The 107,677-nt window shown below is 47.7% G+C and overlaps 3 protein-coding genes across 5 annotated transcripts; 1 reads left to right on the forward strand and 2 right to left on the reverse strand.

Annotated features, from left to right (window-relative positions):
• Window positions 1-1,537: 1,537 nt before the first annotated feature.
• Pu (GTP cyclohydrolase punch) lies at window positions 1,538-55,377 on the forward strand. The gene is made up of 6 exons (XM_070528094.1): window positions 1,538-1,747; window positions 36,512-36,896; window positions 48,902-49,067; window positions 49,785-49,816; window positions 49,902-49,986; window positions 55,071-55,377. Exons 1-6 carry the CDS (start codon window positions 1,664-1,666, stop codon window positions 55,201-55,203), a joined length of 885 nt encoding a protein of 294 aa, XP_070384195.1. The 5' UTR covers window positions 1,538-1,663; the 3' UTR covers window positions 55,204-55,377.
• LOC135917925 (RNA-binding protein Rsf1-like) lies at window positions 55,225-64,502 on the reverse strand. 3 transcript variants are annotated; one of them, XM_065451558.2, is made up of 3 exons: window positions 64,308-64,502; window positions 56,814-57,328; window positions 55,225-55,525 (listed from the first exon to the last, which is right to left on the reverse strand). In XM_065451558.2, the coding sequence occupies exons 1-3, from the start codon at window positions 64,308-64,310 to the stop codon at window positions 55,513-55,515; spliced, it is 531 nt and encodes a 176-aa protein (XP_065307630.1). In that variant the 5' UTR covers window positions 64,311-64,502; the 3' UTR covers window positions 55,225-55,512. The 3 variants fall into 3 exon arrangements, with proteins under 3 accessions (XP_065307630.1, XP_065307627.1, XP_065307629.1); XM_065451555.2 differs by having other exon boundaries at window positions 56,781-57,328; window positions 64,308-64,500; XM_065451557.2 differs by having other exon boundaries at window positions 56,781-57,307; window positions 64,308-64,498.
• Window positions 64,503-68,641: 4,139 nt separating this feature from the next.
• On the reverse strand, window positions 68,642-100,169 carry cn (Kynurenine 3-monooxygenase cn). Its single transcript, XM_065451482.2, has 14 exons — window positions 99,901-100,169; window positions 86,104-86,173; window positions 85,329-85,519; window positions 81,804-81,852; window positions 81,156-81,243; window positions 79,428-79,596; window positions 77,951-78,144; window positions 77,737-77,794; window positions 75,723-75,812; window positions 74,916-74,973; window positions 73,167-73,249; window positions 71,912-72,013; window positions 71,099-71,158; window positions 68,642-69,052 (listed from the first exon to the last, which is right to left on the reverse strand). The coding sequence occupies exons 1-14, from the start codon at window positions 99,943-99,945 to the stop codon at window positions 68,957-68,959; spliced, it is 1,353 nt and encodes a 450-aa protein (XP_065307554.2). The 5' UTR covers window positions 99,946-100,169; the 3' UTR covers window positions 68,642-68,956.
• Window positions 100,170-107,677: the final 7,508 nt, after the last annotated feature.

The following is a 107,677-nucleotide window of genomic DNA, read 5'->3' on the forward strand; positions in this document are numbered from 1 at the left end:
GCAGAGCCATCTTGCGGCAAACACAGAAGACCCCCTCCTCGCAATGTACGGCACTGCTACCCTAGCACTGCCCCGACACGTGGCGCGCCACTCGCCCCATGATCGCTTCCCATGGCGCGTCGGGGCCCGACTATCTGTGCCGATCGCGACGTTTTTTGAACATGTCAGTGCGCGAGTAGAAAGGTGCGAGATTTAAAGCAAGGTAACTTCGAGTAAAAGATGGGTTGTCAATATTTAGGAGACTGTTATTGGAGAGGTAGCATAATAAATTGAAAAAAACACAATATAGTAACTTTAATTACTCAGTCTTCCACCGCGTTAAAGTGTCTGAATGTTGGACACGTAGATAGCTGATGAAGGTGAGAAAGGTGAGGTATATTGAATATGTTTGGACTATGTCATGTTAGAATGTTACTCAGTACATTGTCACGTAGTATTAGACAGTAAATTGTTGAAAATGACGAGTTTATAATGTCACCAAGCTGTTTGAAGCCAGAAGGACGAAGTTTAGGCAAATCCATATATTTCCCATAATTCGCATGCTGGCACAAACCACTCCTATTGCAAATCCCATAGACACTAGCGCCAGAGTTACCTCTAGTAATTATTGCATGAAACTCTGTGCCCACTACGGCGTACCTGGTAATCACATCGTGGTTTTGGCAAGTAATATGCCAGAATACAAGAAAGAACGTTGCTTATGCGGTACATGAAAACTCATTACAATAAAAGTATAGCGACAATAAAACACAGGAAAGAAAGTTTTTTGAAACAAAGCGTACAACTTACATGAAAAAGCGGACGAAAAGAGCAAACCCATTGCATTCTTTTTACACTTCACATCGTAAACAATAATGATTATGTAGTGGACAGTATCATAGAGCCCCGCGGTAAGAAGAAGAGACTGAAGCGCCCTCAAGCATGTAGGCTCGACGATAGCCGCGACATCAACGCAGTCACCTGATAAATAAATAGCAATTCTTTGTGGGCTTTCTGTTCCTACAAGTTGGTGACCTCGGACGTGATACCACGTCACAACTGTATACGTCTACCAAGTTTCTTCTCGGCGCCAAGGAACCGGCCTCCGAACAACGACGTCTCGAAGAAAACGGAACGTCTCCGTCGCCACACTCAAACTTCCCGATTTCTGGCCCTTTGGACTGCGAACTCTGGTTCGTCCACGTAGAGGCGCAGTTTCGCCGTCACCGAGTCGCATCTCAGGCGGCCAAGTACGACAACGTGGTGAGTGCTGCAGTTTTGATCCCCGACATTTTGCTAGCTCCTCGGCCCGATGATCAGTACGATCCCCTTAGGGCCGATTTACGCTCGAGCCGCCCATCGCCGCAAGCCGCACCGCACGCGTGCGGTCGCGAGAAAAATTGCACGTATCCAGCACTTGTGCATAAATTACCATTTACACTGTGTTCACAGTGTATACCTTGCACATTGTAAATCGAAATTTGTACACAAGTGTTTGATACGCGCAATCTTTCGCGCGACCGCACGCGTGCGGTGCGGCTTGCGGCGATGGGCGGCTCGAGCGTCAATCGGTCCTAAGCGAGAGTTACTACGGCGCACCACCGACTCTGAGTCGTGGCGGATTCAACAGCCCCCCTCATCGGAGGAATTTGGTGACAGAAAACCGACTGAGCTGCTTCGCCGCATGACACAACTTCGGGGAACCACTCCACCATCAGCAGACTCGAAAATCCTTCGGGAGCTCTTCTTCCAGCGTCTACCAAACCAGGTACGCATGATTTTATCTGCCTCATTTACTACGACGACTGTCGAGGCTTAGCGACGATAGCAGACCAGAGTATGGATTCTGTCCATCCTGTGATAGCAAGAATTCGAACACATGCTCGAGTTCGGCTTCGTTTGTCCTGCCGATAGCCCTTGGTCATCTGCTTTACACATGCATGGTGCCCAAGAAGACGGGTGATTGGGGGCCGTGTGGCGATTACCGTGCCTTAAACAAAATGACGACTCCCGATATGTACCCTATACCCCAGATACCAGTTCATGGTTGCAGCATGTTTAGCAAAGTGGATCTAGTAAAAGCCTAACACCGATATTCCTAAAGCCACAATCATTATCCTTTTCGGCATGTTTGAACGCGTGCGTATGACATTCAGGCTCCGTAATGCCGCTCAAACATTTCAGCGGTTCGTCGATCGAGTACTCCGTGGCCTGACTTGTTGCTTCGTATATTTAGACGACATTCTTGTATTCAGTTGCTCTGCTGTGGAACACGAATCTGACCTACGTTAGGTGTTTGGACGCCTCCGTCAATATGGCCTGATTGAAAGCATATCGAAGAGTGAGTTTCGCGTTGCTTCTCTCCATTTCCTGTCCCATCGAGTAGACAAGCATGGCATCCAACCCGTCCCATCCCGTCTCCAAGAGACGCTGTATTGGACTCGATTAGACTGCAGTGACTTCTGGAGCGCACGTGCTAACAATGACGATGACTTTTGTTGGCATCCCCATTGGAACCGAGGCGGAAACGGAGCAAACAGAGCAATATGAGCACAACCAAATAAACTGAGCATATGGAGGCTGAATAAGGACACATTTGAAGGAAGTGTGCCTATTACCCCAAATGCCCCATTGGCTTTAGCGCATGATCAGAGTTCACTCACTGCTCTGTATCAGGGTAGTGTTGCGAGAAACAATAAAGTTCATTCAATTTTTTTAGGTGAGGTGAAAGCTCTGTGCTGCGTCCTAGTTTTGCAGCACTGGGCACGTGTGCTATTCTATGCACAGGCTGCAGGCATTCGTACCGAATGTGGCGTAAATGGGAGTGTTACATGTATATAGGACTCTTGTGGCTAAAGCGCACACTCAAATTGGCGCTCAAATTTAGCACCAATATGCGATATCACGGTGCATGCAGTTTATAGCACTGTGTACGCTTGGGGGCGTTGCTCGCATTTTTGGCCCCAATAGATAAGATCTGCAGCAACGCCAAAGAAGAAATGTGGATCGCTCTGAGAGCACAGAACATTCTACTTGTATAGCAAATTCACCGCCCCGGGTAACAAGTAAAAAAAGAAATATTAGCACAAGATTTATACTTACAAGCTAGCTGCATTGTTCAGTTCTTTCTTGCTGCACGAGTAGTGAAAACGAGCACCCATTATCATTTTATTTTAAAAATGACGTCGAATTTCAACACTCCGCGACAGTGACATCTACGTGGCTTAAGGAGGCCAGTGACGCAAGCGAGATTTCATTACATTGAGCGAATACAGTCGGGGCACCGGATGCCTCGCAGGATGCCGTTTCGTAGTGCTGTACGATCCTGACGAATTGCTTGCAGTCAACGAACAAGTTTTTCAGATAAGGATCTAAGCCTTCACAATGCGCTGCCCTTGACGAAATACAGGTACTATAGAACTAGCGAAGGAGGTAGCGCGAAAAGCAACACCCGAACACACTGACAGATGCGTCTGCATCGATATCCCCCACGTTTATCCATCAGGACTACGTGGGAACGTACAGCTTTCTCTGACGAAAAAAAATGCTTTGTCATAAGGCCATGCACAGCATTGAAAGCGCAGAAATATCAAATTCAAAACCACAAAGGTCACGGCACAAGTTGCAGTACATTGACAAAGGTGGTCCCTGTCCGTGAGCAGTAAAAAGCATGCGCGCAAATACCCCGCTATAGCAGCAGCCTCCTCTACTTAGGAAATACTGACGAAAAGCGCTGTCCTTCCAAATCCAGATTTCAAATATTCACGATCGTCCAAGAGGCCCTGTCGGCCGTTCAGGTTGAAAAGTCTCTTCAGTCAATCCCGCTATAAGAAAAAGAAAGGACACCGACCAAGAAGATGTTGAATTTACCACTCGAATGTACTGCGAGAATTGACTACCCGTGCGGACAACATGTCACCAAAGTATCAATTTCATCTCTCAGTCCCAACCATTCGTCGACTTGCTGAACCGTGAACGCTCTCGCGAACAGACGCATTTTGGGCAAGCGCCAAGAACTACACTGATCCTAATCTCAAAATGAAGTTTGTGGATGACTGGACAATTGCACCGACCTGTTACGTACTGGTGAACTTCAATAGATCGTGCTGCATTAATGCGGTCATCCTTGCAAAGTTTATATCATATTCGCTTTCTCCATTTCTTTTTGCTCCTCTATACCCCTCTCCCCGTAAGCCAAGGCTGAGTAGCAGGGTATGAACACAGTAGTTCAGGCCGACCTCTCAGCATTTCTGTCAGCGCAAAAGGAACGCACAAGGTGACAGAAATGCCATATGAACCAGTCCATCAGTCAGTGCTTGCAGACCTGTCGGACATTTAATTTTGTACTCGCGTTTAACAGTATCAAGTCATAGGGAACGTAACTAAGGGGTAAAGCTCGATTTTCTGACATGAAACTGTCAACTGGGCCATTTGGTCAATCTACTCCACAGTAGGAGCATGGCATTGACACACGCGTCCATCACATCCATTGTCTGTTGCTCCGTGCAGCCGCCGCGAGCACATATGTAGTCGCCATCTGTCGGAAGCGCCTCCCTTGCGTAGGATATGAGGAATCAAGCTGCGCGCTCCTCATAACTTTCGCTTACGGCGCTCAATAAAAACACCACGCGGCAGCCCTCCTGGACATTTATGTAAGTACTCTCAAAACAAGGGAAGTTTTTGACTGCAAAGACAGTGACTACCTATTACAGTGCTTTAAATGTTGTCAAGCAGACACCCAAGGCGGTAAAGCCTCACCACTTAATCAGAACCGCAACGCAGGTGGGACTTTAAACTTTCGTTTTCAGCTCACTTTGGCGCTTCCGTAGCAGTCGACGCGGCCGCTGTGTCCACGTGATCCCTCATGTCACGTCACGCCGACGGTGGCGCCAGCTTTTCCAGTGGTGGAGCTCGCCCTCAATAGGCAGAATTCATCTCGCCGCGAAGTCACGACCGCAGCTGAGCGTGGGGTGCTGGAGTGCCGGTGAATGTTAGGGCTGCCCCGCATCTGCCGCGGCGTGTAAGCAAAGGAAGCGGTCGGTGGTTTAAAGCTCCGTGGCAAGAGCATGACGTCCGGCCGTTGGCCTCGGCGCGCCGACCCTCCTTCTTTATTTTAATGCTTTTAATGCGATGTGGATACAACAAACGAATTGGTCTGCAGCTGCCGTCAGGCAGCGGCATCTGCCCTATTAAGCGAAGGATGAGGAGAGGGATAGTTATGATGGCCTTGTCGGTGGTACTCGAGCGTCGTGGTGTAGTGTAGCGCCTCTGCCAGTGCGTCGTCTGGTCTGGACAGCTCTTCCGATGGTGTCCGGCCGGTAATACCTCGGGCTACCACATTAACGCGTTCATTACCATGGAAAAAGGTGTGTCCAGAAGTCCAGACGATAAGCACACTGGGTAACGCGGGATGGGGGACAGAGGGGAGGATTCGATGTGCGTGTGCAGTCACAACTCCTTGCGCGAAGGCCCGGTGGGCAGCCTGCGAGTCCGTCGCTATGGTGATGGAGTTGTCATGTGCGGGAAAGGTCGAGACGTGAACAATAGCCAGGCCGATAGCTTCCTCCTCTGATGAGCAGGTGCCCGTTGTGACAAATACATGTGGTACAAACCCTATAAGCTCCTCTGTGTTGTCAGTTTTACAGCTAAACACTTGGCACGCCTCCCCGGATAGCGGGCCGCGTCAGCGTACAAAACCGGTGTCGTTGCGGGTGCCATCTCCAAAAATGCGTGCCAGGGCCTGAGTTCGGGCGCGTCTACGACCGGCGTGTCGCGCGGGGTGCATATTGCGGGGAATCGGAGCTAGCGCGTAGAGCAGCTCCGAATGCTAGCGCGTGGAGCAGCTCCGAATGCTAGCGCGTGGAGCAGGAGCGAGGCGATATTGTGGGACGTGTGTGAGTGTCTCAGGGACAGGGTAGCCAAGAAGAGGGAGTATAGCTCAGCCCTGACGGCTGCGCCTGAGACGTTGGGGCTGACCGTTGCGATGAGCCTCGAGACACTCGCCTACGGTGTTGTGGATACTAAGCTGAAGAAGCTGTTGTGTGGAAGCTTGTGGAGCAGTCCAAGAGCCGCTTTCACTGCCTTCCGTAGAAGGCTGTCCATCTTCTGAGTCTGAATGAGGTTGAGATCATGATACGGGAGGTGATAGGTGAGGCCCTGATTATCAGAGCCTGTACTACGTGGAGGGCATTTTCTCGCGAAGGCCTCTTCTACGATTAGCAATGCGGTTTATCATATGTGTAGCTTGTGATATCTGCTGACCCAGAAGGTGCGTAGTGTGCGAGGCTTTGCCATCAGATTGAATGTGGAGACCCAAGCTGCGGAGTCTAGCTACCTGAGGGATGGGGCTGCCATGTAAAAACAGGGAGATATTAGGGGATTCGTCGGTTCTGCGTTGCCGCCTGTGCACGAGGAGCAATTCGGAATTTTCGGCTTCACAGGCAAGGCCACCTGTGGCTGCATATTTTTGCACGATACGCACAGCTTCCGAGAGAGCATCCTGGATGGCTCCGTCGGATCCCTGGGTTGCCCAGATCGTAACGTCGTGGGCGTATAGACCGGACCGGATGGTGGGTAGCTGGTCTAGTAACGTGGCTATGGCAGCTTAGCCATAGCCACGTTAAGTGGGTGGGCGAAAAGATCGAGCCCTGAGGCGTCCCTCTACCTGTCCGACCGGACCTCTCCTAAGCCAATATGGCCGTTCGGTCCGAAAGAAATGCTCTGACGTAGTTGCAGGTGCGTGTGCCGCCCTGGGAAGACGCTCGATTGTCGAGAATTAGGTCGTGGGAGTCGTTGTCGAAGGCCCCCTTGAGGTCCAGGGCAAGAATAGCCTGTGCCGCAATGGGGCCATCCAGCACGTCCTCCTTAAGCTGCAGCAAAAGGCCCTGCGTAGAGACGTTATTAGGTGGTAGCCGAAGAGTGTATCCGGAAAGAATTGGCTATCTTCGAGAAAGGGTTGTAGTCGGAAAAGTACAACGCGCTCGAGGTGTTTACCTACACACGAAGTTAAGGATAAAGGTCGGAGATTCTGAGGGACAGTGGCTTGCCTTGCTTAGGAATTAGTATAATGTCCATGTGACGCCATTCCTGTGTAAGCGTGCCATTCCTCCAGTGGTTGTTGTAGAATTTAGTTAAGTCCTGATTGGCCCGATCATCTAGGTTGCGTAGGAGTGTCTATTGGATCCCATCAACCCCGGGTGCGGTGTTGCGCCTAATGCCCTGCAAGGCCGCCCTAACCTCGGTTCCTGTAATATCGGTGTCTAGGAGGCTGGTGTGTATGTGTGGGTAGTCTCTGTAGGTGGTACGGGTGCCTGTAGAAATGCAGCGTTGCTGTAGAGTGTGAAGTAGCGTCATCGATCGAGGCCTTTCGGTGTCCGACTTATTTGAACAAATGTTTGGAAGTAACTTGCGATCATGTTATTATAGTTATCACGCGACGTATGTTATTTGATCACATTCGGCAATTGATGAGACAGACAGTCCGAAGCACGGCTGCTTCCTGTTTAGAAGCCTTTGCGAAAAAATTACGGTATCCATAGCTCGCAGTAAAATGAGGGCCAATGTCGTGTCTCCTGACACCCGTCTATTCTGAAAATTTACCAGACATTTAGTTAGGATGGGCTCTCCGCAATAAGTGTTACGACGGGGTAGGTGGCCCTCAGCTACGCTCTTAAAATAGTTTACATCCTTTGCGCCTTATCTTCTCCCACACCAATAATCGTCATCGGCCTTGCTTGCGTTTACTTTCTTGAAAACTCAGCGCTCAATACGTTCCTGTCGAGAATGCTGGGTCACACTGATAACGCGCAAGTCGTTCCCGTCTTGAAAGTATACCGAGCTCCCAGCGTTAAGGAAACACAAGCAAGGCAGGTGACGATTATCGCTGTGGGACTATAAATACGACCCAAAGGGCGCAAACTTTTAAAAAGAGAGACGGCCACGGCCGTCTGGCTTTGAGCGATCGAGAAGTCACGAGACGCTTGTTTTGTCTTGTATCCCATACAGTGGCGCTTACCTACTATGGGGGATTGACCAAGAAGCAGGCGGTTTTCCGTATCCTTAGAAGTAAAGCCGAACTTCAAGGTGCACTGCAGTCTGCAGACAAGGACTCACAACTATGGGCCGTCCAGCAGGCCCGGGGTGCGCTCGAAAAGCACAAGCCTCATGACCCACTACAAACGGGCCCAACTGGGGTAATGAAGAGTAGGGTATTACTCTTCACGACGCATTAAACCGTCGTTTGCCGGCACTTTATTAAAGTTATCCCTGTCCTATCCTAAAGCCGAACCAGATTCTCTCCCTAAACCCATGATTATCCGTTAACTTCGTTCTTGTCGCCTTTTATGCGCGTCCCTATACCCTCATCGTATTCATCACTCCACTTCACTTCTTAAAACAATTTTCCGTTATTCATTGTCGCACTCAACATTCACCGGGTTGTTGAACGGCGTGGCAGCCCCTAACATTCCTATATTTGTAGTTCTGCGTGGACTCCGAGGCAATTCACCGACCTGCTCTCCCACCTTTTTGTTGTGGCGGTTTCTCAGCTCCCCTGGCTCAGCAGCCCCGTCCTTGATATATTTTGCCGTTATCAAATCAGCGTTCTGTAGGTCTTCTCAAGTTTATTAACGTAATCAAAGTCAGAGACATGAGAAAGAAAAAAGACAAAAATAGCGAGGGAAGAAAAGGGGGGGGGGGGGTATTGTGCGTTTCCTAGACAAGTCGAAATATATTCGCAATGCTTTCTTTCCGCGCAGCGTGGTGGATAAATCGGTCAAGTACCAGAAATGAGAAGCTCTTCGACGACTCGAAGGCCTGGTGGGGAGCAACAATGCCTCAAAATTTTATGCACGCGCTCGTCCCATCTTTATCTGTGTGGAATTTTTTTAGCAATGCGGCAGTTTGGTTATCACGATCCGGCATGAGGTAGAGACTTGCCATGATTGGGGCCGCACTGTTCCGTGCACGGGAGAGGGGATCGTCCCCGTGACAACCCCCCATACCCCTCCCTTCTGACATCGTTCTGCTTGCTGTGCTATACTGTTTATACAAAGGGCACAAGAGCGACAGACACACATGTGCGCAAACCTTCAACTGCTTATTATTCGCTATCGCACGTCAAATATGTGCACAACATATGACTGTAAATAAAAAAGAAAAACTCGTTTTCTTCTTTTTTAACACTCAATCTTCGTTACATTCACCCTTCAGGTGTATATTTGACGTGCGCTAGCGAATAATAAGCAGTTGAAAGTTTGCGCACATGTGTCGGTGTCTCCCTTTCGTCCTTCGCATAAACAGTATAGCGCAGCAAGCAGAACCAACTGCCATACCAAAGGGAACAATAAAGCTTCGACTGGGGCACTCGAAGCTTTATTGTTCCCTTGTGAGTGCCACTAGCCCTCGCCATGCTTTCACATTCAAGCTTTCCCTTTGATCTATGTTGCTATTTTGGAGCCCACCTCCTGAAACTTTTTGCTCCGCGGGAAAGGGGCGAAGAAGGCGGGGGAGGGCCGTCAGAAAATTTATAGAGGGATTTCGACCCTCCCCTGCCTACGCCAATGCATGGAATATTTTTTTCTCCCTCCTGCCTAGCTTGGACAACCTCCGCCCCATCTCACTGACTTCATGTGTAGGGAAGGTGGCCGAGCACGCCATCCATAACAGAATTGGCGACTATATCGAGACCAACGACCTTTTTCCTCACAACATGATAGGTTTCAGGCCAGGCCTCTCCACCCAGGAGGCCATGAAGCTTATCAAGATCCAAATCCTGGAATGCTGCACTCGGGACACGAGAGCCATCCTTGGTTTGGACCTAGAAGGCCTTTGATAACATCCGTCACGAGTTCGTTCTCGACACCACCTCCAAACTCGACCTAGGCTCGTCCTTCCATGCCTTCGCCAGGTCTTTCTTGAGCAAACGATGCGCCATTCTCAAGGCTGGAGATTTGGAATCACAGAAAGTGGAGCTGAGCAGAAGAGGCACCCCCCAGGGGTCAGTCATCTCACCGCTCCTCTTCAACATCGCAATGGTCGACCTCTTGAGATACCTAGGCAAGGTCCAGGGCATCGGTCACACGATCTACGCGGACGACATCAGTGTCTGGTGCACGGATGGCAGTGACGAATAGTCGAAGCCGCTCTCCAGGAAGCTGTCGACACTACAGAGCGCTTTCTAACAGACACGGGACCCCGGTGCTCCCCAAAGAAATCGGAGCTCCTTCTCTACAGCCCAACTAGAAAGGGTCGCAAGCCACAGAACTGGAAACCCCCTACTGAAATCAACATTAATCTCTACACCTAGGGTGGAGATCGGATTCCCAAATTCGCGTCCATTCGTATCTTGGGAATGACACCCGAAGGGGCGGGCACAAATAGTATCACCATTCACAAACTAGCAAAGAAGACGGACAGCGTCATCGGGCTAATCAAGCGGGTAGCTAACAGAAGGATAGGCCTGAGCGAAGAGAATCTGATAAGGCTAGTGCACGCTTTCTTGTTATGCCATTTCACGTACGTAGCGGCCACGCACGTCTGGAAGAGGGCCGAGCGAGACAAGCTAAATGCCATGATAAGAAGGGGGATCAAGAGCGCGCTTGGACTACCAAACTACACACGCACCGACCGACTCCTGCAGTTGGGTGTTCATAATAACCTGGAAGAAATTGCAGAAGCACAAAAAAGGGCACAGATTCTCCGGCAGCAGGGCGGGCAGACGACTTCTAACAGAGATGGGCATCCCCCCGCCCACTGTCGAAGACGCCTACCAGGCCTTTCCGAAAGAGCAGAAAGACAACACCATATCCCCCGCCTCGCGCAATATGCATCCCCAGCGCTACGTAGAAAGAAGGAAGGCCAGGGCGGTGGCGCTCCTACGCCGCGCGACAGAACTCCCTGGCGGCAGCTGCTTCGTTGAAGCGGCCCAGTATGGTAACAGCAACAACAGCAACAATTTCACGGTAGTGTCGATCAACCACAAGGGTTCGACCGTTAACGCCGCTTCGGTACGAAGCACGTCGTCGCATGCGGCCGAGAAAGTGGCCATTGCTTGGCCCTCCTAGACGACAAGCATGCCAATATCTTCAGCGACTCCAAGGCAGCCATCCGTGCTTTCGGCGTAGGCGCCGTGTGTAAGAAAGCCTGTCACATCCTCGACGGCAAAATCATCGCCACCCACACTCTCACGTGGTTCCGCGCTCACATGAAATCCATCATGGGAGGCTCCACAAACGAGCTGGCCCACTCCAAGGCGCGAGGTCTCGCTTTCCGCGACCGTGGAAAACTCCACCGCCGGCCCGTAGTGGTGGAGAACAGAGATCAACGGACCACATACAATGAAATTACGCAGCACATTTATCTCGGCAGGAGAGACCTTCCCCTTCCTCACAAGAACTTAAATAGAGTGCAAGCATTGACCCTCAGATTATTGCAGACAGGCTCGTATCCCAGCCCGGCTTTATTCTACAAGCTTTATCCCGACAGTTATGCCACTAGTGCTTGCCGGCACTGCAATGACTTCGCTAGCCTAGATCATATGTTTGGCGTTGCCCCTCGTTACGACGCACAGAAAAAATCATTGAGGACAAGTGACTCTCCGCTATCAAGAGCCCCCATGCCGGGGCACAACTATGGGCTGCCCAATGGGCCCACGATGCGGTGGTCGGGCGTGGCCTGACTGTCCCAACGTGGGAACGTTGAGTCGCGCGCTGAGTCGCGTACGTCAGGACCTTCATTAAAGTTTTGCATCCTTCCATCCATCCTCCGCTCTGCAATTCCCCATTCTTTGCGCCCACTGGGCTGCTAGAGGTGACCGCTTGCCAATCCCGCGGTATGGGCCGATTTCCCATGAACCTTTCTTTGCCGCTTCCTTCCACTTTCCCACTGATGCTGCTGCTGCTGTCGCTCACACAGCGTGGGGGGGGGGGGGGGGGGGGGGGTAGAACGTCAAGGCGTCGGGAGAAACACGTTTTCACCCCACCGCGTCAAATGTGTACAATACCCTCTGAAGCTCTTTGGCCGTCGCAACATTAGCCGCTTGAAAGCTGTAACTATCCGTGACTCCTCTCAGAAGCAATGCAGAAATGCAGCGCTTCCCTTTCTACTAACGTGCGAGGCCAGACAACTGGGCCAGAGGGGACGTAGAGAGGAGAAGAAGTAAATGAGAGGGAGGAGAAGAGGCAGTTCCCATATGAGAAAGGAAAGAGGTGACGTCAGAAGGCAACGAAACCCCACTACTGTACGACATCGGTTGCGGGGAAACAGAATGAGCTTAACTTCAAGGTGCGGTACAGTACGTTGCTGCTATTTCTGAAAAATAAGCGACATGCAAATATGTCAAGTGGACAAATTATGCAGGACGTGCAGAAGCACAGCCACATTAATTAAAGCACACCGCAGGGTCCAGGAGACCCTACGGAAGTGGTCGATCGTCAAATCAACACTTCTGTGCCGCCGCGTTAGCTTTGCGGCTATGGCATTGCTAGATGTCGTAGAATTGATCCCAATCGCGGCAACTGCATTTCGGCGGAGGCAAAATAGAAAACGCACGTGGATTTAGATTTTGGGACACGTTAAAGAACATCAAAATTAATCCGGAGTCGGCCACTAGGGCTTGCCTCATATCCGAGTGTGGTTTTGGCACGTACAGCCCCATAATCCAACTCAAGTTTAATACTTCTGCACACAATTCGATGTGCCATGTGAGGAAATGACTATGGTCAGCCCTCTCAGAGGTTATAAAATATGGCGGACAACAACGCCTCAAGTAAACACCTCTCCCTGTGTGTTCTGTGTACTACGCAGACAAACAGCAGTGGTGCACTCAAGGTAGCGTTTAACATCAACTCACCACTCTCGTGTTAGCCTAAACGTCAAAGAAATTCAACTTTAGCTGTCAACATCCCCGCTAATTATCGTCAATCAAAGCGTTCAGCACGGAAAGCATCGCTTACATCGATTCCCACAGTGCGTGGGATCTGCATAATGTTTTATGGCTAGGCTTCAAAATTGTCACGTGACGCTTCTTCCTGGACCTCTTTAGTTTCCTCCATGGGTGAGAAGGCGCCCTTAGAGTGATTACGGAGAGGCCAGTCAGCGTACCCACCCCACCGAGGCGGAGAAGTGTGGTTTACGCGGGAAATTAGTCGCTCCGGCGCGCTAGCCACGGCCGCCATGTTTCCGGTGGCGCTTCCCGCGCAGATAACGCTGGCCGCGAACACGCGCCAGCTGGGGAGTGGGGAGGAAACGCGGGCAAACACCTCGATTCTCGCAGCGTGAACCTGAGGGAGTGCACGCAGACGGATGCGCATGGACGCGAAGGTGGATTAGTGTACGCGCACTATAGCAAACTAACGGCGAATGAATAGAGAGGTTTAGTTTAGGGGACGCAAGCGGCTTGCGTACGCAAGAACTAGAGTTTACGGCACTGCGCATGCGCAGACATCTACGTCAGGGTCCGCGCATGCGCAGTACCGTCGCCCCTAGTTCTTGCGTACGCAAGCCGCTTGCGTCCCCTGAACTGGGCATCGGCTGACTTCAGTGAGAGGCAAGCCTTCATCGCACGCGCGTGCCACTGGCACTGCCACTGGCAGTTGATGAGAAAAAAAGAAGTCGAGTCCGGTTACTGTGATTGAGTTGTGCGCTTTAAGCTGTCATTGCCACGTGCGAGGTCAAGAATCGATCGGCGTATACGCGCTTTTATTTAACTGTTAGTGTCTCCGTTCTTGTTTCTTTTGCGTGTGGTTCTTAAGACGAATGCGAGTCAGCTGGCCCACGCAAAAAAAAAAAAAAGCGTGCAAGCATTCGATTCTAGAACTCTACGCTACGAAGAAATATTCCTTTCCCGATTTCGTTTGGTAAATGTTTGCAAGAAGAGAGGTTCTTGAATAGATGCGTGGCCAGTATATGCGTAATAAAATACTGATATCACGCTTAAGCATGATATATGTCGATCAGAGTTGCGGAGTGGCAACTCCGAAGTTGGAATCATTCCGACATCATTCCACAATTTCAAACAGACGGAATGGAGTTGTAATGGTATACACGATGCACGTCGCGCAAATGGAGAGGCCGAGATGCAGGAATGGAGCTGGAATGGAATGGGCGCTTACTCCTGGAGCGCGAAACGTTCATTTTGAATAAGTCTAGAAAACCGGCATATTTGCCAATTACCCTAAACATAGACCGAACCAATTTTGCATTTCTAAGTTTTAACTGAAAACTGGTTCTTTCAGTATATATGGGTGACTGCCTCTGTCGCAGTAATTACACACAAAACGGTATTCTACACATTAATTCTACACTTCTGAAGAATGATTCTATTTAGCAAGAGCATGACTGGTTTACGACGCGACAGTGCAGGCCAAGAGCAATGTCGCAAAAGGTTGCACTATGCACCAGTTCATGGTGATTAGGAACACGCACCATGTTTTTTCACACGTTGTCTTGTATGTAGAAGCCACGGCAACCGCCGGTCGCAGGCGTATGCACGAAAGAAAATGATGGCGGTGAAAACATGCCAGTAAATATGTATATATATTGTTAATTCCTGCAAAATACAAATATGCATCTCGCTTTTCAAGGTGACAGAATAAGAGCGCGAACGCGAAAAATATAGTACCTTACATTAATTGTATCGTTGTCAGGAATTAAAAAATGTGCTCTTTGCTACGAGGCACGCAAAGCGAAAATAGTAGACAATTATAGAGAAAGAGTTTAATTTACGAGAATTATAGGAGTCGGAAGGATTACCTCAGCCACTCCATGAGTGGATCTGGTCCAACTCTCAATTCTTAGGAGCTGAAAGCAGTGAAATTAACGGGGATTTCCACTCTTCAGAATAGAGTGGAAATGGAATAAAAAGTTCCATCTCTGTAACTCTAATGTGGAGGCATGTAGTCTCACCACATTCGATTCTATAGAAGCAGCCATTGTTGGAATCTCAGTGCTGACGCCCGTCGTTGCAATCGGCTCGCAAGCCCCAAGGGTAGCGTTGGCCTGGCGGCCTGGGGCACAACTGGAAGCATCCGAAGGTCCTGGCAAAGCATGAGTAGACTGCTAACAGAACAACTTGTTTATTCTAGCATCGCAAAAGAGCGGCCGGTCAGGTCGACCGAAGTGGAGAGACGGGAGAGCACGTTACTCAACAGGAGAAATCGGAGCCTCTCTCTTGGCGTCCGGGGGCAGCTGCTTTTATACTCTCGGAGTCGACGGCAAGAAGGAAGGTCACGGGATGAGGCCACGTGACGGCGGGGCACGGACAAGCTGAGAGACATGTTGAGACGAGTGTAGTAACTCATCCGCCGGGCCGGCGCCGGTCAGACCTCCTCGCTTCACACTTGGGGAGCTCCTCTCCCCGGCTGCCGCGCTTTGACAAGCGTGGGCACCAACATGCACACACACACACACACACGCACACACGAGTACACGTGGCATCGAAACATGCCTGGACGCGCTTGGCGGGGAGGCGTCGCGGCAACGCTGAACGGGCCAAAATGTCCGCCGCTTTGAATGAAGCCCCGGCGTCCGTTGCATCCGCGCCGGCTATACCGCGCGTCGTAGGCGAAACGTAACACCATGGAGGCATTGCGTAGCCAAAGGGTATATGTAAATATCTTAGCAATTCTTGCACCTGTAAAGATTACACTATATATATATATATATATATATATATATATATATATATATATATATATATATATATATATAGTGTAATCGTTACACGTATTCTTCATAGGTTATCTTGACAGCTATTAGCCCCGAGAACGAACACGAGCGGCGCTGCGAGCGCCGCTCGCGTGACGTCAGGGCACGGACTCGCGCCTGTCGTCTGCTACAGTTCGTGCGTTGTACGGGCGCTTTCTGCGGTGTTTTCGTTTGTTCGCCCTCGTTCTCTCTGCTTGTACACTTATGGTGGTCGTCTCAAATATATTTTTCTGACGTCTTCCTTTGCGAACATTTATTGAAAGAGCTAATTTCTTAGACAACAATGCAGCTCTCGAAGGCAACGCTACAGTACCAGCCGAAGCGACGCAGACCAGCCCATTGCGGGTTTTTCATACGCGGATAGACAATCGCAAAAGCATAGCCTATAGGAATCCAGTTATGATACCATACCTGCCGCGGTGCAACAAGTATGTCACAAAGCTGGCTATATATGACAGCAGTTACGTTGATTTTATTCCGCTAAAACAGGTTTGCTCACGACGAGTAGTCCATGGTATAATATCGAATTTTTGCATTTCCTCACAGAAACGCTCGGCAGTAGCACGGTGACTTAACTAATACTGGAGCTTAGATTCTACACGCCTCACTTGCTTCTTTAACTGCTTGTCAACATTAGGCGGTTCTTCACGTTTTTTTTTTTGTTTTAAGCGGCGGAAATTTGAAGTAAAGTTAATGAAGGCTTACAGCTATTTACAGAGTACAAATAGGAATGTACCTATATATATTCCCTTTTCCGTGCTACACGTTCAACTCACCTCTTTAGAGCGCGTTTGTTAATGATTAATAATGCATGTTATGTTCCTCTTTTTTTGCCTATGTTACCAAGTGTATATCATTTATTTATTTCAATGCCGCAGTGTGTTTTGCATTGTTATCGTGGAAATATTTCACTGTGCTTTCATATATTGTATAACTGCAATGTTTTATGGCCACTATATAAATGTAATTTATATGGCGCTTGATGTGTTACCCCATGCAGCCATATTGTACCTAAGAGGGTGAGATTACCTCAAGTCGCGTCTGTGCGGCTTTTTTCCCTCATCCACCTCCATTTACAACTCCTCTGTACATGTGTGTGTGTAAATGAAAATTAATAAATCAAATCAAATCAAACTCACTTGAGAAATTTACTGGTGCTTGTTGCTTGAGGAATATACATGACGAATCTGGCAAACTGACACAGGCTGCTCGGCCCAATTTTTTTAGTGAAGTATGCCTGCTGGACCGCATAGCTGCAGCCAGAAAGCAGTCGAAGCGTCAATGACTAGTAGTATGGGACATATTGAAGATATCGAAATTCCCCCTGTGGAGGGTCAGAAATCAAGTGAAAGTATATGCAAGGCTTGTGGTGCTTTCTTTATGAATGTTTGCGATTGGATTGGAGCAAACTTAAATTAGCCTGCAAGGTTCTCTTTTAAGTACCGACGAAGCGAATAGTTATCCGTTTGTATAATTAAATAACGCTGGATCGAGACATGGTGAGACAAAAGGTGCTTGAATTTTCCTTTTGTAGGCAATCTAAGCTGCGTAGTAGTAGCTCGAGAATACTTTAGCCATTCCAGTTGGCACTGTAAAAAAATGCTTTATGGTTTTAATTCGAAGTTGAAGTGAACTGATGGGTTTCGCGAACATAGCGTGCCTCGCCATACGGACAGTCGATTGCTACCGTTACGTGATCAGGGGTGTGCCATATTGTCGATAAAGGCTACTGAGGGCCACAATGATACATTTCATCACTTTCAATTGAGTGGCTGTTGATCTAAACAACGAAACTTTTCTCTCAGGTGATTGCTACTATGGTGTTTGTGAATGAACTATGTAAATACTCTACATGACACGCCGTCGTGTTAGCAGCCATGAGCAATTAGTTTTTTGGAAGCTTGTTTCAGAGGGGGATGAAAGTAGCAGCAAACATTTTCATAAGAAATGCGCGCCTAACTATTTTTTTACGCATTAATGAATGGCCATATTTGAATAGAACAACACACCAGAGTAATAGGAATCATGATGACAGCTTCGCTGGGCAGTGTCTTTCTAACATCGGATAACATGTTGACGCCAAGTACCAAATTTTTCTTCCACGTAAAATGCAATACCTCTCATAGCTAAATACTAAAGGAATGTTAAGTGTTTAGCGAAGCATGATACACAACTTCGCGGGTTGAATTTGCAGATATTCTTTTTTTAGTCAAAATTTACCGATAGACACGGCGCATATATGCATTGCAAAAACTTGTAGACCCCTTTAACGCTACTTAGCTTGCGATATCCAAGTCGCAAAGTTTCTCGACTCACACGCTTTTGAAGAAGAAACTGTGGTTAAGGTATTACAGCTGAAAGAAGCCGACTTATTCATCAATACGTACGGCTCGAGCCACCTATAACCCAACCATACACGAAGGGAACGAGCGCGCGCGGCAGCCGAGCGAGCCGGAGCGAGCGGCATCCTGGCCGTGACGTCACTCGCGAGAGGGCGCCATTCCTCTTTCTCGGGGCTAATAGCTGTAAAGATCATACCTTTAAGGAAACAGATGCTTTAGTACCCGTCAAGAAGAGTCAGGCAAGAAGACACAATCTCTTCAACGCTATTCGCTGCCTGTTTAGAAGCGATCAAGCTGTTAGACTGGGAAGGACTGCATAAGAACCAGGATCAACGGGGAACGTCTCAGCAACCTGCGGTTTGTAAGGCACATTATCTTATTCAGTAACGCGAGAGACGAACTTCAACAAATGATTGAGTGCATGGTCAGCCGACAAAGTGCAAAAGTATGCCTGAAGATTAATATGCAGAAGACTATAAGGTAATGTTCAAAGGTCTTGCGGAAGAGCGAGATTTCGTCTTTGGCAGTCAGACTCCAGAATATGTGCAAGAGTACGTTCAAGTATAGGAGAATGAGTCATATAAGGACCTGAATTATGAGAAGGAAATATACAGAACTGGGTTGGAACGCATACGGTAGGCATTACCAAGTCTTAACCGGCAGTTAATCGCGCTCCTTGAAAAGCGTACTATCATCGCATTCACCGGTATACTACAAGGTATAGCTTAAGAACGGCGCAACGAGCGACGGAAGGAAAAATAGTAGGCGTAACGCTAAGACACATGAAGGCAGTGGTGTGGGGTTAGCCGACATTTTATGAGATTAAGAGCAATGAATCGAGTTCGGAAAGCGATGCAACGCGGAGGGCAGATAAGCGGTGGTCCATTATAGAGTTAAACGACAGTGTCAGCTGGCACAAGACATATATAATTGAAAATCGCTCGAAGAAGTATTCGTATTATTATTGTTATTATGTGGAGGCATGAAGTGATCAATAGATACACTCGCATAAAAATTGCGCGCGGCGCGTACGTGTGGTTAATGCCAACGTCTGATAGCCACATTGAATTATGCTTCTCGCGCAACCCCCAGGCGGCGCTGATGCAAGGACTATAGGTGGAGCTATGTTTTACTATGTTAAACGATGGAGCACGTTTTATTAGAATGTGAGACGTCTGCCCAGCGGCCGATTTAGGCACGACTGGCCTCCTTGAAGCCCTTGGGTTCAGCGAGAGCAGTGGAAAAGTAAACACATCCGCAGTGGGGATTAGTGAGAGGCGATTGGAGGATTGGTGGAATAAAAGTAGGAAAACGACAAAAAATGGAGACGTACAACAGCACAGTTCGCAATAGGGGATCAGAAAATTTGGTTGTGGGAGTTCATAAGTCTTCTTCTTTTTGTATTGTTTAACCTATAGGTAGGGCATTAGGCAGTATAATACCAAAAGCTTGGTGGCGCAACCCACCGCCCCGTTCCAAAGGGGACGCTCATAACATCCATCCATCCATCCGTCCGTCCGTCCGTCCGTCCGTCCGTCCGTCCGTCCGTCCGTCCGTCCGTCCGTTCGTTCGTCCATCCATCCATCCATCCATCCATTCATCCATCCATCCATCCATCCATCCATGTGCGTCTCGCCGCTGAGGGTGCGACGCACAACGTGAGTGCAACGCAAAACTGGCATGCAACATCACTCGGCGAACTCTCTTGCTTTCTAAACTGCCCCGCGTTACAACAACGTTATTGTCAAAGCGTGGCGCGGTCAGATCTGTATAGGCTCACACGTATCTGGCTTACGAAAGCTATCTTGACTGAGACCAGGGTCTTTCAATGCTTCTAAATGATCTGTTCTTCTGCTGTAAGGCTCTGCCAAGACGCAGTTTTCTCTCTCTCATCCGGTTGTGCGACTTTTCGGTATATATGACACACTTAGTCTTTGTGCTAATGTATGATCAACAATGGAAAGCGGTTTGTTCAGCAACATCGGCCAACTTATTCTTCTTTTTCCTTTTTGAAAACTGTCAAATCCATTTGATTAAGATATCCATCGGGAGCCTTTGTCGGTGTGCTTCAGTGCGGGCCATCGGCGTCATCATCAATCTATCTATGTCCACTGCAGGGCGTAGAATCTCCTATCTGCAGTAAGTGTAACGAGACGCGGACCGTACTCACCGTCTTTGTAAAGTTCAAGGAATTAGAACCTCAGACTAAAGATGGCTGTGGCTTAGCTAAGGTTAAGCCCAGGATGCGAAGCATACTAGCCTTTATTTTAGTTGTTGAACCACTGTTTAGCCTGGTGAACTGCTGTTCCTTGGCTATATTCGGTTCAGCTAGACGAAGAAACAACTCATGCGTTACTCTGCTTCGCCTTCAAGAGTGGAACGCGACAGCGTTCCCGTCGACCCGCCAAGGGGTGTAAGACAATGGGCTACGGCGCAGCGACTACGCGCCCCGCATTGGACGCGGTGAGCGTCGAGCAACGCAGCGTTCGGCGCGGCAACGAAATGTGCGCCTGAGCAAGCGACGCACGCCTGAGCCTTAGAAACAGCTCGTTTCTAAGGCAACACCGCATTCACTAGAGGCGCTTTTGTACCGCTTTGAAGCATCGTACTCGTGGCTCAGTGGTAGCGTCTCCGTTTCACACTCCGGAGACCCTGGTTCGATTCCCACCCAGCCCACCTTCTGTCTCCAGGAGGCATCTCACCTCGTGAGTGTCTAGCAGAGGCAAGCGCAGCTGCTTATATACCGCCGCGACGCCGCGAGCGACGGCGCGAGTTGGAGCCCCGTTTCTCCTCTGTCGTGACGTCACGGTGTCACGTGGTATTGAAGGCGACACCGCCGCGCCTGAGGAGCTGGGTTGAGCTCTCGTAATATGCTTCGCATAAAAAAAAATACTTTCCTTTAGCATACAAACAACACGTTCCTTTCCACCAAGCAATGTTTCTTGGCATATAACCGTTTATCGACCACAAGTTAGTCTTAAAGTTTCTCGAAGATGCCGGCATATTGCGAGTTATCAGCCTCCTACACTCGTAGGGCATCCTCTCTCCGGAGGCTGCTGCTGCGCTAGCATTTTCGCAGAGCTAGCACACGCTCGAACGCGTACGCGATCCAGTCACAGTGTGCACGATCATCGAAAAAAAAAAGAGGTACGAGTTGTAGAAACGTCACTTTGATAAATGAGAGATCGCAAGGTCGCTCGTGACGCCCGCACGTATGTCCAGTAATTTTGGACATTGTCCATTTCGCTGTCTGACGAACTTCACCGCAGTCCACCAGCATAACTCAATCGGCAGGGCCTTTTTAAAACAAAATGATATTTCAGAAGGCCGCCCGAATTTTGCAGCAGGAAAGTTTCGAAGAAGTGCCGCAAACACGTGTGTTGTCTGAAGGCCATATCCTCTCGACATTGCGAACTGAAAGTTGTTAAAATTTGGTTTCATCGTTTTCTGAACATCTGTTTTGTTTCATCTGCTTCCGGAGCTTTTCGTTTGCGTTCGCCCGTCCAGCGTCATCCCAACTTCCGCCGATGATATATATAAACCACTATACAAGTTCAACCTAATCTGAGTTCTGGCTACGCTGCACAGTAAACCGCAGCGACACCGGACGTATATGCGAAGCATTCTACGTCAGCCATGACGCATGTTGTGCGCCATGTGTTATACGCTGTGCAAGACGGGGTCAGCAGCACCTGTGGTATGGCGGTTATGGCCGCCATACGCGTTAAATGGTACGCGTTAAAATTTGCGTGCGGTTAAGTTTGAGCTGTTTGCCGATTATTGCCGCAGACTTGTATCGACGTTGAATTTGACCTTCGCCGAGCGCGTATTTTCCCAGCGTCTTCCTTTTCAATCCCTCCCTCTTCCAAGCAGGTGGACATAGTATTCCTTCCAACTGTTCCTTTATTTATTCACTTCTTTACTGACTGACTCACTGACTGACTGAGGGATGGATTGATGGATGGAGGGGTGGATTTATGGATGGGCTTGTACGCATCAAATCAACATGCGGGCTTCGAGGGACGCCGCAGTGGATACCTCCAGATCGTTATCGAGCAGATTCCGCCCTCATCCAAACACGGCTGCCGCGACCTCGTAGTGCCCGGAATCGGAAAGGGGGAAAAGTTTGGATGAACTTGTTTCTGCGAAGGGAAAGCGAAGTATGCGTCCAGAGATTGCAGTTGCCGCTTAATTGAACGCGCGGACGCCGGAGTATGAAACTCTGTGCGCCGGAAGACCGCCGCTCTCTCTCTCTCTCTCTCTCTCTCTCTCTCTGGGCGGGAGTACTTGGTCGTGGTAGTGCGCGTACTCGCGGAGAGTGCGCACAGCTGCCCGTCACGCGTGCTCACCCTCTCCGCCGAACCACGTGGTGTCGCCGACGGGGTCGCCTCGCCCGAGGAGAGCCATTTAGGCGCCAGCGACAACGGCGCTCCACGACACGCTGTAGTGCGTCTCCTCGGCTATCGTCGCCAGTCGCGCAGGCTACGCCAACGGTTCGACGGAGGGCTTTGCTCGGCCGCGCGACCCTCCACCACGAAACCGACTCGCCCGGGCCCCTCTCCGAACGGACGCAGTCAGCTGGCCGTATCCCCCTCGGCGTTCAACCGATTGCGACGCGACAATTACGGTAACAGGTGAGCGCTGGTCGGTGCGATTTATGCACAACGCCGACACCGTCCGCGAACTGCGATTGAAGGCGCCTGCAACGACGACGAATCGAATTTGTCTGTTTTTCTTTTAGCGCTGTCGTCGTTTTTCATTTCGTACTTTTCTTTTTCTTTCCTCGTAGAAGGCAGCTGCGGAGCCGAGATATGCGGCGGTCATTACCGGTCACTTATCGCGCGGCCGATATAAAAGAACATTGTACACCTTGTATATTTATGTGTCACACCGTGTCACAGTTATGTACAGATACTTTTCATAATGGGACTCGCAGTAACACTTCGAGTCCCGCAATAATGCCATGGATTGTACAGGCGATGCCGCTGTGTGAAGGGCTGCGCGTCGCACGTTGTCAAGTTGAGATGCAAACAAATCATAGACGTAGTAATTGTTTATTTTTTAAAAATCTCTAGATTACACTGTCCCACTCAGGGATTTTCTTTTTGTATGTGCCTTCCATCTGTATATTCCACAAGTTCGCAATCTAATGAAACCGGAATATGTGTAATAAGCATACTTTTAACTAAGAAAAAAAAGATCAGTGTGAAATAAAAGACAACTAGCTTGGCGCCAGTATGTGGCAGCCGAAACCACATCGTTGCCCGAAGCCGATGCTTTACCGGCTGGTCCTGATATCACGTACGTATTGCATACGATATGCCTCCGGTTTAACAGATGTCCCAGGTCGCCTGCCAAGGCCGCTAATGACGGTGGCTAACACTTCTAGGGCTATATAAATCACAAACTCATGCGACTTGATCTCCATAAAATTTACGGATGCACTTCACGCGCGTCATATTGAGGTTGTGAGTTCGGCCGACGACGTGCTGTCTTTTCTTTCACTTCCCTTTTCCTTAATTAATATGAGGTTTATTGCAAACAATGCTCTCATGCACAATTATTTCAGCCCTTCAAAACAGTTGACTTCCTTCGTGCATTTCTACAGCTCCACTATCTGTTGGCTTCAAAAAACACTTGCTAAAGCCCGAGTTGACCCCCTAGGTTCCCCTCCTCATTTTCTCTGATTGATGTGTATTAATGAGTCAAGGCACGCAAGCCACGCAGCGTGCTGTCGTGGTGGTGTCGGCGCGTCCATCTCCCATCGCGCGAAAACCTAGGCTTTCATTCAACGGCTGCAGAGGGCAATGCCGCCACTATTTTTACCGCTGCAGCTACACCGCTTCCGCCACCTGCCAGCGCTAGCTATTTACAATAGCTCAACGAAGTGCATTTTACTGCGCGGTCTGAAAATAATGGCTGCGTCGATTTTAAACATCCCTTCGCAGAAAACACTTCGTAAATGCGTTACCTGTGGCTTCCCATTTACAATGTCGTGTGCTACCCGCACTTAATGCGAAAACACCCGCACACTTGAATTTTAGGTGCACGGTAAAGAAGCTCGGGCGGTCCAAATTATCACGGAGCCCCAACACTACGGCGTGCCTCATAGTCGAATCGTAAAAGAAATCGTAAATCGTGGCACGTGAAAGCCTATAATTTAATTCGCGCTTTGTCATCAGGCAAGAGGCATATTTACCCACTACGATTCAGCCGTAATAACTGCGAGGATACGTATTTGCGCAGCGAGTAAACTAAGGCATCGACGCCGCTTACTGTCGTCGCCGCTTAAAAGGCGCACATGCAGCATCCCGAGGTTCCCTGGGTCGTATCGCGTGAAGTATTCATTCCGGATGTGAAGTCATATGCGTGTAGCACAGTGGAAGTAGTTCAGTCGTGTTCTCGCCGTAGCCTCCAAGAAAACTGACACCAGTTCACGCACGGTGTTGCATACCACGGCGTCACCACTGATGATCGACGAAATGCACCCGTCAAGGGCTTGCGTTCCGAATATCGCGAGATGACGAAATTCACGATGCAATGTCAACATGCGAACCAACACCACACGATGTTGCGTCTTCATCGCTGGGCTTATAGGCAGAGAAAAGCGGTACCTACCGCAGCAAACGTGAGCAGACCGCTACCATGTCCACGTACACATGGAGATGCTATTTTCACCTGCTAAACATGGTACTTAAACAAAAAGAAAGCCTTTCTTTTTTCACGCATGCAACGGTGCGTATAGAATACCTGTAATAACAACTTCGACAGAGATTATTTCTTTGAACTGTGTCCCGGTCTCAGAAGGATCTGTGTGTTGGTGTTCCTTCGCTTGTGCGATCGGATCCCTCGATTCAGGTCAAATGGTGTCGGATTTTTTTGGCACCACGCAAGATGACACGTTTTGCGAGTTCCTATATACGTGAGGTGAGTGTGCCCCTCCCTCTCCGCTTTGCATCGAGGTTGCAACTGTGCGAGCTTAATGCCTCGCAACATTTACAGCAGAAAAAATAAAAGAAAAAAGAAAATGAAAAAAAAATAGCGGGATAGAAAAACAAGTGTCAGAACCATCGCGGCTGATATATCTTTTTCATGCTGTAAAGGATAAACCCCATTAGCGCGATTTTGTGCGCGACAGCGACGAGCGACGGGTTCGCGCGACGGATCGGGCCGTCGCCTGAACAGATCGCTCGGTCTTGTCGCGCGATCGCTCGGTTTTGCAAATCTAGAATTCGTCGCTCGTCGCCCGGAAGTGCTATGAGCGACTAGCCAATAGCGCAAAGCCGGAACTGGATGTACATAACTCCAGTACTTCCGATTGTCGCACGGAACGAGCAAACGATTGAATTTTTATACGTGCAAGGATAAGAACCTACTGCAAGACTTTCAGAAATATTTTATGCTGTTTTTTACAGTAAAATATATCAATTTAAGTTAATAAAGCACGCGTCACTGGGAAGACGTCGCTCGAAGTCATCGCTCGCATGGGGTGCAACTTGTAGGCGACGAGCGAACGCGACAGCCATCTCCATCGCGTCGCTTGTCGCTGTCGCGTGCAAGATCGCTTGCATGGGGTTTATACTTAACAGCAGACAGGTTAGTTGGATGGATGGATGGAGTAACTTTATAGAAAGGTCCTGCGAGCTACGGGGCGCAAGGTCCCATAGAGCGGGCTACTCCCACGTTGGGACCGGGAGTTGTAACTCCCTGGCCGCATCGTGGGCTCGCTGGACGGCCCAGAGCTGCTCCGCCAGGTCCGTGCTGCGTAATGCGTCTTGTAGCCTGGCGGAGTCTTGATCCTTGTTTGCGTGGGTCCGACCACACGGCCAGAGCAAGTGATGTACGCCTAGTGTGCTATGGCAATTTTCGCAATGTGATGTACTCTGGCTTTAACCTACCTGCTTTTCAGCTCTTATTTCTGTTTCCTTCTCTCTTTGACCGGTTTTCGTTATTATTATTATTATTATTATTATTATTATTATTATTATTATTATTATTATTATTATTATTATTATTATTATGCTTTCACACATAAAAATAGTCACAGAGAAGAAGAAGAGAGCTAGCTGGCAACTGCCACCAGGAGGGGGCCGAACGCCTTCCGGCTCCATAGAAGAGAAAAGGTACATAAAAAACGTTAATGAATGAAACAACAATAAATATACTGAGATAGAGAAAAAAAAACTGGGACAGGGGTCGAAGAAGAGCACAATAAAAAAAAATGGCTGTGGCTTAGCTAAGGTTAAGCCCAGGATGCGAAGCATACTAGCCTTTATTTTAGTTGTTGAACCACTGTTTAGCCTGGTGAACTGCTGTTCCTTGGCTATATTTGGTTCGGCTAGACGAAGAAACAACTCATGCGTTACCCTGCTTCGCCTTCAAGAGTGGAACGCGACAGCGTTCCCGTCGACCCGCCAGCGACTACGCGCCCCGCATTGGACGCGGTGAGCGTCGAGCAACGCAGCGTTCGGCGCGGCAACGAAATGTGCGCCTGAGCAAGCGTCGCACGCCTGAGCCTTAGAAACAGCTCGTTTCTAAGGCAACACCGCATTCACTAGAGGCGCTTTTGTACCGCTTTGAAGCATCGTACTCGTGGCTCAGTGGTAGCGTCTCCGTCCCACACTCCGGAGACCCTGGTTCGATTCCCACCCAGCCCGTCTTGCAAGAGTTGAGCCAAAGCCACTTCTCCTCTGTCGTGACGTCACGGTGTCACGTGGTTTCATGGCGACACCGCCGCGCCTGAGGAGCTGGGTTGAGCCCTCGTAATATGCTTCGCATAAAACATGCATGTGCGCCACATGCACTCTCATATAGGACTGGTGTCCACGCAAAATAAAACGAGCCAATCGCGTATACGCAGTGCGATCAACGCCATGGTATGCCGATAATGATATTGCATTAAAGCCGCTCACGTGTAGCATCAGGGTGCGTAGTTTTTTTTTACAATTTGTATTCTTTTGTTTTTAACCGCTCGTATACGCGCTACCTTCATGTACTTTATCATATTTTACTACACGACAGTTACTAACGCACTTTCCAGGCTGTGTAGTGAGGCTCCATTTCCAAGAGTATGCACATTACGCTAGTTCAATCAATCAATCAATCAATCAATCAATCAATCAAGTGAAAGTTTATCACATGATTAGGAAACGTCCCTACAGAGATATTCGGACGATAGCCTGAATGGCTGCAGGGACCGATCCAGTACAAGCTATAAACTAGAAAATGCTCTAGAAGATGTTAGTATTTCATTTCATTTATTTCATCCGTAAAGGCCCGAGGGCATTACATACAATTCGTGTAGAACAACGCATAAGAGAAATACAAGCACAATGAACACAAACAGTGCAAACTTGGAGGGCGAAACAGAATAAACATAGACAGACAAGGGGATTAGTAGGAGAATGACAATGTAATGAACACAAACAACTACGATTCACAATTACTAATTGCTAAACACTGATTATTTGCACAAAACAACCACACAATGATCAGCAAGAACTCAACTGTAAGTGAACCAAAGGAAATGCGCAAAGTGTCTCAATGAACGAAAGTATAACGTGAAATTATCAAGACGGTGCTTGGCTAGAGAGGAATATGCATGTTTGCTGTCGGCACTTTGACTGCGCCGGTGTCATTATTAGCACAGGCACTTGGCAGGGCGCCTCGTCCGGTTGTGGGTGAGGTCGTCAGGCCAGTCGACGACCTTCGCGCGAGCGGCTTTTAACGCGACAGCGTTAAGGAGCCCGTGTCGCAAAATATCCGACGACGGCGTCCCGCGTCGGCGTCCAGCGTCGAACGTCGCCTCGACAAAAATAATTGTGAAGCACGCATACCCAACCACTTCTCTACCGCCAAAGCTGCTCGTACCTTGTCTTACATTCTTTACAGAGTTTCTTGGACACCGCGTCACTCACTTGCTGCACTGACTCGATGGAAGCTTATTTCACTCCGCGGCCACATTTCATCATGCGCACGCTTTCCTGCAGCCACGATCTCGCGGCGCGCGAAGGCGGTTTCTCCATCGGCGTTCCGGTATACTTTTGTGCTTGAATGCGTAAAACGACGTTTTGTTAAGAAAGTAACTGGAACGCCAACGCATCTCTCCGCAAAGTTCCAGAATTAACATCTCCAAACTGATGTCATCCTGACAATTCGTTCCAACTGGATCCGTTCGCCTGGCGAACTCCACGGCTAGCATTTGTAAATTGAAATGTGGGCCGTCAAGCAATTAGTTAAACACTTGATTAGTGGACTTTTGTTAATTAGTCAATTATGGCTTTCAATTTTTTATGCAAGTAATGTCCGCCTCTTCGAGTAGTCGCAGCTCATGAACTAGAATTGTGCTATCTGCTACAGCTGGGCAGCCTTTAAAACAATTTGAAAGTGTTCGCCGAAACATTCGCTACAAGTAACCGCTGCAGGGTTTCGGTAATCGAAAGAGAAATATACGTGGGAATGAAGAAATAATCTAACAATATAATGTCAGAGCGAGTTGAATCAGCTAACGAGGAGCATGACGCATACGTTTTGCAAACGTGAACAGATGATGACGACCTGACACACAAAGCGCCGCTGATTAGGAACGCGGTAGCGAAATGCAAATATACCATATGCGCCAGGTTACATTCGCGCCATTGCGTCACGTACGTCATTTTTTGTTCTTTTATGTTCGTTCTATAGCCCTTACCGTCAGTTTAATACTAAGTGCAACACAATCATGTATGCCCAGGTGTTTATTTTTTTTTTCCGGATCTCGTATGGGCACCCCCTATCTGGCCCTGAAGAATGCAGATATTGAAATACTAAACATCACGATTAGAAAAGCTACCAACACTGCATTGGAAATTCTCGAAAAAGCATCTACACGGCACGATTACGCAAACTCGGCTTACTCAAACAAAACAAGCTAGTTTGAAAGACTCAAATTGACTCCTACCGGGTGAAGCGTGCTCCTTCAGTTGGTGAACAGGGAAGCAGCAAGGGCCAATGGCTATACCTGGACTTAGGAGGCCACCCGCCTTGGGTGAAGAAATAACTTTCTCACCGATTCGCTTTATTAACTGTTTGTCTCTTTCTCTCTCTCTCTCCCGGTTAGCATAATTTTCCCAAAAGCGTACCTCCAACAGCTCGCACAGAGCGGCCTTTTAACTGGAACATTCTTTTGAGCAGATTTCGACGACGGATATCTCGAAAGTAATGCAAGGCTTCAGATTTTCCGCAAAGCTGACACGACTTCTACTCCTCGGCTTCAGTATCGGAAACGCCATTTATGCGCTAAAGTTAGCGATGCGGTTATTAACACAAGGTGCTTTTTTTAATTACCACAAGGTGCTTTCTTTTATGGGAGGGGGGGGGTAATCAGCGAAACGATCGTTTGATATTTTCTTGCTGCTAATGTACGCCCATATAGCCGCGCACGTCGCCTATATATCTATGAACTAATAGGCCACTGCCACGTAATAAGGTCAACAAAAGCTTGACCGACTTTCGGTGCGACGACAGTTCCAAGACTCTCTGTTCTTAAAGTGGCCTTTCTTCAATTCCCCTTTCCCTTCCCCTAGCGCAGGGCAGCAAACCGGAGGCTTTAACTCTGGGTAACCTCCCTGCCTTTCTCTCATTCGTCTCTCCCTCTCTCTGCATATATCTGTATATATACAAAAGCGGCTGGAGTCTACATATATGACAGTGTCTTGTAAAAGAAATAATTTCGCACAACGCGCTTAAGTATACCGTGCTTTGGGTCGGGTGCACATTAAAAGATGCCCGTTTTACGTTTCAGAACAGCGCGCCGAAATGCGTAAATGATTACTTGACCAACGAAGCCATATTTCCGTGCCTTGTTACCACTCGCGAGTAGTGCCACGCATGCGAGGCCACATTTGAACTGCTCGGTCCCCTAACGTTTTTTGCACGGAATGACTCAAAAAAGTGGGACGATTCTCGGCGACTTGCGTAAGCGAAGCAGCCGCCGACACCGCTGCGGCGAAGGTTTTCCGATTACGCGGTTGCGAGAGGCGCACAGACTGGCCGACGTTCGCGGCCAGAGTGGCACTGACATTGGGTCAGCGAGGAGATAAAGTGGTCAGCACTATACTCGCCGCACGCGAGCTTCCGAAAGAGCCAAAAAAAAAAATATGCCGGCGTCGGCCTTAGCTGTATCGCTTTCACCGCGACCCACCCGCCGTGGTTGCTCAGTGGCTATGGTGTTAGGCTGCTGAGCACGAGGTCGCGGGATCGAATCCCGGCCACGGCGGCCGCATTTCGATGGGGGCGAAATGCGAAAACACCCGTGTACTTAGATTTAGGTGCACGTTAAAGAACCCCTGGTGGTCAAAATTTCCGGAGTCCCCCACTACGGCGTGCCTCATAATCAGAAAGTGGTTTTGGCACGTAAAACCCCATATATTATTCACCGCGACCCGCCAGGAGGTTGCGCCATACAGGAGCGCTCGCATAAAACTTTTTTCACTCGCGCCGCTTGACTCGTGTTTCCCTGGGACAAACCGATGGTGACCGCACTTGGTGGCCCTGTGTACTTTATTTCCTTTCCTTTCTTTCTTTCTCTCGTACGTCTGAAAGCCCCTATCGCGCCAAATATCACGGCAGCGTCGTTTCCTGTATACTTAGGAAACCGTGAATGCGCGATACAGTTATACCTTCGCTTGACTCGCGATATCAACAGTGACGATGATTTCGCGGGCTGTTGTGTCACTCGCTTGTGCATTGCACTCTCACTCACTCACTCACTCACTCACATTATTATTCTTTTTTTACCGTATGCAATGGCGAGATGTCGCTCCGTTTCTCTGCCGTTATATAGAATTGAGGCCGTGGCTTTCGGCTCCAATCCCGAAGGGAGACCGAAGGGAATTAAAAAGAAAAAAAAAGAAGAAAATCAGTGAAGTAGTCAACTTTATTTCTTCTTTCTTTTCTTTTTTTTTGGGGGGGGGGGGGCGGGGAGAAAGATTGACCATTAATTTTACGGGCGTGAAGTGTGCACTGGAAGCAAGGAGGTTATATGCACTTAGTTATTGGAACACCGCAAAAACCAACGCTCCCGTTGACTTGGGTACTACGGCTTTTCGAGTTTTATAGTCTTCAAATAGGTGTCTCCCTGTATGTATACACGCTGCGTGCTTTAATAATACAGTCGCGTACAGTATACGTTCGTGCAATCATCTCCAGTGTACCGCCGAGGAACGGCTCTCTCCCTGCGTCTCCCTCGTGCGCTCTCGTTAGAGAGTTTTAGACAAGCGCCGGCACGCGAAGGCTTGCGTTCCGCTTCCTCGATCCCAGCAAAGCCCAAGCAGACTAGGACACACAGAAGCCGCTTGCACCCCCTCTACTGTGAACAGACAGTGAGAGCGCACTCACAAATGCGCACTCCATCGCTCGCACACGCGACACGAAGTGCGCAACGCTTACAATTGGCCGCGACGACATCTCATTTACATTTACCTCAGCAGTCACATCGGAAAAGACTTCCTTCCTCCCCGCTTCTCCGTTCCTCGGTGCGACTCGTCTAATTACGCTTCGATGCCCAGAGGTGCTTCTTAAATGCTGCCCCGTCAAATTATGCCGGCGTCGCTGCCGCCAGAGCCGGATCTAATGGCTCCCTGCGCAAGCGCGCCGCCTAAGCGCCGTCGTCACCACGTGACCTCCCCACAAGGATTGCAGGACAACTGCTTAATTGTTCCGTCTCGTACGTGCTACGCAGACACCGAGAAGACGCCTTACTTTTTTTGCGTTCGACTACACCTTCCGCAATTTTGCTGCCGTCACCACATCGGTTTCGCGCGCGTCAACAAGGTCACATGACTGACAGCGTCCGCATGGTTGCGCAAATTCGGCGCGAATGACCTTTTTCTCCAGGCGCCAAGGTTGGCGTTACGGTGGCCCTCCCAAGTCTACCTGAGGCCGCCCACCCATAACGCAAGGCTGGCGAGGTGCACTGTGCGATGTTTGGAGAGGGCTGGTGACATTGCTGCCAGTTCAGTCGATATGGCGTTGAGGTGTGCGGTTCGACTGCCAGCCGCGGCGACCGCAATCCGATGAGAGCGGGACGCAAAAAAAAAGGAAAAAAAAGACGCACGCGTAAAGTGCTTGGCGCGAGCGCTCAATTGGACCCCGCGTGATAAACATTAATCCGGAGCCTTCCACTGTATGATGTCCGTCGTAACTTGATGGGCAATTTCGGGACGTTATAAGGCCCCGTAATGATTATTAATGCGAAAAACATGATACGCTCCATTGCGCGAAAATCCGTCGGCGTAGTCGGCCAGACAGAAAGGTGCTACCAAAAGTGGCCGACGGCGCAAACAGTAAAAACATGTAAAAAAACGTTCGGGCTGACGTCGAACTTCTCACGGAGGTTTCTGTAAACAAAGTAACTTAATCGCTTTGAAAATGAAGTTTGGTACATTTCGGTCTGGGTTGGAATCCAATCCGGGCCTCCGGGATTGCGAGACGCGAGCAGGCTTCCCAGACGCCACGGCGGCTCCACGGTTCTGGATGACTATAGAGGCGTGGCCCAGCGTGTGCGTCATTGGGCACGTGACGTCGCAGCCAATGGGGAGGAGGTGGCGCGTCACGCCATGAGCGTATAAACAGAGCGCGTCGACGACGATCCGAGGTATACAAACGATACGATGCTTTCGCATTCCCACACGTAAGCAGACGTTCGTGTCTTTGCCGTTTTTTTTTCTTTTATGCGAAGCATATTACGAGGGCTCAACCCAGCTCCTCAGGCGCGGCGGTGACCATGAAATCACGTGACACCGTGACGTCACGACAGAGGAGAAGTGGCTTTGGCTCAACTCTTGCAAGACGGGCTGGGTGGGAATCGAACCAGGGTCTCCGGAGTGTGGGACGGAGACGCTACCACTGACAACGCTTCAAAGCGGTACAAAAGCGCCTCTAGTGAATGCGGTGTTGCCTTAGAAACGCGCTGTTTCTAAGGCGTGCGTCTCTTGCTCAGGCGCACATTTCGTTGCCGCGCCGAACGCTGCTTTGCTCGACGCTCACCGCGTCCAATGCGGGGCGCGTAGTCGCTGCCCTGTAGCCCATTGTCTTACACCCGTTGGCGGGTCGACGGGAACGCTGTCGCGTTCCACTCTTGAAGGCGAAGAAGTAATGCATGAGTTGTTTCTTCGTCTAGCCGAACCAAATATAGCCAAGCAACAGCAGTTCACCAGGCTAAACAGTGGTTCAACAACTAAAATAAAGGCTAGTATGCTTCGCATCCTGGGCTTAACCTTACCTAAGCCACAGCCATTTTTTTTTTAGCATGGTTGCAGCAACAGCAACCTACAGGGAGTCCGAAGTAGACGAGCGGAAAATCTAGTGGGAATGAAGAAATGCAAAGCATCGAGGAAATGAAGCACTGCAACGGGGCAGACACGATAATATATGGCACGCAAACTGGGATTTAAATATAGCACGATAGAAGCAAAAAAGTGCGAAGTCGCGACAAACTTGTTTGCCCACTTGACGCGCGTCAGATCCACGTGGCACCGCAGTGGAAACTGTGCAAGCCTACCGGATGTACCCCTTCTGCTGAATCGCCGAGCACGTGCATGCCCGCAGGCCAGAGCACAATATGGTTTGTTAAGAAAAAAAATTTAAATAAATAAAAAAAAAGACAAGTAGGAGCTCCCAGTGCGAGCTGACTTTGGCACGCAGCGTTGGCAGTGTAAGCCAGAGAAACTGTGCGTTTGTATGTTTTTAACTTATTATAGTGTTTCTTCTTAGCCTCTCCTTGTGTATTTCCTGTTTTACCGGGCGTTCGTATTACGATATTGTCAAAAAACTGTTATTCTATTCTCTCTCTCTCTCTCTGTGTGTGTGAGTGTGTGTGTGTGAGAGTGTGAGTGAGAGCGAGTGTGAGAGCGAGTGTGAGTGTGAGAGTGAGAGAGTGTGTGTGTGTGTGTGTGTGTGTGTGTGCGTGTGCGTGTGCGTGTGCGCGCGCGCGCGCGCGCGTGTGTGTGTGTGTGTGTGTGTGTGTGTGTGTGTGTGTTTAGCGTTCTCCTTTGTGCGTTTGTACCTTTGCTTAACACCTTTATGTGCATTTTTTAACTTTGCAACTGTAACGCCTGCTTTTTTTCCCCCTTGGCGCAGCGCAGGGACACGATCTCTGGTAATGCGGTTTAAAATCTGCCGCTTACATGTTTTGATTACCGGCAGCTGGATTGTTTTTTAGCCCAGTTTGCGGCGAGTATTTGGTGCGCGACACATATGTGCGGCTCTCGAACAACGATTTACGGTTTCCTCTCCACATGTGTACAGCGTCTAGGTTATCCGAGGCCAGCGTTCCCAACTGAAATCAGAACACCCCAATTCGAGCCTAAAAAACCGTTAGGGAAGCAGCAGTTATAAAGGCCCCGAAAACAGAAAAAAGAACAAAATTGAATAAAGAGAGAAAAAGAACTTTGAATTCAGGCTGCGATCAAAAGCACCATAGATAAAAAACACTATACTACTATTTTATTACACCTGTATTGAACAAGAATGAATAGAAAACAAATGGGCTTGATTCTTTTTATTAGATAATACCACATGAAGGCGACAGACAATGAAACTGAGTTAGCGGTTCTTTTTAGCGATAATGTAAAACTTAAAAACGTACGAAATGACGAAGTGCGGAAGGTGGCAGTGGCATATATCATGTCACTGGATGCTAAAGCACTGGAAATAAAAACATGAATACTTTTCTCTCTCTCTCTCTGCTATTGCGACGAACAGTTGTCATAAGGCACAATGCTTAGTATGTGTAACGTTTGAGGTAAGGACATCGCAGTGTGTGGGTTCAAGAAATGGTTTTGTGGTATCCGCTGTCGCGTATGCAGCGATATCATGACGTGACACTGCAACACAGCATATGCAGGAGGCTGGATCGTTCTGCCTAAATGCCTGCATGACAAGTCCGTACTGGGTGGCGAGCACATTCTTCCGTCGGTATAGACAGTTCGGACATAACGTGGGAAGTCGCATCTCTTTTAGATACAGAAATCGATAAACGATACGCAATGCGAGCAATGCGATAAACGATACGCAATGCGGCAGGCACCCGCGAAGCGGCCGCCAGGTACTCCCTGGCGGTCCCTAGGTCACGTGGTAGACACGCGTCCTGCAGGACCAGAATAAAGTTTTCCAGCCCATTAATAAACGTTTCAATTTTGTGGACGGTACCGTTTATAGTGTCCTTATGTACGCTGTCCCTCCCACACGTACTCAGTGCTTACTCTCTCCCTTTCTTCCGCTTTCTATTCCCCTTTCCCCCACCCCCAGTGTAGGGTAGCAAACCGGATGCTGTTCTGGTTGACCTCCCTGCCTTTCCTACCCTTGTTCTCTCTCTCTCTTGTGGACGGCACATTTGTTTTGTATATGTGAACTTGATAAATGATGTGGCTGTATTTCTTTTCTAACTGTTGCTTCTGCGTGGTCACTGCTTGCAGATACAATTGTCATGTAAGAGGAATATCCGGCGCCACCTAGAGGCATCAAGTCTCTTTGAGTACAGTTAGTAAACTAGAATATAGAAAAACTGCTTCTTCTCTTACTTGTTTATTAAAACAAAAAGAGATTTAGTGGCATTATAATTGTGACGACTGCTACTTTTTAAATATATATATATATATATATATATATATATATATATATATATATATATATATATATATATATATATATATATATATATATATATATATATATATATAAGGAGCAAACAAACACTGACACGAAGGACAACAAGAGGGGAAATTACTCGTGCTTAATAAATGAAATAAAGAAATGATAAATTAATGGAAATGAAAGTGGATGAAAAAACAACTTGCCGCAGGCGGAAAACGATCCGTCAACCTTCGCATTGCGTAGGTTGACGGATCGTTTTCCGCCTGCGGCAAGTTGTTTTTTCATCCACTTTCATTTCCATTAATTTATCATTTCTTTATTTCATTTATTAAGCACGAGTAATTTCCCCTCTTGTTGTCCTTCGTGTCAGTGTTTGTTGGCTTCTTATGATACATGACCAATCAAAATCGGGCCCCTCGGTTAACCCTCTTTCCTCTCGTTTATATATATATTCGTAGGTATTAATTATCCTTATTTTCTCTATAAAGTATTGTTAATTATGTATTTACGCCCACGTTTCTCAACTGCAATGTAGCAAGTAAGTTGCCTTCTGCTGTATTTCGTATTTTTCCGATTGTGTGTTTACAAGAAAGCTAGCCGTTACACTCCCTCATCTTTAAGAGCTCCTCCTATACAAATTTCACGCCTAAATGTGCTTATACTGTGTGGCATAAGTGAAACTGAATTGAAACGAATGTGAGCTAGGAAACAGCACAGGTTAGGAAAATCTAGAGCAGAGTTCACGAGAAGCGTAAACTAGCTACACACGCGCACGCTCACTAAAACGCGCAATACGATCCTCGTGCAGTGCGCAACAGTGTGTCGAGCTTTCGACCCATTTCTGAACGCAGCGTCGGCGCTTCGATCCCTTCAGGCGGCGGCGGTGTTGCGACCGGTCCCCACCTGGTGGCCCCCTTGCCCGGCCGCAGCAGCTCACACCCATGGGTCTCACGTCGATAGTCGAGCCCCCAAAGTCCGAGGGGGCCCGCGAGGCAGAGCGTGTCTCCTCCTCGGTCGCCAATGGCGTCGCGATGAACGGGGGACCCGATTCAGTTGCCATGGAGCCGCCGCGGGACGCAGAGGAGCGGCAGCTCGTCGAGTCCATGGCGCGCGACTACCGGTCCCTTCTCGAGAAGGTGGGCGAGAACCCCGACCGCCAGGGGCTGCGCCGGACACCCGAGCGGGCCGCCAAGGCCATGCTCGCGTTCACCGCCGGTTACAGCCAGGACGTCCGAGGTGAGACCTGTTCGCGAGGCGACTTGTAACGTACCCTCCCAGAATGTGGTGACCGCGGCTGCTGACGCTGTCTTGCCAAGTAGCACTTGTACGAGTTAACCACGTGTAGGTGACCGGCTCCGTTCTCTACGGAATTATACGCTAAGAGACTGTGCTTCTCGCTACAGCACATCCATACGTCTTCAAGCGCGCACTTCATCTATTAAAGAGAATAGCTAGCTTATCCGTGCCTCGTCTGCAGGTGCTTGGTACGTCTGCTCGCTCAGCTTCGTCTTGCCGAATAAAGTGGACCGGCACTGGAGATGGCGTAATGGTAAACTGAGCTGATTCCGGTGGTGTCATTGAGGTTAAGATGTGACATATAATTGCTGTTGTATATTCTTACTGTGATGTTTTTCATGTTAACTTATGGTATAGTGACTCTAAGTAAAAAAAAAAAGCGATACAGCAGTGCGCGTGATCTTTGAGAGACAGCCGTGATCACGTAATAGATAGTATGCAGAAATTTCGTTGTGATTTTGTTAAGAAAAAAAAAAACGATAATGATAAAAGGTAGCGCAGTGGTCTCTACAGACGACTAAATGTCTGCCAGTGCGGTTGTCCCATTCCGGCGGTTACGAGACTGCGGCGCTGGTTGCGAAGGTTAGACAGAACGCCTGGTGGTTCACGTTCCTCTATACGCGCCTCTTTCCCTCCTCTCTATAGATCTCTATTCCATCTCTATAGATATAGTACAGCGCGGGGTAGGAAACCGGATCTTTCTCTAGTTAGACTATGCCCTTTCTATTGACATGCTTCTCTCTCTCTCAAAAAACATTAAACGAATATAGTGCAACCCAGACTATGATGGCTGACCACGGCACGAGGACAAAAAGGAGGAGGCGATTGTAACAACGACAATGAATGGACGATGGCGCCGCAACACTTTATTCTAACAAGGTTGTTAGAATGATGACGCATAGCGCGGCGTTGAACTCCAGAGACCATCGTTTTCTCTCTTTTTTTTTTTCGAGGCTCGCGCGCTATCTTCCAACGCGCCAACTCCTGCTCGCATATCATATCAGCTCGCTTTATCGGCGCGAGAAAAGGGGGCGCAGCAGTTCGTTAAGCGGAGGAGCCACCCTCCTCCACGTGGAACTTTATAACTCGCAGTGGGTAATCAATCATCATCAGCGAGCGACCTCAAGCGAGGATCTGCCCAGTCGACTCGAGAGATAGCGGGAACTGCCCGAACACGAGAGAGGGAGAGAGAGGCTGGAAACAACCGAACAGGCGACGCGATAAGAGCGAGCGGAGAAAGCGCTTGGCTACAAGGCTCGAGCTTAACACCGGGGGTGCCCTTAACTTGGTATCTCTTGTTTTTCGCCCGAATTGCTAAACGGTCCCAGGTGGTCAACGCGAAATTCCTGGCCTGTTCCGTGTAAACACTGCTTATTGACAAAATTTATGTCTGACATGCCCAGGCAAATTCAGAGAGAACAGACTAATTGCGAAGTTTTTCTCTCTTTTTCTTTTTAGAGTACAAGATCGCAACTAAACAGCACAAAAACAAAAGCTACCCAACACACACACACACCACTTGGACTTAATCAGTAACTGAAAATGAACATGTTCTTCGCTATTGGATCACAGCGTACAGTAAACGGACAGGGACTGGCAGACACCACCAAGCGCTTGGTGGACTCTTCACCACCAGTTCGTCCTGACTTCACATTCGTTCTACATAAAAAAAATACTGTCCTACCGAGTATTGTAGAATGCTTTTGGACATTCGTTCTTTCTCCAAATATGCGTATGTTGCGTGCATTATATTTATGTGTCCATTGTTCCAGTCCCGCTTATGGGCCACTAAGGTTTACAGTACTGTGATCTGTCTATCTCTCTTATCTATCTAGAGTGCGTGTCTTGAATGCGCCTGGCAGAACGAAAATATACGACGTTGTTCTTTATGAAAATACCATATACTTTCGTTCAATTAAGTACATGTGATTTCCGCTGCGTTGTCCTTGGTGACGTTGTTCTTATGATATATATACTTACCAGAAGTGCCAGAGGAGTTCGTAGATATTCGGATACTCGCCATATAACAAAGGAATGCGAAATTTTGACCACATGTGCGATTCGAGCGAACGTTCGATTTTGTTTCTCTCTGCGGCAATGGGTCATTTGGCGAACGAGGAGCGCCATTTGTCCAGTGTTCATGAGCGCTTCACACAGGCTCCGAAAGTGGCGGCGGTCTTTGCACGGCATCTCGGAGGCCACAAAAAAAGAGGACGAAGCTGACGTCGTGTGCACCGCAGTGAAGAAGGAAATAAAATTTAAAAAGTACTAATTTTACAAAATCTGAATATTCGAGTTCAAAATACGAGTTAGATTTAACGAAAATGCTCTCCTTTAGCTTAAGTACTATTATTATGTTTAAAATCTTCCTATAGATATTTCTTTTAATTTGTGCAAGACCCGAGTACTCTATTACAGATCATACTTTATTTGCGATCGGTTACTTTCATATTGTCATTTATATTTTTGTTATCATAGTACCACCTGATTTCTTGCCGGGTTTGCGCGATTGCGACATAATCATCAAGATGTTTGCTGTGAGAAAGTGTTGCGGTCACAGTAAAATTAGTTAATTCGTAGTTGGAGCAAAGTTTGCTAGTGTTCCTGACGCAGGCTCCGCGTTCCTCCTTTATTGCAGCCACCGGGCATAAGGTCAGGCGTAAGTGCGCACTTTTTCGCGTATAGCGTGTCGCAGACACGCAAGACACGAGGGGATCGCAACGCTCATATCGCCGGCTGAAACACGAAACGCTCGTTTGTCGACGCCACCCTTCATGTCTGTACAGCGTACGCACCGCGGTAGCTCATGCGACTGCGGTGTTGAGCTGCTGAGAACCAGGTCGTAGGTTCGATTCCGGCTGCGGCGGGCAAGAACGATCGTGCACCGTGCTTCACAGGTTATCGTCAAAGAACTTCAGGAGGTCAGAATTAACCTCGAGCACTCCACGACTACGACGCGCTTTGTTGACCCTTTTCGCGGCGATCCCGTGGGCGCTGCCATGTTTGATCACGTGGCGACGCGGCCATTGCTTGTCTTAGCTGCCTCCGCTGCCTCCGTGTTTACAACGGATGGGTATGACGCCGGTGCGGCTTAGCAAAATCTCTGTTTCGGGAGATATCGCAGACGGTGACTGGCCGGACGACACGAAGCTTTGGCCATGGCACTGCTTCAGAGAACATGCATAAGCGATCTCGGAGTTGGTTAAGCTATGTCCAAACGGCAAAATCAGCGCATATGGTGCTTGTTATGAAAGCGGGGTTAATATGTATTCCAAGCTATCCAAACTTTCCGCTTATGAACTGAATCATGCAGGATTAGTGTGTTTGGCTGTTCGTTCTTTATTTGGAAAATATTTTGAAGCAACGGCTTGTCATATTTCTAACTCAGTAAATTTCCCCCGTGCGGTCACTCCCTGATTATCGCTTGCAGGTGTGCTCAGATAGATTTGTTCTCGCTGCGCTCAAGGCTTGAAACGTAGCCGTTTTGTATACTGTAATACACTATACTGTGCTGTACTGTACTGTACTGTACTGTACTGTACTGTACTGTACTGTACTGTACTGTACTGTACTGTAATACACTGTAGTACACTGTACACTCTTGTGGACCGTCACGAAACATTCAGTGTCGACCATTCGTGCGTTATCGGTGTAGTCCGTCGCTTATTGTGCGCATATGGCGTGCACATGTTCAAGTGTGTGCCCATTCCCTTCTTGACACGTTGGCGATAGCATGGGAGTAAGTTTCCGCGCCAGTTGGGGTAGATCCGTGTCGATACTGTGTGCGGAACTTATTGTGACAGTAAACGGCGCTACTCCCTTTATCGCTATTTAACGAGCCCTACTCACCCTTGCCGACGTTCCGGGGCTGAAGCACTTTCTTTGAAGGTTAGCGATACAACGCTGGCGGATGAGCAAGTTTCCGTATCCTCGAGGAAAGCCGTGCATTTCGAAGTGCCGGTAACACATACTGACAGTTTCAGCAGCGGTCCGCGAACTTGGCCACACAGGTTCATTACATTCCCTTATATGCCAATCACTATTTTGGCAGCGAACTACTGCACACGTGTTCCAATCCACATTACTCAATCCAGTATGACTGGAGCACGGCGCGTTAGCGAAGACTCGGTTGGATTTCCGAAAGCTGATCCCACAGAAGCAAGGTGGAAGCGATAGTGGTTTCGTATTCGTGCGCCGACGCTGAGACCACGTGCGGCGCGCCGTCGAAAGCGCCATCTCGTTTCTTTAGAACAAACTGCTCGGCGAAGAGTGTCAATAAGCAGCAGCGTCCTTGTGTTTCTTCTATTCTTCGTCCCTGTTTGTTGCGCACAATAAGTTTCAAGATGAATTTGTTCCAACTAGGCCGACTCGCAGTCTTGCTTCAATAAGCAGATTGCAGTGTTGACACGTAAATACACCGCGCCCCTCGCTTTTCTTTAACGTCTATATGGCGTTTTGCTTATGATTATACTCTAGCATGATGGCGGCCCGTACTCGAAAGGCTTCAAGTTCGTCCTCGGAAAGAGGAATTACGGTGGCATGAATGAATAGAATTTATTGATTGGAAAGACAGAGAGGTCGACCTGAGCTAGTGCGCTCTAGTCTGCTACTCTGCACTGGGGAAGAGGGAAGGGGAGTGAAAGTATTGGGATGGATGATGATGATAAGAGAAGTGGTGAGTGCTTATGTATACATGAGACAGTTGCCTCGCTAGAGCCGCTCGTCGAGCTTGGTGTCCTGCAGGAACTTCAACAATACTTTTGTTGCACGCACTGAAATTGCAGTGTCGGGCCATGGGCCGAGGATAGCTTCCTCCGACCGTAGTTGTCTGCCAACGCTGGCTAGGAAACTGTCTAACGTCCTTCGCTCCAGCATATATGCTGGGCAGTCGCACAGTACGTGTTGCAGTGTTTCGGGCATCTGGCAATGTACACAATCGGGGTTGTTCGATTGGCCGATGAGGTGTGCGTAGCGACGGGTGAAAGCAACGCCGAGCCGAATCCTGTGTAGCAATGATGTTTTGCTCCGTGTAAGCTTCGGGGGCAAACAGAATTTACCGTCTGGGTCAATCGTATGTAGACGTCTGTGAATATTATCAGAGTGGGCTCTGTAAGCCTTTGTAAGGTCCTGCATGAGGGCCTTGATCATGGAGTTGGTGTCAGGTCGCGAGTAGGCAATCCGTACTTCATCAGAGGAAGAGGAGGCCGATCTTGCCTCACTGTCAGCGAGTTCATTACCAAAGACACCATTGTTCGAAGTATACGGTATACGAATCGGGAAGGTGCAAAGTTTCCCTGGAGTACGGAAGCAAGTCGAATTCACGAATGCTTCATTTGAAGTGTAGGAATTTGGCAATTCAGCGCACTGAAATTTATACTTAGCTCTCCTGCTCGCAGAGCAACACATTGTACTTGTACTGTAGAATATTTTAAAGAAATTTCGATAGGTAAAAACAAAAAGGAGGGAGTTTGCTTATTTTTCGAGGTCATTAATCATAAAGGGTGAAATCGCCACAGCGAGAGATGTGTCGAAAAGGCGAGGAATAAAGCAGAATTCAGCTCCCTTAATTTATACCAGCTACAGAGGAAAATAGGGAAATGTTCACACGTTCTGCACAAGAATAAGCTTTACTTGCATAATATCAATCATATAGTCCACGCAACATGATATTGACTTCCCGATGTGTCGTCTGCTCAAATATATTTAATGAACTCGAAAACGACTGCACTGTTCAACCACGCAAGCTGCATTGATCCAGCCAATCTAGCACAGTCTGTAGGCAACACACCAAGAAGTAGGCTGATCGACAACCGGCCCTGTAGTGTTTTTTTCGCTTGTTTTCTTATCAACGACATAAAAGACTCTCCCATTTTTAGCCTGGCCGTCGCACACATTTATGCATTAAATGACACCATAAAAAAAATATGCTGAAACAAGAAAGGTGTCCCAATAAGTGCGCTTTTAAGGCGGAAGTATACTTTTTTCATGTCCCAATAAGTGCGCTTTTAAGGCTGAAGTATACATTTTTCATGTCTCAGTAAGTGCGCTTTTAAGGCTGAACTATACTTTTTTCATGTTTTAGCAGCGCGTGTTGCCTCTGTGGAGCGCATGTTAATTGCTGGAGTTCGCCCAGAAAACGCGCCAGTCCAAGCAACAGGTGGCGCGAACGCCACCTGTTGCATCGGCTTTTCGTCGGTATCGAACTGTTGCGAGCAGCAATGGATGACGTCAAAACACGACAAAGAATGACGGCGCGTTCGAAACGAGACACGCGCAGTGGATTGTTTTGCTTGTTCCCGGTGACGTTTTTGTGGCCGGATGTTATCAAGTCATCGCTCGGCGCATGTTAATATATTGTTCAGACTGCGCGCGCGGTCGTCTTTTCTATTAAGTTCGGCCCGGTAGAGTTATATATTCGAACAGTTTTAACAGCGTTCGGTCCTTTATCGTCATGACAACGTGACAATACACTATTGTTCATAACAGCGCATTTGCATGCCCTGTTTTGTTCCGTTAGTACCATTTCGTTTCCGTGTGTTAAAGGTTACGCTGTCCGCAAGATCATCTCAACTGTTAAACGCTCTCACACAAAGCAGTCACCCGCTGCGGCAGCTCATGCAGTGGGTAATATGGCGCAGCCCTGGGGAGCGATCGGAGATATTTTGTTCGATACGCGTTCTGTTCAGTTGCTGCAACGTCACAAAGTTGCAGTATGCAAAATTTGTGACAGCGGGGCGGAGAGAGCAGCCAATCAGGAAGCGGTCACCTCCCCGGAAGTTTACCTCCGTCGTTTGTCGTCTGCTTGCAAACAGTATACTACAAAGCCAAATGTTTCTCGTCTTCCAATTGAATGAAATCTTTGTCTAAAAAAACGTATTTTTTCTTCTCAAGCCCAAACACGTTTTCAAATAGCAGTATGTGTGACTACTGCAATTTATAACTATTAGGTTCTTCGCGTCGTCCCTAGGTGGTGTCGCGTACAGCGAGAAGGAAAAAGAAAAAAAAAACGACGGGAAGAGTGGCGCACTTTTCAAGAGGCAGCCACAACATCCCAATGGCTCGCTGGCACCGATGATGTTGTCGATTTCTCTGTACAACCAACGAATTATTTGTTTCGAGAAACAAAAACGACGCCGGAATTCACTTTCTGCCATTTCTTCAAACGCGTTTCGCACCCCCACCCACTCTCTTCCTTCCTCTAGAAACGCCAGCGAATCAACCGAAGTTTCCAACGGAAGCGCCATTTTCTAGAATTAAACTATGGATCGGATTCAAACGTGCCATTCGTGCCATTCCGCAGCCGAAAAGGCCGCCTGCTGGATCCAATCCAATCCACCAGGCGCGCCATGCGAAGCCGTATGATCGCTCCAAACTTCTCAACTCCCGTCGCGTTCGGACGAAATGCTCGGTGGGCGGATGATTGACAGGAGCGTGTCGTCATTTTGACGTCACCAAAAACGGGGCGGCGCCCCGCGGCAGGCGACGTCGGGGCGGAGTAGGCCAATCGCGCGCGCCGGTAACCGAACGAACGCGCCGAACAACCATCTCCGATCGCACCCCTGCTGAGCGCGAGGTGCCGGGTTCGAATCCTGCTGAGGCGGCCGCATTAATTCCGACGGGCGCGGAATACGCAAGAACGCTCGTGCAGCGTGGATCGGGTGCACGTTGAAGAATCTAAGACGGTCGAGATTATTCCGGAGTCCCCTTTGAACGGCATGCCTCGCAATCAGATCGTAGTTGCGCTGCGCAAAAAAAGCGAAATTTAAATTGAAACTGCGCAACCGCGGGGTCAGTCTCACGCCATATATATTTGGTTGTCCACTTGAATCGCGGCACAAATTTGCCGCGCTATCACGTAACAAAAGGTGACGTATCGCGAGCCGTACATTGTCGATCGGCGACTTTCGGGGATATTTACACTTCTGCGAGGCCTATATAACGTGCTTCGTCGGTGACGCCTCGATGGGAGAGAGACGGGCACTCGGGTAATGCATTCAGGAATTACATGTGGCGTCAAAATAACACTGGTGGGAGGTGTGCTTTCTTGCGTAAGGCGTCTATAGGTCGTCCGCGCGCTCACATAGACCGCATAAGGCCTTCAACATTTCCACACCAAACAGCGACAAAACCGAGCGATTAATAGAGCGTTTCCGGTGCAACCATGAAGGCGTGCGTATAGCATCTTTTCATTCTTTTTGTTGCTTTCTCTCGAGAATTAGCAGGTGCGAAGTACACAGACCCATCAAAGAAACGCGACGCAATGCGATTTTGGAACCAGCCACGGAACGAACTGTAAGAAGTTAGTCTTGACAACGTAAAGAACAAAACCCTCTTGTCTTTTAAGAAAAGAAAAAAAATTCTTACCGAAAGTCGCTCCCATTTCATCTCATCCTATTCGTCCTATCAACCACTTCTGTCGTGCTACTGTTGCCATCGGCTGTCGGAAATGCAACTGGGTGTTCGCTAACGCGCTGTGCTCCATTGATGCTGCAAACGTGAAACGGTATATATGGAAGACGTGCGCAGTGCTTGGCTGCAAAAAAAGTGACTATCATCTTAAAGGAATGGAATGAATGGGCGTGGCCAAATTCACAGACCACTATCTATATATAGAGAACAACTGCCTGTGTTGCCGGCATTTCGCAATGCACGACTTTTCCTCAAGGATTAAAAAAAAAATCACTATTCCGCCAGCGTTGCATCGCTAACGTCCAAACAAAGGACTTCAGCCCGGGAACGTCGGCAAGAGTGAATATCGCTCGTTAAACAATGACAAAGGGAGTGGCGCTGATTCCTGTGATAGCTAAGTATCTGGAACTTTATCTAAGCACATGTACCCCAACTCACACGCAAACTTACCTCCACTGTATCGCCAACGTATCAACAATAAGATAATGGGCGCACGCTTTAATCAATGCGCCGACGATTCGCTGCGGCTACTATACCGCCAACTACGCACCAATGTTCGAAGCTGAACGTTTCTCGACGGTCCACAGGGGATAAGTGAGTAGTGACTGGCGATAATACGTCCTGGCTAAAAGCTATTACAAAGTACAGAACATCCACGTTGCAAGTCCTTGCGCGCAGCTAGAACAAATACATCGCAACCGAGCACACCTACCTGCAAGCGATTAGGCAGAAAATATAGAATTAAATATTGAATGCACTAAGAAACGTTACGAAGCCAGCTACCGCTGTTTCAAAGTGTTTGCCGAATAAAGAATGAAGAGCGAAGCACGCTGTTCCTGATTTCACTCAGAAGTAGAATGTTTGGATAACTTGGAATAGATATTTAGCTCCGCTTTTAGTACAAGCACCGTATACGCTGTAAGCGCTGTCTGGACAAAACGTAATCAGTACCGAAAGCGCTTACATGTCCTCTGAAGCTGTGGCCAAGGTTTCGTGTCAAGCTAGAAACTGTTCACGATATCGACTGAAACAGAGGGTTTCTGAGCCACACCAGGCGCTGTTCAGATGCTTTGTAAACACCGAGGCGACGGGGGCAAGCAATGGACGCGTCACCACGTGATCACCACAGGAGTGACGTGGAAAGAGTCTATAAAACAAAAAGGCAGAGTACCATTACAAAAAGCAAAGGCCGCAGATGAAACATGGTCAGTCGACCATGCAGACGGCGTTTCCACAAAGGAAGGTGAAAGAGGAGTCGGGAAACAGTGGGCGGTAATCTGGTGGGTCGCGGAGGCGCCGTCCAAAGTTGGCGGTGAACTTCATGACCTTCGAGAGGGTCGACTATGCGCCTCTGAGGCTGCGTAAAAGTTTTATCGAGTTGCACAAGCTGTCCCTAGTGAAAGTCTTTAAATAAGGCGCGAGGTCCTCCCGTGACCCACGATGTGGAGTGTTGCAAGAGTGCCGCACGCGCAACTCTTTTCGAGCGACCCGAATGAAAAGGAATCACCGAGGCGAGCTCATGGTGACCGTCTGGCGCAGCAGGTGTCCCCAACGGCTGGAGAGAAAGAGAGGGGAGAAAACGGGAAAGAGGGAAGAGAGAGCGGGCGCGCAGGGACGATGCTGCCTTAACAGTTGCCAGGCAACGGCCGAGAAACGAAAGAGCCGCGACGTGGGCCCAGCCACCGACATTCCTCCATCCGTGGACTGCGAGAAAAAAAAGAAAAATGAAAGCGTTTCAGTCGCGACTCTTTCCTCCTTGACTTGCGCGCTACCGCTGTCAGGGCGACGACTGTACGATCGATGGCCACGTTCAGCCGGAAGTCATTCAGGTCGCGCCGGCTGAAAAAGAAAGGCGAGCGACCCGAAAGTGCAACCGACTTCAGCGTGGGCAGGATGGAAGTCATGGCCAAGAGGATATATATACTGCGCGCGATAGGATTTTTATAACGCCCCGTACCTCCCACCGACTTTTTTTCTTTGTTTCTTTTTGCTTTCTTTGTGGTCTTGCGCAGCGTATAATCCGGGTCTCCGGTCCCATCCGTGGGGGGAAGATGCATGGCTCAGCGCGCATTAGCGTGGGACGTGCTCCTTTATCCGCTTATGAGCAACGGAAGATGCAAAGACGCTGTCCGTGAATTATGCGCATAGTACAGCGCCGACGTCGGCCGTGTGAACAGAGATTGCCGCGGGTTAATCACCACCGTGGCTGCAGCTACTCACGAGACCTCGCTGCCGTGAAGCGACGCGTAACCAAATAGCGGATAAAATGTGACGGATATAGAAAAGGAATACAGAAGCGACATACTACAGAAACAAGTTTAGACTGATAAAATGTTATGTCAATAGTCTATTTTAGAAAATTTCGCGGTAAGAGGTTGATTAACTACGAAAGAAAAAGCTCAAATTTTCCTTAACTGAATCCTTAATTTCCCAGCAGCGGCGGAGGAGAGACCATTCAGGCATCTTATGTGGATGGATGTTACGAGCGTCCCCTTTGGAACGGGGCGGTGGGTTGCGCCACCAAGCTCTTGCTATTATACTGCTTAATGTCCTACCTAGGTTAAAACAGAAAAAAAAACACTATGAACTCCCACAACCAAATTTTCTGACCCCCCCTATTGCGAACTTGGCTTTTGTACGTCTTGGTTTTTTGCCGTTTCCCTACTTTTCTTCCACCAATCACCGCTTACTAATCTCTATTGCGGACTCTATTGTTTACTTTTCCCCTGCTCTCGCTGAACCCACAAGGGCTTCAAGGAGGCCAGTGGTGCCTGCGCATCTACTAGCGTCCCCTTGCGGTCAGGCGAGGCAAGGGACGAAAGGTCGGCGACACGCACGAACGCGCGTCCGGAAAGATGACACATTATCGATGGTAAAGACAACTGAAACCTGAGCTGATCTTGCTTCAACCTAAATGATAACGACGCCATCGTGCGACTGCAAATGTCACCAATATAAATTGTCATGTCGTTCGAATGAGACGTAGCAACCATCAACTAACTAGAGTCATCTGAACAGCCGTGTTCTTCCAGAACTTGTGTCCCAGTGAGAGAGAGAGACAGAGGAAAGGCAGGGATGTTAACCAGAGGGGAAGATCTGGTTTACTAGGGAGTTTGCCAAGAGGAGAGGGGGAGGTAAAGTGATAACAAAGTAGAAATAAAGAAAGAAAGGAGCATAGACATACAATCACAGTCGGTCACTGTCGCTGCATACTGTTACCGCACAGCACAGTAGCTATTGTGTCCCGGAAAGTGGCTTCGGCAGTTAGGAGGTGGCGTCGTCAACGATCTCTTGCTTACTTTTCTTGTTCTTACCACATTGCGCTGCTATGCGAGCAGAATCAAGACCCTTCATTTTTTTTTTTTTTTGGTGCGTATTCGGCAGGTTTACCTGGCTTCTCTAAAGTTCCATGTGTGCATTTGCGCACAGATTGCAAACGCATGCACACAAACGCACACGATTTGTCGGTAGTCAGCTGTATTAGGTTGTTACCCAGAGCTAACAACAAGAAACAAAAACCCTCACGTGCTTCGCAGATGTAGTCAACGATGCCGTGTTCCTGGAGGACCACGACGAGATGGTCATCGTCAAAGACATCGAGATGTTTTCGCTATGCGAGCACCACTTAGTGCCCTTCATCGGAAAAGTGTCCATCGGGTACCTGCCCAACAAAAAAGTGCTGGGCCTCAGCAAGCTGGCCAGGTGAGCGGCGCTGAGATCTTGTGCGATTAGCGTTCTTTGGGAACTTCACGCGAAGCCACCGTGGTGGAGTAGTGGCTTCGGCGTTGCGCTCCTAAGCGGGGGCTGTAGCCGCAGGACCAAATCCCGGCCGCGGTAGCCGTAATTCGGTGGGGGCGCAAAAAAAAAAAAAAACACCCTTGTACCGTGCTTTGGGTGCACGTTAACGAACCCTTGGTGGTCCCAATTATTCCGGAGTGGCCACTACGGCATGCCTCATAATCGTATCGTCGTTTTGGCGCGTAAAGCCCCAGAATTCAATTCGACTTGACGCACTTTTCGTTATGCCAGTAGGTACTAACCTCTTTCACGCCGGGTTATTGCATAACCAGTGCTCAATTACTACGAGTATGTTAAAGAGGGGACAACTGTGTGGCGGCGTTCCGCTTTTCCTCTCCACCACCCCCCGGTCCAGTACACATTGTCAGCAGCACGCGATAACCGACAAACACGAGCAAGAATTAAAGCCCGCAGGACACGCCATTAGCTGTCGTCCTGTGTTAAGTCGTGCAAGAATTAAAGACGACAAGACGAGCCATCAACAACGGTCATCATGTGTTTAGTGCTAGCGCGTGCGGCTTACAGTCGATCACTTCCAACTTGCCCGCTTTACCATCCTTCTAGAATACCAAGCACCACTGTTCGTTAACCACCTTCCCCTTGGTCTTTTATTTTTTGCAGGATTGTGGAAGTGTTCAGCAGGAGACTCCAAGGTACGTTGTAGCTGCTTTGAGGATATGTCAAGGCTCACATTGTAGGCTGCGGTTAAAACCGTTTGTTCTTGTTTTCATCTCACAGTGCAAGAGAGGCTAACCAAACAAATTGCGATGGCAGTAACGGAAGCAGTCGGTCCCACCGGTGTGGGAGTGGTGATACAAGCAACGTAAGTGCACACGATTGCAGCTTCACGCCTGGTGGTCTGTCGTAACGGCAGCACCGAGTGATCAGCTCTTTCGGAGTGTGCGCTGCATGCCCTGTGTCCGTACGAAATGTCCCCGTATCGCTACCAGCGCCCCATACGGCGGATGAGGATAGCTATAGCGGCTTGTTGGTACGGCATATCTTATTTTGTTGTTAGCTCTGTGTGTCAGATGTGCCTTTCTGTTGTCCTTGTTCAGCTTGCGCTACAACAAAATAAGACACACGGCGGATGACAGGCGAGTTGCGACAGAGAATGCAATTCTCGAGTCCTGCGAGTGACCTAAAACGCAAAATGGCTGGTACCCACTAGCTAAAGTTATCCTTCATATTGCGCAGACTCGCTTTTTACTTTGGACTGACATATATTTGCTTTTGTTTTCTTTTTTTCTGGCCGTTTGACTGTCTTAGCAAGCTTACTCTCCGATTGACGTGTATTTTGCAACAGATTGTGTGTTTAAGGTAGGCTTGCTTGCAGCGTTATCTTTGTGCGCTCATTATAAAAATGCTGACTGCACTTTTACTAACTGTTATTTTAATCGTTAGCTTTTACGCCAATTGGTACACTTACATTATTTACGTTGCTTACATTAGGTGTTCCGACTCATGATTGCTACGTGCATCACCCTCCTTACACTGTGCCACAGTTGAGCTCTTAGGTATATCTAACCAGTACACCACGTACACTTCTGATCGCGATCGGGGCAGATTCTGATCGAGTGTTGCTACACGGTCATTTGCGATCGTCATCTTGCGGATTCGCATGTAGGGTGCCTCGATGTCCTCATCGCCCGGCGGAGGACATCAAACGTTTAAAAACCTGTTTATAAGTAATAGTAAGCTGTAACATTCAAACATCGTCCAAATTTAACCATATTTAGCAAACCTAAATTTGCAGTCGAAGCGTTAAGTTCACGATCAGCAAACGACTACTCGATCTGGATCGTTGCACCGTGTATAGTCGGATACAACTCAAAAGTCTGCAGTGAAGCCCCGCCCACATAACCGCCAGCCACTGTTCGTCCGTGAGGCTGCAAATAGTTCGTACTTCAAACTTTCCCCGTTACCTAAATAAGGCCGTAACCACAAAAATAAAATAAGTGCGTAATTTTGTACGTTTTCACTCGTCTATTATAGAGGAACGGTGAAAAACCGAATTCTTTATTGAACTGAAATAAAACGCATGCTTCGCTGCAACTATTTATTGTCACGTTTCACTTCAGTCGGCAGTGAAGTTTCACAAGTAAAACGGAGTCAGCAGTGAAACGAACTGTGCCGCCGACTTTTGAAGAGTGAAGAGCTCGACACCATACACTTTGTCCGTGTCTGTTGCTCACCTCATCGCTTCCGCTGATGAAGACTTCAAGAACAGCAGGCGCTCCGGAGGTATCAAGTACGACGCCATTTTGAAATGGTCGCACGACGGCGTTTCTGTTTGCTTCCGCGATTGGATGGCGGAGTAACAAACCCGCGCAGTCCGTGTGCCTTGGTTGCCAACTGCTGTTTCTTTAAAGTTGTATCCTACTATAGCTGCGACCACTGTTCATCGCGATCAAGAAATACGATCCGGATCGACCCCGATCGCGATCAGAAGTGGGCGTGCGCCACCGGTATAATGAACAAGTTAGTAATGTTCTTACACGTTGGCCACGCAAGCACATAAAGGACGGCAGCATACGCGGATACTCACTCGCCCATATTTAGCAGGATCGGCACTTACGTTGTATAATCACGCCAAGTTATACTCGCTAACACTCACTCGCGTTCATTATCTATTTCGTTCACAGTTGTACTGTTCATACTCACTTATCCGCATTCACTCACATACGTACACTCATACTCGCACCCACTCAACGTCACCGTTTAAACCGCCCAAGGTGTAACGCTCCACGTCAGGCTTGTGAAATAATCGTCTCTCTAGTACTCGGATTTGGCCACTGGCTGGTACCGCACTTACGCAAAGGGTCGTACACGAATCCCGACACCGCTTAAGGGGGTATGGTAGGGTAAACCCCCCACGAATTTGCAATTTTGGCGCACAAATATCGACTGCACTACGAGGAACAAACCTGTGGAAGCGCCACCTCGAGCGCCCGCTCGAAGCGGTTCAAATGTCGCGCCAAAGTGTGCCGCGCGCCCTGGCGTTTAAAGATGGCGGGCGGAGGCCGATCTGTTTATCGTTGGCGGTTTTCTTCCTTATGGCGTTTTTTCTCTCTGTGTGTGTGGCAAGTAAATGATTGGTACTGGAAAATCGTATATTAATTAAAAATGAAACATCCACCCAATCGTGGCAATTGCCACAAAGGAATCTCATACAGGTTCCAACCAAGGAAATCATCGCAGTTGATGAAAAATTCGTTCTGGTCCGGGACTCGAACCCGGGATTACCGTCTTTCTGGGGCAGCCACTCTTCCATCTGAGCTAAGCACGCGGCTAGCAGATGGCAGGGTGAAATCGAATTTACGTCAAACTCTTGCTTTTGCTTACGTGGTCGCCTGTTTTTCAAACCTAGCACTTGCTCAGAAGATGGCACGATCGCCCAGCAAATGGAGCAGAAAGAGAACTTTCAAAGAATCAGTTTTCTGAGCAAATGTATTCATGGACGAACACCAATGAGTCGCTCAATCAACTCATCTGGTGCCGCTGCCCCAAGAAAACTTCGTCAGTGCTTACACATTGAAGACAGCACCTAACAATGATGTAGCCTACTGCAATGACGGCAATTCTGCACGAAAAGCTGTTCTGGAGGCCCTTGGAATCGTTCCAGGTCTGTTTTGTAATATTGCCCTCGACAGGATGGACAGGGAGCGTGTTGACAGGGCAGAATTCTAGCAAGAAAGGACGACGGATAAAAAGGAACACTAACGGATTTGGAGTCAACTTCAGGAAAGTCAGTGGCGATATATATTCTCCTGGAGCATTTGCAGTATTTGAACACAAAACTTCCATTTTTCTCAAATTGCACTTTTTAATGAATTTGTCGAATTCAATGCATCCGTTCTCGAAAGGTATTGATCCCATCCCAGCGAAACTTCGTACACATGTACTACAACCAGCCGTAAATATGCCGAACTAAAAAAAATCCGATGAATGATAACCGTGGAAAAATTTGCACTGCAAGAAACACCCCCCTTGTGGCTTTGTGCAAGGCGATATTTTTTACGCAATATTTCGCAACATGCAACTGTTATCGAGTCGCCAATTCCCGTATACTACAAAGTATCGCAGATTCATAAGATTTAAAACGACCAACTTTTGAAAGCAATGCAGAAAAACTGCGCAATGGAAGCTGCGTTTTCGAGTTCGAAGTGGAAGCCTACACAACCCGGTTTTACTCAATGCAGCCTTTTTTGCAAAGAAAAAACCCATTTATTTTAGAGTTCTTGGAAAGTATGCCATACAGGGGGCGAGAATGCAGAAGCATCTCGCTTTCATCGCTCAACAGGGCTTGGCGGGAGCGCGAATTGCTCACAGCCCACTCAGTGACGTAGGCGCCAAAGGCAAGGTTCGGATAACTTTCGCAAACCTAAACTTATCAAAAGGATGAAACCAGCCTTTCATGCAAGTTTACGGTCTTATAGATAGCCTACTGCAACTAGCGCCACCATATCCAAGGCTCAGCAGCCTGCACGATGGTTGAAGCTCAACCCATTGGATCGGGCATGTGGCGCGCGCCACCTAGCCCTGAATGGTACTATATGCACGCACACGTGCATTTATTCCTTTACTTGTGTGCTGATATTGTCCACCAATCAGCCAGCCCCCGTTTAATTTCTACCTGTTCAGTCTATTTTACTTGTGCACGCTTTCCAAATGTAAGCGACCATGCTGTTCCCAATTGTAAAGCACTGACGCTACACTGCACCGTCTGCGAATACGAACTTCGGAGGGAGGGGGGGGGTGACCGGAGGGGTTAACAAGCTGCTTTAGTAGAATCTGCTCATCTGCGTTACTTCTGCATTCGTACGACTTCACACATTGCCCACGTTTTCTCGCTGTCCTGCGAGCACTAGGCTTCAGGTCATAAAGACGCCAGCTGAACCTAACACCAAATGCCTCTACTTCAGATGCACGCACTGAATTCATACCTTTGAGGTAGGTTTCCTGTACCCTTGGAGACAAGCCTTCCCATGGAGCGAATGCGTCTCGCCAGGCTTCGCATCCTACGTTTCTCGGACAACCGCATCCGCCGCACGAAATGCCTTCCGAGCTTATGAGGCCTAGCAATGCTGAAAGCACCGTGAACATAGCCACTATCGCCCTCGCGGATGCATGCTACAGGCGAGCCGCTACTTCCACATGCGGCGAGGTTTTACGTAAATTGGAGATCACATTAACGCCAACTAGGCAATCCTGACCGTTAACCATGTGAAGTTTGCACGTACGAAGCGTAGTAAAATCCTCCGGCAGCTAACAGCCGCCATGTTCGAAATGCGGCGTTATCAGATCCACGTCCGCTCTTGCCCGTTGCGTCCCCCGGGAACTGGTGCTGAAACAAGAAACTTACCCGACCGCCTTGTTGGCATGCCCTTTGAAAGATGGCGACGACAGAACCATTTAGTTCGACTAATTGGGCTTCAAAATTGCCTAGCATTTCGGTCATTTCTAGTCTCCCTCTTCATTAAAACCAGCCTCGGTCCACAAACTCTGCTTCTCGGCCGTTGACCGGTTTAAACTCCCCCAATCGGCTTTGAATGCCAGCCTCTCCGAAGATGTTTTTCCTGCAGGTCTTGCCCGATGAATATCTTGACATTCCATGGCGTTGTCGAAGTCGCTTCCGGACTCTTGCTGCCGCACTCGTACACGACTTGTCCTGTTGCAAATATTAGTATTCATTCCCTGGCAGCCAACTCTGTCCACAAACTCTGCGAGGCGTCGCATTGCTGCAGCCTTACTTACAATTCAGATTCCTGTACTGTACTACACGAATTGGGCATTCCAACCCCCGACTACGTCTAAGCTACGTTTCTTGTACGCATTCTCAAGTACTATGCTAAGCGCTTTCTCGGCTCGGTGGGAGGCCAACCTGAAGTCTTCTCAACTTCGCAGGCACATGTGTATGGTGATGCGTGGCGTGCAGAAAGTGTCGAGCAAGACCATCACGAGCTGCATGCTGGGCGTGTTCCGGGAGGACCCCAAGACGCGCGAGGAGTTCCTCAAGCTCGTGCTAGGAGGCCAGTGAATGCGAGACCAAGTCAACGGGTGGCGGGAGGGCCCGAGGTCACCACCCCGAGTGAAGAAAAATGTGTTTTTGGCTTTTATTGTCGTGACGTCGTGTGGCGGGCCCGTCGTACCCATAGACGGGCTCCACAAAAAAAAGGAAAAAAAATGAAATAAAACGCTGTTTGTGAGAGCACTCGCGTCGCACAAGCACTCTCGCTCTCTCTAGGCCGGCCAATTCAGCGGCGGCCACACAGGAAGGGACGGCCGTGCGAAGTAGTAGAAGATGCGAGTCGACCCGGGCCGGCCGAGTGTCGACTGCGTCAGCGCCTCAATTGTAGCCGCTGCAGAGTGGAGAGAGAAGGCACCGTTGTGACGCAAAGATCGTGGCGTTGCCGGCGACGCCGGGTTTTAGGGCGAAGAAAACGTCTGATCATGCATACAGGCCACCCCCACTTTTTTGCCCCCATCCCCTCCCATTTTTTTTTTCTTTTGCGAGCAGAGTTCGTTCACAGCGGAGTCTGGTGGTGGCGCCGCCCCTGACCTGAACGTGGAAGCATGGACGACCACTGCTTTCCAAACGACAATGTTACGGCTAAAGGTGCTGCAGAGTGGTAGTACAAGCGAATGCGTCGGTTACCATAAGCTCGGCACTAGCAATTAATGATCGCGCAGTTTCACGTACCGAAAGTTTACCGAACGCTACACACTGGCTACTCATTTTATTGCATCTATAACTCGACATTGCAACGAAGGGCTGCGAATCGAATCAATTTACGAACAGTCTGTACGCTAACGTACACCGGGATCTCAGTACACGAGTTTTTCGTCCCCATCATAATGCGACCGCCGCGGCCGAAGCTCGGGATGCGGTGGTGGCCGACAAAATGGCGTCGGTGTGTCACGTTCTTCCAAGGACAGTCGCTTGCTCCTGGACCAAGGCTATGATGTCTCGGAACCACAGAGGTGACGATGACGTTTGGACCGGGTCTACTGGTTGCTGACCCCGCCAGGGGCTTCGTTGGCGTTAAGCACGAAGAAAGTTCGTCTGGCACTCGGCGAGTGTCGCCATTAGGGCTGACGGATAGAGCGAGCGTATAGAAGGCGAGGCGGGTAGATCGTAAGCCCCTGGGTAACACAATGCCGCTGAGAGCAACTCGGGCTTCGGCGCTGTTAAGGCGGGTAACTTGTGTACTGAGCGTTCGCGGCACAGTTCACTCGGCCAGTGGCGATTCTCGGGGTCGCCGGAGGAATGGTCTAGACGAATCGGACGGTTCATCCGCCCCCGTCTTGTTAACACTGGCGCGCAGGCGCCACGCCGTCGCGAACGCTCGGGTACAGTTCGCGATGCGTAAGTCGAGGTAAGGACGGTCCTAGACGACGGTTTTAAGACGCCTTGAAAGGGGGCCTGACCGGCCTCAGACTACCGTTACCACGCTAGCGAGCCCTCAAATAGCCTCGTCTAGCCCGCGGTCGGGCTTCTTTACGGCTGTTCTCTGTCTCTAGAAGTTCTAGAAGGGGCAGTTCATCCGCCTTTTTTAAGACTGGCGCGCGCTGCACACACCTCCGCGCGATCAGATCCCTCCTCGAACAGAATACCTCTGTGCTCCCAAGGGAGATCGGCTACGGTACCGCGGGCTGGAGCCGGTGCCATAGTCCTGGCAGCCATCGTCGCCGGCACCACCGTAGCGGTCGTCGTGGCCCCACGAGTCGTAGCCCGGTCCGCGCCGGCCGCCGCCACCACCGCCGCCGCCGCCGTAGCCTCCGCCTCCGCGTGGTGGGCCGGACCGGTAGCCTCCGCCGCCGCCGCCTGGGGACGGGCGCGGGGGTCCACCGCGGTATCCGCCGCCGCCTCCTCCTCCGCCTCCACGGGGTCCTCCGCGGAATCCTCGCGATCCGCCCCGCTCGCGGGAGTACTCGACGCGCAGCCTGGACCCGTTGAGGACGACGCCGTTCATGTTGCGGATGGCCTCGTCCGCGTCCCGGTCGTCGTCGAACTCGAGGAAGGCGAAGCCCGGCGGGTTCTGCGCCACCCAGACCTGGTTGAGCCGGCCGTACTTGCCGAACTCGCGCTCCAGGTCATCCTTGGCCATGTTGTCGCCCAGGCCACCAACGAAGATGCGTGTCTGCGGCTTCCGCTCGTAAGACTACAAGGTGCAAGAGCAAGCAGAACAAAAAAGAGCCTAGAGACTCGATTTCTATCGCAAAAACATGGAGCCAATATTTAATGAGGCCAGGGAAATCATAGGGCAAGGACAAACGCAGAAATGTTTCTGTGTTTCAGTTAAAATGAAAAGTTATTCACAGACGCTTTCCCAAGCTTCATTGCCTGTTGGGTCCATGTATATAAATTAGGTGACACACACATGGCTCGCAGGAAACGCTTCTAATTGTCAGATGTCGCTATGGCTACAGGTGAAGACAAAAATTACCGTTCATGCCAAAATCATCTGATTATGAGGCACGCCGTAGTGAGGGACTCCGGATTAATTTTGACCACCTGGTGATCAACGTGGCCCCAATGCACGGGACACGGGCGTTGCTAATTACTAGTTGCGAACACCTCGCCTGAAGGGGTCTCGCAATTCCTCCGCAACCTAGGGACTAATAGACAGTTTTAGTATAGCGTACGCTAAAAAATAGCCGGTCGTCACTAAACGCTAAACGAAACAGCGGGTGTACGCAACGCAAACGAGTTAGCGTTTTTGCGTGGTTTGCGGAAAACATGGCGGCGGCCCCGGCTGCCCGCTTCGAATTGAATTTGGCGTTGCTAATGTAAAATGCACTTCGTTCGCAGCAAATGACTAAACGGCCTTCGCTTAGTCTCAGGCCGCTTCGACGACAGAGTATTATGGATAACCTCGTGGTGTTTTCGAGAGCGCTTCTCGTTTCGAACGAGTCGAAGCCTAACGAAAGAAACATTCGAGATGTCAGCGCCACCTATCGCTACAGTCAGGAAATAGCTGCAACGACGACATATGGCCTCTGAGATCCGAAGATCTCTCTGGCCAACTAAAACTAACAAACGTGCGCTGCTTAGCTGCGCTACACTACAGCGTACGTTGAACTAAAACTGTCTAATATCTCCTGCGACATACACGGCCTCATATGCTGGTGTGCCGCCGGTCCCGGAGGCCATGCTCCGGCGGGTACCACTGTGTGCTTTGGTTCCCAAGTCAACAAGATGGCGCCATTGCAGGCTGAGATCAGATAGGCAAAAGGCTAGGCGGTGATACGATTTAAAACCTGATTAAATCAAACAGGCTAGGGGTCTATTAGCCCCCGCCCCGTTTCAATGAGGATGCCAATAAAGAAACAGATCACTGGACAGATTGTGTTAGGGAAATCCTACAAAATTGGCCAAGCTACGCTTTTTCCAATGCACCGTTACTAAATTCTTTCTAGCACGAATAGCTGGTCTCCAAAAACACGGTGGCTATGTTTTTGTCTCTACAATTGCTTCTGGCGCGTGGTCAGCAAGGACATTGTGTTGCCTGTAAGATCCGCTGTTACTCCGAGAAGCGGTCGCTGGATGGACACCATCTATTACGAACGGGATATAGTACGTCGTAGTACATGGCCTTCAAGATCCCACCGGCGCACCTAGGGTGACATCTGGGGAAGTATAACGTAATATTTTCCATTCCCGTTGGCGGCGGTACTCCTGCCTTGAGGTCATTGTCCTCGCTTACTATAACATAGTTGGCGAGCAACATCTTCACTCGAGCATTAATCTGACAACCCAGGCAGAATAGTTTAATGCAAGCCTAGCAGTAATTATTCATGGTAATCTAGCATTTAAGCTGATCCAATGTATGCCTTTACTGCAGTTCATATTTTCATTGGCATTTATTCAGACACTAAGAAACACTACATCAGTCGAGACTGATACTCATTTAAAACTATTTGCGCCTATTACGAGGTAATAGTTTATTAGAACATTAAGGTTGGAAGTTCTATGCTTTGTTTTATTTCACACCGAAACTCCACAAGCGGTGCGCCAATGTGAAGTCACGGTGTTAAAATCATTTTCCTATTTGGGCCGCTGTGACGTGATGAAAACTTCAAAACGTGCAAAGTTCAGTTTGTGGTTCCTCCAATACACAACGCGGTTTATCCATGGAGGAAGGAAAAAAATAGGAGAGAGCATTACGACCCACAGCCAGCCTCGGCGAGCGAATTCTTCCTAAAACCATTCCCCTCGCTTTCTCACCCGCAGTACCGGCCCAGCACGTGACAGGCGAGACGCAGCGTATTGGCTGAAAACCTTTTCGGTCGCAGGTAGTTTTCAATCGATGCGCGCTTGTTCGCTGCGCTGCCGTAGCTCTCTGCCCGCGGTGCGGGATGATTATGAAATGAGGCTGGGCCTTTTTTTCATCGGGCGGGCTAATCAACTATGCCCTAGCCAAATTAAACAGGCACGAAAAAAAGAAAAACATTCCACGTACGCACTACACTGCTAGTCCGCCGTTAGCATGAGCGTTCTCACAGTTCCACTACGTAGTAGAACCGCTGCGTCACCACTGTTCAAAGCCTCGTTTCGGCGATGCGAACCGCTAAAACCTGCGGCGCGCACTCTGACGTGCCATTACACGTTGGGCCTATGCGTTCTCGCTTCAATCGCGTTGCTTGCAAATTTTTTTTTCCTCTCTCGGTGATCCCCATTACCGACAAGAAAATTACCCAGAACTGACCAGACGCCGTCAACGATGACGTCATTGCGATGTGACGCCCACCTGTCTCAAACCTGCATAATTTCTTGTTTACCAGGCCTCTTTCCCACTGTAAGAGTGCATTTCAGGGTATTGCAGAACTTTAGCTCGTCCGTAAACGTACTGGCGTTCGCAGATTAGCGGTGATGATTTATTTATTGGCATCCACTTTGAAACGGGGTGATGACCTGGCCTAGTTACTCCACACGCTTTTATGCTATCATTTCTGTATAAATTTCCCTTTTTTTTCATCGAAACGATGGCTTGTACCGTTAGCTATGCTGCAATGGATCTCGTCATATCAATTTCTCAATATCAATTTTTTTTCTTCTACAACGTTGTAAACGTCTCTTGCCTAACTCGACTGCTGAGCGGATGGATGGATGTTATGAGCGTCCCCTTTGGAACGGGGCGGTGGGTTGCGCCACCAAGCTCTTGCTACTATGCTGCCTAATATCCTACCTAGGTTAACCAATGAAAAAAGAAAAGAAAAAAAAAACACTATGAACTACCAAGTCCAAATTTTCTGATCCCCTATTGCGAAATGTGTTTTTGTGCATCTCCGTCTTTTGTCGTTTCCCTACTTGTCTTCCACCAGTCCTCCAATCGCCTCTTACTAATGTCTATTGCGGATCTGTTTGCTTTACCACTGCTCCCGCTGAACCCAAGGGCTTCAACGAGGCCAGTGGTGCCTAAATCGACCGTGGGTAGACGTCTTCACATTCTAATAAAATACGCTCCGTCGTTTCCCTAGCCGCGGTTCCCTGGTTCCGCGCATGCAAGCGACACCTCGCGGCGCTCAGCTTTCACTACAGCAACGCCAACAGGCAATGAAGCCAAGGAAAGCGCAGGGGTAAATATGCCGCGGTTGAAATGTGCAGGAGCGAAAACGTGACTTGCCGCCCATAGGAGCCGAACACACACAACATTCGCATTACGCGTGCCTTGTTACTACTAATTCTGCTACTACAGCCACAATCTTGGATGATTATGTGAACTAGAATAAGTTCTAGCCCTGAAAGTGTTAGACGCGCGCGCTATGAGTGGCGCTGACTAACGCACCCAAGGCTAGATCTAGAACACACAAAAGACATTGACCGGATTGATGGCTGCAGCACAAATGGTGGTGCAATGCACGCCTAATTCGAAGGTTGTGGGGTTCGGCTGCAACCGACGGCAGGCAATCTTTTCGTCCACTCATTTTCCCTTTTCTTTATTGTTTTCTACATTTCAAATTCAACCACAGCTAACTACCGCTATGTTTTCCTCGACTTCACCATAATCCTGTGGGCTTTAAATGGTAGTGATTAACAAAAATCGGATTCTTCTGAACAAAGTTAGCAGTACAGTGACTATACCACACCTACGTAACTGCCGGAGTAATGCGTTGGTAAGGATATAAACGTAGACGTGTTAAGATTTTCCGTCCAGAGAAAACGCACGAAATAAAATATTAAAATATTTTGTAGTTGAACAAGGCGCCACGAGACGTCGCTACCAGCTTTGCTACCAAGCACAAGCCGCTTTGTGCAGGGGGTGGCGAACGGAAGATGGCGGATCACTCGATCCTTCGTCGGGCAAAGATGTCTCCCCCCTCCAAAAGAGGGCACCACCATGCCGCAAGCCCCGGATTTCTCGACACGGAGCGCAGTCGCTGCTTCGGAGACGCAGACACAAAAGGTGGCCTTAAACTATGCTCGATGGCCAGAAACAGTCGCCAAGGGTGCTGGTGCTTTTATTATCTGGCTAGGACACCAATGTTGATGCACCCGTGACTATAGTGCACAGTGGCCACAAACTTATCAGCATCATGCCATCCACAGCACCCCGGCAAATCGCTAAATACGAGGTTTCCGGACAAGTTAAAAGCTAATGCCGAATAGTAAACACAGGTGAACAACTTCTCGATTTAGTTTTACGTTAAGATGGGCCTGAGCCGATTTGTACAACAGAGGCGCACAAGATGAGATGTTACCATGCTACAGGGAGACGCAACCGAGCAAGCAAGCGTAGAAACGGGGTTCAAGATCATCCGGCCCACTAAATGCGCGTGCGACTGCACTGCTTGTTTTTGCTCTGGGAGTGTTGTTCCAGGGGGAGGCAAATGGCCGATAAACCGATAAGTCGGTGCAGACCGCGGTGTCGGCCTACTTCTGTATCTTGACAATTCGCAAAAAAAAAAGACAATCGGGCTAACATCGCCACGAGCATCTAAACGCGGCTAACTAAATGTTTACCGACGCACTGCTGGCATCTCTTCGCGGCACGTTCATATCAACGACGCGAAAATGGGCGGCGTGGGGGACGACACAACACATCTGCGTATTTTTGCGCCGTTGTAAAGAAAGTGCCGCGAACCGGTACAAAACACGCGCTGCAAGCAAAAAGCTATTTTGAACCGCCGACACCGGCTGAGCGGAGAATGCTCTGCAATAAGCATATCAGTAGAGACAAAAAAAAAAAAAAGGATGGCGTCTGATTTTCGAAAGCAACGGTCTTTAACTGTTATCCAGTGACGTATAAGAGTATTTTACCATGGCGTAAGGCTTAATAGCCGCCTAACGTTAAGCTTTGGAAAAACAGCGCAGCTGCTTCGAATAGGTTTAACTACGCAGCATGGCTGAAGCTGCAGTGACCGCATTCCACACATGGAATGTTACAGCAAACAAACGCGTCTTATATGGTGACGTGCGCCCTGCATATTAAGCACGTCGAAGCAAACGACCGTTTCCTTCTATACGCTACAGATGGTGCCAGGTGCAGACTACCCGTTCTTCTTAATGTATCTGACGCTCATACGCCAAAAAAATTTAAAAATTTCTCATCAAATTCAAGAAACCGGCCATGAGTGAAACAAGTTTACTCGGGCTTCCCGACAGCTATGGAGCAAGGCAGAGAGCAAGAAAAAAATATTGTAAGGGAGTCAGCATAACATGTGCAAGTATACATCAAACACCTGGAGGTCTAAGGGAAAGCCCACAAGTCAGCCACCTGTCACAACAAATAGCAGCGGTGCACGCCAATGCACGCAATTAAGACAATCGAAGCACCTTGCAAAGTTCTACGTTTTATGCCAGATAGTCTTGATCCTAATTAAGCGAAATAAATGGCGAAATAAACGGACAATCATGTACCCAGCAGGTATTACTGAGCACCAAAAGCAGCAAATTATCTCCCTGCGCGGCATAAATTTCGCACTGGCTGCCTCTCACTATGTTCTAAATTCTGCCGAGTCACCGCCAACTTACTCCGCCTGCGACAGGGGCAAAAGCACTTAAAGCACCTCACCACGAGGCTCTAGGAAACGGTAGCAAAAATAATGTATTGCTTTCAATTCTTTAAACTGCAGGTGTATCGGAACAGCCTTGTCTAAATTCCTGTTCGATCCCTTAGCACAACGCATTTCACAAAATGGTGCGATTCGCGGTCAGACGACGCATCCATTATTACTATGGATGCCAGCTGCGGATGTTTGTGCAAGGCGCGTAAACAAAGCGCCTGCAGGTTGACGTATCACATGCGCAGAAAGCAAGGAGCTATCGTCTATAATCACCGCTGCACGAAGCGCTGGCGTGGCAAAAGCCAAAGTACGCGCTACGTGTTACACACTACACACAAGTTCCGAAGCGCAAAGGCTAAGCCACGCGAGGCGGACGCCGGTCGATCCCTCCAGGCGATGACAAAGGAAAAACACGAGGCCATCTCAATGCACGTTAACAGGTGCAAGTCCATTGCGCTTTGAGAACAAAGTACAACCGCGTGTGTCACTAAGTCGCGAAGGCTACGTGTAACGACGCTGCCGGCGTCGCTCGATATTTTTCTTCGTTTTACAGTCGGCGGCAAGCGCAGGAGCGGCGGAATTTGAGTGGGTCGCGCCTTTCCCGCCCAAAGCGGCGGAGGGCCGCAGTGCGAGCGCAAAATAGCGAGGAAAACACTCCGGCAGTCCGCAATGCAATGCGCCGCTCTTTAAGCGAAGCGCCGAAGGATAATTTAGGAAGGTCGCACGCTCAGTGGGTGCAGCTCGAGGGATAGACAACTGAACCACAGACAAGGGCCTATTTCCAAGTCAAGCTGCCCGACAGTTTTTAGACACGAACGCCTATTACAGAAGGGGGCCGCGAAATAAACAACCTCGAAAACGCCGGCGAACCGCGAGTGCGTTTGACACGGAGCGACGCCGGCCAAAATAGCGCGCCTGGGCAGTACAATGCTCGCCGCGTGAGTTGATAGTCCTAGGGAGGCGGCGGGAGAAGCGCCCACGAACGACGCAGCAGCCGCCGGCGCGGGAAAGAAAGAAAAATGCCGGGGCGGGTGGTTGAACGCGGCGGCAGCAACGGTCGGCACATTTCGCGGCAGTGAACTTCGGTTTTCTACCTCGGGAATAGCTAGGATTGAGATGCCGATCCACACTTACCATGACTGTATCGGGGACGGCGTCGGCGTCCGATGCGAAGCGATCAATACGAAGCCGGCACAGTAAACAGCACCCGTCAGGCCGCCGTTGTCGGTCGATATCAGTGAGCGTTGGGCAAGCGGCGAGGGAGGAGGCCGCCGTGCGGGGTTCACAAATCCTTCAGCACGGCTCGCCACGGCGCAGTGGGGAGCCAGTCATGGGTGGAGAGGAGGAGGAGCAGCTTCTGCTGGCTGGAGGCGTTGGCCGCCGCCGGATGGCGACGGATTCCTCCGGCACCGCCGCCGCCGCGCGCGGCGCGCGCATAGGCAGCGACGCGCGCGCACCGCTGACGCTTTTTGAGTTGCGTCGTTGAGGTATGATAGCCGTGCGGAGAAGCTTGCCGCTGGGTTCAAGGCCGTGTTGGACAGGCTGCAGCCCTCATCGGGGCTCACTTTTGAGAGCACGGGAAAAGGAGCCCTACTTGACGGGAAAGCTTACTGCGCAAGCGCACAGGCTCAATGTATTGTATTGTCGTCTTGTATATATGTCTTGTTTCTCTGTGCTTTTCTGCAGTAGTCTTTCCTCTCAAATATGAAGTCATCATGCAGTCAAAAATTTCTGGGTGAAGGGAAGACCTTGTCCTCTACGTACCCAGGTACTTGATAAGCGAGCGACCATTTCCCCTTATTATAAACGAATTTCTCCTTGCTGTTAGTAAAGTTAGGTCTCCAGTCGCTTGCTGTGCTTTCGTTGTTTTGAGGGTAATGGGAGGGAGTGGATCAATGTTGCGGTGCAATCTCGCACAATGTTTAATATTCGTGCCATCAGCTGCGGCCCCAACAGCGTGGCAGCTAGGTGCAAGCATGACGTCTGATAAGTGTACAGGTGCATCTCTGACGCAACAACAGTGCGTGCGTAACGTTTCGCAACATTTAAATTAATTGCCACCAAATGCACGAAACAAGACGTGGAATTTACGTTCTGACGATGCGTGCCAGTGTGTAGTAAAAATTTGGCATTTTTTATTCACCCAAATTAACCCTTCCCATTTAAAACAAATCTTGTCTCTTCTTTCTCTTGCCTCATCGCAATACCGTCCTGACTTCAGGTTCGGAGTCGCGCGAGAACATGGAATAATAATAATATTTGGGGTTTTACGTGCCAAAACCACTTTCTCATTATGAGGCACGCCGTAGTGGAGGACTCCGGAAATTTTGAGCACCCGGGGTTCTTTAACGTGCACCTAAATCTAAGCACACGGGTGTTTTCGTATTTCGCCCCCATCGAAATGCGGCCGCCGTGGCCGGGATTCGATCCCGCGACCTCGTGCTCAGCAGCCCAACACCATAGCCACTGAGGAGAACATGGAGTCCTGGTGTCCCTCTATATACAGATCCGCCACTTCCTATATATATAGGTCACCGATGAACAACCCGCGACATCGAAGTAAACTTCGTTCAAAAGCATCCTTGAAAACATCGGTGGCAGTGGAAACACAGAACAGGAGGCGAGCCAAGAGATATCTTTCTCATAAAGGACACGCGTTATTTAAAAGTCCAGTCACGTGCAGTGGCAAATGTATGAGTGCACTGTACTGAAGGACAACTTTCTGTCGCAATGAAGGGAAAGCAACGGGAGTTTGCCTGCTGCACATGTGTTACCCCGCCTGGTGCTTTTGGTTGCTCGGAACAGACGCTGAATCGACGCAGCTTCCACGTGCGACGGTTTCGCGCTTCCCTAGACGCGGAATAGAAAATCCGCAAAATAAGCAAACCTTTGCACACAGTGGTGTGTTCTGTCTTATTTAACTGTTCCTAGTAAGGTGTTTAAGTTTTGTCTTCCCCAGCTGAAATAAAAACGCGGGACTCTTTCCGGAAGCGTTGTCACTTGCGCGCGCTTTGCCTTCGTAGCTTTTCTTTCATTGCCACAGAAAGTGCTCCGCGATTACAGAATAGGGGAGTGGGTCCAGCGGGCGCATTGGGTTACGAGGGTGACGCAAGAATGCTGAAATTGCGGCGGCGCTGCCATCGTCTTATCCTGAAGCTGTGGGTACTTCGGCAGCACCCATCGGCTGAGACGAGCTGACGGGCTGGGTTGCTGCTGTCTGCTCGGGGCACCGTCGTTTCAGGTGGCTTGCATCGATTCCGTTGGTCTTTCTCCATTTTACCGACTACAAGTGGATGGTGAATATAATCACTGTTTCCGCCATAGAGTATCAAAACTATATGCCGTAAAGTCAAGCGCCTGTCGAAGCTCCATGCTGCGGTAGGTTTTCCGAGGCGACAAGCGTCCGGCCGGCGCGCGGGGCCGCTCATTCAGGTGAAGACGACGGTGGCGCCACCAACTCATCAATAATAAAAAAAAAAAAAACGCCCCAGTGGGGAGCCCGCGCTGGACCAGCGCCTCCTAAAATGTCTATACACTCCCCCTGTTCTCTATCTAAGTGAAAGAGAACTTACGCTCATTTCCGTGGCCCTACGGCGCGACTTTCGTGGCTGAGCAACATAAATAGATCTCGAAGGCTACGCTTTTGCAGACTCCACACGCCGGAATCGATTGCAGAGCCGATAACACGTCATCCACGTTCTCGCTCCTGGGAACGCAGAAGATGAGTGGAGTGCTGTTTTGCGGGCGTAACTCTCAAGTTCTGCTGTTGTAGGTTTTCTGTGGCATGGAGGAAAGAAATAACGAGGAGGGAACGTCACTGGATAAAAGTGAAACAAGCAAAAGCGGGCCTACCCTCTACCGCCGTGCGGCTGCAGTACTAGCACACGTGTACGTCGCGATGAAGACCGCAAACTACAAATAGCCGACCGAGGTTGCGGAAGCGTGTAGGGAGAAAATATGCACAGAGCAGTTACCGAAGCACCCGAGCAAGAGCGCATCGATTATTATCATTATTTGTTTTGAACACACATACACATGTATACGCATGGCAGGAAAGGGAAAGCGAGGAGCAGGCTGACAACTGCCACCGGAAGGGGCACAACACCTGCCCACTCCTCAGAAAGAAGGAGACAGAAATATAGAAATCGAAGATAGGAAGACGGGAAGGAAAGAGGAAAAAGGTGAAACATCTAAAAAAAGAAAGTAGGGGACACACAGCACAGGTCACACACTGCATAGGTCGCACACAGTAGGGCCGGTCATTGCAGGTGATGCTACTAAAGATTGTTAAAATAGAATTGTGTCTGAGGTATTGTCATTTGAGGAATTGCAATAGGCTGCAAACGTGAACCTAAATTAGTTGCTTCTAGAAACGCAACCAGAGCGCGATGAGCCTGATCGCGTCGAGACCACATCTAATGGGTTACAAACATCGATTAAATCCTACCGGGAACCAAGCCCACTGGGCTGAGTGAACGCCACCTAGACTAGGTGGCGTTGACTGAGTCCGGCAAGTGCAGGGTCACGTGCATCTTGGGCCAATTTTTTGAGAGAAAAAGAAAACCGAACCTGGTGGCTTCACGGAGAGTCGGCTTGCATAAGGCTGGCTACCTGACGTCATTCTCCCACTTTCCTTCCTCCAATATATCTTCTAGGCGGTGCTGTTATGAAGTAGACGCATAACGGAACTCCGGAGGATGTATATCCGGCAGAAGCTGCGGCAAAAGCCGCTACTGTCGACACGTTGAGACGCTGTGATTCGCGATCTACGTTCTTGCATGGTTCTTGTGTTGCGCGACTGTTGCCTCCAAGAAAAAAAAAATGTTAAAGGACACCTTCGTGATGACCGTTTAACGGCGGACACATTTACGCCAGCAGTAAAGACAGTCAGTATATTAAACGTTCCACGCGCTTTGCGCGAAGTGACACCAACACACCACACCGAATCAGTTTAGACAGATATGTATTCAAGATTCCATTTGAATTTATATGAGGCAAGGGAAAATAGCGGAGAAAATGTAGAGTGACGTTCTCCTTCTTGAATTTCGAACCCGAATATGCTAGTTCTTGTGCGGCAAAAGATCGGGGCTTGCTGCGTTGAGTTCTTGGGTCATTTACAGTGCGATGTAATTCTTCTGCGATGGGTATAAAATTAAGTAGCCTCGCCGGCAGGTGTCCTCAAAATCCATGACGTCGCGGAGGGCTAGTGCGGGAACTTCAAGAAGGCGTCGCAACTTGTCTTTTCGTTTTCAGAACTTTCCTGGCTTGCATAAGCCTCCACTCATGATATACTCTTTTTCTATAACTTATAAACCCAGCTTAACGTAATGCTAATATGTTGTGCCCATTTAGACACGACGTCGTGAGGTGTCGCAACTAGCACTGCTCTAACAAATGCGTGAACGGCGCAAAAAAAAGACAAGAATGGATGGTATAAGGTACAAAGAAAAAACGCACACGCCTCCATTTGCTTATTTGAACTTTGAAGTTTATTCTAATCAAAGTAACTCTTTATATGATGGGCAGGGCGGAAGAAAAAAAAAGTTATAAACGATGCCATGACCAACGAACCTCGTACCTCCTGTACTCGTCCTTGTAATTTTTTTTTTCCGCGTCGTTCACGCATTCATTTGAACAAAGAACCAATCAGCACAGACTGAGGTTTTAATTGAGCACTGCTCCTATCGTCAAGGTCCTCCCGCACGCGCTGTAACACGTCTTCGTTATGCAGCAACAAACGGTGAATTCACGATGCGGAACAAGCTATGCGATGACCTCCGTGGTTACGGGTAGTAGTACAGCTGAAGCCACTTCAAGCCGGCCGCCAGCACTGCAACAGCGACGCTCACCAAGGTGCCGTTCATGAGGCGCGACAGTACCTGCGAGATGGTGTATGGCCCGGGGTAAATCAAGGTAAGACATTCCATCGGCACTCGATGTACGAGCATGGCGCCATGGGTCGGTGCACTTCACACAGTCTAATCAACAAAACACACAGTAACAGAGAGAACAATAAATGTATGCGCACAGGGACAGCACTGAAATACACATTTGCCGCGTAGAGGACCCACACAAAAGTAAGACACGTTGCCGCCAGTGCGTCGTCAATGTGACTTCGTTTTTCGTGCTCTTAGCGGCATACATGTCTTTCGGGAAATGCCAACTACACACACACACACAAACACACACACACACACACACACACACACACACACACACACACACACACACACACACACACACTGAAATACTGATAGTTCAGATACTGAAGATTACTACGAACATCGGCGAATGAATAGCCTTATCTGCGTGTCGTATGTAATGTTCATAAAATCGAGCATATGTACGTGGTTGAAGAACTACCTCATACTTAAAAAACGCCAGAAATAGCTGAGAGATAAAATGGTATTACTTGTCGCACATTACAGCTGACAGCGTTTTTCCTCTCTTTCTTATGTTCAAGTGATAAAGCAACAGTAGGGCATGTACTGGGGCGTTTCCCGCCCTTTCCCTTAAAATTCTCACGTGACACTGTAATGTACGCGAGTGGAACAAGCTATGTAACGGCGCAGAAAATGCATTAGCATTTATTTAATTCATACTTATTCATCTTTAATTAGCTACATAATCACAGTTCCGCTTCCATGCGGCTCAATATGTCAAGTAGTAAAAGTGACGTGGTGCCGCGAGGTATCACAGCTTGCTATACAACACGTTTCCGTGCCTTCCGCTTCGCTCGCGATCCTCCTTCGCACAGCCATCTTGGTTCACCACGCGTGCTACCGTCGCGGTCATCGCGAATTACGCGCTCTGAACAACCCATTAGAGAGTTTTAGATTAGGGGACACAAGCGGCTTGCGTACGCAAAAGCTAGGGGCGATGGTACTGCTCATGCGCAGACTCTGACGTCAGCGTCTGTGCATGCGCAGTAGCGTCGCCCCCAGTTCTTGCGTACGCAAGCCCACTTGCGTCGCCTAATCTAAACCTCTCTAATTGACGCCGCCTACGTGCCAGACAGCAGCAGCAGCAGCAGCAGTGCAAAAGTCGAAGGAAGAGGCAAAGAAAGCTTCGCTCTAAAAACGCGAAAGCATGCTGCGCCAACGGTACGCAAGGACGAGGGAGTATCGACACAGACAAGCGCAAGCTTTCAACTAAGTTTTCTTTCCGTCAGAGGCGTCCCTATAAGGAGTTTAGCACACACGCAAAATGAAACAACAAACAGACAAACCCACTGAAATATTAGCATGATCATTACGTCACCGCAACACTCCGCGCTTGAACCTTTCTTCGCTGCTAAACAAAGAACTAAATAGAAGTTTCACTAACACATGCGTTCCCGGTCGAAGCAATGCAAAGCGCTTGTCAGCTCTCTGGGAGTGGTATTCCTGCCTCTGCCCAGAATCTTGATCCTCTGGAGCCGCGTAGCGCACATGCAAATTCTACAATGCGCAGACAAATGCGCAATACCTCTCTTTCTTGCCCAAGTTCATGTTCCGTTGCACGATCACTAAAGGAGCGGCCAGTTTTCTTCTGCTTCCTGCGTTATGCGCTCTTTTTCTTCGGAGGGGGGGAGTCTGTGTGCACTGCGAACTGTTCGCTGCATGCGTAATTCGGGCCGGCATTGGATCTCTATTAGATATGGCACAGCCCACATTTGAACAACGCTGTTAACCTTATGCCTTTTTTTGAGGGGGTCAGGAACTGCAAATACATAGCATAGTGCATTTCCGCATGAGGCATGGCCGGCTGCTGCAGTTCTTCAGAGCCCAGTGAGATCGAAGTGCAATAGCAATTTTGCTCTGCAGCCCCCTATGATAGCCGCCGTGGTCGACAATCGAACCTGCGACTTCGTACCATTAGTACACAAAGTCTGAGCCACCGCAAAGAATGGTGTAATCTGAGAATAGCTGAGAAGACAGTGATACCTTGTCCTGCCACGCTCTATTCTTGACGCATTCGTGGTACCTAATCCTTGTAAACGTAACCTGAAAAAGCAAAAAAAAAGAAAGAAAGAAAAGCGAAAAAGAAAGTCAGAATATTTCAGTGATTAGGAGCAGGTGCAGGACATGACATATAGGTGATCGAAATCGGTGTCGTAGTGTGTAGCCGTGCCCACTAAATAATATCTGAAATAATTAGTGCCAGCTTATCTGTTCTCACGATATTTAGTCGATGTACTTCATAGCGATGTGAGCATTTGATTGGGTAAGAAAATTGCAGTTCACGAGCTGGCCGCAGAGAATATAAGTTGTAAATTCATATAAATTGATTCATAAATTCATATCGCAAACTGAGACATTCGACATAGCAAGTCGAAGTATAAACCATGGCAGAAGTATAAACCTTAAGGACGGAACAAAGATGTTTTCTTTATATATGCGGATACTTCAGTATGCGTGAATCAAACAAGCCCTACAAGAAGTTATTTTTAAGCCACTGAAAGAGAAAATCTAGAGTGCCTGCTCAGTGTAGTTGTCATTGTACTTGGAAATGTAGAATTTTTTTTGTTACATTTATTCATTTGCGGTCATAACAGCGCAAGCGTGGTGGTTCCTTGGCTCTAAAGGTGACACGAGCGATCATCAGCAATTTCCACGCGCGAAGTGTACCATTGTGAACGTGATTAACTAAAATTTTTCGACATTTGTCAAACTTAAGCTTCCCAACAATTTCTAGATGATGGGCACCCTTCCGTTAAAAAAAATTAAATGTGCCATTAGGCAGCATATTGCACGTACCGTAGTGTAGAGCGGTATCCAGAAGTTCGGTAGGATCGTGTTCAAGAAGAGGTCGAACTTTTTCCGTATCAAGAACGAAGTGGAGTTCACGAGGTGACGCATCTGGAACGATTACCAAAAGATGACGAACCTTCAGGGGGTGGGGGGGGAGGGGGGGGCAGGCGATGATGCAGCAGTTCGAAAACAAAAGTTACGAGCAAGATATGGGAGCTGCTGTCAACACGGACTCGAGAGGTTCTGTTGTCTATTATTATATTCGTAATTATGAAGCAATTCAGACATGCGTGTCGGACTCGCATGATAAGGCAGTCCAACTTTCATCCCGCCGATTCGAGTTTCGTGCAGCAACATATCGATGGCACTTATCACAGCGAAACAAGGGAGAAAAGGACGGGAGAGGACGCACATATATAAAGCGCCTACTATACCTACACCTATTTATTCCGAAAAACAAACGTATACAGAGAGACCAAAATAAATACAGTGCGACATGAAAAGATCGAAGAAAAAAGCGAAACTTCATGATGCGTATTCACGTCGTGTCACTACTGCCATTGACGCTCAGATACCGGAAATACTTACTGGACAGAGCCAATGACACCAGGTGGGTTATTAGGGACGCCGAAGTGAAGGGCTTCGGATCGATTTTGACCACCTGGGATTCCCTAACGCGCTCCTAAATCTAGGTACGCGAGTGTTTTTAATGAGTTTAGCTTTTCTTTCGGAGCGAACCGCGATTTCTTGCGAGTCATGTCTAGCCGTTTTCGCGGGCCGATACCGAAGATAGTCCAGTCCAAGACAGCGGTATACAAACTGCGCGGTGGTAAGAAGAGCGTTCTTGCGTTCGTCCCTCCCGAAAGCTATCGTTTTGAGACGCCATCGTTTAACACACCGAGCCTCTGGTCGCAGACACTGCGTGCGCTTCCGAACTGGTCCATGAGGAAGCGAAGTACCGGATGGCTCCTCCCGCGTCCTGGCAAAAAAAAAGCCACGGTGGCAAGGGTCGCGCCATCGATAAGACACAGTATACGGCATATATAGTGCCACTAATAACCATCTCCAATGACATTCTTGGATAGCAACCGGGGTTACTTGACTTCTTTTTTTTATGTTTGCGCTCCAATGGACCTCAATAAAGTTTTCCGTTCCATTTCGCCCCCATCGGAATGCTGTCGCAGCGACTGGGATTTGAACTCTCGAGCTCGGCAGCACATCGCCGTCGCCATCGCGGCGGGTCGAGCACACACGCACTCACCTCTACGTAGTTGTACAGGGCCAGGTCGCACATTGCCTCCACGTCGGGATTCCTCGTCTCGGTGAATTCCTCGAAGATGGCCTCTGCGTCGAGTGCAATTAAGAAAGTTTCAGCACGCGCGAGCTGTTGGGAAATAAACACTGGCACTGCCAGCATGGACTATGTAAAGGGCAAATACGAGTATGACTGATATTCTATGACTGATATTCTATATGCTAACTGAGTTCGAGAAAATGCAGTGGATACAGTACACGTAAAGCATACTGCGTGGAAAAAGATCTCATGACCTTTCAAACGAGAGCAAACGTCGTCGAGGGCGATGGACGATTACATGCATGGACTGATTAGATTGGGGAATTTGCATGCGCAGGATAGAGTCGGCAGCAGTTGCCTGCCAGTTCCTTGACTTATTTCTCCCTGTCCAATATATAAATATATATATATATATATATATATATATATATATATATATATATATATATATATATATATATATATATATATATATATATATATATATATATATATATATATATATATATATATATATATAACTGACTTGTCATCCTAGCCCTGCGAAAGTGAATGTCCAGCGAAGCTATTGAAAACCACCACTACAACTTCTGAGGAGGGGGGGGGGGGGGTACGCAATTCTTTATGGCGTTAGAGTAATGGTAGCAATGGAAATTTTGACAGCACTCCGCAGCCCATAGCGGTGCTGCAACAACATTGAGATCAGTTGATAGGCTGGTTATATTATACACGAAAGGCTATAGGGACATCGCTTCCCACGTCGCAAGCTGCCGTCGCCGCGGCAGCTTGCGCTACAGTAATGTTTACTGGGAAACGCATGCAGCGAGTGCTACATGCTTCACACTGCATGTAGGTGCAGGAGCGCCTTATCATCAATTATGTGGTGCGGATGCTTGTTTTGTTCAGCTTGTTCTTTATTGAAACGTATGCTTACTGAACATATGCTGTTCTGCATGTTGTATGCGTTATTCAAAAGAAGGTATACGCACTGTTGGCTTCACTTTGCCGAATGCTTGTAGCCTTTGAGGGTATGAGCCATGGATGATGATAGTCTTTTGGCGACGCTATAAATAATTTATATACGCCACGAAGAAATCCTGGGATTCTAGCCATCGGCTTGTTGTTACAGCGTAACGGTCGTAACTGTGACTCGTCCAATTAGAAAAGACGATCGGCGCTCAAGAAGTGGCATTCATTCAGCTTTGCCATCGCAGAAGTCTGTCACAACTTTCTCACTTTTTGGAGCGCTGGAAAATGTCGCCTTCGGAATTGCTTATGTAGGCGTCCCTGAGGCGCGAAGAGGAAGTTTAAGAAATTATGCCTGATCCTACATTTTTTTACATGATGACGGCTACATTCTGTTTTCTTAGAGGTCGCCCTTTTCTTGTGATGATTGTGATCAACGAACAGATGCCAAAGCGCGCAAACGGAACCATTAAAAATGTAAAACCTAGTAGTTTCAGCACTTCCAAAGCTCCAGGAAATCTGCTGAATTCCCGTGACTATCGGAACAGTATCCAACGTTTTATACAGATAGAATGAAAGAGAAATATGTTTTTTTTTTCGGGAAATTGCCTGAAATCCTCGGAAAACTCGGACTACTTGTGTTCTTATTTTGACATTTCACCCACTCCTTTGAACAATTAAGTTCCTTTCCCTTCTTACTTGTCCGAGTAGGCTGCAATGATGTAAAAGTAAAATTTTTGTTTTTCTCACTCAAGTTGTGGCCGTGGGCGTCCAGGAGCTCATTCAGAAGACAACAGTCCTCGAAACCCTGCGCAGACGACACAACCAAGTTATATGACTCAGTCCATAGAGACAAAAAAGAAAAAAACTCAATCGCTTCGCGATATTGCAGTTTTTACACATCGGTGAGTGTAGGTTCAAACAATGGACGAGTTTAGGAACAGGTAGGACCTTTAACGTTGCTAAATCACTTGCTCAATTTTCAAACTCAGTCTAAGAGTCATCATGATCCCTTTCCCAAAACATAATATTTAACTCCAGAATTTAATATTTAGTACCCTCTTTTAAGCAACAGCGTCGATACTCATTCGACTGCCGCTTCAGAAAGAGAGCCCCTTGGTTGGTCGGCGCACTGCTTCTTCATCTGTATTTTTTAATATGCGTCTGTTAGCGGCCATAATCGTGAAACGTGAATACGCCTTGCTGTTTCGGCTTGCGTCGACCTCTGACGCTAGTGGGCTGCTGGGAAAATGTGACGTCACGCCAAGACACGCGTCGGCCGCGCTTCCAATCAGTGACTCGGCGCTTCGCGCGAACCTACGACGGAACAAATCGCCGATTCATTCCGCGGTCCACCCGTCACGTGGATCAGTCTGGGTGCCGAGTTTGGATTGGGTGCCGCTGAGCCACGTCACCCCGGGCGACGGTGAAATGAATCAGCGATTTGTTCAGTCGTGAGCATCCGCTCTTTTACCAGCACTGCCGGCGCCAGTGTCACGGCCCCGCTACACATAAGCATGCGTTACTCGGAGTCAGACGTATACAGTCGCCTCTTACCGCGTTCATCCCCTGGCCGTAGAAAGGAACCATAGCATGCGCCGCATCACCAAGGATCAGGGACCTGTCGAACACGTTGTATGGCTTGCACTGAAAGGGCAAGCCGCATAGATGATCATTTATTTGTATTGATAGTTAAACAAGTTCTTCATGTCGGAAAAGTAAGGACGTTCAACACTGGAAGTAACATGCAACGCCGGAACCACTAACGATGCCTGAAATGTGCTTATATGAGCATATAGTTATGCGGTGACGTCAAGGTTCGTGACGTAAACGTACTACAGTTTACGGAACAACAGAACACCGGAGAAAGACATATGCTAAGCCGCGTTAGTAGTGCCATCTCTTTACGATAATGTAAACAATAGAATCCACAAAAGTACAATTGTAACGATCATGGTATTTGCCGGTGCAAAGGACATGCAACAACCTATAACGCGTGGTACGACAACCGCATTACTCATTCACATTACATACTGACAGAAGTAGTGGGCAGAAAGTGTAATTTTTTTCGCGAATTTCTCGCCACGAAAATGTTGTATGTATAATGCCGTCCACATTTAGGAAAGATCACCTGATGGGGAAACAACTATGCATGTAGTGTATATATAAGCGCACTATATAGTAGCTGGGACTTTATGAACTCGTACCTTTCCTTCTTATACTAGTATGTATTTTTATTGCTATGTAATAAAAGAAGCCTATGTAATAAAAGTAGGTTAACAGCATTCTTTTACCCTCATTTTAATAAAAGAAAAAGCAGCTTAAATTTACAAAGAAGGCTCGTAGATCAACATTTCATTAAACGATGTCTGCGTTAAGCGTCCTATTGGCTTGGTGCCTCACAGGGAAATGTTCACTGTTTCTTTCTATTGGAAGGTAGTTTCATTGGCCTTTGACAAAAATTAGTTTTTTTCCTAGATGCCCCAAATACTCTTGCGGTTGGGGGTATATACGATACGTGTAGTGAGCCCGCCGGCTTTACTGAATTTACCTTCGCGCTGTTCGTCAGCTGCTTGAACCGTGAATTTATTTCTATTTCTCTGTTTTTTTTTCCTCTAGCTTCTTTTTATGCGCATTTGCAGATATCCACGTCATTATACAGTGAGAATTATTGTGGCTATATATGCAACCTGTGAGAGCTGCCGTGCGTTGGTCGCGCGTATTGAACTGTGCAAGGGCTCTTTCTAATGCAATCGCAAACTGTGTCATGCTGGCGTTTTGAACCAAACAGAGCAAGCACAGCCGCTGTGCTGTTCAGTGAGAGACGAGATGGCGAGTTCGTACGGAATTTTACAGTGTTCATGATAACACCAATGGAGCGCCGAAGTGCGAAGTCGTCTTCAGCGTCGAAACGCCGGCGTGGGTCGTGTTGCAACAATTCTGAGCACCGTTATCAGAGAGAACTCTGGCTACCGCACGTACTTCAAATTATAGGGCTGCACCTAAAGAATAATCGCCTACGAGATAAAGAGAGAGAGAAGCAGAATGAAAAAGTGAAAGTGTATCTCCACTTCCTGGCACCATAATGCTAACTTCCGGCACAAGACACTCCATCGTTCATGCATGCCCTTTGGCTCTGTCCACACGCGCAAGAAGCATTGCGACAAAGCGTCTCAACACTACACCCGTCTTCAGTGCGAAGACTGGCTCTTTCTACCACGTGAGACACCGGAACATCTATTGGACCGCGTGCGGCACGTTCAGCGCGAGTGTTGGACGAGGTCATGTGACTTCCGCAGAGCCCTGGACTAGGGGTTGTGTTGAATGCAGTTCTCTTTCTTTGCCAGCATTCAAAGGAGCCTATATAGGCACGAGAACCGAAGCTTCCAAAAAATGAAAACGTGGACATCTAACAAGCGCCTCAATCGGCTGACCTTTCCTTTATCATCGTAATATGCACCCGCCTTCAGTTGGTTGCCCTGGATAGTTACCATTATACAGGCGACTTGTCTTGGCTAAATTTCTTTTTTCATCAGTCGCAGCTTTTAAGCAGGAAGGTCATGACTCTCACCTTGATCATGACCATAGGCGATGCCTTCACAGCAAAGAAACTCTTGACCAGGTGGTCCCTTTAGCGTCCGCGTCGTGTTGCATGGCATTGACGGCCAGGTTGTGGACGGGAGAAGGACACAGCACAGGGAGAGAGGAAAGACGCACATGTCTTCAAGAAACGAACAGCACAAAGGAATCAACAGACGTGCGTGCATCGGGTGTTGTATACTGACTTTCCAATAAGAGGCACTGCATCCGGGAAGTACTTGTCGAAGAAGCTCAACAGCTTCTGTCGGTCGGTGAGCCCATCGAACACGGCGAACGGCATGAACAGCGTAGCTGTGTACGTCTTGTCCTGGTTGGGCAGTGCGATCAGCATGAACTCGCCACGGGGCCAGATGTGCAGGTAATTCACCTCCATCGCAAACTGCACAGCCATGAAGTCGAACAAAAAGTCGAACGCAACCTGTGATAGGTTCAACAGCGTCGTCACTGACGCACAGTCACTATATATAGGCTCTTGCAAGAAGTGAAGGATACCCGAACAGGAAAGCGTCGGGAGAAAGAGGATATTGATACATAATACATGCCCACTATATAGTTACTACACAGTCATTACATACATAGTACTACACTATATATATATAGCACTATATAGTCACTATATAGCACGTGCCCAATATATTTTTAATGATAACGGATATATTTCGCACAATGGCTGTCGCATGCACCAAATAACAAACGCCTACTGAGTCATGCAAAACTCGAGTACGTTCAGTATGCCATCCAGCATTCTTTGTATCCTGTAGCCCTTGCTTCCTCGAGATTCCAACCCATAGTGCCCTGTCAGCGACGTATCGCTACCGTTTGAACAATGCCCCATCTGACCGTACTATTGTGTCGACGTCCACACTGCAGACGTCGACACAACTGCGGTTATTGCCCGCAGACTCGGCGGTAAAGAACGTCTTGCGTGCAGAACGCACTTCTCTAATTCAAAAGTTAGTGCACCCGAACTATAGCCCTATCGAGAGCTTCTCTGATAAACAACAAAAATGCCGACTGCCCTGAAACTATAAAAACTGGCATCCGATGCCTTTTTTTCTTCTTCTGTTAGCTTAGAAATTCCAGCTGATTTTCCATGTGAATATCGTCATTGTCATCGTTTTTCCAGCTTCCAGCTTGAATTCGATACATTATTCGCACTCGCGGTACTATATACGGGCCATTATAACATCCTGACAGTAGCCGTTGGAGAGCCCAGTTGTGACCATCCGAGCATCCTTCAACCACGCTTTCTGTGAGCATGCGTGAGTGCGCGTGCATGTGTCAGTTTTACAGTTCGTCAGTATTTCTAACACGAGACAAAACACGGCATATAAGTTGAACATGCTGTTTTTCACTACTGCATAGGGGAAGGGGAGGGGGTGAAGGTGTAGAGGTGTTGTCTTTTCCGGGGATGCTCCAGAACTCGGGTACAATGTTAGACCGACGAACTGCGCATGCGCTAATTCACACGCCGCAAGGTAGGACGGCACACAGCTTTACGTCACACAGAACGCCGAAACGTCCTGTTAGCGTGCTGCCTGCGCTACAGAAAGTAGTGCTCTGCAGTGTGAGCACTTCATCCTGTAGGTCTCCGTTGTACGTATACTCGCGTACCTCCGTGCTCGTTTCTCCTGCATACTATATATTGCGTATAGTGCATACCTCTCCGTCCTTCGTGGGCGGTATGCAGAGCTCGAGGTACCCGTGCGGGATGTAGGTCTGCGAGTAGTTGAACATGGGTCGCCGCAGCATCTGGCGCCTCACCGCCGAGTAGGCGCCGTCGCAGCCGAGCACCGCGCGGTGGTGCACGCGGACCTCCTTGCCGTCAGGGCTGCGGCCAAAAACAGATATCGTGCCACAGTGTGGCAGCCATTACGGGATGACTGCGAGATTGGTACGTTCTCTGACTGAATCTATCCCATAAATCATCATCATCATCATCAGCAGCAGCAGCAGCAGCAGCAGCAGCCTATCTTATGTCCGCTGCAGGACGGACGCCTCTCTCTACGATCTTCAATTACGATTGTCCTGCGCCAACCGATTCCAACTATAGCGCCCGCGAATTTCCTAATTTCATCACCCCACCATCTTTTGTCGTAGTCGCCTGCGCTTCCCTTCTCTCGGAACGCATTATGTATCCCTAATAGCCCATCTAGCCTGCGCATTACGTGACCTGCTCAGCACCATTTTTTTATCTTGATGTCTATTAGAATATCGTCTATACCCGTTTGCTCCTTACCCAAAAAGCTCTCTTTCTGTCTCTTAACGTTATGCCCGTAAAGCACTCGTCATCAAATTAGAAAAAAAAATATAGGCTTTCTGATCACCGTAACTGTACTAGTAAACGTACACCTTGACACACCTAAAGATAACAGACATTATGTTACTCTACACTAACAGCAGTTGCCCGTTTCAATATTTCTGTTGATTTTAGGTTCAGTCGAAGTACACTACGCCAAAGAAATCACGTGTAGGCAGGCGCCAGGCATCGCGTTGCGTCACCTAATAGCTCGATGTCTGCAGCGCCGCAACAAACCTCAACGACGTTAGCTTCAGATCTCACGAACAATGACTGACGGCACGGTTGCATGCTATACCATCATAAAAAGTAAAAGGTCGAACCTCTAGGTCTTATAGTGTTCACCTTTATAACGGTTACTGTAATTGTGTTTGGTGTGCATGCATTCAAGAAATGGATGTCAGTCGCTTTGCGTGCAAAAGCCACAGTTTGGATACGAGCGGGACTCTTTGATGGGGTACTTCGAATTAATTTTAACGATTCGATATTCTTTAACCTCACCTCAATCTATTGCTTTCTATCCTTACCGTGGAATGCGACCGCCCCAGCCGGCGGGAGTCGAACCCGGTGCCTCGTGCAAGCTTACAATAACAGAACGTGCCACGGCATTCGAGCCATCGTGGCTCGAAGGGGAGCGATACGAAAAGTGAGCGAATGAACGAGCAGAATGAAGTTGAAGAGAAATGTCGACACTCTTAGCCTCGTTCCACATAGGTTTCATTAAATAAGTAGAACACATTTTCAAAATGCTAAAGTTACTAAGCGAAACTTGTGTGGAATGAATGTCATTGAGCGTCGATTCTTCCTTCGGTAGAGCATCTCCTCACTGTTACGTAATTGGACCCAACTCCGATGCCGCCTAATCTAATGCATGTAAAACGCCGAAGTGCTTTTCTGAGATAACCTCTCGACCAATTTTACTTAATTTTGTTGCGTTTGAGGGAGAAAATTATATTCCAGTGAGTGCAAAAGCGACATGTTGTTCCGCCAAGCTTCCAAAAAGCTTGGCGGAACAAACTTGCAAATATGTTCCACTTGGTGCAACTTGTGTGGAACAGTATCAGAGACAGCGCAGTCGGTGGCCCGCTCACCCGCGAAAGTTGAGCTCCGCCTGGTCCAGGTCGGCCGACTGCAGCTTGTGCCGGAAGTGCAGCCGCACGTTGGGGTTGGCTTCGCAAGCTGGAAACCACGAACACCGCAAGGTCACGGAAGTGCGCGTCGCGTCGAAATACACGTGGTCTCTCAAGTACATAGAGTTAAAGCTGGGTGAAACCAGCAAACACGAGTCGAGTTGATGCAATCGCATCATGTTTCCCTACAGCGACGGCCCTATATACATACATATATATATATATATATATATATATATATATATATATATATATATATATATATATATATATATATATATATATATATATATATATATATATATATATATATATCATCTCTAGCGTGCCTCCAGAAGCACCGCCGCTGTTTGCCGAGAAGCGGGGTACATATGCCTTCGGCCATAGGCTGTATACGTTGAATGCATACATATGCCTTCGATGCTTCAATGTTTCTACTTCGTGCGAAAGTACGCATTTTTTTTTCATGGGACAGTTAGAAGAAGGCAGTATACGTTGTCGAAAGGTGTGGCTTTCCTCAACTGTGTCGACGTCGAGCTGCACGATTAATACACCCGCACACTCTGCCGTTTGTTTCTCAGAAAGCTCCACTAGCACAAAGGTACTCACCGGAAAGAAGGACCTCGTTGAGGTAGCGGCGACCCACGGAGAAAATACTCTGCAGATAAATCAATAATATTAATTATACGGCTGACTTCTCTGCCAGTTTGGTTTTTTTCTCTCAGTCGATGCCTTCATTCCGGCAATCCTGCGGAATTATATAATTAGATTGTTGAAGTGTACTTTGTTTATTCTGCAACAGCCTATCAATAATAATAATAATAATAATAATAATAATAATAATAATAATAATAATAATAATAATAATAATAATAATAATAAGAAGAAGAAGAAGAAGAAGAAACAATAGCAGTTACAACTTACAAAAATTGAGATCACAATCAGTGCGATATTCTGCACCACATATCTTTGTTCTGCCTTAATATGCTCTTTAACTTGTTATTTATTTCTTTCTATATTTTTAAGGATTGCCGCAGTTTCCATAACATTATTTGCTGTAGGAGAAGTTTCTTTGTATGCTTTCAGTTACATTTTCCGGTCGTAATACCACGCGATTCTTGGCCTATCCGGCACATGGATAGTTCGAGCTTTCAGAAAATCATCATCACCGACACATTTCTCTGAGATCTGAGATCGCCTTCCTGCATCAACCATCCTGTAATCACCCAACATAGAGTTGAGGGCATTAATAAATGAAAACAAAAATGAATGAAATGATCACTTCCGTGCAAAACATCGGTCTTCCTCGGGAATTACTAGCTACAATTGTATAGCCAGGAATTCTCTCTTATTGCTGTACTTCTCGATTCGACCACTACCCACTGTAACGCATTCGGACCTGAGGGAGGGGGGGGGGCTCCTAATAAATTAAATCATCATCATCATAGTCATCAACATGTACAACAACAGCAACATTTCCAAGAAATACAAAAGCGACGAGCAAAAGTCCATAGTAGTGAACACGCGACGTTGTCACGTGTTCACTACTATTAGTATTAGTATACTAATACTAATAGTACTACTACTAGTAGTACTAATACTACTAATAGTACTAATACTAATATCAGTACTATTAGTAATATTAGTATTAGTACTAATAGTACTAACCTTAATAGTACTACTACTACTAATTAGTATTAGTATTAAAACTATTGTTATATTTAGTACATTTATTTGAAGCTAGCTAATTCATTTTCTTACATCTGTCCCACTGAATTTATCTTTCTCTTGGCAACGTTGTCAGTGGAACTTAATTTTATATGTTCACCAACCTCATCCACCCGAGTTTTTTGGCCAAACGCCCCGTAGCCACGACTTGGGAGGAAAACGAAATAAAACAAAACACGGAACACGCGCGTGACGTCGTCCACGTCATATCATCACGTTGCGGTGCGAGTTTTCAAGCCACGAGTCGTCGCGAAACAGTCCATTTCCCCTCTCAAGGATTGCCTAATTGACTCGTCAACCTCCCTTCGCACCCGCCATCTGTTTGTCAGCACATCAGCGGCACATTTCCGCCCCACGTGTGCATTCACCTGTTGGCTATAAAATGATTCACGTATACGCCTTTTAAGTTCTCAAGCGAACTCTCGTTTCGCACTCGAAACGGCATCGAAATCAAAGCTCAAGGGCAGCGCCTACACATTCCGACGTACGGTCTCTATCGCAGCGAGAAATGGTCGGCCGTGTTTTGAACCATTTAGCTACACGGACAACGTCGCCGCCTGCTATGTATCAAGGCCGCGATCTGAGTGGTGATATAAGACGGTAGTAATAAATGTCTGCAGTTCCTTTAGCAACTCAGTCGCCGCGACGGTGGTGAATTGAGAGGTAAGGGGATTTGTTGTCGGCTGTTCTGCTGGCATTATTTCAGAGTTCCGCGAGCTGCTATACTGTATAGGCCATTATTGCGGGGGGTAGCTGTTCATAAAATAGGTCGGCATTTTTGCGGTCCACCGTTTTCGCCGATAAAGCATTATCCACTCTCCAACGGTTCGCAAGAAAAACAATGAATAGATTTACCCTGGAGTGATACGAGCATAACCTTAGGTGTATTATCCTTACGTGATGGGACGTGAAGCAGATTGTGTGCTTACGTTCTTAAAGAATTTGCTTCCGTCGCTCCTAAGTTTAATACCTTCCCGTGATCGCGAGCAAGATAAAAGCCGAAGTCGAACGCGAAGTGTGGCTCTTTTGAACAAAATGTGATAATTATGCTGTCATATGCTCCTTATGGCCTTCCACATGGATTACGTGCACAGATGCACCCAACTATTCACGATATTTCATTTGCTTCAATCCAATCCAATCTATGAGCATAACAAAGAGTTCGTCAATAACAACAACAGCAATAAGTGCACGTGACTCAGAGACTACTTGCCCCGCAAGATGCAAAGAAATTCACGCTGCCTTCGTTCCGAAAAACAGAGGCCATTAGACGGGAAAATTCCGTGGTCTGTGTGACAACTCCGCGTAATTTACTTCGCCGGTTTTGTATTATACATGTTCACCGCAGATAGATTTCTCGCTTTTTAGCTTGGCACCGCGGTTCATGCTTATATATGAGCGACAATTCGGTTTCTGTGGCCGCTATAGTGGCCTTCGAACTACGTTTTGTGCATTAATAGCGCTGCATGTCTAGTCGTATTTCTGGCCGATGTTATACGTGCCTCCTTCCGTGTCGCTAAGTGCCATTTTTTTCAATGCGCCATTTTTTTTCTTTTGCGTGCCGTTTCAGAGCCAGCAACACTGACGCATGAAGCATATCCGCGACTACAAAACTAAGGCCCTCTAGTTTTCTCTTAGGGTGACACGGACATCTCGATGCTGTTCTGGAATGGCTGAACAACCCTCTGGGAACACGCCGACAGCGCGGTGCCTACGCTAGTAGTTTCATATGGGCGTGAGCGTACGTACGTGCTCGCCATTTTCGTGATTTCACGCAATACGATTTTATTTCGCATACTGCCCATCTGAAAGTTGCGCACCCCAACTCCTCTTCATCAGGTTAAAATGAATGGTGAACTTGTGGGTTGACGTGCGAGGGCCGTATTTTTGTCCTCGTCACTTCGTTTTCTAAATTAAGTAGCCGCTGTACGTTATAACAAATATTTCGTTCAAGAAGGTTTATCTTACGTCCCTACAACCGACCCACCCAGCAGCAGTATCTCGAAACTGTGCGTATCATGTTTATCAGCCAGCGTCTGGCGTACAGCATGCCAGGCATCATCTCCAGCTTATCACTAAGGGCTGTAACTAAAGTGAGTATATCTATCTATCTATCTATCTATCTATCTATCTATCTATCTATCTATCTATCTATCTATCTATCTATCTATCTATCTATCTATCTATCTATCTATCTATCTATCTATCTATCTATCTATCTATCTATCTATCTATCTATCTATCCATCCATCCATCCATCCATCTATCTATCTATCTATCTATCTATCTATCTATCTATCTATCTATCTATCTATCTATCTATCTATCTATCTATCTATCTATCTATCTATCTATCTATCTATCTATCTATCTATCTATCTATCTATCTCGTCGCAGGTGACTCGCCTGTCCCTTCCTGCCGTACGGGATGGGCTTGCGCGTGCCGTCCGTGTTGTGAATGAGGCGCCCGTGCATGGGGATGGCGTGCCGCTCGATAACCTCCTCCTCCAGCCCCACCAGTGCCAGCGCGGCGCGTCCGCGCACAGACAGCGCCAGGTTGATGCTCCGACCAGCCACGTGCTCCTGCTCGCGGATGTCTGCGCATGCGCAGAAACGGTGCTCGCTGTTATACGTCCTTTCGGTTGACACGTTGGCTGAGAAGAGTTTAGCGGCCACATCCCGCTTCATTGATTCCGCGTGCAGCAATAAACTTGGTTATACTGTCACCCCGAGTGCATGTGTACAGTATGGTACACTCTTAAAGCGAACACTGAGTTTGTACTTAGCAAACCGGTTACACGTACGAGATCCTGAGCGGTATATGTAACAACACTTCTATAGAGTATCTATATACATTTACGTAAAATTATATATATATATTTATAATTTTACGTATATATATATATATATATATATATATATATATATATATATATATATATATATATATATATAACACTTTGAATAACTGTTGCATTTATGTTCAGTTTACGAAAACCTAGGGGCTCAAATGTGGACCTCATTTTGACGTGCTCTAAAAGCACGGCACAACGAGAGATTTTGCACTCCGCCTCTTTTCATTGTCACTACTAGCCTCGTCTCTCGAAGAGTTCTGACACTAGACTGTCAGGGCATTAGAAACATTAAAATGTAATACTAGACCAATTATATTATCGCTCACCTTCTCTGGACTCGTAGAGGTCGACTTGGAAGCCACGGTTGCCGAGAAGGCAGGCGCATAGTGATCCCACCTGCGTGAGTTTAGATATGATCCTAATAAATGCAGAGTTAATGATTCTTGCTAAGTAGAAGCATCAGCTCCGGCAATACTTTTATTTCCGGCCTTTTATTTCCAAACCACGATATGATGATGAAGCGCGCCGTAGTGAGGGACTCCGGATTAATTTTGACCACGTAGGGTTCTTTAACGTAGACCCAATGCACGGTACTAGAGCATTCTTGAATTTCGCCCCCATCGAAACACTGCCGCCGTGGCTGGGATTTAGGCAACACCTCTTATCTGAATATTTATCGGTAACACGTAAGGAGATTGCCAGGTTTCGTCATATCAAACCTATTTGACCGTGATTTGCTTAAGCTATAAGATAGATAAAGAATTCAGTGCTGTCTGCCTTACCTAAATAAAAATAAATAACTGAGAGCCATTACCAGCACGATGCTATGGCAAGAAGAAAGAAAGAAGGAAAGAAAACACTGACGCTACGCTTTCGGATGTTAATCTGCGTGATGGAAACGCAATTCTCAGGACGACCACTTTTGGGAAAGGAATAACTTTTTTGGAAGGGAGCGGTAATAACGATAAGATGAAACAGAGGTTTGTCCGAAAAGCAGGAACACTGACAATGTACGATCAGTATTTAGTCGCTTATTCCTCCACGAAGCCAATAGACGGGACGTATAGTGTTTACATCTTGCCAACGTATACATTGTTGAACAAGATATCAAATACAGCCCGTCTTGTCCAACCTCACTTTTTTTCCTTCGCCTAAATTTCCGCTCGCTCCTGCTAATTACGCCAGTTTACGTACACATGAAAACCTTCGCGTAGCAGATTCACACATCCTAGCGGCTCTTCCAGACCATTCTGATCAAACACAGTTCGTCAAGCTGATCCGCTTTTGTAAGACATCGTCCTGCTGTAAAATTATATTATATATAGACCGTTTCATCGGGCGAGGAGGATAGGGCGCGCGGAGAGCCTTTCCTCCTCTCTGGCTTGGGCGATCCGGCGCGGCGCTGCATGAAAGTATTGCTGTCGCGTGCTGCGGAACGATTTTGAGATGTTTTAGATGGTACTTTGGGAAACTTACGCCATGTCCGTTCATATAAGGTCGTCACGGAAGCCTTTCGGTGCATCGGTAGCTACAGCAGGCGGAAACATCTTTTGGGGGCGCAAAAATGTGACGCGTTTTATCAGCCGCGGTGTACCCACATTATCAGTCGCGGTGTGTGTATGTGTTGTGAACTATTTTGCTTTGATCAGTTTTAATTCAACAAAGAAAACTGGTGTGTCTGTATTAGCAGCATGAAAGGGTAAATCTGCTCAATATCTGATCACTTGGCGTAGGGAGTAAAACATAAAGCATAAGAGCGCATGCTCGTGCACGGTCAACCTAAGGATACCACGAAACATCTAAGCGGCAGGCGCAATCAAATATTTGTGATGCACCGGCATCGTTCTCGCGCATTTCAAGTCTAGTAGGCTTCAAGTTACCATATGTCTACGGTAGCCTTCCTGCATGAGGCCGATGGCACTGCTCAACACAGGGATCACTGCGGTTGGTGAACCAGCGCAGTACATATGTAAGCTGTGCGCTTCGGCATTGCATTTTTTGCCAGCATACAGCCAAAATATATATGGGAGATCGCATAAAAAGAATGCGATGCCTATTTTTGAGGACAAAATTACCGTATTACGTGTGTGTGCGTCGTAGAGAACGGAACGAACACAACCGAAAAAGAAATTCGGTTATCATCCTCCTTCTCGAAAAAGCAAGAGAAAACGGGCTAAAGCCGCAATAGGGCCTCGCATGGTCATGCCGCACAACGTTTATAAATATATAACCGCTGATGCGGTATGCTTGGACCATGCGGTGTATATAGGACAAAGATATATATAATCCAGCACCTACCGCTGCTTAGGACGCTCGCGCAGTTCGTAAACAGTCCCTTTGCTGGACAAGCGTAATTCAGACTGTAAGGTATGCTGCTATCACTTGCCAAAACTATTTTATTCAGGGGCGGAAACCTCATCCATCGAACCAAGTAGTCACGCAATGTAACCTGCAGCGAACAGTTTGAACGCTTGTCAAAGTATAACATCACAGCTCCTATCGTAGCAGAACGGTACCCACACTCACGCTGTTACGATCGTCGCGTATGTTTCATGGCTTCTAAATCGCAGCTCAGAAATAGAGGATAATACTGCAATAAGGTCACATTAGTGATTGGAACATTCAGAAATACACAAGTGATCTCCGAGGCTGATTGTAGGCACGAATATGCCTGCGCGCACACATCGCGCTGCATGCTCCGTCCACCTCAACGCCAGCAGAAATTCCGGCCATGACGCCTTAAACCACTTCAGCACGTCTCACAGAACCGTTTACCGCGTAGAAGACGCACGTCATACTAAACAAACCGCACGACCGCGAAAACAAACGCCAGAACCTGCCGCCGAGCGTATACCTGCCATGCGAAAGACCGCTTTCACCCAAGCCAGTATGGCGCTGCTCATAGGCGGCGCCACTGCGTTCACAATATGGCGGCGCCTACGAAAAAACGGTCTATAAGTTATTGTAAGATTCTGCTATCATACGATTATTCCAATACGGGCTTGTTAGCAATCCATACCGGCTTTGGACAGTGCCGAACAGACACAGACATGGACCGGAACCAGAAAAGAGCGGCGACTAAGCAATATCTATGGATGGATATTGCTTGAGCTATTTGGTGCGGCATTTTCTGTAACGAAAATGCAACCAACAGCAACAACTCTTCACCAACATATTTCGACAACGTTTCCTCAAGTGACAGGCTTTCGCACTGTTATATTTCCGTTTCCAAAACTAGTCGAGCAAGGAATGTCACAGGTTGGAGCCAACGTTTCGACCGATTGGATTTGTCCATCGCCTTGACGATCAAAGACAAGACCCCTTGCCGAAATATTGGCTAAACAATTTAGGGGTGGGCGAATAATCGAAATTTCGGATACGAACTGAATACTTAACCATTCATATTCGAAAAGAAACTATTCGACCTTTTCGAATATTAGAAACTAAGGAGACATTTAGCAACAAACGAATGGTAAAGTGCAGGCTTCCGCGGTTTCGCCGCGGAAGCCTACACAAACACCCGCGATACTTGTGTATAGTGTGTCATTTAGTGTTTTTGGCAGTCCAGTCTTGCAGTAGTTTTAACTTGTACGCTGTATCCCGTGATGTATTTCTTGCAATGTGCCCTTTTACCATGCGTCTACGGCATATTTCGACCTTTTCGAATATTAGAAACTAAGGAGATATTTGGCAACAAACGAATGGTAAAGTGCAGGCTTCCGAGGTTTCGCCGCGGAAGCCTGCACAAACACCCGCGATACTTGTGTATAGTGTGTCATTTAGTGTTTTTGGCAGTCCAGTCTTGCAGTAATTTTAACTTGTACGCTGTATCCCGTGATGTATTCCTTGCAATGTGCATTTTTACCATGCGTCTACGGCATATGATTCCTTCAGGAATTCTTTTGTTCCTTTTTCCGATTTCTGGTCTTTTTTTGGGTAAATCATCCATTGGCTTTCTTTTAAAACTAGCGATGCGGTAGCCATTCTTTCTTGGAGAGCTTGTTTGCAATCAGGCTCTAAAGCTCTTGAATGAGACAATTTTTGCACTTTTTTTAAGGATAATTAGTGATCTGGTGTTACAAACATGATTCTTTGTTCCTGATAGTTAGCTGTCTTTTTTTTTGTAGCAATCAGTAAAGGCGTGCCATGGTATCTAATTACACTAAAATAAATACTCCTGCTGCGACATGCATCTACGCTTGACCATTCGGTATTCAATTTGATATTCGACGCTTAATATTCGTATTCGATTCGTATTCAAACAATGTTTTGTATTCGCCAACCTCTACTATAAATATTCTTTGTCCGACCACTGTTTAAAACTCCATCTTCTTGTGAACCTTTGTCGTGCGAAAAGGGGTTACTCTATTATGTATGACGCGAAGATGACGTCATATCGTAATTCAGCCTTTGAGATGCTGCACAAGCGTGGAGATATCGCGTCCTGTCTGTGCACCCAGCGCCCTCTCTTGAGGCGCATGCGAAGCGTAGACAAACCATATGTTACACCATTCAGTCCCAAAGACCCTTCTTACCAGCTTTATCACGGCTTGCCTGGGACTTGGTGCGCCAGCGAATTTCGGGGGAAGGCCCTAGCGAAGCACCTATCCCAGATAAGGAAGAATCACCCATGCTTATCAGTGTTTGTCTGAGTCCCTATCGCGCTTGTTGGAGTCGCAGTAACAGGCGGCCTTCATTCCGACACCGATAGCGTAAGGTTATCTGTGCTTCTCAAGAGTTAGCATTTCTTTTGCACGCCTGTTAATTGCTCGCACTGATGCCGCCTTCAACGGCGATATGAGAGTACTTTCCTCCGGCTGGCAGCGGTAATTTTCATTGATAAGGGTTCGTATATATACGACCACTGCGGATTGCGCTGCAAGGAGAGGTTGTGTTATAGGATGCGCTGCTGAGTTCGAAGGATTATCGAGTTGGTTTGTACGTGCTTATGCTACACTTATACAAGTAGTACGTGTAAGTAGAGCAACGAGTCATGACATACATGGTGGGTAACAAAAAGGTCTAGCCAATATTACTGTGACGGTGAATTAGCAGAAACACTGCCAGCAAATAATGGAGCTTTTTAATTATTGGGCGAACTTCGCCTTACCTGTAAGTATGCCCTGTACACTTATTTTATTCCCCACTCATACGCGTTTCTTTATGTTCTCTATTTCATCCCATTTCGTCCTACCTCTATTTCATATATATATCACAAGGAGCCAACAAACAAAGGCACCAAGTACAACACAGGGGCAATTACTTGTACTGACAAAATTAATTAAAGCAATGTTAAATAAATGGAATTGAAAGTGGATGAAAAACAGCTTGCCGCAGCTGGAGAACGATCCCATATATATATATATATATATATATATATATATATATATATATATATATATATATATATATATATATATATATATGGGATCGTTCTCCAGCTGCGGCAAGCTGTTTTTCATGCTGCACAACATATACCGTTAGCATTATATCATATAGCATTATATCACCACGCACAGTATAGCAAATGTTCCTCGTACATAAGCGGAAATCATTGCATTTTAATAAGGACATTTCTTTCTCTCTCGCTCTACTTTTTTTCTCTCTCCACTGATAACTTCTCTGTTCGTTTTCTTTTTCGAAAAAGAAATGCGAACAAAAGTAGCCGGTGCCCTGCGGGACGGAACTTCCGGGACCGCGGCTGCCACACATTGGCGTCAAGAGTGGGCTCACGCACCAACACGGACCAGTTCGGTATATATACACGTAACCGCGACCGTGAAAAAGACAGCGACATTGCCGTCTGGCGCGGCTCACGGCAACAGTCCCCACAAGTTCTAAAGGAGCGCTTAACCGGTCCTCAGTGATTTAGCGTTTCTCTCTTGTGCTCCGTTAATTTAAAAAGAAAAAAGAAACATTCTTAAGCGGCCATTTTTTAAGTGCTTAAGATAGTCCGGCCTCCAGTGATGATTGCCGGGAAGCTATTGGAGAGCAGACTCTGCACTGTAAAATAATTTACACCCTTAAAAGTAAAAAAAAGGTGCAAATGTGTCTATAACCTACACAGTTAGGGTGTGATTTATATAACTGAGACCCTAAGAGTGTGAGTTATAGACACATTTACACCCTTTTTAACTTTTAAGGGCGTAAATTACTTTACAGTGTGCCCCTCGGCGAAAGGAGAACAGTCCCAACTAGGAGAACTATAGGAGAACAGTCCTAACAGCATCTCTCCGCGAAAAATAGCGTTTCTTGCCTTCGTGTAGAGCCTGAGCTTCAAGAGGCCATGTATAACCTGCAGGCGCACGTAAGAAAAAGTCGGTGGTGCCTGACGCGTCGCAGTCGTCCTGCGCAGAATTTGTTAAATAAGAAGATAAAAAAGAAGAGCAGGCCCGTCTTATTCAAAGATCTCGTTGCAGCCCTCGCAGTTCTGTCGCGGTGCGTAGGAACACCCACACGCTTTTTACTTGTGAAACTTGTACAGCGCGCGTGGCAAGAACGAGATTTAACCGAACGAGACGAGGGAGAGAGAATCATGGTTTGAGTACGGGCTAGTTGGTATTCCATTGCAAACGTGACGTATATAGCTCGCATACATAAGCAAGGACACAGAAAGAATAACGAAGACAAGCGCTGACCTCTAACTGCAAGTCAGCGCTTGTCTTCGTCGTTCTTTCTGTCCCCTTGTCTATGTCTATGTCTATAGGTAAGTCACGTTTGCAAAGGATGAATAAATTACGTCTATGAAAAGGTGGGAAGGAGAAAAAGAAAAAAAGAAGCGTCGATGAGATTTGGATGACTGCGAAAAACCTGGTGCGTAAAAGTGGGGACGCGGGGAGCAGTTGTTGCTTTCAACAATTAATAAGCACACGCAGCCACGTCAGCAAACGACCATTTCTGTTGTTTTTTGTTTCATTTCCTTTTTCCATATTGGGAACTCCCCGAACAGGTGGTTACTCCCTGTCCGTGTGATCAACAAGCGCTAAGCTGGCAGGCATTTGTCAAAATTTTTCAAGCCACAGGGACAGCGCGAACTTACCCATTACTGTGCTCAATATACCGCCATTGATTGATTGATTGATTGATTGATTGATTGATTGATTGACTGATTGATTGATTGATTGATTGCAAACTTTTTATCAGGCCAAGTAACCAAGAGCATCTGTACGTGGTCGGGATGTTCTTTGCAAGCATTGAGTTACGGCCTTGGTGGTACGGCATCTTTTCTTGTGTATAGCGCAGAAACTTGAGAAGCGCAACGGACATAAGACGAGACACAAGCGTTACCTTGAACCATGGTTTATTAGAAGCCGCATCATGGATTTATGTACCCAAGACAAAAACCAAATATTCGCGAACAATGTGAGCAAGCGAGGACTGACAGCTCTCGTTGGCTCATATTTTGCTCATGTCTTGCTTTCTGTCTCGGGTACATTAGCCCGCGATCTGGCTTCTAATAAACCATGGTTCGAGTTAACGGTTGTGTCTCGTCTTATGTCGGTTTCATTTCTAATGTTTTTGCGCTATAGACTAGAAAGGACGGAATACTCTCTGGCGACGCTTGTAAAGGTTTCAATAAAATTCTTGAGCCGAGTATCCCGGATGAACTCCCAGAAAATGTCAAGCGTTCTTCTTTTTATTTTTCTTACTTTTTACTGGGGCGGCCACACTCTTTCAGCGGGTGTATTCGCGTGCAACGGCGAGAACATTGTAGAACTCGCGTTTCAATGCTAAGTCACAAACATCGAAGAAGAGGCGGTGTGGCCAACGCGAAGTAGCGGTGTGGCCAACGCAAGTTGAGCATTCAAAGACCGGTATAAGAATCGCGGCCTGATACTCCCAGAAGCGCTAAAAAATTAACAACCTCTGAGTTCAGGCTGTGATCACAAAATGCAGTGGGCGCGGAAGTTCGCTTTGCCTGCGTAGCAAGAAATGGTAACGATAAGGTAACGAGAACAAAATTATGGGGTTTTGCGTGCCAAAACCACTTTCTGATTGAGGCACGCCGTAGTGGAGGACTCCGGAAATTTCGACCACCTGGGGTTCTTTGATGTGCACCTAAATCTAAGCACACGGGTGTTTTCGCATTTCGCCCCCATCGAAGTGCGGCCGCCGTGGCCGGGATTCGATCCCGCGACCTCGTGCTCAGCAGCCCAACACCATAGCCACTGAGCAACCACGGCGGGTAAGGTAACGAGAAGAAGCGGTATAATGTGCGTGTGTGGGAGGGGGTGCGGGGGAGGGAAGTGCGGGTGCATGCGTCTGTGCTGGAAGTCTATATGATCACAGCGCATGATAAATCGATGGGGACAGCTGGAAGTGTGTCACCCAGTGTTTTGTAATCCCGTGTGTCTTGGAGCTTCCGGCAGACGGTCTGCAAGCCCGTGCTGGCGGTCGTTCTTTCCTGAGCGCTATACGAGTATTGCACGTGGCTTCATTCCTCAAGCTGCAGGTTCTCTAGAGCTTGCCCTATAGAAGAGAGTTCGGTGAACGAAAGCGCGCCTAATCTCAACTTTCTCAAGTGCAGGACCAGCCTGAGCTATTGTTCAAGGGGCGAATACAAACGCGAGACAAAGAGGAACTAGCGTAGTAAAACATAATTTCCTGAATCCATCATAATAGCGCGAAAATCGTACTTGGACGTTCTCGGCCGAAACCGGAACGTTTCAGTAGAGCGTGGCAAAGTGTCCCTCGGGGCTTTCATCGCGTGTGACCTCGAATAACCGCGAACGAGCGACTTAGATACAGGCTGGACTGGTCGCGCTGGCAAAAAAAAAAAAAAAGAAAAACGAAGAGAGTTGTTTTCATCGACCGTTCTATTCTTAGAAGTGAGCGCGCAAACTGCGGTGTTTCTTCGAGGAAGCACACGACGACGTTTCAAATCTTGGTCTGTGGCGGCTGGTCAAAGCCAACTATGGGGTTGCGACGCCGGTACGCCATCTTGGTACACTAGCGCACACCGCGCAACCAAGAGAAGACGCGAGAAAAGTACATGAAGGACGCCTGTATCAGATGTCCATAGTTACCTGGCCAACTCTCCCGAAATTTTCTCGCAAAGTTTACGAATTTGGGCTCGTTCCCACGATTTTAAGAATGTTCCAACAAATTTTGCGAAAAGACGCTTGATTCTGCTGGCGAAAAAAGTTTCCCTCGCCGGTCACCGACCATATCTTTGAATGCCTTTTTTGCGATTGTGAAACGACACCGGAAGGGGACGTGCTTCGCGCAAACATTTCCTGTCGCAGGTCAAATCGGCAACAGCAATGTGAATGAAGAAGACCCTGTGTTGCTTGCATTTCTGGCTGTTTCAAATTTGCTGCTGCTATTCTGCCACGAATAAAGGTGAACAATTGCACTTATTCCTGAAAGGGTGCACGCTATAAAAATAGTTTATAATGATTTATTTAATACGTGCTACTTCTCCCGCTTCCAATGTTATGTATGCGGGATATTTACGAATTTTAATGTTCCCAGGTTTACAAATATGATTCATATGTTCTTCTCGTGCGCGTTCATCTATTTTTCTGTTCGTGCGTGTCTATTCCTTTCCTACTGGCGGATACTATACTATGTCGTAGCTTTACTTTAATCTCTGTGACCTATAATCTTGCTGTCACTTTCCGTTTTAATTCCCTTCTTCTTATTTACAACTTATGTTTCTATCCCCTCCTTATTTAAGAGCAGGCACAGCGCCATCCATATACCACAATGCCTGTACACTCTGCTTTATGACGTCGTGCTAACAGGGCCGAAATTTATATTGCCAAGCCCGGCGTGACGAAAGCGGTGACGTCAAAATCACCGCGGCTTACTCCCCAGCTAGCACTCCAATTAGATTCTATGCCAGTCGGCCCTTTAGCATGACGTCATAAAGGCCTTGATAAAGACGTCATAAAGGCCAGGATAGCACAGGCCTTGTGCTATCCTGGTGGCTTTGGAAGGCACGCGTTGTGCCCATTGAGGAAGGAAATTACTACAGGATGGAGTATTGCGGAACACGACTGAAGCAAAGTAGTCGAGCAATACGTCATCGTCACGTCAGAGCACGCGCTAGATTTCAGCGCTCCAACTCTGCAGACAGAGAGCCGTGCTTGTTATGTCCCCCGGTGTAAAAAAAGAATGGAAAGATAAAAATGGGGGTAAGCCCGCACCACCTGTAAGGTATACAGCAGGCACGAACTCTAATATAAGATAAATGAAAATGTGTTGCGGAGGCAACCCAGATTAAAATGAGACAAAAGCCAATTAAAAAGAAAAACAATGCGGATGAAGCTTGGTGAATGGAATGAAAATAAATAGTCCTACATATGTAAAAAAATGGTTTGAAGAGGCAGTATACGTGATCTAGAACTGTGTCCTAAGAAATTGATAAGTTAACTGGGCACCGTCTGCGGTGCCCCAGCCCCGGCCCAAGCCCCGACCGCTCCCCAGGGCCACCCGCCGACGCCAAATATTCTCGGCCAATAGGCCGAGTCTCTGACGTGACGTGTTGGGCCTATACTGCGTGCTAGGGAAAAAAAACGAAGGGAATTGCTTCGCGGAGAGATCGCTTGCCAAAGATGACTGCGCGACGTAATGCTTCCCCTAGCTTATTATTGCGATAGTAAATACATGGACACTCCAGGCGCATTTATGCTGTCGCCGTTGCCGTGATGTTCCACATAAAGTTCAAGGGCGCGATAACTTCGTAGCCGCGCGTCGCATGCTGTATGTGCGAGTGAAAGCATGCGAGGGTGAGTCGACGATGGTGGAAGAAGCGCGCCGTCTTCCGTCGCGCGCAAGGCACCGAGGGGGAGGAGGAAGGAAGGGTGCCGTTCTACCCCGGCGGCTACTGCGTAGGTGCGGCCGCGCGGACCCTATCTTGAAAGCGATATGGGGTGGGGCAGAGCGCGTCCAGTGCTTATAGTTTTGTGTGGGCTATGTTTTCCCCGCTTAGTTCGCGTTAAAGCGAGAGGCAGCACGAAGGTCAAATCGCTCGCTACCGCTGCCGCGCTTCCTCGCTCCACTGTTTTGACAGCGAGTTTCCGCGGTCATCGAAGTGAGGTGTGTTCACGTTTGATTGTGCGCGCGTGACACCATGTTTGTTAATGTAGTTGGTAAATGAATGTTTACAAGTTTACACGGCCAATAAAACGATTATGCTTACTTCGTGTAGCTGTTTACCCATCCGTTATCGCAAATGATGCTTCGCCTTTCGGGTGAAACTGCGACTCTTTTTGGCGAGCCTTGATTCCCTGCTTCCACGAGCTGACTTATTTCAATGACTCTTACTCGTAGTTTTGCTACAATAACAGATGATGGCACGTCCTTACATCTCTGTTGACTCGTTAAATCTGTACATTGTTGTTTCCTTAATTATGCACTGCATTTTGTGCTCCTAGCAAACACGATGGACGAACGGAGGGACCGACCGACCGACAGACAGGCAGACAGATCTTGCTTCAAGATCTGGCCATTATGAACATCAACCAACCATAAAGCTCTTGAAAAATGGGCTAGTTTAATTTTATTTTCAGGGGCTTTGAAACCAACAAACCCGACACGCCATCTTGTGGGCTTATTGAATAAACAGGCACTGTGAGTTCTCGCTCCGTTTATGGCTGCCAAGCGGTAGAAGTTCGCATGACCGAAAAGAAAGCTAACAGTTGTAGGAAAGAGCACGTCTGGCCGTAGGCGACAGTGAAAGTTTTATTTTCAGTCGAAAAAAAAAAAAGAAATCAAGGCGATAGAAACGAATGATATGCTTGACCCAGTGATGTTGGAAGTGAAGGTGTTGGAAAACTGACGGAGACGTCAAATAAACGACTCTGCGCGCTCTCAGCGAAGGACGTCTGCTGGGCGTTGCAATCGGTCGTATACATATATGTGGGCCTGTAAACCCCGGCCACCGAGATAAGGCTCTTCGAGTAGCGAAAAGAAAAAAGTTCTTGTATCAAGCCTCCACAGCGGTTATAGTTAACGCACAGCGAAACAAGTGGGTATACTATGCGCCGCGATTGCCTTTGTGCCAATAGGCAAGCTGCCAAGTTTAACTAAATCGTGAGCGACTGTTTCAATTGGCGCAAAGACGGCTGCAATGTTCTACAATATTCTGCTGCAGATGAGATACGACACGAGCGCCTGCAGAATACATTCGCATGCATGCATACATGCATGCCTGAGGAGTGGTGCCACACGCTTTACTTGCGGAAAACGATCACGCTTAGCTAGTATGAAGGTTGCGAAATATTCTTAAAGTATTTCCATGTCATACTGAAGTCGTCTTTAAATTCTAGAACTGACGTCATCGACGTTATCGTGACGTCATGACGAGCAGCAAAGTTTGACGCTGTCATGCAGCTATAATGCGATGTATGATGGTATTATACTCATGAAAAAAAAATAATCAAAAGTGCTGCGCTCATTTATCCTTGCTGCTGCAGCAGCAGCAGCAATCGCAGTGCAGTGTGACGTCTTAAGGACTCCACCTACGGTCCTCCACCTCGTGGTTACCGAAACCAAAATTGGTCTCCGAGGCGTGCAGGTATATTTTCTAGGGTTTCGAAATGCAGGACTTTCATTTGAAAAGACATTAAAGATTTAAAAAAAATTATTTGAGCTGCGTTAATAAACTGCCGTTACACAATAAAAGAAACATTCTAACCACGAGAATACGCTTGATAAGCGAGAAAACATGTAAAAACGAAAAATGGCCGCGTGGCAACGCCTTGAAATTTCCGTACCAGCTCACCTTGAGGTCATGATTTTTGACTTCGCCTGCTCGGGCTTAGTCAAGTATTTATCGATAAAGAGGTATTGAATTGTATTATATGAGATACAAACACTGAAGTAAGGAATATTCAAGAACTTCTACAGAACCACAACGGCCTAAATTCGAAAAAAGAAAATACTATGCAATCCGTGACGTCACACGGACGTATATACCCTAAACTTTCGGCGCGAAATAAAAAAAAATGAAAGTTGTACCGTCATTTTCACTTCCAATAATGAACCTATTACCACGAAATCTACGAAAATAAAGTTATTCGGGAGTGTATACTTTATCAATGTAAACGGATTCGGTGCTTCTCTCGATCTAGTGTCCATAAAACGCAAAAAAATGAAAAGTAAGATGTATCATGTAAGTGCACATTTAAAACGCACAAATTGTTACACAAAATGTCATGTGCTGCGAGACGGTTCACATTCCGTATGAAAAGGGAGACAGTGAGAGAACATGACGCGACATTTCGGTTTTTTGGCGACCAGGCCTGGACCACATCTATCAACAATCCATTTCACAACAACAGTCCCTTCGTATTTGGCTCGGAAGTCGGCGCGTAGTTGTCATTACCGCGGAGTCAAGCCAGTGGACACTCATGACCAACGACGAGAAATTAATAGGTCATTAATTCGTTCGTTACAAATTGAAGCCCATAAATTTCACATTGGTCTACAAATTATATGATTACTGCTGGACGCTCTCAGTAAACGTACGAACCGTTCTGACATTAATCAAAATAGTATTTAATGCACAAAGAAAAAAAAGAATGTTTAAGAAAATCGGCGGTTAACGCTGGATAATTATCATCAGCAGCTTTATTCGTGCCAACTGCAGGACGATAGCTTCTACCAGCAACCTCCAACATACCCGTCTTGTGCCAACTGACACCAACTATCTGTAAATTTTCAAGTTTCATCGCACCATATAATTCTCCGCCGTCCGTCACTTTGCTTCCTTTCCCTTGGAACCCACTCTGTAACCGGGTTAGTTGACAGTCCATTATAAAAAGAGCGCAACAGGTCGTCCATTCGTCCTTAATTCCGTCATCCGTCTGCTGTTGCGCTGTTTCTTTTTTTTTTATCAGCTAATAGACCACCGATTTTCCGTTCTACGCGTTATACATCTGGCCTGGCCAGCGCCATTTATTCCACTTAAACTCATCTATAGAATATCGGCTAACCCCGTTCGCTACCTGATCCACACCGCTATCTTCCCGTCTCCCATAACGTCACGCTTATCGCGCCGGGTTAGCGCAAAGTGGCGGGAAACGCGCGTCCATTAATCGACGCGGCGCGAGGTTACAGCGCCGGCGCGGCCATAGGCCGGAGCACGTGAGCGATATGCGTGTGTGTATACGCACCAGGCCGCCTCCGACGACAGCGAGCGAGTCCTCCGTCGCAGCCATGGCGCCCCTCTCGCGACAGGCCACCAGTGAACGCTGCCCTTCGGCGACCGGGACGGAAAGCCTGTCGGCGCCCCGAGATTCCGGCAAGCACAACACACGCGCGTGCGTCTGATCCACTGCTCGCCCCTCTTGCTGCTGCCGCTGCCGCCGGTGCGAGAGCGTGACCGGCACAGGCGGGAACGGGACGGGGCTCGTAAAACGTTTGCGATATGCAGCTGCGCGGACTGGAAAGAGAACGGCGGGGACAACAGCTCTCTCTATTGCCGCGAGCGGTTCTTTTATTGCCGACGTCCCCGTCCAGTCGCGCCATGCTCAGCGGTGACAGTTCTTGATTTTCGGTTCGTCCACAGAGATCTGGAAGGGCCCCCGGTCCTGCAACGCAGGCGACCGCGAGGCGCTTCGATGGATTATTAAATTGTGGGGCCCAGGGCCCGAAACTGCACGGCGGGTGCAGGTACGCTGTAGAGTGGAGTCTGGGTTAAGTTTTCATCAACTACGGTACTTTAACGTGCACCCGATGCAACCGCCGCTGCAGAGGGCGAACCTGCGACCTCGTGCTCACTACCGCGGCGGGCGCATCGATCGACCAAGATGGTACCCGTCAATACCTACGAGGGCAAAATACAAAGAGAGAGGGGATTGAACACAGCCGGCCTACTCGGCGTCTTGAATATAGACAAACAGGTCACTATATCAGCGTCACGATAAGATATGAAGGAGAGGAGGCGGAGGCAGGTGATACGGATGCTCTAGATGTTGAGCGAGCAATTTGCATATTCAACACTTGGACGATGAATAACGATTTGCACGGGCGACATCGACTCTCCTTTTTTGTCACCACCCATGGGAGTATTTCGTATAATCTGGCACCGGCTCGCTGTTTGCGATACGAAAGTAACTCAATCTTCCACTTTCGGTTGCTCTGTTGCTAGTTGACCCATGGATGAGAAGTGGAGCACTGTATACAGTCCTAACTTAGACGTGTCATCTTGCGTGTGTGTGTGCGTTTTCTTCCCACATGTCTTGTTAGAATACTTTGCTCGATCGGTGTAGCGGCCTGCGCCAGATTGCTCACTAGAGTAAAAGGGTCAGGATGCTGTCGCTCAAAAGTACTATAGTGCGGCCGGTCATTGTTGCTGTGTCCGTTTGTCGTTTCCCTTACGACCGCCAAGCCAACACCGCATTTCGAAAAAAAAAAGAAGAAACAATTCACCCTCAAGCGCTGGCATAGATCTACCGAGCTGCATGATGTGCCCCTACGGCAATGTGCAATTGAGAGCCTGGAGTGCTTACCTCTTCGGGCGGAGCTGTTGCCGGCATGCCTATGCAAGGCCAGTTGATTTTTTTTTAACTTTTAAATAAAAAGCCAAACACATTACTAACCACGACCGCGAACGCTACCAAAATTTATATGGCGTGACGGGGGAACAACGATATATGTCATGGACTCGTCGTGGGCACTATCAAATTCCTCCATGTTGACGGTTTGAGCCAATCAGAATGGGCGTAGCTGCCCTATCAGCCAATCAGAGCTGTCGTAATGGCGAATTTAGCATGAATAGAAGAATTTGACAGAATATCACTCCTGTTTTTACAAGCTTCTGCCCAGTGCAGAGTTATGACGAATCCCGCAAATCGCATCGGTGGGCACCGCAGCGCCCCGGTTTGGCGACGTTTCAGCCAATCACCGTCGCCCCAGGCCGCGCCTGTGCGCGATTGACGAAATTCACCTTTAGTTACACAACTCTATGCTTCCGACTCACCTGACATGGTTCATTTAAAAAACAAATGAGACAGACGCAAACATGTGTTATCTCTTCTTTTCTTCGTGTTTGCGTCACATTTTCTTTTTTCGCTGGTTTTCTCAAGTAACATAGTAACACCGACCAGCTGATCTGCAATTTCATCGGCGTAGTCTACCAATCTAACGTACACTAATGTTTATCTTCAATCTCTATTTATGCAACGCGCCGATAGCACCGAGGATATGGCGCCATTTACGACTACGTGCGCAGCTCTGCAGCGATGAAATGAGATTAGATAGGCTCGACGTCACAAATGGCGTGTTTAGCGTCCGCATCTGAGCACACGCCAATTGAGTAGTGAACGGTATTACCCCATGTTCCTCCAATATGTGTGTGTATTGAAAAAGGTATATATATATATATATATATATATATATATATATATATATATATATATATATATATATATATATATATATATATATATATATATATATATATATATATATATATATATATATATATATATAACTTGTCACAGGTGGGGAACGATCCCATGTCTTCGCATTATGCGTGCGATGCTCTACCAATCGCTTACCCTTTCCGTGTGCCACCGTCAGAGACGCTGACGCACTGTGAAGCCGACGCCAAGAGCCGTGTGGCACTCACTTCGCCACGGCGATGGCTATCGATACGTCCACTAACTTGGGTATTTATGTTTACTAGATCTAGTCCTGGAAGTGTTAGCCAGCGATATACATACATACATACATACATACATACATACATACATACATGCATACATACATATATACATGCATACATACATACATACACATATGCAGGGTGTCCCAGCTAACTTGGACCAAGAATTTGAAACAAAGCTATGCGTTCTTCAGAACAGAAATCACGTGGATGTTAGCGCTTATCTAAACTTACAGTAAAATTTTAGTGCTCGTCTGTTTTTGAGTAATTATAGCCGAGACAAATTAATCAACTTTTTAAAATATAGCTTGAAATGTTCAGGCGTCAATGGGAAAGTTGTGGAGCTCCACAAATATTGCCCAACCTAGGCATTTCCAACGAGATAGACTTAGCGTGGCCGTCTTTATTCGGGAAGAACGAAAGCCCGCGGAGTTTAAAAAATACCACGTGACAGCGCGCATAGAGTTACTATGGCCCTAATGCGCCAAATGCGCCACGATTGCAGCGCTCTCAACTGTGCATCGTAAAAAACATTGCCAATTTCGGTATAACTTGGCAGCTTTCCTCTTGTCACCCCGTGCAGCTCCCAAGGCTAAGACCATGTTCGCCTTCTGCTCGCTTGAGTACGGCACAGTGGCGTAGCCAGAAATTTTGTTCGGGGGGGGGGCTACGCCACTGGCCCTACGTGTGTACATATATATATATATATATATATATATATATATATATATATATATATATACACATACATATATACGGGGCCAGTGGCGTAGCCAGAAATTTTGTTGTTGCATTTAAAAGTTTAATTCTAGTGACTACTGCTTTCAAATTTTTTATTTAGGTGGTCAATTATTTATTAAAAATTGGCCAAATCGAAAATTTTCAGAAAACGAAGCTATCAAGTTTAAAACTCCGTGACTCAACAATGAAAAATGATATCACAATTCTGTGAATTGCATCTAATAGTACATCTACAGCGGACAAAATGGATATGTTACACATGATTCTCAAAAAAATTTAATATTGTGGAAATACGGCTTGTGCAGAACCCTTGTACACAACGTAACCAATTCACGTAAAATACAAATTGACATAGCAAACTTGCCCCCTTTGACTGTTATAATAGATGCCGTTTACAGAACCACAGCGTCTGTTATTCATGCATAGCTATTAGTTTGTAAACGTCGTGCTTCTATATTTTCAAACTTTCGAATTTTTCAAAATATTTTAAACAACATTCAGGCCCTAAATCGAAGTTGTATTTCCAACAGAACTAGGATTTAACTTTCTCTCTCAAATGCAACGAATTTCAGTAAAAGCGATTAGCAGGATTATCTAAGAAAAGGGTTTCTGCGTTTTACAAGTATTTGAATAGGTCGCGTCGGATTGGGCCCGAGCTAAAGCTTCCTCTTAAACAATTTGTCAAGGGATCAAATACATGAATAACTGCATTGTCATTGCCAAAGATGCTGCAAACGAATTCTTGAACGCTACGCACAGTCAAAACAATAAAATGTGTATTTCTTCATAAAAGAATATACTCGTATGTGCCAAAAATATTGCCCAAAATAACTGATATCAATGCTTCCATATTTTTGTCTATTTAAGTAAAGAAAATATCACACGAACTTTAGAACTATATCAGTTCGAAACCAGGAAAGCAGTGCATGCCACTGATATGAAAAATTAAAAGGCAATGAACTGAACAAGTTGAGGACAAATATGTTAATGAAACTTTGTCATGCAAGAACCGTGCTTACATTCTTGTATATATGCAATGGCCAGTGAAAAATCTCAATGACGCTGTAATTTGTTTTAATGTATTACGCAGAAGCAGCTGTCACCGGTCGTGTATCGTGAGTAATTGCACCGAAATCAGTCGCAACAGAGGGCACGTATAAAAAGCAGGAATTCTGCAAGATATACGAGGGCAAGTCAAATAAATGTGAGCCAACAACGAGGTACTTCTTTTAAAAGTAGTCTTCATGAGAATTTAGACATTTGTCCCATTGACTAACGAGTCGTGTGATTCCCGTCTTATAAAACTCCTTGGGTTGCTGCTTCAAAAAGTCTGTATCTGGTTCCCTTGAGCTGTTTTTTCCATTGCCCCAAAATGTAGAGAGATAAAACTTTATTGTGTCCTTGATGGGGTTAAGGGGTGTAGAAGTCGCAAGGTGACAGGTCTGAGCTGTATGGCGGATGCTGAAGCGTTTCCCACTTGAATTTTGCCAGTTTTGTATTAACCACATAAGCGACCTGGGGACAGCCATTGTCGTGGAACAAGATGACCCCATTCGTCAATTTTCCACGTTGTTCCTTCTTGATTGCGACACACTGCCGTTCTGGCGTTTCACAATATCGGAAACAATTGATAGCCTCTCAAGATTTAGCAAATTCTATCAGTAATGGACCCTGACGACCGAAAGAAAAGTCAACAACACCTTTCCAGCGGAAATGATGGCCTTTGCGTTCTTTGGGCGTGTAAATTCGAATGTTTCCACTGTAAGCTTTGCCGTCGTGTTTCAGGCTCGTAGTAGTGGCACCAAGGTTCGTCCCCGATCACAATTGCAAACATGAATTCATCATCCTCATTGTGATAACCGATCAGATGAGTCAAGGCAGCGCGAAAGTACTCCGTCTTCTCGCTATGGATCAAAATCTTGGGGATCCATTGCGCTCCAAAGAGCCGAGAACTGAGAAGCTCATGAATTAAGGCGTGAACCGAACCGTGACTGATGTTCAGACGGTCTGCCAGTTCATCGATGCTTATTCTCCGTTCTTGTTTCATCAGCTCATGAACCTTTGAAATTGTGTGGGGGGTGATTGCACGATGGTTATGGCCCGGCCTTGGAATGTCTTTACAACGTCCTTTGAACCGTTTGCTCCAACGCTTCACAGTGGTCAATGAAATGCCGTGTTCAACGTAAACGGCAGCCATACGGCGATTAATTTCTCTTTCGGAAACACCTTTAGCTGTCAAAAACTTCGCGACACCTAGCTGTTCAACTTTTGAAGTGCCCATTATGTGACGCAACCATATTCAACCCAGTGTATGAGAGCATTAAAGAACATTTATCTTCACACCTGTGTGTCACTTTTGTAAATGAGACATGCCGTTCTCCTACGCGCATGCCTCGCAGATAATGAACCGAACCATTATTGCGTGGTTAGGGTAGGCGCACTTTCATTTGACTCGCCCTCGTACATTAGAAATGCAAAGATACAATGGGATATACAAATGTGAAAATACGGCTTGATAAAGGACAAAAAAAGTGTCACTGGAAACATAGTTCACTGCATGTATACACAGAACATCGCAACAAGATATTTAAGTATACGTATAAGTCTCCGATGAGTCTATGTATGTAAGAAAAAGTAACTGTATGTAATGCGTCAAACAAGGCAAATAAACATGTTGCACAATCATAGATACACAGAATCCTGGATTCCGCCCCGATTCCATCCACTCCCCCCGATGTATTGCGTGCGACGGAAGGCGGCGCGCTTGCTCCCCGCTTTTCTCCTTTGCGCACACAAGACTAAGCCACCATCGTCGGCTCACCCATTCCACCTCCCCCCCTACGCTTTCATTCGCACATACAGCATGCAGCGCGTGGTCACGATTTTATCCCCCTTGGACTTTATACGAAACATGAGGGCGACGGCGACGGCAGGAATGCGCCTGGAGTGTCCTTATAATTGCTTTCGCAATAATATAATAAACGTATCCGGCAACTGAAGCGTCCCGTCGCCCATTACTTTCCGCAAAAGAAGTATCAAAATCGAACTTTCACCATGCGACAATTCGCTGCGCCGCAACAATGTATTTTTTTCTGTGAGGCGGAGGCACCGAAATGGAAAAAAAAACGCATAGGAAAGTATGTTGGTCAGAATCGAATGCCTACATCGGGCACCTAATGGGGCTACAGAATTAATACCGAAGAAAACATGAGACGATTGGCCCACTGAGATCCATACGCATATTGCTCAGTATCATACACCGGCGAAACAAGACTTTCCGGAAAGGTTCCGCTCAAGGAACGCGGTGCAATCCTTCGAGTCCCCACAGTGATGGCGGCGAGCGACCATTGTTTTTTTTTTCTCGTCTGCTAGCCAGAAAGCTTTCAAAACTCTGTCAGGTGAAAATCCGCTCGGCCAGAGCAAACCGAATGCCCACCGAAGTGCACCGCGCGGTGGTCGGGGCCGTACGAGAAAAACATATGCACTCTGGCTCGCTCTGGCAGCCCGCGGGTAGGGTAGCGAGAACAAAGAAATTGAAGAGGCTCAATGTGTTCTCGGCGAATAAAAGTCAAAGTAGAAAAAATAAATAAGAACGTAGTTACTTTGGCTGGCTTTAGTGTCTTGACATGGTTGTTCTGGCGTAGGTTAAAAAGTGTTGATACTTTTTTATGTGACATGACGGCACAAATGAACCACCCCAACACATCGTCTCATTGGACCTCGCTGCGTGCTTTGTCAACTCGTCTGCTAGTGTGTTGATTTGGCTTGTCCCGTTGTATGTTCCGATGTAAGACATTAGAAAAGTCAATGGACCTTTGGCGTCAAATGTTTATAACAACATTAAACCAACAAAGTTCCGCAATTGAAAATTTAAAGCACAACTTTGGAAATGTCAATGCACGTTTCACATCAAGAGCTTATGAGATTTATACCCATAAAGTTCCGCAATTGATATCCATGCGCTCCATAGATTCCGTGGCCTCAGTGAGATGCCGTGGCGAGCCCGCTCACCATCAAAGCGCCCTTGAAACTTTGTGTTCGTATGGGACTGCTTGGCGTTATGTGACTGCCGGTGTATAGGCATTGCCACGAAATCCAGCCCGAGTTCGCAATCTTCGCGGTTAAATGTCTTTTCGAGCGTCAAAAAGACATTCTAGACAAAATCCAGAGTGATTTCCGGCGCCGGGGGTCGCTTTGGTCAGCGGTGCATGGACAGCACGAAAAAATTTCGGGGGGGGCTGAAGCCCCATAAGCCCCCCCCCCTGGCTACGCCCCTGGTACGGCATGCTTTAGGCACTGCAAATTCTTCGAAACGGTTGCGCGGCACGACAGTAGACAGTCGAGCTCATATGCATCTAGCCGCTAGCACACACTCTACATTCTAAGAACAGTTTACACCCTTTGGCTTGCCCCTTCTGCCACACAAAAATAATCGTCATCTGCCTTGATGCGTTTCCTTTCTTTATCGCTGCAAGCCCGGAACTTTCCAGTAACGAACGGCACGCGCGTTATCAGCATAGAACAGTTCACACCCTTTGGAG

Source organism: Dermacentor albipictus, chromosome 10, assembly GCF_038994185.2.
Source record: "Dermacentor albipictus isolate Rhodes 1998 colony chromosome 10, USDA_Dalb.pri_finalv2, whole genome shotgun sequence".
Classification (NCBI taxonomy): Eukaryota; Metazoa; Arthropoda; class Arachnida; order Ixodida; family Ixodidae; genus Dermacentor; species Dermacentor albipictus.

Excerpts from the sequence above, each read along its gene's own strand:
- Pu (XM_070528094.1), top strand. The coding sequence starts at position 1,664 with ATGACACAACTTCGGGGAACCACTCCACCATCAGCAGACTCGAAAATC. Across the intron at positions 1,748-36,511 it reads TCCAGCGTCTACCAAACCAG|CGTCGGCGCTTCGATCCCTT; the intron begins GTACGCATGATT and ends TTCTGAACGCAG. Across the intron at positions 49,817-49,901 it reads GTTCAGCAGGAGACTCCAAG|TGCAAGAGAGGCTAACCAAA; the intron begins GTACGTTGTAGC and ends TTCATCTCACAG.
- cn (XM_065451482.2), bottom strand. The coding sequence starts at position 99,945 with ATGGCTGCGACGGAGGACTCGCTCGCTGTCGTCGGAGGCGGCCTG. Across the intron at positions 81,853-85,328 it reads CGTACGGCAGGAAGGGACAG|AGTATTTTCTCCGTGGGTCG; the intron begins GCGAGTCACCTG and ends ATTTATCTGCAG. Across the intron at positions 81,244-81,803 it reads CAACGAGGTCCTTCTTTCCG|CTTGCGAAGCCAACCCCAAC; the intron begins GTGAGTACCTTT and ends CGTGGTTTCCAG.